Source organism: Podarcis melisellensis, assembly GCF_964234715.1.
Source record: "Podarcis melisellensis genome assembly, chromosome: 4".
NCBI classification, from domain to species: Eukaryota; Metazoa; Chordata; class Lepidosauria; order Squamata; family Lacertidae; genus Podarcis; species Podarcis melisellensis.
The window spans coordinates 61,847,558-61,991,736 of NC_138531.1; the positions used below are offsets into that span (position 1 = coordinate 61,847,558).

The window sequence follows — 144,179 nt, forward strand, 5'->3', positions numbered from 1 at the left end:
ACAAAAGCAATGAATGAATTATGGTGAGGATCTATATCTTATGCAAATCCCACTAAAAGTTCACATAGTCGACATTGCTAAGGATGTGAATATGAAAAGAATAAATTTGCAACTGTGTGAGCTACATACAGCTTATTTCATACGTCATAACAAAATATGTCTCCAAGCATGCACGTTTTGACATTTTTACACTAAATCATAAATAGGCAACACATCCTTAATAATGATGGTCACTACTTTATTGTTGGTGTGATCACATTTTGCCAATGTTTTGCTCTCTTTCAGCTTCATTCAGAAGTTGATTGTCATGAAACTTTGTATTTGGGGGTGCATAAAGTATAAAATGACTCCTGTTCCACTGCTTTAGCACTAAAGATCCCCTTACACAAACCAAGCTGCACAGAAATGCTGATTGACAGGAGTGAAATAGTGCCTGAAGATTACTTTTCCTATTGATATTCAGTTAGTGGCACAGCTATACGTACATCATACCTAGACAGTAATTTATAGCTTATTCTAGATCCCCATCAAATTGGTATCATAAGTGTCCCTCTGCCACTACCTCATTAGTAGAAACATAAATCTCTATGGATACTATTCATATCTTATCTATTCGCCCCTGGATGCTAGGCTCAGGGCTGATTCACCCAGGCATGTCCATCACTCGATATCTCCTCACTTGAAAAACCACAGCTGAATGTGTAAACTGCTTCCACTGGAAAGCCTTGTGCCTTGAACTATTGATAGCTGGTCTGCATTTGTGAGGAATCACATGTGCAAATCTGACCACAGCTTTTCTGCAGAATCAAACAATGAAAGACTCCTTCCCATTAGCCAGGGATGGCACATCTGCCTGCAGAGACCCTTCCATTTGGCGCTGGGTATTGGCAAATAAATGAAGCTTACAGTATAACTTATTATCCCCATTCTCAGTGGGGTGGTGAACAACAACAACAAGGTGTTACAAAATCTTACATACTTGGTGAGATCACCAGTTCCAGTTTAAATTTTCTTTTTTTTTGGGGGGGGGGGAGACAAGAACTGTTTGATTCTTGGATTTGGTAAAATCATGCCACATGTTTGAAAAGGTTGGACAAAAATGATTGTTGATACCCCCCCCCCATCTGCCCAGGAATTTAAAACAAGTAATGTTAAAAAAAAAAAAGAGTTCTTTACAACAAAACAAAGCTTTTTTAAAATGGTAAAACAGAAGTATTTATTATCCATAAGATTTTGCTCTGTGTCTTTCCCCAGTCAATTTGATTTTATTTCTCAGGGGGGAAATTGGAAGGGGTGTTGAAGAGAAAAAAATATCTCTACACTTAACTTTAGGGCTGGAGAAGGCAACAGAGCCACTCAGAAAGTTGGGCACTCCCTGAACCATTTTGACTCACCTTGTTAACTAGAGAGAAGGCACATGGAGGCCATCTAGCTTCACCACTAACTAGGATATAGTCTGTATATACAGCTGCGGAGCAAGCTCATTGGGTGCCCAGGGGCAGGGCCATCTACCCATGGGGCAGGGCGAGCCAGGGCAGGATGCTCTGTGGGGCCTCCAAGGAGTCTGCCTGCCTCCTCCCACTAAGCCACCCTACAGCTGGGGGTGAGGTAGCGGGCAGACCATTCGGGGCAGCGCGGAGCCTGTGGGCACCCAAGCCACCACGTTGCTCCCAGGAGAGACATGTGGCTTGGGTATGCTGCAGGCCTTGCAGTGAGTGCCACCTGGCATTTTGTCACCCTCTCAGTGGTGACACCCGGGGTGGACCACCCCCACCACCCCCTTCCTCCACCACTGTGTATATATAATTGATAAGTTCAGATGTATAGATACCGTATTGTGGATAAGATGCGACCTTAAATTCAAACCAATCACTTAAATTCAAACCAATAATCGAGGTGATGTTACAGTCTGTGAAACAGGCAACTAGATGCATGCAAAAATTTTCACACCAGAAAAGATAATTCCAGCCATACTTATGCAGTGTTAAGTACTATAGCACCTGTTACTATTTGAGAAAGAGGCCTTGAAATAATTGTTGATATTTAGACAGAAGGGGGGAAGCAGATACATTTCTCAGCATTCTTTAAAAAGAGATAAAAAATAAGAAAGTACATCACTGCATCCATATAATTCAAATAATAACATATTGATGCCCAATACATTTTGGAGCATCCATTTCTAAAATGATATGGTTTGAAAACAATTTGGAGACAGTTGCTACAAAATTCATCAATGGAGTCGTGGAAAAGCTGGAAATATTAGGGATCTTAATTTTTGGAAAACAGGTAAGAGAGGACATAAATAATTTGTAAAAATGGTGGAAAGCTGGGGCCGTATATCAAGTTTTATGTTATTTATGTATGAGGTTTATATACCAATTTCCACTAACATACCCAAATAAGTTTGCTATAAAAAACCCTAATAGGAATAATGTTAAAAGTAGCCACAAATGACAGAAGCAGATAAGAGCCCAAATTATATAAAGAACAGAACCAGCAGCAACTGATTGCACACTAAATGCCCTGTGGGATAAAAATGCCTTAGGGTCTCCGAGGGGCAATAGAGTATAGTAGTTCTCCCATTTCATATGTTAAGAACAAGATCCACCTTCACAGAAGATCAGCCTTTGGAATCCCATTTTCAACCAGCAGAAAAAGAGCCGTTGTTGCATTCAGTGTGAGCAAGCAACAGGAGGCATTATTGGAGGGAAACAGGCTTTGGATACTTTGACATATCCCCTGAATGTGAGAAATAGGTTTCCCCTGGTGTTTGCCTACATATTTCCCCTCTTATTGGAAGGCTGATGACTCCAATTGCATGTTTGTTCCTATTGGTGCGAGTCCAGAAGGCCTCTGGATTTGGCAGTATGGCTACTTTTGATTCTACCTTCCTTGACAAGGCTGGATTGGTGTCTTGGTTCAGGGCTGCTTTTCCTCTTATATCTACAGTAAATGTGTTGGTGTCTTCTGAAAGAGCCTGGAGAGGCTATTCAATATATAGGGTGCCATCACTGGTCACCATCTGCCTAAATTGAAGGAACCCAGGAAGGAGTTATTAGATTCCAGCTAGGTTCATATGGAAGAAAGTGGTCCTTCAAATATCCAGATTCCAAGTACTCTAGGTCTTGAATGTTAGAATGTATTTGCATTTCTGTGAGCCCCATTCATGTGTTATATTCATGAGCAGTGGTCCATACTTTGAAGGGGCAGCAGGTCCATGTCACTGGTCCACCCCTAATGCCTTGCAGCTCCTCAGTCCTGGTCCCAAAGGCCACACATTGCGCATGGACATTTGCAGCAGGAAATTCTATATATGTAAAGTGCTATGCAAGCAGGAACTCCAATCTCACAGGGTTTCATCTTTTACAATCCTACTCTCTTAGCAGTCTATACACATAGATTTCCCCCCTTTTCAGTGTCTTGATGTTGGGAAGTGACCTGGGTGCTGCACAACTTTGGGGACAGGGCTAGGAAACAGTGGGGCTTCAGTTTACTTTCACCACATAAGTCCTCTTCATGCATATTATTGCATAAGAGGGGCTATACTTGATTTTGAAATAGGCTTAAGATAGGGATGCAATATCTGTTAGCCTTGATGGTGACAGAAATCAATTCTCATCTTCAATATACTCACTGAATAAGTACAGAATCCCCACCCACTCCTCTCCTCCCAACATATACTAAAGCCTTTTGCTAGACTTATCAAAACTTCTACTGTCTTCCTACCAAGATACAGAAGACAACAGCTGTTTCCTCTTGGGAGGAACTTCCCTTTTCACTTCAGCTTTCACATTAAATGATGTTTCTGTGGCAACTTGAACATCCCTGAATCCAGTGAGATAGATCTGTGAATGGTATTGACCATCTGGAAGTGGGGGTTGTTGAGTCCATCAAAAGATACAGAGCCTTTAATACTACTGTTGCTGGTTGTTGTTGTTTTTTTGGGGGGGGTTGTATACATGACTAATTGGGGAGTTATGTGGATTTGTCAGATACTTAGACCGTATTATTGCCTTATATCTTAGAATAAGATAAAGAGGAGCATCTTCATATATCTTCTTCTTCTTCTTTGGTGATCACTCGTAGCCAAGTAAGATCGACTTCCATAAACACAGTCTTAACAGTGAGTCCGTGACTGTGGAGACCAATACTGGATCCACACGTCCTTCCACAGTGGGGGCATTGGTTTCTGGTGGGAGTTGATCAGGGTGTGGATTTGCCAAGCGTGCCTTCCTCATATCACGTTTCTCCATTGCGTCCTGAGTTTGAGTGTCTTCAAAGCCCACGACACCTTTGGTAAAGGCTGTTCTCCAATTGGAGCGTTCGCAGGCAAGTGTTTCCCAATTGTTGGTGTTTATACTACATTTTTAAAAATTTGCCTTGAGACAGTCTTTAAACCACTTTTGTTTTTATATATATCTTCATATATAATAGAGCTTTTGTATATATTTATACCAAGCTACATCACCCTATGCGGCATATAAGTGCAGAAGCAACTTTTTATTTGGTAAGAAAGAGGGTATTAGATGCTACTCTGCACAGATTTCATTATTGTTAAATGGGTAAATGAACTCATTTATGACAACCACTCTGATTGCCAATATCAGTGTACCCACATGAATCATTGTCATATGTGAAGAAAGGTAATACAGTAGTACCTCGGGTTACATACGCTTCAGGTTACAGACTCCGCTAACCCAGAAATAGTACCTCGGGTTAAGGACTTTGCTTCAGGATGAGAGCAGAAATCGTGCTCCGGCGGCGCGGCAGCAGCAGGAGGCCCCATTAGCTAAAATGGTGCTTCAGGTTAAGAACAGTTTCAGGTTAAGAACGGACCTCCGGAACGAATTAAGTTCTTAACCTGAGGTACCACTGTACTTAAATCAGTTTAGCTTTGGATTAGCCTATTATTGTCCTGTGATGATGGAAATTACCATGCTATGGTGATTTCCAGATTGGAATATTGCAATATGTTTTACATGAGGCTCTGCTATAGAAATATTCTACCTACCTTCCTATCCAGGCAGACAGACATATATGGATAGGTATACATTTGGACAGATTGATATTACATTTAAAGTTTTTCTAGCTGTCAAGTTCTCATCATAAATAATGTTTTAAGATGGTAACAATTTTATGGTACCATCACCATCATCATCTTTATTTATACCCCACCCTCCCCAGCCAAAACTGGGCTCAGAGCCGCTAACATCAAATGTATAACTCATTAACATAAAATCAGGACCAGAATAAAATCCAATCAGATGACAACCCGCAGTTTAGAGTTGGGGACCTTAAATACTTACTCGCTCAATGCAATAATGTGGATTTGGATAACCCCATGCAAAGAAATGAATTGGAATATTGTATCAGCTTATACCACCTGATGCAAACTGTTTTCAAAATGAATGCAATCAAGATTTATTGTACTGCCCCTTATAAGCTGAAGCCTATGAAACACACAAAAAAGCAGATTAATTATATATATTCTCCTGTTCTTATTGAGTACATTTGGTACTCAAGTGTGAACAAAAGTGTGCATTCTATGAGAAGAAAATTTCTTTTAGTGGAATAAACACATTACTTTTTAATGTTATAGTCTTTACCAAAAAGAAAAAAAGAAAAGCATACGTATGAAAGAATCCCAATATGTAATATGACAGGTTCCTGGCAATTTTCATTCTATCTCTCGATGACTTATTTACACCTCTTTTCTGATAAATTTAGAACAAATTAACATCCTTCCTAAGTGTTACCCTTTCATCCCATTTTGGGGAAAACAGCAAAGTTAGAATTTAACTTTTGATTGCTTTCATTCATGACTCATGTTTAAAGTGAGTGCAACACAGCCTTTAATTATAGCTGCAATATGTTCCTCAGTGAATATCACATCCTGCCTAAGCACCACATTATGTTCTTCCAGTGCTTATTATCATCCTTTTTGGTTCTGTTGTAAACTAGTCTCAAGGCTTCTTTTCAGATGTTTAGGACATGCAGGTTCTGAGAAGCAATGGGTGAATTTTTCTCACCTCTAGATGAATATTTGTTGGGGGGGGGGAGAGAACTCATCTGTTCCTGACAATTTTCTTTCCACTCCTGATGTTTGTACATACTGGTGATGCTGGGCACAGGATCCTCATTGCATTACGTGAAGCTGTTGCTTGCCTTGCAGCTATCTTTGGAATCATAGTATCAAACAAATGTCTACATTGCAAATTTATTGCAGATGCTAAACGTAAGTCTATTGAACTCAAACTGGCATAAAATGCCACAGGATAATGCTACATATGCCATCCCATGCCACAGTGGGCTGAAGTAACGGCTTTCAATCCAAAACACCACAGAGCAGATGTAATGCAGGGCTGGTTGCATGCAGCCAGGTGGAAATAGGAAAAAATAGAGGTATTTAAAAGCTTTGCTAAACCTCCCTCAAAACCCACCTGCCCGCTTAAGAGGATGAAATGAGAGTACAGTGGTACCTCGAGTTAAGTACTTAATTCGTTCCGGATGTCCGTTCTTAACCTGAAGCACCACTTTAGCTAATGGGGCCTCCTGCTACTGCCTCACCACTGGAGCCCAATTTCTCTTCTTATCCTGAAGCAAAGTTCTTAACCTGAAGCACTATTTCTGGGTTAGCGGAGTGTGTAACCTGAAGCGTATGTAATCTAAAGCATATGTAACCCGAGGTACTACTGTATGGGGGTCATATGGGATTTTTTATTTTTATTTTTAAAGAAATCTACTGACTGAGATGGCCTTTGTAACTGGTGGTTTATGTTTACATCACACTGACTGAGACCTAAGTAGATTATGGTCATGAAAGAACACTGCAGACTCAAGGGAAGAAAACAACCACAACAACAACAACATTTTGAGGTGATGGGAGAATTCTCCAGACCTTCTTGCCTCTTCAAGGCAAGGACTTGCAGCCTGTCCAAATAACCCACACAAAGCTGTGAGGTCTGAATGATGGCAATGCTGACAGGCCACAAGGCCACACACAGCTCAGTGGTAGAGAAGATGCATGCAAAAGGTCTCTGGTTCAATCCCAAACATCTCCAGGTAGGGCTGGGAGAAAACCCTGCTTCAGACTCTGAAAAGCTGCTGTAAATCACTGGTGACAGTACTGGTATAGATGGACCAATGTCTGGCAGCTTCCCATGTTTGTGTGGACATGAATTGGAAGGAGAAATAGCTATAGGCCTGGAGTGAAAAAAGTTGTATTCCAGGAAAGACTGCATACCTTCCAACATTTCTCCGATGAAAACAGGGACATCCCATTCCATAATGATAATTTTACTATTTATACCCCACATGTCTTACTGGGTTGCCACAGCCACCAACATATATAAAAACATAATAAAACATTAAACATTTCTTTAAAAACTTCCCTATACAGGATTAGCTCCAGACAGCTTGGGGTCAGATAACTCCATACCCTCCTACATTTCTCTAATGAAAAGAGGGACATCCTAAGGAAAAGTGGGACATTATGGGATCAGATCAGAAAGCAGGATGGCTTCTCTCAATCAGGGATGTCCCTGGAAAATAGGGACACTTGGAGGGTCTGAAGAAGAAAGCTCTCCTCAGCCTGATAGGTTATCTGCAGTGATTGGGGAATCTTTTGCAGATCCTGTTCTGTGGGGACAGTGGTAATAAACACCATTGATCCAGTTAAACCACAAAATTCTAGTCTTTGTCTTATCATTTTCAGGGTGTGGGTGCAAAGCTCTATTTGTACCATTCCATTTACATAACCTAAAGTGTGTCAAATATAGGGGAAAAATCTATTATTCAAAGGACGTTAAAGCACATATTGGACTTCTTCAGCCTTAATTGCTTCTCACCTCATAACTGGAACTAGAATAACTGTAACCAGCTGAGCAACACATTTTTATTATTTAAGCTTGGAGAGAATACTGTCTTTTCATAGTAATTTAGGGTCACTTCTTACAGGAAAATTTCCTTACACAGAGATAATCTCCATAACAAAAAGAACAGTATTCATGGAAAATGTGTATGAAAGATTCAAAAAAGTGATTTTTCATGTTTTGAGCATAAACTGTGCATGAATCAGCTTGTGATGCAAAGAAAGATATATAAACCTGATACTCTGTGATTATATCGTATTTTTTCTGCATGATACTGGTTGTGGGGATATGTATCACTTGGTGTCATAGGCACTGCCAAAAAGACACTCATGATAATGATTTTGCCCAATACACATTTATTTGCAACTCGTTTCCCCCTTATAACACATTTATCTGTATTCTTTGCAGTATTATATGCATTTTATGCACACTTTACCCTAGTAATGTACACAGCACTTGAGTGGCAAACAGAATTGCAAAATTTGGATAAGTGTGACTTTCAAACAATGGCTGTGCTTCGTTTTGCATGTTGTTTCAGAAAGTGAACATTTGGTAGGTTCACCTTTAAATAGGAACTGAACCAAATCTTTCACCATTCCATAACAACATTCCTTAACTAATACAAGCAAAATGTTCTCCCCCTTTTTATTTATTTATTTTGCAACCCTTTGATTTGAATATAGCCAGTTAGGTAGCCAGGAAGATGCTGGTAGAATGAAAACTGTGTGGCAAGCTAATGACCTGAAAGGGGAATTTAATTCAGTTCAATACAGTGATGTATGCATGGTTGACTTTTCAGACAGTCTACCCATCTGAATTAAGTGTTAGCTTTGAAATCTGTTGACAATTAAAATGTCAACATCATTAATTATTTCAGTACTGGTAAAAGGACACATGAAAACAGAAGGATGGTGGAGTTTACTGAAGAGAAGGGGAAATGTGATAATTTAATTATAAATATTTATACAACGTTATTAGTGGCACTTTGCTATGCAATCTCAAGTGAGGCGCAATCTTCTTATCCAGATTGGGACTGGGTGCTACCAGTTTCTCCTATTTACTAAGCTTCGGTGGATCGGAATATTCCCTGCTTGTATCCCATTTGCTTCCAGTGTTTTAAACCTGTCTTAGGAATAAGTTAGTCAAGAATGCGGAACCTCTCAGCACTGCTGCCCACATTTGAACTCTTCTCCTTTCACTGCATGATTACAAGAGCCACTCCATTACTGAAGTATCTTCTATGGTTTTATGCTTGAAGTGTTCAGTCAGAGAGAGAAAAGGAAGCTGCAGAAAGGAAATAGTATTGCCTGTTCTTTTAGGCAATATGTCCTACTTCTAGAATAATTGCGAGACTCCTTTTCTTTACAGTTTTAGGAAAGATGGATCCAGGCCAATGGTTCTTACAATTTGATCCATGTGGAAACCTAGAAATAACTACCTGCACTATATCTTCCCCTACAATTTGTATGCTTGTTAGATCTCCATAGAAGGAGCTGAGCATTAATTGCAAGGTTTTCAAGCTTCATCCAAGGTCATCTCTTTAACATACATAAATGGACCAGGATTGAAAGATTGAAAAGTTCCTGTAGTCCAGCATTCTGTTCTCACAGTGGCCAACCAGATGCTTATGGAACATGACATATGCCAGCCCTGGACATATAGATGCATGGCAGATGAATAGTTAATTCAGATAACAAGGTGTCCTGGATAACTGAAGTCCAGCTTCAAAGGCTGTAGTTGTATATTTAACGACTTCCCTGAATCAGAGTTAGGAAGATCAGAACGTTGCAGGACTGGCCTCAAGAAACTATAGCAATAACAACAGCATCAGTGCTTTTCATGGATACAGTTTGTCTAATATAATTTGATGTTCATACCGGAATCATTTTCACCAAACCTTCCTTGCATGAAGGGTTTGGTGAAAGTGGTTTAAAATGCAGAGCAGTCATATAATTTCACTCGATATTATTTCATCATTACAGCCGACAATTCCTTTTGAAGTGATGCATTTTCTTGCGTGTTATTGATTGGTGTGTATTGTGATATCAAAATTTGCCACATGACTAGCAAACCTAGCAGTTTGAAAGCATGCAGTGCAAGTAGATAAATAGGTACTGCTCCAGCGGGAAGGTAAACGGCGTTTCCGTGCACTGCTCTGGTTCACCAGAAGTGGCTTAGTCATGCTGGCCACATGACCCGGAAGCTGTACGCCGGCTCTCTCAGTCAATAAAGCAAGATGAGCGCCGCAATCCCAGAGTCGTTCGCGACTGGACTTAACTGTCAGGGGTCCCTTTATCTTTACCTTTAGTATTTGCTCTTAGTATAAAATACAGATGTGTGAGCAGAATTAAAGACTCTATACGCTTGCTGGTTATAGGTGGGTCAGGGTGGCAGCAAGGTCAAGACTGTGCTGATGCACTGGTGGTAAAGCTAGAATGGCTTTGTCAGTATGTCTGCTCAGTGTGTCTCCACCACTGCCCTGCCTGAATACTTTCCAAGTAAGCTGAAGTGATGCTGATGTCTGGGGGCTCCTTGGCTCTGCCCCACCACAATGGCTACTACAGTGTGTGTGTGTGTGTGTGTGTGTGTATGCATGTGCGTGCATGTGCACGTCTATGCAAACTGCTCCTAGCTTTTTGGGTGTGTGGACCTGGTTGCTATTAATAAAATATCCTCAAATCTCTCCCCCTCCACGCACAAAATCCTGGTTGGTAGTGATCGACAGCTCTCTCCTCCAAGATAAGCCATTCCTGATATTTTTCAGTAAAAAAGAAACTCTAAAGATCTACCAATAACATAGAGAAGGTTTGGACAGCAACTATTTCAAAGAACAAATAACTAGACTGATTGGTTATTTTTATATTTGAGCACCCAACGTAAATATACACAGGGATCATTTTAGACGCCTTCGCTTCTGTTCTGTTGCTATAACAGAAAGGTTCAGAAAAGGCACCAGAGTGTAGCTAAAATGGGAGAGTACCCACTGAAAACTCTCCAGGGAAGATTTTAATACTGCCAGCAAATGCAGATTCCTCGAAGTGTGCAATGATGGCCTGCCCATCTGAGATTAGATTTCTGCTTTGTAAAAGCTCCCATGAATTTGAAGAGAGGGGGATTTGTTATGGCAATCAAAGCTGGTTGTCTTGATTTGTGCACTCCTTGCTTCCTTTTATATTTTGTGTCATATGCTTGCGTTCATGGGTAATTTATGCAAAGAAGTTGCTCTCCATAGTGAATTTGAATATAAAACATTTTTATAGAGGACAAAAGTGAGAGAAAGAAAGAAGGGGGAAAGGCTGAAAGACAAAAATTGTATGCTGAAATGAGGCAGCAGCAGCAGGATCTCAGAAGGGAAATTGCAGCACTTAAATCTCTCCATCCTAGCAAATTTGACAGAATTGCAGAAGACACACAGATGTTATCAAGTGATGATTGTGCTATTAAACAAAGGCCAGAAAATACTGAGAATGAGTCAGAGAGAGAGAGAAAGAGAGAAAGAGAAAGAAGTTGAGGGAAGAAACAACCCCAAGATAAATAGAGTAGAAAAAATGGGTTAACCATGCTGAATGGTTGTCCAACACTAATAGCAATTGTATATGCATTGAAATGAGAATACAGTGCCAAATTAGGAATATGGAAACAGGGGAAAAAGAAGAAGTTATTTTGGTCTAAAAAAAAATAGCATAGTGTTTGGATGCTCCCATTGACCTACTTTGCCAGTTGCAATTATTGAGGGTTACGGTACAATAAGAACGGACTTACAAGGTATGAATAACATAATGTCAGAAGTAGTAAGCACTATGGGCCACTGCAGCTATTTTACATACTGGGACAGTGCAGTTGCTTAGCAGGACAACCTTGAGTTCAGGGCTGCATGGGCACACTGACGGAAGGGTTGGATTGGTTCTGCTGGAGCACCTGCACAGCCCTGACCTTTGCTGTCATTCTGTCCTACACATCTTCCTGGCAAGCAGCAGAGATGCAGCTCTTGGGAGGGCAGTGATGCAGCACCAGCCCACTGCCCCAACCACTTCTGTATCATACTTGCCTGTATCTTGTATTAGAGCATCAAAGAATCTATTTATATCAGTGTCCTAGATCTCTTCCTTCTCAAATCAGAATGGTTCCCCTGAGCAAACAGTACTATGCTGATTTATTATATCAGCTGACATGTTTGACCTTTATGGCTTATTAAGAGTCTAAGGATGCAGTCCACTTAATGCTTTTCCTGCGCAATTGAAATAAATGGGGTTTGCAGAGGGGAAAGGCTTAGTGAATTGTGTCCTCGGTTGGTTTAAATGTACTGTGGGAGAGTTTTACATCAAGGATGCATTAGCCACTAGAAAAGCGTCTCTCCGTTTTGAGGTGTAATTATGCAAAAGTCAATTGATGCCTTTCAGACACTGTGAATGCCAACCCTAGCGCAGATCTACTTTTAATACATGGAGGTAAAGTGAGGAGGTGTAGCTGTCACTGCTCTCTGCCAGATACTTGCCAACGGTACTATGTTTTAGTGTAGCACTAAAGGCAATTAGACACAATGTTGCCTGTGTTTATTTGTGTTTCCCTGAGTTATGATTGGTAGCCTGATTAACATCGCATGTGAATACTTTGGGTATAAGGTTGGTTATCTGAAGGCCGATTCAATACATCTTTAAATACATTGCCTCTCTTGCAGAGTTTGTTTAAACTCTGCAGTCTGGTACTTTATTAAAAAGGCAAACCCCAAGGTTCTAGGATGTTAATGATCTCATGTGGAGCATAAAGCACATTTTCAGCTTTTATCTATTTTTATCAGGAACAGTAAGTTACTATCAAGCACTGGCCAACAATAATCTGATTCCATCTGGAGATGAAAGCTGTCTCTGCAGGCTAGAAGAATTATAGGTTAAGTAATATGTATGCTGAAGATATTCTCATACTAATTAAGGATGTGGTTTCTCTGCTTGAGTTTTCCCAGTCTATTTTTTTTTTAATAAATATATTGGTGAAACTGTCCAGATATGATTATGATGACTGGATTTGAACCAAACCTGATAGATTCTGTTTTCCAAATAATGATTTTGGTGCTGTAATTTTTGTATTATTTCTATTTTGGAATATTTTTGGTATGTTATTGGCAGCAAATAGGGGCCACTTCACAGAAAACACTATAATGTAAAAATATAATGATTCCAATACAGAGAAGGGGAATTATCTTTGAATAATGTCAAAATCAATCAGACCAAAGGGGTTTTGTTAGTTAGTTCGTTAGTTTTAAGGAATAAAAACAGTGGCATCTAAACACAACTAACTTTTCTGGATCAGGGCCATTTGCTGTCAGTCACTTAACCCATGCTGGCTCACATCCAAGGGAACCAGAATAAGACCTTTGCTCTTCCATTGCAAAACAGGATTAATTGAAATTTAAAAGTGATAAAGTGTGATTTCTCTGTGACAGATTGATAGCAGAAATTATTTATTCACATGAATATATTATGCAGAGAATTCAAATTACTAAATTTCTCTGTTTATTCCTACCCATTCAGTGCTTGTTTCCCTTTCTTTGTTATTTTTCTAATCTCTCTTATCCATCTTCTATCTCTCTCTTTCCCTCCCTCTGTCCTCCCTCCTCCTCTGTCACTCACTTTATCCCTCCCATTGTCCCTTATCTATGAAGCTCTATCAGTTAATACCATTCCTCTTTAAAAACAAAAACAAAAAGCAAAATGTTAATAGAGCAATACTAAGAGAGGTGAAACCATCATGGAACTGTCAAATCCAAGACCTGCCAGGCTTGCACCAGCAGAGTAAAAGGTCAGGGTACTGTGTTTATCTTTCCCCTTCCATTGGTCTCAGTGGAAGGTGAAATAAGTGCACCATTGCTAGAATCAGCATAATCTCCTCCGCCACCTGTCAAGTAGATTCAAAGTTTCCAGTATCAATCTGTCCTTGATACACCCCTGGATTGCTCCCTCAACCATCAGAACACCAATGGTGGAGGAGCAATCCTTTCCACACAAGTCAGGAGGAGGCTTCCAAGGACATCTCTTCCTCTCTCTTCGAGGGTGGATCTCCCTTTCTTCTTGTGAACAGGGAGATCTGCAAAATCTTGTGTTGTTCCTGGGCCACTGTTGCAGAGAGCATCAGATTGTGCCCCAATCCTATATCCTATACAGCTGGTCTGTGTCTCGCTACTCTTTTCTTCTCCTTCATTTTTTTAAAGCTTTATTTTATTATCAGTATTTTGATCTGCTTCCAACTCCCAACTCAACCGGGCAAATATAAGTGATGGCATCAAATGGCACTGAAAGATAAAGAAGAATCATTACTGCTTCATATCAAATGGTATGAAGCAGCAATGCTTAGACATGCTCACACCTTTGCTACTGTTATTCTAGCCAACATAATCACAACTACATGAATTATCGTGGAGAAGCATGGATTTCTTCATGCCACGCATCTTCCGCCATTCCAGTCACACAAGGATTTCAGTAAAACAGCCAATATAATATACAGACTCAAAGGTTTTTGAGGCAGAAAACTTAGATATTTAAACAATGACATAGGAGTGCAAAAACATACCTATTTAATACCTGAATTCTGACTAAAAGTGGCATTTTAGTCACTATAAGTGGAACAGCTGAGTGATGGGGTGCATCTGGTGGTCAAACATAGGCTGAATTTGAGTTATGGCCCTCCAGTTCCTTACCATTGGTTTACCAGCTTTTAGACAAACAAAGGATTTGCCCAATGTCCTTTTAGGGTCGGGAAGCCCAAAGGTTTCATCGTTCCCTCCAAATATGTTGGGCTTCAATTCAACTCCCATGGTCTCTGGAATTGGCCATCCACACAGCTGATGAAAATTATAGACTTCAGCACCTGGACAGCACCATATTGGCTATGGCTGTTTGGGGGTCTCATTCTAAGTCATCTCTGGCTATATTTATGAAAGAAGAGCTGAGCTTCCTTGCCAAGCTATTTCTCTGAAACACACAGGTGCAGAGAGACATGCAGAGAGAATAGTGAAAAACGTTAACTGCATTTTATTTATTTATTTCATCAACCGTTCACATCCTGTCATCTCATCCCAGCCTCACAGCCAGAATCTCTGGCAGCTGGCATCCCCAAGCCTGAAGACCTCACACATCCATTCACTTGCACAATAAATAGATGCATAGCCCCACCCCACCCCATCCAGTACCTTTCTCTAATATGCAACAATCTCAGGATATGGGAGCTAATGTGGATTGATGAAAAACAGTCTACCCTGGGATGGAATAATAAATATCCACACCTATAGATAGCTGTATATGTAAAGACAAATCTGGATGCCAGTTGCTGTTTACATAGAGGAATGTATTGTGTGTCTGAAACTTTCTACACATTTACTTATTTTTATGATATGCTAATTCACAACAAAAATATAAATTATCCAGTGTAGTTAAACATAGCACAGGGAGAACCAACGTGGTGTCCCACAGATCCTGTTAGGCTAAAACTTCCATCATCACCATGGGCTAGTGGGTATTATAGTCCCACAATCTGGAAGGTACCACATTGGCTTTTCCTGGCTGATTATGACAACTTGGTGGTGGTGGTTTTTTAAACCCTCTAGACCAGGGTGGTCCAACTTTTCATACCAAATGGGCCACTTTGACATAAAACCCTCAGGCCACACACTGCTTTGTTGCGTGGGTGGAAAGAAGCAAGGCCAAATTTTGATGTCCTTCTACCAGCTGTTATGCTGTCTTTCCAAAGCTGGCTAGGTGAGGAGCAAGCTTGGGAAGGAGGCATGCGGGTCCTAGAGTCCTCCTTCCTTCATCCCATAGCTGAGAAAGCACTAATTAGGCTTTGGGATGGAGGAGACAGGACTCTGGGACCCTGTCAGAGCCCTCACACCTCCTTCTCAAAGCCCAGGGCCTGCTTACCCAGGTGAGGGGTGCTGAAGGGGGAGGGGTAAAGTGTTACTGAAAATCACCAAAAAAAGCCTTGTGAGTTGTACGTTGGACCACCCTGTTGGACTAGACTGTCCTACTTAAATGATATTCCACTGAAAATGGTGTTTCTTACATGCTTAAACTCTTGAAAAATACTCTCATTGGCTCTAAAAACAAATCAAGTCTAATCAATGAGATTTCTCATAATCCAAACAATGCCTCATATGCCTAGAGCTTTTGAGAGAAAAAAACAGTTTGCTTTTTTTTAATAAAAACAAAACAAAAAACACCCACCCATCTCTTGATTGCTTTTTAGGACACTTAATTAAAGCAATTTTTAGTCTTGTTTAATCGTGACTCGATAATGAACAACAGCATTTCTGTCTATGCAGAATATATAAGATAACTCTCAGTGGAAAATGAATTCTTCTTTCCTTCCAGCAGAGATCATTTTCTCCCTGACTAAATTTGGGGGAAGTAAAAAAAAAAAGTAAATCAAACCAAGTTCCACCTCAATACTATCCTCATCAGACTCTCTAAAAATACATAGTGACTACATTTTCAAATGATCTTTTGTATTTTTTGCTGTGGGATATATATTACAAGGGTAATTTTCTGGAATACTTGTTCTTTTTCTGTTATACTATCACATTTGGGACCTCCAGCTGCAAAGTAGCAATCAGGCTGGGTTCCCAGTTTGGGTAGAAATACCTGACCTCTTGTAACCTATAGCACTTTACAATCTTCAATTTAAATTACAGAAAAACTGACATGAACTTACCCGGCACTTCATAACAGTTCTTGTTAACAGCTCCATCCTTTCCCCTCATTGTATCCTGCTCAATGGCTCTGGTTGCTGCTATTCTACTCGGACAGCTCTATCTTTTCCTCTGCTGAGATTACATTCTTCAGAGCAACTTAGTTCTGACCATTTGAAAGGGTCTGATTTCTTCAGGTGAGCATGCTTTATTCCATATCCTGGTTTTTACGGTGGTAAACATGATCATGACCAGTGCTTTTCCCCCCCTCCCTGAAAAATAGGTGCCGGAACTCACATGAAGTTGTTACAGTAAGTGCCACACTTTTTAACAACAACAAAAGAGAGATGCCGGCACTGCGTATCCTTGAGTACCCCCTGGGGGACAGCACTGATCATGACCATCCAAATACAGTGGTACCTCGGGTTAAGAACTTAATTTGTTCTGGAGGTCCATTCTTAACCTGAAACTGTTCTTAACCTGAGGTACCACTTTAGCTAATGGGGCCTCCCGCTGCTGCCGCCTCACCACCGCACAATTTCTGTTCTCATCCTGAAGCAAAGTTCTTAACTCGAGGTACTATTTCTGGGTTAGCGGAGTCTGTAACCCGAAGCGTCTGTAACCCAAGGTACCTCTGTATTAAGAACAGGGCCTTTGATCTATCTTCACATGGTGAGGAGCCATCTTCTCTCCTTTCCATTCCTCGTCCACCCACATTACGTATGGAATGGATTTATTTGGGGACCACCTCCTACTAGGTGTGGAATAAGGGAACTTAGGGGGCTCCAGCTGTCCCCGTTACATGGCACAGCCAGACAGAGGCTGGGAGTTAGCGAGTCACCTTCTGGTGGACCACTTTCTTCTTTGGTTGATCTCACAATTGGCTTTCTGGGACTACCTTTTTTCACCTACTCCACACTGCTTGATTTGGCTGAGATGTATGTGTAATTGGCCAGGATGTGGAGTAATTGTTTTTTGCTTTTTTAAAAAGAAAGGTTTGGGCACACTTGGACAGATGGTGTGGTCAGGGAAGGAGAGTTGTATATGCTCTGGTGAGCATCCCCTGGGTAAAGCGATGCCTTCCCATTGTACCTTTTTCTCCCAGCTGGCTTGAGAGGGAAAGGGAGGGGAGCATCACTTGGGTCTGGTAGGCTTCTTCCCTGTGAATGCTGGACAGTAAGAATGAGATGGAGCAGCCAGTAGGCACTCAATGTGCAATTATATTGGGCCATCAATGAAAGGCATACATCATTTAACCTTACCTGATGGTTAACGTGGAAGCAGTGTGGTGTCACTCAAAGGAGAAAACATGGGGCTTCCTCAGTGTTTCACCCTGTTAATTATGACCACAGAGAAATAGATTATTGTCCAGCCCACTGCAGATCCTTGACTCAATAGTAATAAATGTGACCCTCTAATCTCAACTGTTGCCTGGTGTATTCATTAGTCATAATTGGAATCCAGCATGGATTTCCTTCCTAGCCACCCAATCATCAAATGTTTCTACACCCAAAAGGATGTCTGTAGATAACTCTTATCTTTACTTTTTAAAAAGATATGACCACTGTCCTACATGCACATCCAGTGTGATAAACAAAGTGGTGGCTGGCTTACTAAAATATTACTGATTTCTAAAAATAAATAAATAACTAATACACTCCAGCAGAAAAAGCTAAAGTAGAAAGCTATTTAGTCACAGCAAAATATTGTTTTACTGGCTGGTGTAAGGAAGTAGGATAGTGATATCTCTTGCCTTAATAGGAAAACTGTATTTTTGTGTTTCTGAACATCTTCAGTGAAACACATTAGTCATTTCACTATTTTATAAGCATATTTTTATGATTTTATTAACTTCATTTTTCCCCAGCGCCATTTTGGAATTTGCCTCTTTTTCCCTTCTACTTCTACACTTCTTTTTCCTTCTTTTATTTCTACTACTATTCACTTGGTCCAAGGTGAACAGCCATGTTTCTTTCAACTCTTCTCTTACCATCTTGTTGCTGTCAGGATGAATATTGATGCACAGGCTTCTATCCCTGACTGAGAAGCTGCCTTGATGGGAGGCTTTGGGAAGATGCGGTTAGCACTTTTGGATATGTAGTCACCATAGCAAGTAAGGATGATAGCATTGATGTGGAAATTGGTGTCATTTACTTTTTTTAAAAAAAGGGGAAAAAGCATAGTCAAGAAGAAAATTATCTCTACTGGAAGGAGGTGTAAGTTATCTTCTCTTCTCCACAGGGATATGTATTTGGGCAATTTCCTTTCCCACCTGAAAACTGCAGTAAGGGGATTGGGTAAACTAAAACTCTCCATTTATTTTAGCCAATAGAATGCCACAGGAGAGTGGAGGCTAACAATCTCTGAACTGGATTCATTCAGATTATACTTTACAAATCTTGGTCCTCCATAACTCGCAGTCATTGTAGACTTCTGTCCAGTTGTATAGCAATGGCCAACCAGTTTCCATTGTATATTGTTGCTCACTCTCAGTTGAGCAAGAAGAGATAATATTCTTTCTTTTTTTCTGTTGTGGAACATGCAGTTGGGATGAGCTGCTTTTTAGAACCTTCTTGTACATTGTGGGTATAACAAAGGATAATAAAGTCTTCCAACATAATTTTCTCTTATTTTGTGCAGGATGCTAGTGAAGAAAAAAGAGGTGGAAGAGAAGACAAAAGAGGCAGAGAAAAAGGGGTAACTACTGAATTCTAATTCTACTATGGACTTAGCCAGGGGTCAGCAAACTTTTTCAGCAGGGGGCTGGTCCACTGTCCCTCAGACCTTGCGGGGGGGGGGCAGACTATTTTCTGAAGGGGGGAAAATGAATGAATTCCTATGCCCCACAAATAACCCAGAGATGCATTTTAAATAAAAGGACACATTCTACTCTTGTAAAAACACACTGATTCCTGGACCGTCCGTGGGCCGGGTTTAGAATGCGATTGGACTGGATCCAGCCTCCGGGCCTTAGTTTGCCTACTCTTGGACTTAGCAGTATAAGTTTTTTTCCTTGCCAGCCAGCACAATACATGACAGGTCTCCAATACATTTCTTTCTTGGGGGTGGGGGGGTTGCAAGAAGACATAACAGTTTGTCCTATTTGTACTGAATGTTGCTTCCAATCTTTCTGCATCTAGTTAATCATGGCCTTTATTTACATGAAACCTAGAAGTGTACAGTAATCAGCTGAGCAGCTTTTGCATTTTTGCAGATCAAAACATATCTCTGCTTCACTTTCTTTTAATAAAATTTTATGACTTTTAAAGGCATAAAAAGTAGCATATTGTGCAAACTGTAATCAAAACGCTGAAGTAGCCCCAGCAGTATTACCATCTGTGACACTTAGCCATTTCCACAATACATCTTAATTGAAATGTACAAAATCTGTTAGTCAAGTTTTAAAGATGCACATGCAAGTATTTAAAATGCAGCCTTTAGCCTACCCCTTGCTCATATAATTTTAAATAATGCAGTCATGATTATGCAATATGAGAGAGAATGAATGAAAGAAAGAGAAGGAAAGACGAAAGAAAGAAAGAAAGAAAGAAAGAAAGAAAGAAAGAAAGAAAGAAAAAGAAAGAAAGAAAGAAAGAAAGAAAGAAAGAAAGAAAGAAAGAAAGAAAGAAAGAAAGAAAGAGAAAGAGATAATGTTTCCCTTGCAGCTGAAAATCACATCCTGGGGTCAAGTTCCATGTAGGAGATATAATATAGCTGTGCACCAGTTCTGTGTCTTGCCTAAACTGCAGTGTATGCAAATTATGTACAGTCATATTTATGGTTATGAAAAAGTTGAGGACCCCTCCCCAACAGAATCAACACACTGATGCTCTTCAGAGGAATTTTTTTTAAATGTCCAGGGCGTATGCTTATTAATGTGGCACCTGAAAAGCCTTTTCCTGTGGTTAGAAACTCTTCCTACCTTGAATCTCAACAGTCCTCCTTTGGTTGTGGTTCCTTAACCCTGTCAAAGCAGCAGATGTTGCCTGGACCAAAAAACAAAACAAAACCCCCACACAACTGCAATCCCAATATTAGCAATGAGGAAAGGAAGATGGTTCAATCATCATATCCTAAGCTCTGCTGGCATCATATTTGAAGCACATTACTGAGGTTAGAGGACCATTCTTGCAGTTTTCCATCCATTTTTAATAAAATACTTTCCCTCCCAATTGAGAGCAATGCAAGGGTAACCAGAAACAGCTTGGGTCTAAACCTTTGCTTGGTTTGAAGCTTGTCAGCTGACAGAGATGGCTTTGAAGACTTTGGATCAAAGTTGTTTCCTGATCTTTCACTGATATGACCCAAATGACCCTGGCACCCCCTCTCCTTTTGCCCTTACCAATATCAGAGCTCCAGTATCAACTGGGCCACAGCACTGGAAGTTCCCATTGTGGCAAAGAGGGGGAATCCAACACTGTATCTCCTTGTCTCACACTGGATCTTCCTCTCTGATAACAACACTCTCACTTTCTTGCTCTCTATGTATGTATATCATTGGAAAAGAAGAACCTATATATATTATAGTCCCTGGGATGCCCTCTGAAGGGCCATAGGATTGCCACCACAGATTATAAAAGCAGTGTAGGCCTCTGTGTATGAGGATGCTTGTTTTGTATTCTGAGTCATATTAGAGCTTCTGAGGAAAATAACATTTGATTTGTATTGCATATCCAGGAATCATCAGCTAGGAAAATATGCATTCCAAACCAGGTAAATGAAAATTTTGGCAACATGACTAGAAATGAGAGCAAAAGTGCCGAGAAAGTGAGAGAAAACCACCTGCATCTTTTTGCATGTCTCCATTTGTAAGATATATTCTCAGATTACTGATGGGAAGAAACGTGCATAGATATTTGTGTATTTAAGGTCTTAGCTTACTAAATGGAAAAGGACAAAATCAATACTCAAGAAATTGCATTTTCCAGCTTCAAAATACTGCAAACAATGAAGAGAAAATAAATGTGTAACAACGGTCAAAATAAAAAGCAATTGATGATGCCTTCTTGAGATGCATGTTGCAGAACATTGATGATTTATAAAACAATGATGTGACTGAGGCAGGAGGGTGAATAGTAGTTAGAGGTAAATTCTCAAGAACAGCAGGAAGATAGAAGCTCTTTTCACATATAATTTTAATCCTATGCAAAAATATATTGAGATGAGCAAAATAGTTCCTGCACACCTGTAACTTATGCTTATATATTGTGCCCACATCCCGGTTATCAATACATGAGACTGTGAAAAGGTTGAAAAATAGGTCACAGCTTTTGCAATGTGTCTATCTGATATGCAACATTATGGGGAACCTTATGTTGTTGGACTCCAAGTCCCATCAGCATGGTCCATGGTCAGGGATGATGGGAGCTATAGATCAACAACATATTGGGGCCTTAAATTCCCCATCCCAGGACTGGTTATAGTCATCCTTCCCAAACTCAGTAGGTGTGTGCTTGGTATCACACTGAGAAGCAGTCTTCTTGAATGGGCAACATAACCCTGACTCCCAAGGTTCAGATTAATGATGTTGCTGTTTGCTTTTCATTGCCCACATGCCTGAAAGATGTACAGAGGAGGCCCTGTCAGCACTGTCATATTGAGGCTTATCAGCTTAAGCCTGACAATGCTGACATGTTGCATTGCCAAAGCCCTGCCAGATCCTCACTCCCTCACCAAACCGCCTCATCCACCTTTTACACCTCACCAAATCCACCCCCTTCCCAAACCCCACTTCCCTTAACATTGTCACTACAGTAGAGCTCACCTAAATTGCAGAGGAACAACTGGGACAGGGAAGGACAGCTCTCCACCAACAGTCCTGCTCTGCTGGTTCTTCCCTTCTCCTGACACTGTGATGGGTGAAATATTTTTATGTTTAAGAACAGTTATGATTTTCAGAAATAAGCATAGGAGTTGATGAGAACTGTTTCCACAATCTAGCCAAAACTATGCAATAAAGTCCCTTCACTTTCAGCGGAAGATTTAAGCATATGCCTGCATATGCCTCATTAAGGTTAATTAGAGTTAAAATGTTATCTTTTACTGGATCTTGCCCTGTATTCCCTCCCCACACCTGCCCTATTCAATCTAGTCTGCCTTCTGCAATTTTCAATATGTACTATTGTTCCATGTTCTTGAAACAAATAAGTCACATTTATGATGCTGTTGAACATCTATAAGTTCTGACTTACAGTATTGTAAGCATAAAAGCAATTTGATGTTTTTGTTTTACAAATGGCATGCATTTTCATAATGACAAAAGGTTCCATTTGTTTTACAAATCCATCTAGTCTGCCATCCGCGGTTGCTACATGTTCAGGCTGTAATAACTGATATCACCTGATATTTAACAGAAGTATTTAGACACTGATCAGCAAACAAATATATGAGAACAGAAGGGAAAGATCATTGAAGACACAAAGATCTTGCTGAAATTTGGGGAACAGCTTTTGTTTGAACTCCTAGGTCTTTGATTTCTTTTCCTCCTGGCTTCTTATATGCAACATTGTCCAGTTTCATCCTGAGATGATAGGGAAGGCCTGCTGATGGCAATTTTGCAGTTGAATTTTAGCAGGAGAAACAAAAGTATACCTCGCCGAATAATATGCTAACTAAAAACCTGTGATTCAACACAGCCTAATCTCCTGTGCCACTAGACTGAGGCTGTGGCTCATAGGATTTTGCATACTGTGGCCTAAATGTACGACAACCTCACTGGGATGGCACATGAGGGACGATCCTATGCAGCTGGCATATGGCTTGCTCTAACCCCCACTGCTAGGACCACTCAGTTTTGTTTCAGCCTGAGCCACAAACAATTGTTTTCACTTGGTAAGTCAATAAAGCTCAGGAGTTGACCTGAGAGGCTATTGAGTCTGGTAAATGGAAAGAATAAGTGGGCAGTGGAGCTACATCCTGGTTTCAGATGCATTGGCCTGAGCTTCTAAGAAAAGGGGAAACAGATGTGGAGGCAACAGGTGGAAGTTTTTAGCTGTTCTCATTTTATCTGTAAGCCTCTTTGAGTCCCTGTCAAGTGAAAGGTGAGATATAAATAAAATAAAATATAAATATGCCTGAATAGCTAGGAGATTGAAGTTAGCACTCTAAAACAAAAACTCATTCTTTCTGTCACCAGTCACTTACAGCTTATCAAGAAAAATAGTGTTTTTTTGTGGAAAATGCAACCAGCATCTACAAAATTTTAATTTCTCCTATGTATTTAAGAACACTGTAAATACTGCAAACAGAATATGTTGTTTTCTTCCATTGCATTTTAGTATCCAGGAACACTTGAATGTTAATGGAAGATTTATTTCTCTCAAGAGCTCTCTTTGGCTTTCTGTTTACACCCCATCCTCCTCCCCTATCTCCACCTCCCCACACCTTCCATGAGATCCCTTTTTGCATCTCTTGGTCTTATGTGGATATCAATAGGTGTCTGAACAGCAGAGGGATATACTGGCAACCAAATTGTCTGGGCAGGCACAAGTTCCTTTGTAGACAGGACAAATAATTTATAGTTACAATATCATTTATGGATTGGTTTAAACAGGTCATTAATAATACAGGTGTGTTATCACATTAAGTCAAACCCAAACCAAAACATCTTTACTCAGAAAAGGTTCCCATGGGTGCAATGCAATATCAGTGATTCCTTTCACTGGCTCAAAATAATAAATGGCTGAACTATGCATGTGTTTTAGAAACCACAAATTGGCAAGTCTGACAAAAAAAGTCAACTGACCTGTTGCTAACCACTTTAGTTCTGAGACCCACAACCCATCAGACTTATCAGAGGATAGTAATAACATTGTGTAGCTTTGGCAAATGAAGAACTTTTGAGCATCCAGACCTCAAAGCTCTGTAACTGCCACCTTGGAAACAACATAATTTCATTTTTATTAGAGCAACTGATAAGTTAGTGTTCAACTGAATCTTGAAAAGAGCTGAGAGAAAGCCTGTGTGAGCTGCTGTATGATCCTTTTCTATCTGTCTACTAACACACACACACACACACACACACCACACACACCTAACAATCAAAACCCCAAAGCAGCCCTATGTCTCTTAGCAGGCTTGTGAAGACAACTGATAAACAACACTGACACACAGCACACATAAAATAAATCTGAAAACATACTGCTTGTAATTACCAACACTTCCGTTACAAGATTTGCATAGTGCAGTGTAAAAGAAATTGTACAGCAAGCCCTTTGCTCTTTCAGTAGGAAATTTCAGCTCTGTTGTCTTATAGTTGTTACATTTACAAATGAGATACAACCTCTGCGTCTCCAATGGTAGATATTATTTGTCATGCTGTGAGAAATAGTTTTGGGTTGTTGTCACCTAGTGTGGTGACAAATAGGTTCCTAAAATCTTTCTGAGACTGCTGTATTGGAGAGAAGTCACAATGAAATTTCTACAGACAAGAAAAATCCATATATTTGTCCTAGTTAGAGGTACCAGATATGTACAATTTCAAACAAAATAATTGCAAGGTTCAGTTGTGCCCTCTACAAGACCTGGGGGGGGGGGGCGGGAATCTACACAATTCTCTTTATGATGCTCCCTTAACTTAATTTTAACTAAATTTCTTATATAAGGTCATATTTGTCTTCTCTTCCCCTCTCTCTCTCTGTGTACCTACATACATACATATATACATGCATAATTTTATTTGCATGCCACCTTTTCATAGTTCAAACCATGCTCAGGGCCGCTTACAACATGAAATAATGCATAATTACAACATACTCAAAGCAGTCATAAACAATAAATAGAGCATCAAAAATTACACAACCATACAGAACCATTTCCACATAGATCGTAATAAGATCCAAAAGAAAAAAAATCAAAAATAACATTAATAACAACAGCCCCGCCCCCTGACAAAACCCCCTAAACAATACTCAAGCCCAAGAGACTGTTCAACAGCCTCAGCTTTTGCAGCTGAAGTCAGTCAGGGTCGTGCCTTCCCAGGCTGGGTGAAAACAGGCCTGCAGAGCAGGGAGCAGGTCTTCCAGGACTCACAGCCAATATTATTAGAGACCTAGCTTCTTTATTAGTGTTTAGTTTATTGCATTGTAAGTATAGAATGGAAGGCATTACAAACAATAAAACGAAGAGAGGAATAAACAAAGACAGGTTTTGTGAAGTTCTGCGGCGAGCACACCAAGTGGGGAAGAGTGAGGAATTACATCACAGTAACAAATTTTTCTTTCTGACAACTGTAACTGTTCAATTCTGGTCATGGTTGTTTCATAACTGCACAGTTAATTTTTTGGAGTGCAATACCCAGACTTCCCTGGACTTTCTATCATGTGATTTGCTCATGCTTCCATAATGCAGTTCCAGAAGGAATATATTTCATTTGTGGCTCTAAATGAGCTATGACTACGAAATGGTATTGCTGCTGCCTTGGCCATGCTTTCAGATGCAGGGATTTCGAGACTTGGCTTCTAGGTGAGTACCAGAGCCCGATAGGATGCTAGCTATGCTGGGGAACAGAAGTTCAGCAGACCATCGGGACAGCCTTGACTTCCAATGTCAGAGCTTCTTACTCAAGGTAAGAGAATTCACAGAGAATTCAGCAATTTCAAAGAAGAGGCTACCTATCTGGAAATGATGCAGATTGAACCTGAGACCTTGTGGTATGGCTCATTAAATACCCCATTCATATGAATACTTTTACCCCAAGTAATCTGGGAGCAATTCAATAATGACAGGTGTTTTTTTGTTTGTTTGTTTTTAATGTCTTTTTACCAGGGTATTGCACATGTGTGTTTGTTTGGATTTATAGTTACTGTTGAGGTACTTAAAGCGCAAACACTGAGAACCCAGTGAATGGCCTCCTAGAGTTGTTTGGGTCAAGTAATAAATATGAGGCTAAGGGTAGACAACTATTCCTGTAATTTATGCAGAAATTGGATCAATTAAAACAAATTGCCATCTCATTAAGGTCTCAACATTGCCACTTCTCAAAAATACTGTATTATTATGCCCACAGTTTGACTTTTATGCTTGATTTATGCAATATCTTTAGGTATGAAATTAAGAGGTAAAATAATATTGAAAATAAATTTGGCACACAGAACAGATATTACAAGTGAACAAGTGAAGAAGCTGGGAAAATATTTTTGTCATTATCCTGTCATTTTATCAACAACAATCTCCTTTGTTGTTCTGGAGAGATTAATTACTACGTTTCTTTTTGAAATCCATAGTGGTAGAGTTGAAATTGACATGTGAAATAATCTGCTTAAACACAAATTTCAAGGACAGCTTTCTGGTTTTCTGTTCTGCAGATACATTTACAAACACAAATTTCACTTCATGTCTCAAACAAAGTGAATTAAAGTTCTGGTTTTCTTTTGTAAACTTTTGCTGCATAGAAGTGGCACTGAATTCTGCCTGAAGTGAAGTTCAAGGAAAATCAGAATACTTCCTACCTAGGGAAAATTTCTGAGGATTTGTAATGAAAGCGAATACAGCTTTGATATGTCTAGCAAAATTTTCCACGTGTCTGTCTTATTACTATATTATCACTATATTGTTGCCTACTTCTTTCTTTCTACTTCTTTCAATATGCCAGCAAGTTTGGAAAACTCAGCAGTGGCCAGAAGATTGGAGAAGATCAGTCTACATCCCAATCCCAAAGAAGGGCAGTGCCAAAGAATGCTCCAACTACCGCACAATTGCACTCATTTCACACGCTAGCAAGGTTATGCTTAAAATTCTACAAGGAAGGCTCAAGCAGTATGTGGACCGAGAACTCCCAGAAGTGCAAGCTGGATTTAGAAGAGGCAGAGGAACCAGAGACCAAATTGCAAACATGCGCTGGATTATGGAGAAAGCTAGAGAGTTCCAGAAAGACATCTACTTCTGCTTCATTGACTATGCAAAAGCCTTTGACTGTGTCGACCACGGCAAACTATGGCAAGTTCTTAAAGAAATGGGAGTGCCTGATCACCTCATCTGTCTCCTGAGAAATCTCTACGTGGGACAAGAAGCTACAGTTAGAACTGGATATGGAACAACTGATTGGTTCATAATTGGGAAAGGAGTACGACAAGGCTGTATTTTGTCTCCCTGCTTATTTAACTTATATGCAGAATTCATCGTGCGAAAGGCTGGGCTGGATGAATCCCTAGCCGGAATTAAGATTGCCGGAAGAAATATTAACAACCTCAGATATGCAGATGACACAACCTTGATGACAGAAAGTGAGGAGGAATTAAAGAACCTTTTAATGAGGGTGAAAGAGGAGAGCGCAAAATATGGTCTGAAGCTCAACATCAAAAAAACAAAGATCATGGCCACTGGTCCCATCACCTCCTGGCAAATAGAAGGAGAAGAAATGGAGGCAGTGAGAGATTTTACTTTCTTGGGCTCCATGATCACTGCAGATGGTGACAGCAGCCATGAAATTAAAAGACGCCTGCTTCTTGGGAGAAGGGCAATGACAGGCCTAGACAGTATCTTGAGAAGTAGAGACATCACCTTGCCAACAAAGGTTCGTATAGTTAAAGCTATGGTTTTCCCAGTAGTGATGTATGGAAGTGAGAGCTGGACCATAAAGAAGGCTGATCGCCGAAGAATTGATGCTTTTGAATTATGGTGCTGGAGGAGACTCTTGAGAGTCCCATGGACTGCAAGAAGATCAAACCTCTCCATTCTGAAGGAAATCAGCCCTGAGTGCTCACTGGAAGGACAGATTGTGAAGCTGAGGCTCCAGTACTTTGGCCACCTCATGAGAAGAGAAGACTCCCTGGAGAAGACCCTGATGTTGGGAAAGATGGAGGGCACAAGGAGAAGGGGGCGACAGAGGATGAGATGGTTGGATAGTGTTTTCGAGGTTACCAGCATGAGTTTGACCAAACTGCGGGAGGCAGTGGAGGACAGAGGTGCCTGGCGTTCTCTGGTCCATGGGGTCTAAACGACTAAACAACAACAACAAACTTCTTTCTTTAAAAAAATATTTTATTTGCATTTTTATTACAAAAACACACACACATCCCACATCCCCTTCCCTCCATCCACCAGTTATACAACTTTCATACCAATCACAACATACAGCTAATACCCAGTGACTCCCCTTCCACCTTTTTCCTGGTTTCTTTACTTTTCTACTAAATTGCATATTCCAAATTTTTAATCTTCAAATGTCTTCCTATTTCTATTATTTCAAATTTCTATTAGCTCCTATTCTGCTGGGTTTATTCAAGACCTGCTAGGTTATTTACTTGTTTACACTGATTCTTAACATATTCAATAAACTTTTTCCAATCCTCCTTATATTCTTTATCATCCTTTTTTCTTATCCTATTTGTTTTACCTGCCAATTCAACATATTCATCCATTTTAAACTGCCACTTTTCCTTAATGGGTACCATACTTGTTCTCCACCAATAAGATCCGAGCCACAGTGGTGGCATATAATAAAACATTCTTTTGTTGTTACCATTCCCAAGCGTAATGTCTTAGGTTTTGGGGGGAAGTTTTTGTTTTTTGAATATCTTTTTTAATTCATTGTAAATTACCTCCCAGAATTCCCTGATTACCTTACAGGACCACCACATGTGGAAAAAAGATCCCTCTACTTCATTGGATTTTCAACATTTCCCTTTTTCTTTTTTCGCTAGTTTGGCAGGTGTTAAATACCATCTGTGGGTAATTTTCATCATATTTTCTTTTAATGTGTAACATCACCTAAAGCAAATTTTTTTTTGGGGGGGGAGCCCAAAAAAGAACATGGAAAGAAAACAAAGGGTGACTGTGGGAAATAATTTCTACCTCTTTTAGGAAAATAATAAAGCAATAGTATTGTTGTTATAATTATATAATCATTGTACACAAACAATGTACCGCTATACTCAAACAAATAATTATAGCTCAGTTTTAAACTGTTAAATATCATCATGAAAATATCTCCCATTTTTTCCCTTGTATTCCATACACACGGGAAGTATATATATTTATACCAATTAGGATGTGGCTGTTCCCAGATGGCATTCCCCAAACTGTAATTCATATATTTTAATTGTCATGCCCCAAATTACTATATGAAGAAGAGCTGTAGCGCAGTGGTAGAGTCCCAGGTTCAATGCCTGGCATTCTCCTGCATGAAACCCTGATGAGAAGGCAAACTAGTCAGCCTAGGGCAGGGGTCTGCAACCTTTAAGATAAAAAGAGCCACTTGGACCTGTTTCCGAAGAAAAAAAACCTGGGAGCCACAAAACCATTGTGACATTTAAAGCATGTGCGCCGCTGCCCTCCGATCTGACAGCGGGCGGGAAGGTAACGTTGGGACGGTGCATGACTAACGCACGCACCGCCCCCATGCGATGTCACAGCCAGCACAGCGCCCGCCACAGTGGGGAGTGTCGGGGTGCACAATGCGCCTCCTCCCCTCACTAGTATCCGCCCCGGAGCCGTGGCAAAGGTGTAAAAGAGCCACATGTGGCTCCGGAGCCGTGGGTTGCAGACCCCTGGCCTAGGGCAAACATTTCACTGGGTCCACAGCTATTTCATCCGTCATTCACACTGCCTCCTGTTTCTCAGGACCATACCTTATAACACCAGAATGACAGAATAAGTGTGCAGAAAGAAATGGTAGTCTGGGAAGACTACTAGTTGAAGGGATAAGGAAAAAGTGATGATCATTACTCATGGCAAACAATGCTATTCTAAGTGTAGGCTGAATGGCCTGGCAGGCTGCAGTTTATCTTGGCCCTGGGTGCGGGGCCAAGTGCCACCACTGGGCAGTTGATCCTGTGCCCAGAGGAATGCCCACGAGGCCCTGCCGCCATTGGCCAATTTTAGCATCAGGGGATGATCCAGCCTACCATTCACTGGTTCACGAGAGTGGCCTTGGGGCCAGCCCACAAAGGCACTTGCCCTAGAAGAGCAAAGGGACATATGGCCAAGATGGAGCCAGCACATGGTAACGCTTACTTGTATTGGCTTGAGAAGGAACAGGAAGTATAGTCTTAAAGGAATTTACCAACAAATAGTTATTAGAATAAAAGAAATCACTGAGCAGAAAGAACAGATTGCTTTTCTGTTTATCATCCCCCAAATGTTGCAAATGTTGTTGCTTCACTTTGAACAGTGCCAGCCTAAGTTGGTATTGGGTGACCTTTCCACAGAGGCTACTTGGGTTTCCAATGACAGAGATGAAGCAAAGAGTATCCACTAATGCACCAGCTCCTTCAGTACAACCTCCTGCCCGTATTCTCCAAGAAGATATTCATTTCTGCATATCCACTATTATTCATGGAATGTGGAAGTAGCCTTGACTTAACCTTTGTTTTTCAGCTTCTCCATTGGATAAACTTAAGTAATAAACACACAAATACAAGCCTCTAATAAACATCCATATAAACCTTTGGGGTGTTGGATTTAGTTCCATTCATTTGGACTGATAACAATTATGGATTAACTTCTTTATTTATTTGGCTCTGCTCCTAAACGCACACATTGTTAGTGCTATCATTCTGAGACTTACTCATGGATAAGCATGTTTAGCAGAAGGGATTGCGGTTTTAACAACAATTTTCCCTTGGTGCTTCTCTGGTGAATGTTTATGTGTTGGTTCCCCCACCCCCCTTTTTTTACCACTTGGTTTTTGGAAACATGAAGATGTATTGGGGACATCAGAAACTGAACAGCTCTACATTATTAGATTCAACACTATAGGGAAGGAAAAGTCCAAATAATGATTTTAGATACCTGACTATATTTATGAAGGTGCTGTGCTAGTCAGAAGCTGTTCGCCATAACTAGAAGGATTGTGTTGGCTGAGCCTTTGAAATGTGGTTCATGATATACTGCCAGCACACTCTTCTGTCAAAGAGCTATTTCATTAGTTTATGGATCCCCTTAAATGTTGTGTTGTTTGCAAACTCAACAACAACAGTGCATCTTTTGTTCCAAATTTAGTTTGGTTTCAATAATTTCTCTAGCCAGTCAATACAAATAACTTCCTTGACAGAGCTTATAGACTTTTCATAAGCACTGCATTCTCAAGCTTTATCTGTTTGCCTTTCATAAGATTACTTAGGTTAGCATATTTGCTTGAGAAAAATAAACTGAAGGAGACACTATGATAAAACTCTTCCTCAGAAAAGAAGAAGAAGGGGAAAGACGATATAAAAAAGCACTTTGTCAGCTTGTCTCTCAAATCCATATCTCTGTGTGGAGGGGGATTACTATTTGTATTTTTAGGGAAAAGGAATTATAGGATGGCCTTTGGGTAGTAGGACTACACAGCAGAGGTGCCAGATGGATAGGCGGGCGGAAACCATTGCTGTGAAATACAACTAGGGCACTGTGTTGTGAAACTGGTGGGTTCAAAACTGTGAACTCACAGACCTGTTTCCTGGCAAAATTCACTGAGAATAAAATTCCAAAACCAGGGAACCACTGCATGGAAGCCCCTATTTCTAGTTTCCATCCTCTCGTGTCTAACGGTGCTTGAAACAAGAAAAGAGCCTCTCAGACAAATTTTAATGTACAAGTAAGGTAAAGGTAAAGGGACCCCTGACCATTAGGTCCAGTCGTGACCGACTCTGGGGTTGTGGCGCTCATCTCGTTTTATTTTTAATCTGTGATATTTTAGTGTATTTTTTGTTTCTATGGAAGCCGCCCAGAGTGGCTGGGGAAACCCAGCCAGATGGGCGGGGTACAAATAATAAATTATTATTATTATTATTATTATTATTATTATTATTATTATTATTATTAGCCGAAGGAGCCGGCGTACAGCTTCCGGGTCATGTGGCCAGCATGACTAAGTCACTTCTGGTGAACCAGAGCAGCACACAGAAATGCCGTTTACCTTCCTGCCAGGGCGGTACCAATTTATCTACTTGCACTTTGGCGTGCTTTCGAACTGCTAGGTGGGCAGGAGCTGGGACTGAACAACGGGAGCTCACCCTGTTGCAGGGATTCGAACTGCAGAGCTTCTGATCAGCAAGTCCTAGGCTCTGTGGTTTAACCAACACCGCCACCTGCGTCCCTAATGTGCAAGTAGTTTGATGTTAAGAAGAGGTGATTCTAGCACTTGGGTCATAAGTCATTTAGGACTTTATAGGTCAATACCAACCTCTTGAATTGTGCTTTGAAATAGGACCAGAACATGGTTGCACCTGAGGTGAAGTGGGCCAGTCGCCACTGCCTCCCCGAGTGCCAACTACCTCCAACACCACCTCTTACTTCCTCTCCACCTTCCTCTCTTTCTTTCTTTCTTTCTTTCTTTCTTTCTTTCTTTCTTTCTTTCTTTCTTTCTTCTTTTTTTTTTTTGCTGCACTTCAGGGTTGGCAGCACAGGCCCCTCTAAGGCTCTCTGGGGACAAGTTGCCCATGTTTTACTCTGAGGAATGCCTTCCTTGGTGGAGGCATTGTGGGCGAGGTGGCACAGAGAGAGACCACCCCTCTTTGCAGAGGCAAGTACTATTTACAGTTTCATACTGGTAATGTGCAAAACTTTACATAAGTATTCTTCACCATTACTAGAATGAAATGTTGGCCGCATTGCCACAGTGCCTCTCCCCAAGGAAGGGTTTTTCTTCAGATCACAGCTACCTGGCTCTCCAGGTACCTGCAGAGATATGCTGTTGCCAGGTTGTGTCAGGAGCAAAATGGCAATGCCTAGGCAGATCTGCTGGGTCAGGGTGGTGAATGTCTGGCCTGTGGTGGCAGTTGTGACAGTAGTCCATGAAACAGTGACAGGTAGCTCTCTAGATGGACAGAAGCCAGAAGCAGAAGTGGACAGGCTGGGGACAGGAAGCAATGATTGTCTGAGACAAGGAGTTCCATTTTGAGATGGCCTTGCTGGGAGCCAGCATAATTCCATTTGCTTTGTCCCAGTCTAGTTTATCTAGTTGCTGAATTTTGAGCCACCTGCAGTGTCTTCAAAGGCATATGGCATGTTAACAGGAAACCGCAAACAATGTGCTGCAGTACCTTGTCTGTGCAAATATCTGCCAAGCGATAGGCTCTCTCACATGTGCATCAGCCTCAGATCTGTGTTCTCTTCAGGCAGAACTAATGCAGAAAGGAGCAACTCATAATTTCTGGCCACTAATATGTAGGGGGCACATCATGTTTGATCCTAAGCACCTGCATTGGCTTTAAAACTTACTAAAGAGGCGGTAGCTCTATGTACAGCCTCAATCTGCCATTCAGACCTACTTGAGTCTCCCTCCCTCACACACTGTTCCCTAGAAACTGCTAGTGAATATGATCAAGTTTCCCATTAGAGTCTAATCTTTAGGATAGATCAGGTAAATGTCAGAATGTTATTCTTGTGCTTATGAATTATTCAAAAATATTTTAAAGTAAAGCTATTATTGGCACCACAGTGACCTGAAAGGAGTTTAATTTTCTGTAGTACTAGAAAAGAATTTGCTACTGTCTGGAAAAGGGGAAACATTTTAGGAAAGCTCTCAGTGTTTAAGGCCTAGGATACTTTGTATTTAGCACAAGGGTGGTGAACTCAGGAGGGTGCTCTTTTCCCTCCTGTGTAATATTCTGAGGGGCACAAACCATCAGTGGACAAGACCAAATCCAAAAGCAGATGAGTCCACATTAATCCATCTACACCAGGCTTCCTCAACCTCAGCCCTCCAGAAGTTTCTGGCCTACAACTTCCATGATCCCTAGCTAACAGGACCAGTGGTCATGGATGATGGGAACTGTAGTCTCAAAACATCTGGAGGGTCAAGGTTGAGGAAGCCTGATCTACACACTTCTCCTGGGTTCACACTAAACCAGCCAGCCAGCCAGCCACATACTCCCCACCCTTCACTCTCATCCATATTCATGATGGGGTAGCTCAGTTGGTAGAGCATGAGGCGATTAATCTCAGGGTCATGGGTTCAAGTCCAACCTTGGGCAAAAAAAATTCCTGCATTGCAGGGGGTTGGACTAGATGACCCATGTAGTTGCTTCCAGCTTGTATTCAGAGGCTCACTATCTCTAACAGTGGAGGCAGAACATGGCCATAAGGGCTAGCTGTCATGGATAACTTTGTCCTCCATGAACTTGTCGAATGCTCTTTTAAAGCCATACAAGTTGGTGACCATCACTACATCCTGTAACCCAATGGGCTCTTCCAAACCTTACAAACTAGTATCATATATATACAAATTAGTTGTATGGCAACTTCAAACTAACTAACTAAATAAATTATAAATAATTTTTTATTTATACCTCACCCTTCCTGGTTCAGAAAACCAGGCTCAGGGAGGCTAAAACAAATATAAAACACTTAATGGATGCAACAAAAAACAGCATAAAATACAGTATAAAACGTGAATAAGAATAATTTCAGAATTCAAAAATCAATTTAGGGGAGAAATCCATCCAATAAACATTAGATGATCACCAGGGCTAGCTGACTAAGTTAGTCCTATTTGGGCCAGCGAGGAGACAAGGGGAGAATTAGCTGTGGAATCCCAGAGCGGGTAATCTTCATAAAAAAGGGAGAGGGAGGGAAGGAAGGGGAATAAAAAAATCAGGCTAAGTTCAAATTGAAAGCCAGGTGGTATAGCTCTGTCTTACAGCCCCTGCGGAAGGAAGTTAAATCCTGCAGGGCCCTGGTCTCCTGGGACAGAGCATTCCACCAGGTTGGAGCCATCACTGAAAAGGCCCTGGGCCTGGTGGAGGATAGTCTGACTTCCTTAGGACCTCTAAACTCTAAATCCTAAACTAGACATAATATTAGTATTATGTGAATGACTGAGACTGCAATTCTCTGCACACTTACCTGAAAATGAGCCTCATTGACCACAGTGGAACCTAGTTCTAAGTAAACATGCACAAGATTGCGCTGTCAAGTATGTTTCAAAACATATTTGTCACATGAGCATAAAGGGGAACAAGTAGCCTATAAAATGGCTTCATCTTGATTAAGCTGTGCAATATTTTGCAAATTATCTCCCTTTCCTGTTGGCAAATTATCACCATGAAATGATATTCTTTACACATTTAATTTGAAGAATCAAATTTTATTTTATTTCACCCCTCAATTTGAATGATTTTGTGTGCATATGTGTCAGCTTGCAAAAGAATGCTGAACTATCTTCTTCAGTTTATCAACTCTGTTATTTGCTATTATTGTGTGATGCATTACATAATATGTTGTTCTCATTTTTCAAATAGTCTAGAAAAGCTTTGAAAACACTTTCGGCAAGTGTGGTTATATATAACATATATTTATCAAACTTTCCTAAAAAATTTTGAATATATTGGATGAGACTGAGAAATCATAACTTGTAACTTGTTTCCAATGGATGACAATAGGTCAGGGCATATTATGCCCTGTTGCTCTCTCTACCATCTAGTAATTACCTGTATTGTCTCTAGACATGGCAGAAAGTAAGAAAAATGCTAAATTTACAATTTTAGCTATCTAGCAATTTAGATAGATGATAGATAGATAGATTATAGATAGATATATAGATGCTAACAGACACACATGCAACTATAAAAAGAGTTTAGTAGCTACAGCACCAGCACAACTTGTGCAATTGATACAAGATATGAGTTCATCTAGTCATGATGCAGATAGTTACGTTTCTCTTTACAAATATATGTTCTTCTTTGTTCTTTGGAGAGTGAAACATGGGATTTGCTCTCATAAGATGCAGTGATGGCCACCAACTTGGATGACTTCAGAAGTGGATTACGGTAGGTAAATTTATGGAGGCTAAAACTAACAATGTCTACTTGTCTTGATAATTATGTTCTTTCTACTTTCACTGTTAGAGGCAGTATGCATTAGAGTACCAGTTGATGGGAATCACAAGTAGGGAGAGCCCTGTTGCCCTCAGGTCCAGTTTTGGGGCTTCCCATAAGAACACAAGAAGACCCTGCGGAATCAGTCTAAATGTCCATCTAGTTCAGTAACCTGTTCTCACAGTTGGCTAAACAGATGCACATGGGAGTCCACAAACAGACATCTGGTTGGCCACACGATGTGGGACTAGATGGGCCTTTAGTTTGATCCAGAGCTGTGGTTCCCAACCATACACCTCACAGGGAGGCAATTTGATTTTTAAGAGGGGCAATTTGAGAATGAATTTTTAACAGTGAATGGCCTCTTAGGCTTCCTCCTCATGAACAGGAGTTCACTATGTCATGGGGGGGCGGGGGCGGGGATCAGGATTTATTATTATTATTATTATTAAAGATTTTCTTGTTTTACAGAAGTATGTGTAATGTCTCTCGTATTTTTTCCATGTAAGATTTTTACAAATTCGTTTCATTTGTTGAGACATTAGGGGGAGAAAAAAAGGGGTGGAGGGGGGAAAGATGGGTGGGGTGGTGTCAGGTGGCAATGTTTCTATTATGCTTAATGTATGTAGGGTTTGGTGTCAGCGTTGCTTGTGCTGTTCACTTGTGTTCCTTTGGTGGTGAGAGAGGTTGGGGTTGGCCTATGGTGTGGTTGTGGGGATCAGGATTTTAGAGATGCTTAGGTGGGGCATGGCCAAAAGGGGTTGGGAACCACTGAACTAAAGGTATCTGTGCAGTGGATATTAAGGAATGTGTAACAGAGACATTTTCCTTTGTGAGAAGAATCATCATTAAAACACACACAAGTGCAGCATCACTCAATTGGTGCCAACCCCAACAAATGTGTGGTCAGGCAAGAGACTGGGAGGCTCCTTACTGAATGGAGCTAGTGGAAGGCCTAGAAATGGGCCTGAGAGTGGGGCTGAAGCTGGACCAACCTGGGAACCACTAAATCCTGGGCTGTTCTCATAGCTGTAATATGATAGCATTGAGTCAACTCCATGCCCAATTGTCCTGTCCCCCCTGCTTCCACTGTAGCCACTGTAAGCAGCAGGTCTGCAAGTGCAGTGGTGGCCCCACAGCTCCACCAAGTCCTGCTTGGAGCACAGGTGAGGTAAGATTGTGCTCTAATTTACCCAGCATTCATTATGCACTTGTCTTATCTTTCCTTAGCTTGAAACCTGATTTTTGACTTATTCATATCTTAAAATTCCCAATTATTTCTTATTAAGTATCTCCAGTTGCTTATGGTTTAGCTTTCCAAAAAAATAACCTACCCTTACTTTTTAGGAGGCAAAAAGTGAGTCTTATAGAGCAAAAAATACAGTATATTCTGTTTCTTATTTTGTAGATGAATTAGTACCATACTAAGTAGCTATTCCCAGCAATTCCATAAGATCTAATTGAACTGCTCTGCATAAGGACTGTACTGCAAGGCGGGGGGGAGGGAGCAAACCTCTTATGCACCTTATTATGTTGCCACCCAGAATAGCTCCTTACAGTGCTCTAGATAAAACTTGAGACGAATCTACTACATCCCAGTAATGCCCCAGTTTCCAAGAAGGCTCCTGTTGTGGGGGGGTTGGGGACAACATCCCACAATACTCAGAACTCCTTACATTAGCAAAGCAAAATGATAAGAAGCCCCTCACCCCCGAAGGAAGGAAGGGAGAGAGAGAGAGAGAGAGAGAAGGTAGTTAGGTGACCACCTTAACTCACACGTGCATATCCTTTTGCTGTACTAATAACCAGCACTATAATAATAATAATAATAATAATAATAATAATAATAATAATAATAATAATAATAATAGAAATGTAGTCTGGATAGATGCAGGGTAACCAGGAGAAAGCTAGGAAGTAAAAATTATCCTTCTTGGTCTATGAAATAAAATGGGTTGCCAATATGAGTGTGAATCCACACCGCCCCCCTTACAATCATTCATGTCTTATGAAGACATAATGAGTTGTTCATCTGCAGTTTCTGGCCCAATCTGCCATCCCTATAATTTTCCTTTTATAAACTACATAGGAATCTCAATGCCTGCCTCAGCAGAAGCTATTATTTATTGGCTGACTTCCAGCAGATGCCATAAATTGGCCTAAGTTCACAAGCCTCAGCGAAACTTTCAGTGAACTTGGCTGTGGAGGTTTTTTACCTTTGATACCGTTAAAAACCTGTACTTAAAGCTACTTCCCACCCCTTCTCACATAAAGAAAGAAACCTGTGAAAGCAGCCTGAAGAACAGCAATAACCATTTTCACAAGGTCGACTCTTTGGGCCCTAAAGGCACACTCAGAGAAGGAAAAATAGTTTTCAAACTATTGATCTTATTACAAAAAAGGAGGAGAAAACATGATGGGATAGGTTTGTGCTTTTCAAAAACAAGATATAAAGATGACCCAAACAGGAAATTATGTTTCCTCTGCTGGGGAAAACAGTGCAGATTTTTCCCATCCCCCAAATCAATCTCAAAAAATGGAAATTAAAATCAATAAGGGTGGTGGGTTGTTTTTATTATTAAAAAAATCTTTCTCTAAATACCTGTGGATATCAGTATGCCTGCATGATAAGTCATCGCAGGTCAAAGCTCTGAAGTTTTAATTCACAGCACCATTGTGTCTGTTTGACCATCTATCTGTTCCTTTAAAATGGCTGCATCAACAAAGGACTGTTATTTAATTTTCCACTTAAATTTTTAGTACAAATGAAAAGGCAGCCCTGTATGGCAGTAGCTGATTCCAGGCCTAAAAGCTAACAACGAGCTGCTCTTTTGCTTTCTCACCATACAGAATTATGTGATGTTCCAGCACTCAGCACCATCGCCTTTGAAATTAGAGCATATAACTCTTTCAGCAGAAGAAAAAGGAATTTATTCACAGATTCCATTATTTTGAAACATATGACTCTTATTAATTAAGCATGATCCATTGATCTAAAGAGGTGTAACACAGTTTCCCTTCTGAGAAAGAAACTTATATATTAGCTGGAATTTTGAATTTACTGGTGGACCATGAAATTTTTTTGATCAGAAACTGTTCCTTTATTCAATAAGAGGCCTCTCTAAGAGGACTTTGTACAGTAAATATTTCAGTAGTCATTTTTTCTCTCTCTAGATTAAAAACCCAATGATTGTTTTATACCTTTTTTATATGAACAGGGGGCTGAGAGTGTTTTTTCTTTAAAAAATGTCACCTGGGATATACATGGACCATATTTGAGTCTTTGAAATTATTCACAAAAGTAATTTATTGCTTCCTTTCTAAAGGGATATAAGGAATATTCTGCTTTCTTTCTTGATTGCTTCCTTCCCTTTCCATTATTATTCCCCTGTTGTACAATTTCTTGTGCTACTATGAAATATAAATCTATTTTTATCACAGGAAAATATGCATAATGATATAAAACATATTTCAATTTATTTAGCCTTTTCTGGGATAAAGTCCAATTATGGTCTTTAAACTATCCTCTAGTTGGTATTATTCTTTCACAGAACTTCCAAGCTGTTTTATGATAAAGAGGCATTTAAATACTGTATCTTGTCTCAATGCATATTTTTAAGGTACTATCCAGAAGGCATCCTTTTGGCAATCATTACTGTTGTGTTAAATATGCGTTGAGACACAAGGTGATCAAACACACACACACACACACACACACACAAACACACACACACACACCCTATGCTGATCTTCGTACGCTGGATATTAAAGTGTGACTGTGACATTTTCCTTTACAAAGAGAAACATCCTTTTTTAAAAGGAACGTAAGAGCAAGTTCTGATTAGCATTGTGCAAATTGTTTTCCTTCTTGATAGGAAACAGCTTTTTATAAAAAAAAATCCATCTATGGATTCTCTCATCATTCAGCTATCACTTTATAGCTGATGTAAAAGTTACATGTGGTGGAAATTCTATCTCTGATTTAACCCTTGACAGACAAGTCCCCTGCATCTTTTTTTCATTGGTTCTGATATTCACAGCACAGCAGGAAAATAGTGTGAACTCTTCCATCACACTGATGACCTCTTGCATGAGCCACAGCCTCTGTATGAACAGTCGTTTGTCTGGAAACTCCGTCCAGTTTCAAATTCACAAGTATCTTTCTTGCATGTTCCAGACTGTCCTATTACAGTGGTACCTCCGGTTACAGACGCTTCAGGTTACAGACTCTGCTAACCCAGAAATAGTACCTTGGGTTAAGAACTTTGCTTCAGAATGAGAACAGAAATTGCGTGCCGGCGGTGTGGCGGCAGTGGGAGGTCCCATTATCTAAAGTGGCACCTCAGGTTAAGAACAGTTTCAGGTTAAGAACGGACCTCTAGAACGAATTAGGTTCTTAACCCGAGGTCCCACTGTACTCCCAAGGCTGAAGTTATTACTGTAATCACAAATGAAAATATGTTGCAGGTGGGGGACAATCGTACACACTGACTCCTGTACTGCATACTCAGTAAAACAATATCACACAGCCATAAGCTTGTCCTCTGAACTTTGTGCCCTAGCAGTTTTCAAGTTTTGTGCAAGTTTCTCTAAGGCAATATGCTGCAAATTTTCATACCAATATCCAAGGACATTAATTTGGAAATCCAGTGTTTGGCTCCCACTGAGACCAAAAGTGAACTATGAATTTATTATGGTGCAAATCTATGTCACACATCTGAGTCACTGCATCCAATTTAACATATTCCCATGTGTCCCTTAGAAAGTTTTTGTCATTTTGCCAACAGTCAAGGCAAAAACTTCAGAATTGCACTTCTTTGTTGTGCAAGGATAGTCTATATGATAAACTGAATACTGTTAGTACAAAAAAGGGGAAAGATGAATGTCTATATTGCTAGTATGACATGTTCTGAACCACATAGTTATCTACATAAACTGTATTAATTTTCTGGAGTTCTGCTAACACAAAGAAAAACCCTTTTTACAGTTCCTGAACTTGGGTACAGCAGAAGGATAAAGTGTTTCTCAAGAGGAGAACGCAGGGTTTTCACTTTCTTTGAAATGTATAATTCTATCGGTCATTAGGACACTCAAGGGGTTAATATACCCACAAATCACTTCCCTAATGTACAATGGAGCATCCTAATGATTCTTTTGCTGTTCCTTACCTGTAACAGGAGACATATTACAAAACTTATTGGGATGGTGGGAAAGACTGAATACATTCAATGAGCCCTTTAAACAGTCCTGCTAAATGCCCTTAAAAAGCACCTTAGAGCATAATTGAGAACATGAAAACTTCAAATGACTAATCTTAAACTAGAATCTCCATTGACTTTAAGAAAGTGACTGTGGAAACCTTGAGAATTTTAAAATGCTTCTGATTCGAGCTTATAGATGACAGTTCAGAAGAACCAAGGGAAAGAGTAGGAAGAGGAAGGAAGGTACAGTGGAACCTCGGGTTAAGTACTTAATTCGTTCCAGAGGTCCATTCTTAACCTGAAACTGTCTTAACCTGAAACACCACTTTAGCTAATGGGGCCTCCTCCTGCTGCTGCACCGCCGGATGAGAACAGAACAATTTCTGTTCTCATCCTGAAGCAAAGTTCTTAACCCAAGGTACTATTTCTGGGTTAGCAGAGTCTGTAACCTGAAGCGTATGTAACCCAAGATACCATTGTATATGAAAAAAGGTAGAGTAGTGAAAAGTCCTATCCCTGCAATTTAGGCTAAGAGCCTAAACTGAGATACCAGTAGACATATGATCAGTCTTGGCGTTGAAACCAACAACATTGAAATGCAGATTATCTGTGTGAATCTGATTGGATGAGGGGACGATGAGAGCTACTTCCCTTGGGAATTTTTCCAAGCAATATTTCGCTAATCAAGGCCCAAGTCAACCTATGTTTTTAAATGTAAATATTCTCTCTCTCTCTCTCTCTCTCTCTCTCTCTCTCTCTCTGTGTGTGTGTGTGTGTGTGTGTGTGTGTGAGAGAGAGAGAGAGAGAGAGAGAGAGAGAGAGAGAGAGAATGTGTTTGTGCCAAAAGCATGGACTCTGATCCTGATGTACTGCCCACCCAGACACTTTCTTCTGTTATAATCATGACAGACACTTTTCAAGCATTTTCCTTAACACATGAGCATCAAAATTGCATGAAAGCCCCCCACCCCACAAATCCTTGCAAGGTTCTTGGCTTCTGTCAGACCTTTGTCCATTCAGCACAAAGCTCTGAAGGGGGACAATGGGGTGTGGGGAACTGCATGCACACTCCCCACCCCCCTCTGCAGTTTACACCCTTGCATGTTCAGGTAAAAGCTCCTCTTAAGCTGTTATTTGCCACACTAGAAAAATGCATATGCAAATGTATCATTTTCATATTGTGACAAATTGAAGAATGGGGGGATTTTCATCAGGTAAACAACATTGGTGTGTGTAGGGTTTAATCCCTTCATGTGCTCCCTCTATGGACCAGAGTCCTTCCTGGCTCCCATGGTTAAACGTAGGATAAATGCAGCCACATTTGGCTGTTGTATGTTTTAGAAATAACTGCTTTCACATTTCATCCCAACACTTTTTTTTAAGCTGTTCTTTTGTCCACTGCTCCTAAAAACTTTTTTTTTTTTAGAAAGAAAGAAAACAAATTTTGTTTCTCACTATTTATTTTTAGTTTTGCAAGCTAGAGCTTTTATGAAACCCAAGTTGCAGGTCTAATGAGAACTGGCATTTGCTCACTGAACAGAAGAAAAGCATCTTGGTTCCTACTGCATAGATAACAGTGTTTGAGCATAAACATAAAAAAACCAGAAAAGCCTGGACTGCACTAGCTTACAATCCAATTAGTTCATGTGACCACATTGAATATCTCCTACTTCTGAAATGGCCTGTTGTCATTTAGAGTCAATTGGGATGGCAGCGATCACTTCTCATATTGTTTCCAACTCAAAACATCTTCATTCTTCTGTGCTTGACCACCTGTTCATAATACTGAAATGTTTAGTGCACATTTGTTATCTTCAACAGATAAGGATCTTCCATTTAATTTCTTTGAAGAGGCAGGATCTCCCAGAATTGCAGGAAGATGATAGTGATGAAGCACAATACCAGCTGATAACTGTTGATGAAGGAGAGTTGGTAAATGCACCCTACCTAGACTTCTCAAAGCTATGGGCTACTCAACAGTGTACTTGAATAAATTAATTCAATCAATTCTGGCTCAGAATGTAATAGAACAACATGGAGAGAGGGAAGACGAGTGATATCAGAAATTCACATTTCTAGGCTGTGTTTACCATATTATTGAAAGAGTGCTTGTTGTGTAATGGATAATCTGAAAGTGAAGTAGCCAGCATTAACCAGCATGTTGTCCTCAGTTTTACAGATCTCGTTATTATATATACCAACAGCAGGGCTAACGGGCTTGATGCATCACAAAGTGTGTACAAGACCTCTGCATCCTATTTTGTACCCATTTAATGCAGTTGCCACAGGGGCAATACCCATTCTTTGCAAAGGAAAATGGGCCTGCACTTTCCCCTCTCATTTATTGGCAGGAGAAAGTTTCTCTGGATAGGTGAGCTGAAGAGGAGAGTTGGTGGCGGGGGAGAGAGATTAGTCAGCTGCCACCACATCCCTATAGGATTCTCAATCCACACTTAATAGGCTTTTCCACTGTCAAGTTAGGGAGGAGGACTGATATTATGGGCACGATCCAGACAAAGTAAAGTACGTTTAAGTTTGTCACATTCCAATGGGAGAAGGTTGAGGACAGCACTGTGCTAGGCCATTTTACTGGCTGAGTGGCACTGTGGGTTAAACCACAGAGCCTAGGGCTTGCTGATCAGAAGGTCGGCGGTTCGAATCCCCGCAACAGGGTGAGCTCCCGTTGCTTGGCCCCTGCTCCTGTCAACCTAGCAGTTCAAAAGCACGTCAAAGTGCAAGTAGATAAATAGGTACCGCTCCAGCGGGAAGGTAAATGGCGTTTCCATGTGCTGCTCTAGTTTGCCAGAAGTGGCTTAGTCATGCTGGCCACATGACCTAGAAGCTGTATGCCGGCTTCCTTGGCCAATAAAGCGAGATGAGCGTCGCAACCCCAGAGTTGGCCACGACTGGACCTAATGGTCAGGGGTCACTTTACCTTAAATCCTTCCTGCCAAGTAAAGGCATATAGTTCAGTGATAGACATCCACAGCATTTAAATTCAGTGTCAAAAATAGCCTGCTTTCATTTGCATGATATCAATCCAGTCCTGATAACGAGCAAATAGGTGAACAGTGACAATTCCCACACCCATTTCTATTTTGATCTGAACTCTGTGTCATTAGTACCCAAGGTTGGCAAGTTATTTTGGCATCTGGGAGAGAAAATCCCAGAAGTGCCTTTCCTTCAGAATAAAAATACAATATTAAACCAACCAGTTCCTGCCCTTTCGTGACACCCACAATCAGCTGCATTAGGCAGCAACCTCCTCAACCTAATATTAGCACCAGTCCTGGAAAGAAATACTTACATTCTTGAATTCTAACTGATTTTAATGAATGTGCTTAACTGTGATTTGGATTGTGTGTTTTCTTTCTCTATACAGTGACCATATTAAAAGAGGACAGAAAAGACTCAGAGATTAAACACAGAAATAGCTACAGGTGCTAGCAGTGAAAATGTCATGCTGATTAATATGAGGGAAATACTTCAAATGATATTTGGGAAGCTGATAGTGGAAACTCTAATGTCAGAAGTTCTAAACAGCAAATCAGTTTGTATGATTAAATACATAATCCAGAAATGAATTTTGAGATGCTAAAGGAATACAGGAAAAAAATCCCTGGCCTCTTCATATAACTGCAGTCATGGGGGGTGGGAGGTGGAAATGCAGTCAACCAACATTTTCCAAATGTGGAACAAGCTTAGAAACAGAGCTACAAGTCATTGTCTAGAGTGACTCATGCAAAAAAAGGATATAAAACAGAATTGGATGATGGGACTAGAAGAAAAAGAAATAGGGGAAACAAACATAGAAAAAAGCAAGAAGACAAAGGTACTGAAGAAAACAGAAATATAACTAAGGATGAGCAAATTTGTCAATTCCAGTGTTTCTCTGTTTCAAATTTATCCGATCTTAAATTCAGCTTTTCAGATTTCCACATCAGCTTGGGATTTTTTAAAAATAAATAAATAAAAGGTCATCATGAAAATTCATCAGTGTTAGAAAAGAAAGTAAAATTATTCTGTGTTCACAACATATAGTTAATATATATGTTGATTCCATTGATATATGTGCTTTTGTGTACACTTTCCCCAAGGATAAACATTTTTGTACACATTGCTTGGGTGGCGAACTGCATTGCAAAATTCGGACAGGTTTGAATTTCAAAAGATGGTTGTGTTTCATTTTGCACATTGTTTTGGAAAGTGCAAATCTGGTCACTTCACCTTTATATGCAAACTGCATTGAATTTCTCCCTCATCCTTAGGTATGTCGACTACAGTTTTGTTATGTTCAGTCTCCTCTGAATATGGATAGCAGAAAATGGGTGTGAAGAGCAAAATATGAGCGAGGACAAAGGGTGGAAACGCATAGGCCAGTCCAGCTTATCTTTCTGATTTTTCCACTTGCTTGCATATGCTACGTAAGAAACAGAGATGTTTAAATTCTCCAAAGTTCTTCTGGGCTGGGCTTTCCCCAACTTTCCCAGAAATAAAAATAGACCACACTGAGGGCTTGAAAGAAAATCACCAGCATCCCTTCTCCATTGACTTGCCAGCTCCTCCCAAATACCCACTTCCTTTTCCTCTGTGGCAGTGATGAGACAGACATGGAAAAGAGAGGAACACAGTTTCCCCCACTCCATTGCCCCAGTACGCTAGCTAATAGTACATTCAATGACTGTGCAGCCTGTGTACCCAAATACTTGAACCATACACTTGCACAGTTATTTATATGTAATGTTCAGTGACTGTACAGTCTGTCCATTTGAATACACAACAGATGAGCTGTACACACCTTCACACAAATGTGTAGAGATTGCTTGTACTTGTGTTCAGTTTAAAGGACATGGGAGGGCATAAAAGACTATGGGAGCTCTAGATTTACCCAAAGGAGCTATAATTGCAGGATCTCTAGGGAGCTAATCCCATGCATCCCATTACACTATTAGCCAATGTAATGAAGTAATGGAGAGAGAGAGAGACTTATTTTCTCTCTTTTTGTGATGTTGCTGCTGCTCTTTCCACTGAGAAAGAAAGGGAAGAGCAGTGATAGTTGGCAGGGGGGAAGACAGGAAGCTTAATGCAAAAGATTGAGGCTTGAAATGGTCACCTTTTGTTTGGGGGCCTGTTTTTTATGAATCACAGAATGTATTTCCTGGCATCTCTAATTGAGATTTTATATTACTGGTAAAATATCCCATTTTTGCCAAAGTGAAGCAAAGTATCTGAGCCTTTTTTCTGTTTGAGAAAATGTTTGGCATGATATTCCTAGAAACATAACACAAGCATCTATTTGGAAATGCCTAAAGTGTTTTGGTATGGTGTCATCTTGCACAAATGTACAATACAGGAACTAATTGAAGCATATGGCCATCAAAAGGGAAAAGGACTGATTGCATGCCGATTTCCAAACACTTTCCACATTGTTGCTGAGAAGATCCTCCTCCACCTTCATATCTCCACATTGATTTTGGCATGGGTTTAATATGCAAATCTAAGGTCACCTGTTTCCCACCAGCTATTAATAAACTGGCAGTCTGTAATCCTACCTCCCTGAAAGCTAATCATTAGAAAGGAAATGTCACTCTAACATTACAGTCATTAAGAAAATAAAGCGAGATCAAAAGCTTATTCAGTTTGGTTTGATGACCTCCCTAGTACAGCAAGAGCTTCCAAATGATTGCCTTCTAGACAATTCTTACAGAGAACTGCTGACACATTGTCCTCATGGAGAAGAAACCTGCAGTTGGTCCTTGTAGCTAACAAAACCTTTTAAGCTCCAACCAGCAATTCCATGCAGAAGAAATGATTAAGGAAATGCCACCTCCAGGCATGAAAAAAAACTTTGCACAATAAACCAGATGGGATAAAATTAGACTGTGTTATCAAGACTGAAAAGCTAAACGTTAATGCTGTAATTGCAGCCAAGAAGACTGCTATATGGAGCGCTGATAAAGTTGCTTTGAATTAGAGATGGTTATGGATTAAAATACAAATTGCTATCCTCCATGCGAAAGTACAAAATGTTAGCAGTCATTTTGCTTTGGAAAGCACAGTTTTGCTGAAATTGTGGCTGGTGAAATCTCCTCTGATATTGCTAGCAAAAATGCTAAAATAGCAGCTAACATGTGGTTTCACTATATGTTCTCTGTTCTTCTTCACTGGCTTAAGCCAGGATGTTAGATAGATGCCCAAGAAGATGTTACAGGATCAGACAGAAAGTTTTGCGTTTAGAAAAAAAATAATGATTTAGAAGTCAAAAGGATAAATGCTGTTTCTTAGAAGATAGAATCACCAATATGTCATGTGAGAATAGTAGAAGTCTTGCAATAAACTGATATTACTGGAGATGAAGTGTGTGAGGGGGGATCATAATAATAGACAGAGAAGAATCAATAGTGTTGCAGCATCTTAGAAACTCAAGGAAGAAGACAATCAAGGTGCATAACCCAGCTGGTAGTATTACAGGCAGCAGAAAGTAAAAAAAAAAAGCCATTATATTTGGTAAAATGAAATGGGTGAACATCAGTACAGGGAGCCTCTTGGTTTATGAAATGAAACAAAAGTCATAGATATAAACATCAAGTGCTCTAGTTGTTTGGCAATGAAGGTAAGAGATGAGTGATCTCAGACAAGAAGGCTAGGAAGGATTGTGTGTGTTCATAGAATGAGGGAAGTAAAGCATGTCAGAAAACAGAAAGCAAAAAGAGACTGTCAGGGAACTGACATTGGAGCCGAGTGGAGAGGTTAGGCTCCCTAATGATGCCGGAGAGGGAACCAGCAAGGGGAGAGAGAGAGCTTCCGCTGGGGAAGGAAACCAAGGTGACACCAGGAAGAAAGGAGAGGCTGAGAGTACTTCGGAGGGGAGGCTCCGAGACTCTTCCAGCGAGGTCAGTGAGGAGAGTGCAGGACCACCGCTTGGCACACCCACTCTGTGCAGAAGGCTTCCGCACAGAGAAGCGAGGAGGAGGTTGTCTGTTAAGGAATTCTTATGTTGGAGGAAATTTAGGAAACGCCCACTGACGGATTCTGCCAGTGACTGAGACAGTCGCGTTTTAGGGCTGTCAAACCGGGGAAAGGTCCAGCTATACTACCAGCTCGGAGCAGTTTGGAATTTATGCACAAGCAACCCCAATTCCCATTACAGAGACTGATGACAATAACATTTCCCAGCATGCAGTATTTTGGGGCCATTTGTTTTTTCACGTCAAGAGTTATTCTATATATTCCAGTCAAACTCTGTTATAGGAACACATTTTAAACATGGAGACTACATGATCACATTACTGGGAAGAGAACAGTGGTTTCAGCCCCCCCCCCATTTCTGTTCCTAGCCTAATTTTGACTCATAGGGCTGCAGGCTCTTGTCCTCACAACATACATAAAATATGTTGCTGTATTTATTTCATACGCAGTACCATTAGTTGTAAAGATAAAAAACCCACTCCTCAAAGTGGTATAAATCACATCACAGGTATCATAATAAGTTCCAGAACCTCTCTGGTAGCCTCCATTGGCATTATAAGACACCAAGGGAGGCATTCATGGTAAGCTCCAGCACCTTTTTTTCTAGAAAAATAGTACTGTTTAAATGGCTCAGGACTGCCATACCTCAAATAACTGACCCGGACCCTGCAACTGTGTGCCCCCTCCACGAGGGTAGCAACATGAGAGCAGGCCTTTTTTGCTGTGGCTCCCCATATTTTGCAAGCTCTCCCCAGGGAGGCTCACCTGGTGCCTTCATTACAGTGGTACCTCGGGTTAAGAACTTACTGTAATTCATTCTGGAGGTCCATTCTTAACCTGAAACAGTTCTTAACCTGAGGTACCACTTTAGCTAATGGGGCCTCCCGCTGCTGCCACGCGATTTCTGTTCCTGAAACAAAGTTCTTAACCCAAGGTACTATTTCTGGGTTAGCAGAGTCTGTAACCTGAAGCGTCTGTAACCCAAGGTACTACTGTACATATCTTTCATTGCCAAGCAAAATCATTCCTTGTTCCCTAGGACGTTGGCTAATTAAACACTCTCGCCTTTTAAACTGTGAGGCAGTATTGTTTTTGTTTCTTACTATATTATGTATTTTTGTGTTTCTCTATGGAAAACTGCCCTATGATCTGTGGAGTAATGGCAGTATAGACATTTAATAGATATTAAATGTCCCTGGTTCCATCCTTAGCATCTCCAGGTAGGACTTGGAGAGATACCTGCCTGAAATTCTGGTGAATCATTGCAGGACTTATGGACAACAGTGAGCCAGAAGAACAAAGGCAGCTTCCTATATTTCTAGGTGGAAATTCAGACCCGTTATACTACCTCACTCTTTTGAAAATGTTTTGTGGTGACGAGAGTTGTTGGTTCTAGATATTCAGTTCAGGGGCAGGTGAATAGCAATCTGCTCTCCTCTTCTTCTTCCACCAAATGGTTTTCAACACCATAACATTAAGTCCTCAAAGCTCTTGTGTTCATTGTATAGGGACTAACATTGAACATTTCATTGGCATTTGGAAGATGACTTCTGGGCAGAAGTAATAGAATCAAAGAATCAAAGAACTGCAGAGTTAGAAGGGACATCTAGTCCAACTCCCAAAATCTTAAAGACTATCAAATTTCTTATGGTATAATCTCTTGTGGATCCAAATAAATACCTGGTTCATTACATATATATATATTCAGTTCAGCATTTTTACTCTTCACAGCATCTCAACTGGCTTCCAAATGCCAGAGAAATTTCTAGGAAACACTAGTATGAGCAGCAGAATTCTTTACGTACTAGGTAAAGATATGAATATTTTCCAAAAATTTGCTTAATCAAAGAAAGCAAATTAACAGTATGTTAAATCAAGCTTGCTTTTGTGTCTGTATTTCTGTGGTAACTGACAAGTCACCAGATGCTGAAGATCAATAAGTGTTTTGCATATTCTAATTATTCTTCTGGGTTTAGATCTTAATTACTCTTATGAACTTCAGGTAGTTTTGGCAGACAGAGTTTACCTTGAAGCTGTGAGCTTCACTGTTGTTTCATCAATTAATACAAGATGCCCGCATGCTGATGTAGTAGTTGAGTCTGTCACTGCTTTTCATCCTGGCAACTCCCACTGAATAATAAAATTTCAAAATAGACAGGTTTTACTGTGTGTCTTCCTAACTATATAGCTGGGTGCATTTCACATGTCATCATAGCAGGAGCTCAGGATTTATATTTAATTCTATACTATTTATTTCAACTGAAGACAACTGAAGCCACGTAGCTATGTGAAAGAGCTCATGTTTTGCATGCCAAAAATCTCAGCAGTAGAGCAGAGGCTTCACATGCAGGTGCAGGATCAGATACTACACTGAACTGCATTTTTTTTTTTTGTATATTTAAGCCATCAAATGCCCCGGTGAGCATTAATGTTTGTAAATTCCTTCTAAATGTTAATAATGAATAGAGTGGTTCACCACCAGAGGCCTCATTGTAGCCATTAACCTTGTTTATTATGACAGTACAGGTTAACACCAACATTAAACAACCTGTATTATTGACACCTGATTAGTAGCTTTGTAGTAAGCCAATGGTTGCCATTTTGTTATTTTGACGCAATCTTGTCTGAAATATATTTCCCTATTGGTGTCTATGTCATAAATGAACAATAAAGCAACCAGAGCTATTTCATTGCCAAGAGTAGTATTTACTATTTATATACATGAGGCCCAGAATCAGTCAGCAACTCTAAATCTGGTAAAAGTCCCTGTCTTTTCCAATCAATCAGAATGATTCACAGAACAGGACATATAACAGATAGCAATTTGGGAGGTGGTTAGCTGTCACAATGTGTAGGAGCAGATTACCGGAGATCATATAATATTTGCATGGCGGGGTAGAGTAGACACAGAATGGTTTCTTGAAGTACCTTCTTGAACTCTTTTCTCCCACTAGATTATTATATCTAGGAAAGTAGAAGTTTGGAAATATGACAAAATTATGTTGCAGTTAGATGCACATTTGTTTCCGATTCGTGGGTATAGTGTTAACGGCAAAATCTAGAACTTCCCTTTTCTTACCCCCTCAAAAGAAATTAAATGTTAATGACTGTACATTGAACCACTGCTGCATCTTCTCGTGATGATTTCCATTCCCAGTGGTGTGATAAACTACAGAGTGACTGAATAAACACTTTGGTTTTAATTACATTTGTAGTCTGTGTCTATATACACAGTGGTATTCCCTGAGCAAAACTTGAGTATACATATTATAGAAAATGTTTTTGAAAACTTATGACTTATGGGTCTTTAATTTCATCTCAGGGTTCTGCTGACTACATATCTAACCTGGCACATTCTTTGCAGATTTATACTATCTCTACAGCCAGAAGGCAGAAGAATTATAGCCCAATAATTTTCAGACAGCAGCTTACTCTATTTAAACTCCACAGGTTTCTTTAAATTAATAGCAATTAGCTCACTCATATTTGTGGAGGACACATGGTAGCAGCTTGTAATTACCTAGTACCTTACTAACATTGCTAGATGCTGTGCAGTGTACAGAAAGGGTTGCTAGTGGTAAATTATGCATCATTAGCATTCTTTAAGTTTGCATTATCTAAAGTGAAACTTTATGACTTGTTAATATCATGTCCTTTATCATCTGACCTCAGCCTGGCCCATCACTTCTGCGATAAAATTAAAGAAGGGGGTTGCAGCGCATCAGATAGCATGAAGCAGACCTTTATTACATCAGCAGCAGCAACAAAATCCCTGAAACCCCATAAAGCAACATGATTACACAACATGGGGTGTGCTCCCTTTGGTACTAAAATGCTCTCCTCTTTGCATAATGCAAATAAATTGATGGAATTTAGTATTTACGAGGGAGATAATCTGCCACAGTACATAAATCAAAATGAAGCTGCAGAGGGTGGGCTGCACAAATGGGCTGAGTCACAGTCACACTAACCAGGCTTTGAGACATATTTTACAGTAGCCTGCATATCTGTGCACCTCTCAGAATAAATCCTCTTAAATGATTGATGGGGATGGACATTCTCTCAAGATGTGAATGCTGGAAATGTGTAATAAATCAATCAATCTAGAGTCTGAACAGACACCCTGTGTCTGCTATCTGCATATCAGGCTTTTGTTGTTCTCCTTCACTGCTCTGGAAATTTGCCTGGATTTTATTTTTTTTAGGGGGATTTTGGAATGGTTCTATTTTTTTCTACACTTGCTTGGAATGAAAATTGCCTCAGCTCAGGTCTAAACATTTGCTGATTTAAACGGGTAGAATTACAACATATAAGGGAGCCTGTAACTAAGTGTTGCATTGTATCCTCACCCTTCAAAAAGCAGGACTCCGGTCCACAATTCCAAACAGGCAAGCCATGGTCTCTTATGGGAACTTGATTCCATTCCTCATTTTCTATCCCACCAAAGAAGACATTGAGCCTTCTGTGGCTATTGAGTATGTTCAGTTTTTGTTGGGTTCTTTGGGATGATTTCCTCTTGCATTCCCTCCCCCAGGGTTTTGTTTTGTTTTGTTTTGTTTGCCTTTCTACCAACATCAGCATCCCTAAGAGCATCCCTCTTGTTTTGGCTACACATAGCACATAGCAACTAAATTTGCTATTAGGAGAGAAAAGAAACTTTCTGTTTCAACAAATGGAGTTACAATGTGTATTATGATTTTTAAAACACACACACAAGTGAGATCATTCTTAAACTGGATTGTTCTATGATTGTAGATTAATGTCTTTTATTAGGACTATAAGTCGATTTAGTTACCTCAGCAATACCTTAATCAATGGGGTGCTAAAGTAGCAGTTGTAGTTCAATGTAAGTGATGTACTGGGGTGGGGTGGCCCAACTTTGAATATATGCTTCTCAATGCCAGCCATTCTTAAGACACTACAGATTATCTGAATCCAGTTCAGTCCATCTTTTGGGTCCAGGTTCAGTTCTGAAAGTACTAATTCCCCACAAGAAAAAGACATTGTTGGGAAGTAGTTCAATGAACCTGTGAGGCAGCATTTGACCTGTTTGGGATGAGGCTGCAGTTGCACTTCCACTTCAGGATCAAATTCAGACAGCAGAGGTGCCATTAGAACGGCTCCTTACTCTGAAGACATGTGTGATGCAGTAGCTTTCACCGTTAATAAATGCCGTTAATAAATAGCTTAAATAAACAAATATCTGGGGTGTTGCAACCCTAGACTGATGCTCAAGAGACAGAAGAAGATGACCTAGTTGAATCTGGGGCTGACTACCATTGGCAGAAGAACTAAACTATGTTCCTGATATGGCACCTGTGGCTTCTGTGAAATAAAAGCCATGAGCCTTGCAGACACCTATCCCAAGCGCACTTTATCTGACTTGTCACCTGCCTCTGTTTTCACTGTGGCCGCCCAAGAGCACAAGAAGTGCACCAGGCAGGAGGCCACAGAAGAACATAGAAGAACACCGTATTAAGCATTTGGTCCCTTACCTTTCTCTCCCTGATCCAGCCACAGTGATCCATGTGACAGTCACCTCCAGGCTTGCTTATTGTAACTCGCTCTACGTGGGGCTGCCCATGAAGCTGCTCCAGAAACTCCAGCGGGTGCAGAATGCTGAGGCAAGACTCCTTATGGGGGCCTTGCTGCGTGACCACATTCATCCAGTGCTTTACCAGCAGCACTGGCTTCTGGTGGAGTACAGCATCAGGTTTAAGGTGCTGGTTTTGACCTTTAAAGCCCTATGCGGCCTAGGGCCCTTGTACCTATGGAACTGCCTCTCCTGGTATGTCCCACGGAGGACCTTAAGGTCCACAAATAACAACACTTTGTAGGCTCCGAGCCTCAAGGAGGTTAGATTGGTCTCAGCTAGGGCCAGAGCATTTTCAGCACTGGCCCCGACTTGGTGGAACACTCTGTCACAAGAGACTAGGGCTCTGCGGGATTTGACATCTTTCTGCAGGGCCTGCAAGATGGAGCTGTTCCGCCTGGCCTTCGGCTTAGAATCATTCTGACCCCTTATATGGGATTTGGTATATAAATCTTCCCATGGATAGCTGGCTCGGGTGAATATCTGATGTTTCCTCCCTTTATGGTCTTGATATATGGACTACTACTAAAATGAGGCTGCATTTTAAGCTGTATTTTAAGCTGTATTTTAAGCCGTATTTTAATTAACTGTTTTTTTGTTTTGTTTTCCCCCCTATTACACTTTATTGCAATTTATATTTGGTGTTAGCCGCCCTGAGCCTGGCCCTGGCCCTGGCTGGGGAGGGTGGGGTATAAATAAAAATGTATTTATTTATTTTGTTTTGTTTTGTTTTGTTTTGTTTTGTTTTGTTTTTCCTCCTCCTCCTCCTCCTCCTCCTCCTCCTCCTTCAGGCCAGGAATTGGTGGGGTGGGGTGGCAACCCTATAATTCACACTCCTAAGGCAAGTTGGTAGGACTTAGGAGAGTGAAACTTTTTGGAGGGACTTGTGTGGCCTCACCCCACCTGTAGCCTTTGTTAGAGGAAGTTGTTTACTTGGATCTTTCCATGGCGCTGCAATCACCTGTCCAAAATTAATCTTTTGATATGTTTCCAGGCACAATTCAAGGTGCTTGCTTTGACCTTTAAAGCTCATTATGGCTGAAGAACTGCCTGTACCCATGAGAACCTGTCTACTCTAAGATCTTCATCAGAGGACCATCTCTGAGGGATTAGGCAGGTGTTGGTCAGGGCCTTCTGAGTAATGGTGTCTGGTTGTGGAATATACTTCCCAGGAACACTCAGTTGGTGCCTTCTCTGTTAACTTTTAAGTACCAGAAAAATCAACTTGACTCTATTCAGGCTTTAACAGATGGCATATTTATTTATGCCATATCTGGCTTTTGTTTTTTTACTAATTTTTCTGTTCTTTGTGCTCCTATTATTCTGCTTTTACTGTTTTATTTCAATTTTATCATTTTTTATTTTAATTTGATGGTTTTAAATTGCCTTGAAAGGCAATTTATGTTTTTTTATGTTTAAAATGGAATATAGATTTTATAAATGCATAAATGTTTTCTCAGTGATAGACATAAAGGGGGGAATCTAATTGATTTATGAATTTAGATCTAGTTCTATTCAGATGGAGCATCTCATAGCACCCAGTTATGAATGAACTAAAATAAACTTGTGATAGTATTCTACTTTTACCCAATTCCTAATATATATATATATATATCCACAAGGCTTATAGTTTTCATTACAAGGCAGTCCTCTAGGTACCAACAAAGAAGTACGGTAAGTCACATTGAGTTCAATGGTGCTTGCACAAAAGTAATTCCCAGGATTATAACTTCAATTGTCCTACAATCCCTGATTCTTAAATTATGAAGATTGTGCTTGTTTTTTTTAAAACCACAAGGGAACACATCCTTGTGTTTTGCCCTAATGTTTTCCCAAGTAATTAATTATATTGTTGATGAGTATAACGTAATTTATTAACATTAGAGATTATTCTTGGTAGGGAAGAAGCAATGTACTTTCCCTGTCAAAGTTTTGATTGCTTATAGCTGATGCCAGTGGAGATACTCCAAGACCTTTTCTTGTATTTCTCTCATACCAGGATTTGAGATGAAATAAGCTCCTGCCCAAGAAGGGCATCTTGCCCATGGTAGTGTGCCTAATGAAATATGAATCAATTTTTGCTCTAATTTACACCAGATTTCAGACTTATACTGAGATAGCTACTGTCCTAACCAATATATTTGAGGAGCTTTATAATACCATAGAAGATTAGAAACTGCTAATCCTCCCTTTTCAATTGACTTCTGTGTGGTTGGCAGAAAATGTTAGATAATGTTATATGGGCAGGTAGCCTGAGGGTCAAGACATCAGCTATGCAGAAACCAGTTTATAATGGAGGATTAAGACTTCCTAATCTTCAGTGGTACAGTGGTACCTCGGGTTACAGATGCTTCAGGTTACAGACGCTTCAGGTTATAGACTCTGTTAACCCATAAATAGTATCTCGGGTTAAGAACTTTGCTTCAGGATGGACACAGAAATCGCATGGCAGTGGTGTGGCGGCAGCGGGAGGCCGCATTAGCTAAAATGGTACCTCAGGTTAAGAACAGTTTCAGGTTAAGAACGGACCTCCAGAATGATTTAAGTTCTTAACCCAAGGTACCACTGTATTATGAAGTTGCTCAGTTGTATTGGTTAGGGCAATGGCTACCTCAGGATAAATCTGCAATCTTGTATAGACTACAGAAAAAACTTTCAATAGACCAAAATCCATAAAATATACTTTCCCTGGAATATGAAGAAAATTATCATTGGCTGTAAAATAAAATTGATTCCATCAAGAGTAATATGCATAGTCACTTTTGGATCAGCTAACATACTCTGAGATGGGGAGAAATTTGATTCTGTTTGCATTTTAATGAGAAACTACCTAAGTTACATTTCTCAAACCATAAACACAAAAAAACCCTATCCTTAAAAATCTACACTTATCCAAATTTGTGATGCAGTTCTTCAGCTAAACAATGTTTTCAAAAATGAATATATTAGAAGGAATTCCACATGGACGTATTAGTGTCAATGTGTCTATTAGGAGAAATTCACATTAAAATGCAGAATAATTTTCATAAGGAGGTTTTTTTTTAAAGAAAATAATAATCACAAATTAATGCAGAAATATGGCTAAATGGATTTAAGATTGGAAAAATGGTAACCAGAGAACCAAAACTGCCAGATTTGTTCATTCCTACTTATCACCAAGTATGTTCTAGCTATTGTCTCAACCACTTACATTTTCTAGGGAACTCCTTGGCTGTAGAAGTGTTATCTCTTTATATTAAAGAGATCAAAACCCATGTTTCAATTTCCTGCAGTTAGCAGTTTCCTATTCCTTAATTCCAAAGGAATAGGGGTGAGGATTCCTATTTATTCAGTGTTCTGGGATGAACCTATTCATTTCAACCTCCTTGAACTCACACATAGATATGAACATAGATATGTGGTTTAAGTTGCATAATCAACAAACTGATCTGTCCATGGATCTGTACTGTACTTACAAGGTGGTCCAAGGACTATCTCCCTCTTTAGCATGTTAACCTCCTTAGAATAACCTAATTCTCCTCTATGTTCAAAAGGTTAAAAAAACAATAATGCTCCCATACACCTCATAATCTACAGTCTCTTCCTGGATAATTGTATGGAGAAAATCAGGTTGCCCCCATCAATCTGTGAAGACAGCTATCTTTTTTGTACATGCAATGTCTTTGTAAGACTTCTGGGGTGGGTGAGGGGAACACTGAGGCAGCCACCATCCCCTTTTCCTGTTTTCACTACCCCTTTGATTATTCCTCATAAATTGTCTTTGAGTGATTTAAACATTTCTCTGTCCCACCCCTGAACCCTATGTACTCAAAGTTTGTCTTAGAGTGTTTCCACACCACAAAACAAACAAACAAGGAGGGAAACAGAAACACCACTTCTGCAGTTTCTTCAGATGTAAAACCAGTGGACAGAATGTTCTTCAGTTTACAATTCACTTTTGTTCTCACCTTAGAAGCAAGAAGATGGATGGAAAAAGAAAGGGTTGCAATTTTATGGAAGAGAAGGGCATAACACACTTTAAGTTGACAATGCAAAAAGCTTAGGAAAAGGAGGTGACAGTCCCACTGATCTCCAGTAACTGGCAATCAACAGAAGATACTCTGATTTCGATCCCAATCAAGAGACATTTTGGAGGCTTTGCCTCACATTTTGTGAACCACCTTTTTTAGAAAATTTCTCCTTCCAACTGTATCATTATGACCTCTACAATCAACTGAGAGCATCTATACCATCCATGTGCCACATTTGAATGGCAAAAAAGCATTTTCAGTGTTTGCTCTTCCAGCTCCCTTCCCCTGATTCACCTACCAGTCTAACCATCATCCTGAAGTGCTGTAAGATGTTTCAGGTGTTTGTTGGCTGGATTTCAGTTGGACAAAAAAAGATGAGGTTAATTTATTAGATTATTATGTTTTAATCGGTGCCTTGCAGGATGGTATGGGGAATGTGAATTCAAGTTCAGCTAGAAATGTACTTTGTAAAATACATGCAATAAAGTTAATTGCCATTATGAATTTACAGATGTTTCCTAGTATTGCATGAGCTCTTTCACACATTCCATGAATTGTGCTTTCCATTTTCACAGCTTTTTTCTATATAATTCAAAAAACCCACCCTTGCATATACTTCTTGGAAGAAGCACAAATGAGCCTAATACTGGGTTAGGAGACATGGGTACAAGCTTCTTTTTTGAGCATTACAGCAGCAGCATGAAAACAGGAGCAACAACTCAAAATTATCATACTGCACTGCAGCTAACATGTAATGGCTAAGTTCCACTGAAACTAATAAAACAGGTTACTCATAACCAGTGCTTTTTTCTAAAAATAAATGTTTAGGTGTACTCTCATTTTGACTCAAGAAAACCACCATTTTATAGTTCAAATCGGGGAAAATAAATACAGTAAATGGACAAAAGTACAAAAATTCACAAAATGTTTAGCGGTATGCGTACCCCCGGAAAAAAAGCACTGCTCATAACTCAATTAAGTCTCATTGCTTTCTGTGGAACTTTATCACAGCAAACTTCTGCATAGTTTGGGCCAATATATTTTACTGAATATTGTTCTTAACTGAGTTATCTCCAACTTTAGCAGCACACAAGATTTATGTTCACCCTTACACACACACACACACACACACACTTTCTTCCACATTCCAGCAAATCCTCATTAATTTCTCTCATTCCATGGCATTTAGGTTTGGAAAGAAGTAACTTGTTACAAGGGGGTAGCTGTTGACTGAATATTAGGAGACCCGTTTGACATGGAACCAATTTCCTTGAAGGATGGTGGTCAGTTCCATGCTGGAGGTATTCAGGTAGAGGCTAGACAGCCATCTGTGCTCTAGTCTGAATTATTTGAATCAAGCAGGGGAATTGGGCTCAATGCTGACAAGGTTACTTCCAACCCCCCCATGGTTCTGTCTCTTTTATTATGTTAACAGCTAGGTACATCCATTGTTTCATATTTACAGAAAGGATGGTCCATACTTCAGGTAGAGATAGAAGCACTACCAATAAAGAAGATTAGGTATACACACATTTCTTGGTAGCAATTTATCACTGTCTTTAATAATTATTTACTTATAAGTCCTTGAACATAAGGGTTGATATGCCTTCTAAAATTTGACAGCTACAAAGATTGTAATTAAATATCCCTACTATTTACGTAAATTGCTAATTCATCTTTTAAGCTTGGTAAGGACCTGTATGGGTTATAACTGACTCAAAAGGAATTGCTTGAACTAAGCTGCAAGCAAAAGTAAGTGGCAGGAATACTGATTTAGGTAATTCTGTAAAGAAGCCAGTATCTACCATAGGCATAACTAATGTATCAACTAGTGCTTGTGTGTATGAAATGGATTAGACATATTTTCACAGAAACAACTACCTAAGGAAGAAGCAGCAGCAAATTAGAGAATCGCTCATACCTTAACTGAATTGCTATTAAAGGAATTTGGTCAGATTCCTGTCCTTGAAATTACGTCCTATACCACAGGGTTATGGATTTGGATAAGATCTACAGGGTAGTTATTTCTTATATATTATATTACCAGTGGGTCAAATAGGGGTGCCAGTATTCTCACATTTATTGCTTATTTCATCAGTGGGGGAACTCCAGCCTATGGACCTAATTTGGCTCACCTATTCCCTCCAAAATGGCCACAAGTCCATTTCTAGCAAGGTCCACCCAATCTCCAACCATGTGACATCATTTGATGTTAATCATTTCAACCTGCCCTATAATTCTCTGCAGTTTTCCTAGTGTTAGACTAGGCATAGGCAAACTTGGCCCTCCAGATGTTTTGGGTCTACAACTCCCACCACCCCTGACCACTGGTCCTGTTAGCTAGGGATGATGGGGGTTGTAGTCCCAAAACATCTGGAGGGCCGAGTTTGCCTATGCCTGTGTTAGACTAAAAAAATCTGTATAGTTCACATAATTCTAATGGGATATTGATATAAACAAGTAAACAAATATAATTTATACCCTGCCCATCTGGCTGGGTTTCCTCAACCACTCTGGGCAGCTCCCAACTGAATATTATTAATAATAAAAAGCACTAAAGCATCAAACATTAAAAACTTCCCTAAAGAGGGCTGCCTTCAGGTGTCTTCTAAAAGTCAGATAGTTGTTTATTTCCCTGATGGGAGGGTGTTCCCCAGGGTGGGTGCCACTACCAAGAAGGCCCTCTGCCTGGTTCCTATAGCTTCACTTCTCACTTTTAGGGAACCGCCAGAAGGCCCTCAGTGCTAGATCTCTGTGTCAGGGCTGAACAATGGGGGTGGAGACGCTCCTTCAGGTATACTGGGCCAAGGCCATTTAGGTATGAACGTAACATACATAAAATGTACGGAAAATACATCAAATTAAGAAAGATCACACACTTGTTGTGCACCATTACAATGGAGCCCCTGGAAGGTGGCCTGTAGGTCAAAACTTAATCTCCACCCCAGGTTTATTTGGTATGTTAATTCTTCTACCACAATTAGCTGAAGCAATAATCTCCTTTAAAACTAACACTTGGAATGTCAAAACCACAATAAAATGGCTAAAATAAAATATATCCTTAAAATCTATCAAAAAGTAAGCAACACAAGTTCTAATTTCAGGCTCACTCCTAGCCCATATTAAAGAAAGCTATTATTTGCTGCCCAAAGTTGGTCAGTAAGGTTGAAATGTTATTCTTTGAAGCAAGTTGTCCAATGTGGTTGCCACCACTAAGTCGTGCTTCTCCTCACCTTCACAAATTTAATGGTGGACTACAGCACAGCACCTCCCCTACAGATCTTAAAGTACAAAGAGGCAATATGGAATAAAGCACTCCCTTGTGGAAACTGGGCTCAGAAACCTATGGCAGCCAATTTAAGTTAAATATGTATGCTATATGAGCAACCTGCCTGGAGATGGGAACAAGATGCAGAATACTGCATCACTGCAATATACTCTTCAGTAGTACCCCCACATATAGTGCATTCAGATAATATCTTAGAGTATATAGGATGGTGGACAGACCTGCCTCAGAGAAGGAAGATTGTAGAATGGACAGACTTAAAAAAGGGAAGAGGCTGATAATGTTAACGAACTGTTATCAGTCCATGACAAAACATAAATGGGAGAAAAGGAGGGAGAAAAGAAGATGTAATACAGGCAACGATCACCAGCACATGGGTCCTTTTGGACTCAGAAGAAGTCGGAACGGGGGTAAACGGGGTGGGGCATAACGGGGTGGGGTGCAGTTATACACTGCTGACATGAATGGGGGCTGGGAACAGAAGCCCTGCACAAAATGGTTGCTGCCTGCATTAAAATGGTGGCCTAGGTGTCTGACTTACAGTTGGGAAAGCAGGCACACACGAAAGGGTGACTCACCCCTCAGTGCCAAATATAGGTATATTTTATTATATTCAATGCAGAAATGCAGTATTTTATTTTAAGTTGAAAACTTTTTCCATGACTGGAAGATGATATACAATCAATAGCCTTGCCCCAATTTTTTTTTTGGGGGGGGGGCGGGGAGAGAACTTATCTTTAATGTTAGTGATTTCACAGGTGCCAATCCAAACTTTTCTCCATTCGTGAAAAAGTACTTTGAAAAGCTTTAATCCCCTCCCCTTCCTATTCTTTCAGAGCTTACTGCAGGAGAAAGAAATGGTACATTAGGATTGAATACTGTGAGGGGAATTTCAACCTGCATAGCTTAAAAAAAAAAAAGTTATACCAGTTGTCTTGACAGAAAGAAACAAAGGAAAAAACCTCACCTGAAACTGAGAAAACTAATACTGCTATAGATCTATAAAACATTTATATGGGGGTGGGGAGGGGAGCTTGTATTGTTAAAGGACTTTGAATGCCTGGACAGCTACAGTTATGATGAATCCATCCTATTTTTGGAGGTAAGTGAAAATCCAGTGGAACGCTGACCTTTACAGATGCGGGACCTGCAGGAGGGAGAGACATGAAAGACTCCGCAACCATTTTATTTTGCTGTAACATCACGATGGCAAGCAAACCAAGACAAAAGCAAGAGTGATTAGGTAGACAGCAACCCCCAGATACTTTCATAGCACAGGAAATTGCCAAAGGAGTACAAAAGGCAAAACCTAATGCTTGGATGCATTCCCTAGAGTTTCCCAGCTGCCTCTGAACCAGGAACACGACACTACTGTGGCTTGTGTGTGTAAAATATTTTGTTGCAGAGCTTCTGTGACAGCGCAGTTCATCGGCTGAACAATTCCACCAATAAATAATGAAGATCTTGCAAAGTTTTGTTCCCAATTTGCGACTTTAAAGCCTGTGCTGTAGTGGTTAGCTGAAGTCGCTTTCGTAGAAAAAGCCAAGAATGCAGGAGGTGGGCAGACAAAGTGGTATGTAGATGTGCTCATTCATGTTGATGCAGCTGACATTTAAGCCCATTTCTCCACCAACACCTCCTTGCATTTATAGACATCTCTGTTCCTTTCTTTTTCCACTGGTTTGCAATGCTCCATCCCCATTTTGTTTCCTCCAACAACTGGCTGGAAGGCAGGACCCCCCATTCCACATTTTAGTGTTGGGTAGGTGCAGTTAGTGGTGGGTGATGTATATAACTAGGTCAATAGGTTTTGGTCACACAGAATTTGTGTGTGGTAAAGGGAAGAGATGGTGAGTCCCCGAGGCACTGTCAGGTGGGACTTTCATGCAGTGCTTTGTGACTTATGAGATAGGGCATGGATAACTTTGGAGATTTAACCTGTGTCACTCGCTTGGAGTTGTGCGGCCTTGAAGCAGCATTAATCAGGAAAACCTACTTCCATACCTGAATGGGTGGGGCAGGGAGAAAGGGGTGGATATAAAGCCTGATAGCATTTGCAATATTTCATACTTTGTGCATATTGTATATTTTTTTGAAAAAATAAGCTACCATTCTTTTTTTATACCATGAGTATAAAAAATACCATTCTTTTTTATACCATGAGAATATACCATGAGATATATTCCTTCTTTATTTTGTTAGTTTTTCCTTTACCTACATATCTAATGGAGCTAGGGTTTCCTGAAGTCTCTAACACCCCATGGCCACTATGGTTCATCTCAACTCCTATTGCCATCTGTCATTTTCTCCTCAGAATAGCTTCTCAAACACTGACAATTTACATGCTTGCCAGTACTTTAAATAATAACTTGAATTAGTCCCCAATTAGCCCTGATTCACTTTTTCCCTGATTCATCTCTCTTATCAACAGAGAATAATATACTGTCATTCTTTGACTCTCAATTTAATTAACAGCAGTTCATCATAAAGATTCCTAAGCAATTTGAGCCACTGTAATTTGATCCATACGTTCACAGCTCACTGCCCTTTTTGCCCTTTTTGCAACAACCAACTGGCCGAGTCTATGGCCTTAAAGTTCTGCTTCATATTACACCATAGATGTTAAGCATTCTCCACATATTCTGTGCTCCTGAGTGTGTTCTACAATACAACAAGGCATCCAGTTATAATGACTTTGGAATCAGTAGTAAAGAAAGAAAGGGAGTCTTTTTTCTGTTTCAGGCATCTGCCACTCATTCATCATTTATGTGACGTGCTCAAATCAAGTCAGACATCCCCTGGAGTACTGTGTCCAGTTCAGGGCACCACAGTTCAAGAAGGACACTGACAAACTGGAACGTGTCCAGAGGAGGGCAACCAAAATGGTCAAAGGCCTGGAAATGATGCCTTATGAGGAACGGCTAAGGGAGCTGGGCATGTTTAGCCTGGAGAAGAGGAGGTTAAGGGGTGATGTGATAGCCATGTTCAAATATAAAAAGGATGTCACATAGAGGAGGGAGAAAGGTTGTTTTCTGCTGCTCCAGAGAAGCGGACACGGAGCAATGGATCCAAACTACAAGAAAGAAGATTCCACCTAAACATTAGGAAGAACTTCCTGACAGTAAGAGCTGTTCGACAGTGGAATTTGCTGCCAAGGAGTGTGGTGGAGTCTCCTTCTTTGGAGGTCTTTAAGCAGAGGCTTGACAACCATATGTCAGAAGTGCTCTGATGGTGTTTCCTGCTTGGCAGGGGGTTGGACTCGATGGCCCTTGTGGTCTCTTCCAAGTCTATGATTCAAGTGTCAAAGCTTTTTTTTTTTTTTTACTGGAAGGCCTTCCTACTGTATTTCTAGAGAAAAGGAGTAAATTGTGATACAGGATCGACTTATCTCATTGGGGCTGCAGAATATTCCCCTGTACTTGGTCCTAAATCTCTGCCCATGCTTTAGAAGGCTCAGAAGTATTTAGGGAGGAAATATTTGGTGGGAGATCTATCAAGCTTGGCAGATAATTTAGAGTGTAATTCTCATTTTCCAAGAACTGACATTTCCTCAAGGAAATCTGATCCCATGGTTGTAGTTATCTATGAAATTAAGAGATGATTCCAAACTGCATTCTATAAAACTCACCCCACATTTCACAAGATACATCCAAATGCAACCTAGATTCTGTGAAAGATGCATCACGAACAATGTGGGCCAAGTTCAAATGAGGATTAAAATGTGTCTTAAGCATGTTACATGACTGCTTCACATGTGAGACAAAAAGCAAAGCTAAACTAAATCTCACATTGGAGCAGTCATACAAAGTTTTAATTCAAATTAAGATATGGCAGTATTGAGTGTATGGAAGCTGCCTTATACAGAATCAGATTATTTGTCCATTTATAATGGTATACATTATAAATACTGAAGGAAATCAACCCTGAGTGCTCACTGGAAGGACAGATTGTGAAGCTGAGGCTCCAGTACTTTGGCCACCTCATGAGAAGAGAAGACTCCCTGGAGAAGACCCTGATGTTGGGAAAGATGGAGGGCACAAGGAGAAGGGGGCGACAGAGGACGAGATGGTTGGATAGTGTTTTCGAGGCTACCAGCATGAGTTTGACCAAACTGCGGGAGGCAGTAGAGGACAGAGGTGCCTGGCGTTCTCTGGTCCATGGGGTCACGAAGAGTCGGACACGACTAAACGACTAAACAACAACAACAACAAATGGTATACAGTGATTGGCAGCAGCTCTTTGGCTTTTCTCAACCTGGTAACCTCAAGATGTTTTAGACTCCAACTTCCATCAGCCCTACCCAGCATGGCCAATAGTCAAAGATGATGGGAGTTGTAGTGCAGCAAAATATAGCACTTAAGAGGTTGTGGAAAGCTGCTCTAGGGTTTCAGACAAAAGACTTCCCTAGGCCTATCTGGAGATGCTGAAGAATCAACCTGGGACCTACTAACATGCAAGGCAGGTGCTTCACCAATGAACTATGACCCTTCCCTATTCTCAAATAAAGTATCCAGCATATATGAAATAAATATCCAGTAAATATGAAATAGATAAGTCCAAATAGGTTTCAAAAGATTGTGGAAATTAGTACCACCATGCCTATACAATCTGTATAAACAACCACCACCACCTATTATACATTTCTTCCATGGATTATAGCTGATAGTTCTTTTCATGCAAGACCAAGCACCCATTTTTTAGTATTTCAAGGGACACAACCAGCATTGTTGCAGTTCACCTGGATGATAATATGTCAGGGCACAGTGGCAATGAGGTCAGGGCTGGACAGGGGCAGTAGCTATTGCTGCTATCCTGCCCTACCCCTGCACCATTTAATGTAAGCTGCAGTGATACCAGTGTTGGGAGAGTGATTCCTCAGCACCTCTCCATAACACCAGTCACTTCTGGACATGTGGTGCTGCAGTGGGTAGATTTATCAGTGAAATTCTGTTTTCTTGCCTTGTGGAAATGGAAGTGTTTCCCTCCTGAATATGACTACCACTGGATAAAACTCCATCTCTTCACCTGCATTCATAACATTTAACAGTGGCTGCTATTGTAGGATTCGAGTAACTTTAGATTAAAGCCAGGCAAGTAACAGCTTCCAAATTATTACTCAGCTTCCCCCTGAGATTTCCCTCATAGAAGTGGACCTCGTTTTCCTGAGATAACACAACTTTCAGATCACTTAAGAAATCTCTTCCCTCACCAGACAGAATGACGGCATTCTTTAGTCTTCAGATATACTTAGGTGAGGGAGGGAAATCCTCACTTACAGAGTCTCAGCATTCAGCAAATCCATTCAACTGTCACTTCAACTGCCAAGCAACTTCAAAATTGCAAGGTCCTTCCCCCTGAATAGAACTTTATGCTAATTAGCCTGCAAGCTTCTTGCACAGACCTAACACATGCAAAACTTTCTTCAGAGTTGTCCCTTCTGCTGAATGGAATACAATACCATTCCTCACAGGTGAAAGAGCTGTGTATATGACAGAGGAATGCTCTCACCCCTCCAGGAAGCACACCTCTGTTTTCTACACAACAATTTCACCTGCATCTCACCTCAGCCAACTCCTCACAGGGTATGGATCCAATTATTTCCTCTTTCTTATTATAGGGCAGCATAGCAGCTTGTTTCCTAGGAAGCAGAACTCTGTAAAATAATGCAAAAGCAAAATGTCCTTAGAATATAGATAAAAGGTATTATTCTCAAAGGGAGTGTAGATAACAAGTGCTGTTCTCTGACTGTGGAACTACCTTGCCTTTGTAGGAAAAGAACAAACCTGCCAGCATTGTAGTTGTGATCTGTCTGTCTGTGATGGGGGCAAGGATCCTGTAGCTCTCCACAGGTTGAATGATCCTGGGCCACTAGCCATACTTGTTGGGGTGATGGAATCCATCAACATCTGGAGGACCTCAGGTACCTCATTCCTGGCTTACCATTTTCTTCCTCCCAATTCTCATAAGGAAGACAGTATATGAATATTTATACAAAAACATTTGTATGTTTATAAACACCTTAGAGGGTGTGTCCCCCAAAGCAGCATATAATTTTTGTCAAATAAAAATAAATAAATAATATTCTGAATTATAATGGGGTTCACATGACCCCTCCACCTCATGTTCCTCCATATGAAGAAAGATAGTCATGTCTACCATGTGGAAGTGTATACTGCAAGGAAGGTGCTCTTTGCAGACTACCTTATATCCTCAAGCAGATGGCCAGCAGAGCTCTTTCAAGTGGTCTGGAGGTTGCTGACCTTTTAGGGGAACGACCCAGAGAGCCCTCAGTGACCTGCTGTGACAAACAGGCTTCAGATTTCAAGGCTAAAGTTGTTCAACATGGGGGAAACTAACTGCCCAGTCGGTACCATTCCAATCAAAGTGCTCAATGCCACAAGCTTGAGACGTGTTGCTGGATCACTTTCAGTTCATTCAGCCCAGTTGCTTGCATCTCTATACTTGATTATGTACCTCCTTGATCACCCTTATTAAAGCTAACAGAAGGGTTCACTGGTTGAGTTGGGAGCATGGTAGAGCCACTCCTAAAAAGCCAGTTCTGGACCCAGTGATTTTGACCAGCCACAAAAAGCTCGTTTATAAGGAAGATGTTGGAGTGGGTTGTGGCAGCACATTGTAGGCATTCATGGATGATACGGATTATCTAGATCCATTCCACTCTGTGTTCAATCTGTTCACGAGACTGAATTGGCCTTGGCTGTCCTGATGGATTACCTTTATCAAGAATGGGACAAGGGAAGTTCCAGATAAATCACTGTAAAGTTACTAAGGACATTGCATGGGGGCTGCCTCTTTCTTTCCATACAGTTAACTAGGAAGGGCACCATGTAGCAACATACTGTCACTTCCAGGGGCTTTTTCTGCAAAACATTTAAATGACCCTGAGAAACACTTTATTTCCAAGCTATCCAAAGAAGAAAGTATAAGGACAGATAGAAAGTCCTTGGACCACCTCATTAGTTATATAATTAATATTATTTTATTGGCATGCTTTATTTTGTTTAAAATTTTACCTTAATATTCCATGCACAGATTTTTGACAGAAAGGATTTATCATTCAAGTTGTGTCCATTGGGCTCAAATTAGATTAAGACTATTTCACCCATCCCTAATAAAGCCCTTAGGAGCTTGGATCGAGTTCATCTAAATGATAGTCTTGCCCCATAAGTAGCCAGTCAACCACTTCATTTGCAGGACTTGCACTTTTAAAAATAGCATGTAGTATTTGTTCCACATCTGTTAGAAGTCAATGTTTCAGGGTGACAACACTGATACTTTGAAATTCCCTAGCTATTAACATTAAGCAGGCAGTCTTACTACATTGTTTAAGACATCTGCTAAAAACTTGTTTTTATTATTTTAACAAGCCCATCATATATATAATTTAGTATTTTCTATTAGTTTTTGCTCATTTGATCTGTGTAATAATGGACATTATTTTACATTATTTTATGCACATCACCTAGAGGTTATTATTAAGTGGTCGTTATATAGATCCAAAATAAAGATTCAGGCTGAGTCGGCCAATGCCCATTGAGACACTTGCCTTCTCTGGAACTAGATTCTGCCACTGCTTCCTGCTTTCACTTTCAGATCTAAAAATGTGGAAGTATAATGACAGATTCATTACCATTGTGATACTGGTTGATATATTAGGTTAGAATTTCCTCAAATTTATGTAAATTGAAATTTATTATCAGTAGCTGGTTGGGCTGATTATTCATCCAAAGCAAAAATATACATGTAAAATACACAAACATTTTGATTCTTTTCCAGAGAAAGTGAATTGGAGCGAATTAGGACTGAATGCTTAATTAAATTCAAGTGGTCATATAAGAGATACAATAATATCCATTTTAAATGCTGATTATTATTATTTTAACTAGAGGATAAGCTACGAAAAATGATGGCAAGCATTTTTAGTTACCGGTAATATGCAACATAAAGTCTAAGAAATCACTTGCATAAACACAGCTGAAAGACACAATACAATATTCTCACTTTTTCATACGGAAAGCACCTTGCAGGTACAGGTTGATCTTCATAAACACATTCACATTGTACATGCCAGGGGCACCAGCTCCTGGGGCCTGAGCACTTTTGGACCTCCTCAATATTTTTGAACCAAAAGCATGGAGGCAAATGGCGGAGCTGAGTGTGGCGTAGCTCCAGTAGTTGGGTCCTTCTCTTCCCCTGCCATGGAGGGGAAGGATGGTCAAAGCAGTGGTGGAACCAGCAGGACGAGGAGGAGCTGCTGGCCACTGAAGTTGCACATCTGACACCTTCAGCTGCACCTCCAACTCCTGCCATTGCCCTCCCATCACCCTTGCAAGTTGGCACCTCTGGTATGTGTTATGCTAAAATGAAAACTCAAGCAGCTCTTAGGTTTGGGAGTCCTTTGTAGCTAGTGTAAAGAGGTTGTTAAGTATAAATAAAATAGTTCTTGTAGAGTGGTAACACAAGCCAGGTTCCATAATACTTTGTAAAGGGCTCTGGATCAATACCGTCCAGCAAGATCAGAGCCAATTTTTCACATTATATTTCCAAGAGTGATCGGCTAACATGATTTTGAAGGCTTGTAAACAAGGGATTAACATTCCTATAGTTTATATTCAGCTTCTGGTAATTGACAGTATACTGCATCTGAATATGGAAGCTCTTATCATTAATTTGGCTAACCCAGTAGTGGATGGCCCAGTGGGGTTGTGCCACTTACCTGGCCCTCCTCCAGCTAAGGCAGCAGCAAGGTTGTTGCAAGAACAGCAGTGGAGCCAATCTAGTGCTTCTGAAGATATGTTTGCACCATGCAGACTTCACTGCCGCTTTGCCCCAGCTCCTCCCCATCATGGGACAAACAGTGACTCAGGTAAGCAGTGCTACCCCATCGTGTCATCTGGTGCTGGGTCTGACAAATTGGAAGAAGAGAAGAAGAGTTTGGATTTGATATCCCTCTTTATCACTATAAGGAGTCTCAAAGCGGCTAACATTCTCCTTTCCCTTCCTCCCCCACAACAAACACTCTGTGAGGTGAGTGGGGCTGAGAGACTTCAGAGAAGTGTGACTAGCCCGAGGTAACCCAGCAGATGCATGTGGAGGAGCGGAGACGTGAACCTGGTTCCCTAGATTATGAGTCTACCGCTCTTAACCACTACACCACACTGATAAGATCCCCACCACCTCCTCTGCTACTGGTCTAACCCTCTTCTAATGCCACTAGTGCCATTTGTCACCAACACATCATATGATAGTACATTCTATAGGTTATCTAGAAAGCATGTGTGAAAAATGATGCTTGACCAACATCAGGAGCAGAGAAAAGAATGGCTAGGGCCCATAAAATGCTTCCATTCTATTCTCCTATGCCAGAAAGTGGGGAACATACCACGGAGAATTGATTTCCCTTGCCAATACAAAGGTATTGATATCCAATCAGAACCCCCTGCTTCTACATTTACTATAAACAGGCACACCAACAGTCTGAGACATATCAGCATTATCTAGAATGAGAATACTTAGAATCATCTTTGCATCCTGAGGCCTGGTTGGCTAAGCAAAGTCCAGGGTGAAACTGCAGACAGGAAAATGAATACAGTGGTACCTCGGGTTACAGATGCTTCAGGTTACAGACGCTTCAGGTTACAGACTCTGATAACCCAGAAATAGTACCTTGGGTTAAGAACTTTGCTTCAGGATGAGAACAGAAATCATGCTCCAGCGGTGCGGCAGCAGCTGGAGGCCCCATTAGCTAAAGTGGTGCCTCAGGTTAAGAACAGTTTCAGGTTAAGAACGGACCTCCAGAATGAATTAAGTTCTTAACCCAAGTTACCACTGTATCCCTCTCTATGTTTCTCCATAAATCTTTGTGCCACACAACACCTGCCGAAGGCATTTTACTGCCTGAGGTGGAGGACAAGTTTCTCTCCTTTCCCATTCCACAGACAGAGGCTGGTGGCAGTTGAATATTACTTTAAGGCAGGCTGTGTGGAACAGTTTTTTTCCTCAAATACCTTTCTGCTCCTCACTGTCACCAGGTATTTGCTTCCAGAGTTGGCCGCCTCACTCTGCTGAATGGTGCCCCCACATTATGCAGTGAAGGACTTTGTAAAGATTGTAACAAGTTCCTGTGAGAGAGCCACATAACCTCTGAAAACTGTTCCTTCGACTTTGTGTATGCATATGCCCACTTAGAATACAGCAATTCTAGCCATTATAGCTATGCTCTGCTTCCACAGTTGGAGGCAGTAATGCATCTGACTACCAGCTGCTGAAAACCACAGAAAGGGAAAGGGCTCCCTTGCTAAGATCCTGCATGCAGGTTTCCCATAGGCTTCTGGTTGGCCTCTGTGGGAACAAGAAGCTGGAGTAGATGAGCTGTTGGCCTAACCCAAAAGGTTCTTTCATGTTGACAAAGAAATTCCTCAAAGGGATTCAGTATGCTGATACTCTGCATATCATAAAACTCTCTTGTGCCACTCTATCCAATAGCATAACGTCACATGATAGAAGTCATCCATTGATTTCCCAGTTGCCATGTACATTCCTGACTGGTACAGGAATCTTCTGGGGCCTTTTCTGGGAAATGCTTAAGATTTTTAGCCCATTTTTTTTAAAGCGCTTTTTTAAAAATATGACAATACAGCAACATTTTTCACCCCCCTCCTACCCAACTTGCTGAAGCCCATTATCTTTCTTGGTATTTTAACAACTTTATAGCTCCTGCAGTGAAGTGAATGAACAAAGGGAAACCAAACAGGTGCAGTGGTCTGAACTAATCTAGCAATGTGATGAAATGAGCAAGTAACACATAGCAGCACCGCAGTTGGCAGTTTCCAACCTGTTGCCCTAGTGATTTAGGAGCAACTTGCTATATCTTTAGAGTTGTGACTGTCAGTTCCTTAGTTGCCGGTTACACCGATCAGGAATTTTGCAACACATCAGCACAATTTAGCTTCAGGTCACTGGACATCTTTGAATGTTTCAGACCAAAAATCTTGAGCTTGAAAGAATTCAGTTTGGTATTGAGCAGCATTCCTGCTACTCAACTCTCCCTTCCCCCCAATATATTAGCTTTCTAAAAAATCAACGGTGTTAAGTTTTACGGTTCAGTATGTATAATTCAAGCAGAAAACACAACTTTCATAGTCACAGACCAAATAACACCTCAAAGGGACATTTGTGTTGACATATATTTTATAAAATGTGAAAAATTGTGGAGATCTGTAGATAATAGTGACTAAAAACTAAAGGAGCTGACATGCTTTTTTCAGCTGCTGCTAGTATTGTATTTAACATGAGAATATAAGAGGAGCCTGCTGGGTCATGCCAATGCACCATCTAGTCCAGCATCCTATTCTCATAGTGGCCAGCCACATACCTGTGGAAAACTTGCACTGAAGTACGATACCACTCTCCCCTCCTGTGGCCTCCAGCAACTGGTATTAAGATGAATTGCTGCTCCCAATGAATACAAATTGCTGTGTTGAATAAAAAAACAGAACAACTAATATTATGCCATTTTATAAACTAGTTTTGAAATCATTCTGGGTTTCAAAATCAATTTGCTTTATAGTATTGGGAGGTGATACTCGAGTGGGGACAAAATCTAAAGCCCCCATGGGCTCTTGAAAATAGTTTCATGATTCTGGGATCTCACCCATAACGCCACCTTGGTCATATTTGCCAAGCTTCTGTAAGAGGCAACTGGTATGTACCGGTATATGGTGCCATGCTCTAATTCCATGGCCATTCAACTTTCTAAGTCACTGTTTCGCATTTGATTCCTGCTGATATATTTCAGGTTTCTAGGGAGAAACCTATTAGATTGACAAGCTTGAAGTCTGTCCAGTCCTGCTTTACAGAATACAGTTCTCGTGCAATGGGAGAAGACTAAGCTCTGTGCATGCAGATGCAGAGTTAGGATATACAGAAAACTCTCAGACTATGTTCTTTGCCCATTTTGCAGCTTGCAAACAAACCACGATTGTTCATTCTGACTGAGGTCTTTTTTACCATGTGCCTCTCCCCACCCACCCCACCCCCTTAGAAGATTTCAGTGTGCTGAGCCAGGATGCATTTGTTGCTATGGGGCTCAATGAAATCCCTGGGATTTTTCAGTCAGCTTTGCATGAAGCCCTCAGGCTGCCATCAAGGCTGTGGTGCCATGTTCTTGAGTTAATCAGCATTGCCTATGACAAGTCTAAAATCCCTCCCCACCCCCTCATTTATATATGGAAATGTACAGGCTCTCACGAAAATTAAGCATGTCAATTCTGCACTGGTTTATGAAGTAAAAAGAAGAAGAACCGGAAATGAGTTTTAGATATCTATCTAAAGCTCTATATAGAAATGTGGTTTTTTTTTAAGGTACAGGTTAGCTAGCAGTTGCTAAGTAACCCTACTGAGCTATAAGCTGGAAACCATTATTGCGTCACCCTGTGTTGCTATATTGTTTTTATGCCTTAATAAGAGAGACTAACATGCATAGCACTTTCTGCATGCTACCACATTCTGTCATTGCAATGAGTTCTTTCAGAAACAGTTCTATCATCTTTTACTTGCAATCCGTGTAATTGATTTGCACTGACCATGTCCTTTCAATAAGCTGACTGTAGCCTCCTGGAAATTAATCCCTTAATATTTACCAACTTGGGGAAACACTTGTGATTTCGAATATGCCTTCCCACACTACTTGTTGCTTTGTCTAACCCTGTTTCTCCTCCTGTAAAATTTGAGAAGCTGGCCAAAAAGAAAGAAATGGCCAGTAGCTGTGGGGCTGAAACTGAAAAGTAGGGGTGAAGCAGGGCAGGGGGGAGTTCACATCTACTGAGAAATTGAAATTAAATGTGTCTTTTAAGAGGCTTTCTGGTATATTAAATGGAGTTATTTTGCATTTGAATTTTACACCAGCTTTGTCAAAGGTGGGAAATAATGGTTGTTGGTGAAATACACTCAGTTCCCCAGTTCCCATAAATATGATTTGGATAATTCACTTTCTCCTAAACCTATACACCAGAGAGAGAGAGAGAGAGAGAGAGAGAGAGAGAGAGAGAGAGAGAGAGAGAATTGTTTTTTGAAGAAACAAAAACCCCCAAATAAATTTAAAAATCATTGATATTGTTTAGAGCAGAGTTCAATAGAAATGTATGGTGTCAGTATTATACAACATCTACTTACATTCTGCATATGCACAACAGAAATGTTTTAAGGGTTTGTTTCAGAAATTGGAATAGGCAAAACATACAACCCCTTGGTATAAAATTCAGAAGATTTTCTAGAGCAGCAGAGGGAAACTTGTGACCCTCCAGCTGTTGTGGGACTTCAATTCCAGAAAAGCCAATGATCATTGATGATGGGAGCTGTAGTCCAACAACATTTGGAGGGTCATGGGTTACTCACCTTTGCTTTATTTTAAACTAGCAGCCTTATATCTGCTCAGGAATTCTAGGAACCCCACAAAATCAATGCAGTTTTGAAAGGCTTATTCTGCCATCTTGATTCAAATTGGTGTCTAACTGTATCCAACCAGCTCCTTGATCTCAGCAGCTATGATAGAAAACATGGTTAAAATCATTGCAGTTTTGAAAGGTTCAGTCCACCATCCTGATTCAGAATGTCATCCAGTTCTACGCAAACACAGTTGAAAACTTCGTTCTTGATTTCATGAACTACCATGCAAAATTCAGGTATGGCATCTTAAAAAGGTGTCCAAATACATAGTGAACAAACAACTTTCTGAAATGTAGGTGCTTCAGTTTTCAGCATATTTGTAATGAAGGTACAGCACCCAAAACTGTATCTAATGTACTGTTGCATTGCTGTGTAAGGCAAGTCCGTAAAGCGTGCAGCTACTGAACTGAGCAGAATTTTAAAATAAGTGAGTACCATAATGATAACAACAAGTCAAAAGTAGTGTGCAAACAATGAATCAATCCAATGTAGATGGATTGAAACAAGTATGTTATTGCTTCTAAGTCAAAATGAACTGGTAAGTTGGACTTCCGGGTCGGCGCCATCGCCGAATGGCGGACTCCCTCCGAGCTCCGGAGGGAGCCGGCTCGGCAGGGGTTGGGTCCTACCGCGCCGGCGATGCGGGGACCCTCAAAAACCACGGGCACGGAGACCGTGGACATGGGGACTCGGCTGGTACCGTCAGCGCCCTCCCGACTCGTGAAGGAGCCTTTTTAAAGGCTACGGATCGGGTGCCAGGGAGCGGCGTGGTACTGTGAGTCTATCGCTTCCCCTGCCGAGCGCAGCCGCAAGCCATTCGACGGAGAGCGCTGGCTTTTTCCAATTGAAATTCGGACACTTAACAACAACCCGTGAGTAATTGGGTAACCGGGTACAAAAGGAGGAAAAAAAAGGAAATTTTTTTTCGGATTCGGTACGAGCGGGGGGGGATCTAAAAAGGAAGTCAGTCCCCTCCCTGATTGTAAACATGCTAAAACAAGGACTGAGAAACCAAGATCAATTCAGAAGTTTATTGTTGATAAAAAATACAAAATTCCACGAGGGAACTATCACAAGAATTGTGCTGGAGGAGAAAAGTCGAAGGTGAGAGGGAAATGGCAACCCCCCCTGGGAACCGGGGCGATTCTGAGAACCTGGCGGAGAGAGATGGAGAGTTTGACAGCTGTCAAAGTAGCTGTCAAATCGTGAGAATACAAAGAGGACTCTGTTACAAGTATTTTGCTGGTTAATTTTGATACAATTGGATATAAATATGGATACAAAATGTCGGGTGAAAAACGAAACAACAATTTGACTGTTGGATGAGAGGACACAAAGTTATGGCAACCCCCCTAGAGGGGCAGTGGGACATTACAAGCGACGTATGTGGAAAACTACTCTGGGATGTGTATTGGTATTAGCTCCTGGGAAAGTAGCAAAACTGAAATATTGTTGTGTCTACAGAGGTGACAACATAATAGAATTTTTCTATTGAAGTATGCTAGGAACTGGACGTAAGTTTTTGTTCCTGAATAACAAACCTCTGCAGAGATACTAGATTTCAGAATAAGAATGGTTTTGCAGCTGAACATGACAGAAACCTGAGAAAGTAAGAAGCAAAAGAGTTAAGGACCAACTACGCCACAGAAAGAACAATGGGAGGAGCAACAATGATCAAGGGAAATTAAAGGCCTCGATTAAACTGGACTCTTGAAATTAAACATTATTAAAACAAGCAGATTTAAAGAAAACCGGCAAGATGGATTGAGAAAAACTTGGCTGTGGACTTGAGACCTCCAGGCTGACAATATACTGACTGATGGACATGGGGAATCCAAACCGGGGAAGGGAGGGGGAATTTTAGAATCCAAAGGCTATGTAACCAACTTTTGGAATCTTCTACTATCTTCTATCTTCTATCTTTTTATACAACTTTGGCATCTTGATTTAACATGTTTTGGGGGGAAAAAAGGGGGAACTCGTGGAAGGAAATGGGGTAGATCTTGGGGAAAAAATCTTTTGTTCTATTTTGTTAAAGATGGGGGGAAAATCTTTTGTTTTATTTTGTTAAAGAGGAGGAGCGACGTTAAGACTGTAATTTAAATTGGCTATCAGGTACAACACATTAGGCATAAATTGGGAATGAGAACTTGTGGAACCAACATAGGGAAAAGGGAATACAGCTGGGAGGGGAAGGAGGGAGTCCCAGAAAGAAGGTTATGAAAATAAGGGTTTAAAATTGGTCTTTTTTTTCTTTCTTTCTTTTCTTTATCTTTTCTATCTTTTCTATTTTGTTATTATTGGAAACTTTAATAAATATGATTTAAAAAAAAACAAAACAAAATGAACTGGTAAGTTGCAGTGGAACATGGAAACAGGAAGCAGGAGGGTGAGCTGGTATTGATCCCAGCTAATTATGAGCCAAGCCATAATTCCTGTGATTTGAGATCATCTTATAATTAGCTTAGGTTGTCTTTTTTTTAATATAAAAGGAAAGGATTAGTAAACTGCAAATTAAAGATCCATGCAAATCGTTGCGAAGCAGCTGCTTCATAAATAGCCATACAAGAACTGAGGATGCAGAATTTAATCAAGAGAACATAGCATAAACTGAGCTTCAAAAATATACCAATGGCCTACAGGCTGCCCAGTCTTCATTCCAGTGCAAGTGGGGCTGATATGGTCCAAAACAGCATCTTATGTGACAGTAACAGAGCACCTGCTTCACTGTCCTTTACGAATGCTTCATCTGTTGCACTGGTACCATACTCACACAGCACTAAGAAGTCCGTGCATGGAGCCGCCAGGAGCTCACTTCCCTTTTTCAAATAACTCTGATGTTCACAACTTGCCAAAACTTATGTATTGAGACAGAGCTTTGCCACTCTCTAGACTGTAGTTACACCAGGGGATAGAGCTATCACTGTGCAACTGTGCATTGCATTAAGTCTGCTTTTAAAAGATGCAATGGGGGAAATGCTCTTGACTGGCATGGCAGCAATTAACATATCTGTTAAAGGATCTCATAATCCTATGTTGATGAAATGTTGAAATAATAGAAAACATATCTCTAGATGACACAATAGTAAACAAAGAACTCAATCTGATAATCACTTTGAAGTTATATTCTACTAATAAAACCACAAATCTGCTACAATATTATTCATGGTGTGGAGGAGGTGGATTGAGCGGGTCAATGAAGCTAAATGTAGGAAGATGCACAGCAGACAAAGAAAGTACTTCACAGTACATATTTAAACTACTAAATTCACTCCCATAAGATGTAGTGACGGCCACCAACTTGGCTGGCTTTAGAAGAGGTTTAGACAGATTCATGGAAGATACGGCTTTCAGTGGCCACTAACTGTGATGACTGTGTTCCACCTCCACTGTTGGCAGCACTATGCTTCTGAATATCAATTGATGGAAACCGCAGGAGGGGAAAGTGCTGTTGTGCTCAGATCCTGCTTGGATGCTTCCCACGGGCATCTGCTTGGCCACTGTGAGTACAGGATGTTGAGCTAGATGGGGTATTGGCTCTTATGTTTTTATGAGCTGGCAGAGCAAAAATGACAAAAAATAATAATCTAGCTCCACCCTACCTTCCACCCTGGCTGGCTTGAGCATAGGAATTTAAGAAGCTGCCTGGTAGTGGCTCTCCAGGATTTTGAACAGACGTCTCTCCCAGCCTTATCAGGGATTGAACCCGGGACCTTCTGCATGCACGTTGCTGCTGTCCTTCCTATTCTGCCCCACTGCTCCTAGTGAGCAGTTCAGATTGTTGCCTGACATGACTACCCCTTTGGGAAGAGCAGTAACAAATGTGAAGAATCTTTGCTAAGCAGTTGCATCTGAGAGTTCATATAAGTAAGCATAACAAACAACAAATAGTATGATACATCATTTGAGAGTAAGCCACACAGAACAAGAACCTACTTCTGGGTAGGCATGCATTGGATTGCACTCTAAGGTTTCACCTAAGTGTATAATATATGGTCAAATTAAAATTACCTCATAATGGCCACTAAAAGCAAGCCACATAAGATTGTTTTCAAAGTTGTTAACTTTGGCAAAGCGCTAGGACTTGTGGGCAATCACAAAGAAAGCCTTGTGTGTCCATGCCATGTGGGCTTGATGCATAGATCGAAAAATTGAGAGGGAACTCCAAATATATTATGTGGACTGGATAATGTCCTATTTCAGGTAATGTTCCTCAGTGTCTAATCATTTTAGCCTTAATAATGCATCCTGCCATTTTACCATAGAAGGATAACGAGTGGAGAGATGTACGGTTCACAACATCCTATAGGCCAGAGATATTGTTGGACTCTAGCTCCCATCAACCCTTGCCATTATGTCCTATGGTCAGAGCTGATGGGAGTTATAGTGCAGCAACATCTGGACTACCAAAAGTTTCTCATTCTTGCTCTAGGAATTATTTTTTTAAAAAATGGTACATTCGCTGCCTTCCAGCCAACTAATGAACTATTCCAGTAGTCATTGCAATGAATTTGTTTTGTTTTGTTTTGTTTTGCTGTTTCTGTTTTGCAGTTGCACCTTTGGATTGATTAACAACTCTGCTTAATGCCATCTGGTGACTTGTTAGTATTTAGTTTAGCAATTAGTTTTAAAAACTCATCCTTGTCACCTCTGTTTCACACAGTGCCTCCCCTATATTAGCTCCAGGTGAAGGTTTCTATCCAACCTCAGTGCTTAGACAGATGCTAATAATTAATTTAATTTCATCACAATCTCTTTCTTACTTGAGTGTTCTTTTTACATCTTTGCATTTTAACTACTGGAGGGAAAGCATTTTATTATTTGTCTAAATCAGGCATGGCCAAACTTGGCCCTACAGATGTTTTGGGATTACAACTCCCATCACCCCTCGCTAACAGGACCAGTGGTCAGGGATGATGGGAATTATAGTCCCAAAACAGCTGGAGGGCCAAGTTTGGCCATACCTGGTCTAAGTAATCAATTCCCCATGATTGGAGGGAGAATAGATTCTTCTTTTTCTCTCTCGGTATAAATACAGTGTTCCCACAATTTAGTACAGAGGACAATTACCATTTAGATTGCATGATTTTGTGTATGTTTTATTGTGTTATTTATTTGAAAAACCTCTGAACTGGTTTTAAAATATGAAAAAGCTATAAACAATAATCACAACAACCAAGCATTAGGAAGTGGTATATATACCTCACATATCCCCATCCAGCTTTCCCTCTCAGGCCCAACAATTTAAGAAAACATAAGGTATATGCTGATTTTTCCATACACAAGAGAAGACATGATAGAGGTGTATATTTGTGTGAAGGAAGTAGAGAAAGAAAAAATTTCCTCCCTCTCATAAAACTCAAACTTGGGGATTTCAAGGAAGCTGAATGTTGGAAGATTCAGAACAGGCAAAATAAGGGGAGGAAAAGAACTTCACACAGTACACAGGGCTTGTCCACATCCAAGCATGATTTAGCTGTTAACTCACTTTTTCCTCATTTGAGTTAGACTGGGGTTGCCATATAAAGTTGTTGAGCTTTAGCAGACACATTTTCCCAGACGTTAAAGCAATTTCTGCCCAAACACTGCTTCTGACTGCTGTAGTCCAGCTATGTCTGGGGAATTCCAGATGTATGGCAATTCTAAATTAGACCAGAGTAGTCCATGCCTGCACATACTTGAATTTTATAAGTGGAACAACTTCTTTCCATTCCTATCGGAAGATGTCCCGTTCTGTGTTTGTTCCTGCCTTCTAATTTGTTGGTTTTGTTATGTTGATTAAGTACTGACAAGGCACGCTCACATATAGCTGCACTCACATCTTGCATAGAAAATAAATAAAAAAACCTTCCCCGGAAGGGCACAAAAGCACACTGTCTTAGCACACACTTTTATAGTTTTCTGGTTTTGCGCAAACCTGAGAAGAAAAAGAAAGAGAAGGCTGCTCTCCTCTGTTCAAAGGTGTATGTAAAATTGTTACCAGCTTAGACATAATAAAAAAAATTAAAAATTAAAGCAATTGTAAATTCTCAGCACATGGTTTCGGTTTTGTTTTTTTGTTTTTTAAAAAAGTTGGAAACAGGAAATACAGCTCTAATCTTATTGTTCTAAACATATTTCATGGGCTCACTTCATTTCTTTCGTTGTCTTCTGTCCCTAGCTATCTTGGTGCCAAATAGGCTCTGTTAGTTCAGCACACATTAATATCAATGTGGTAGTCATAATATCACAAGTGCAACATACATTCTGAATGTATCACTTGCACTTTATGCTCATTAAATCAATTTATTTTCCTGAATTAGAATTTGGTTGTCAAGGAGGTCATCATATTAACCAATGATCAGTATTCATTGCCAAGTATTAAGGTCATGCTTTTCAAACTTGCTGTTCTACAGATAATCACCTAAATATGGAGATTATTATTCAAAAGAGCTGATCAGTCACATCTCAGAAGAGCTTCCATACCATAGCAGTAAGTATTCAAGTACTAAGTTCACATTTTAAAAAGTGTGCACACACTATAAGATTTGTATTTTGATTGATAGAATTCAAGTGGAGTTTTCCCACTTCTTTCAGACAAGGCTGGATTTTGCTAAAAGTTTATTGTGAAAACAACCCTGCCTCATGATGTAACAGCATTCCAGGTGTTGATCAGGCAGGGAGGGGGATAGGAAGTTTCTCTTTAGAATAATTTCTGGGTTGCCGTCTGTGCTGCTATCTTTCTGTTTGGGAAGGTTAGCACACTGCTGCACAATCACTGTTATGGTAGATTCCTGTATTGTTTTCCCATGGACAGGTCTGACTTCCATCCCAGGAGATGTGTGTGTGTGTGTGGCCTAAAAGTGTAATTCTTTGCTTGATTATTATTTATAACTTATTATTTACTCAGAAGTAAGCCCCAGTGAATTCACTGAAGCTTATTCCTAGGTAAGTGGGTATAGAATTGCAGCCTAATGGAACCAGAAGTCAGGTATTGTTTGAATCTAGAATAGAGGATGCGGTCCTATCATGGTTGCAGCAAGAGTGTTGTGGAGTGCACTTTGATCTAATTGATCCTGCAGTCAGAGAGGAAGATCAAATACTGGATCCATGTGCTTGCAACCACAATCTTCCAAGATAGATAAGGCCCCCAAAGGGGGCACAATATGTATGCTGTGATATTTAAGAGATATCATTTTGATATTGTTTTGTGCAAATAAATGAAGTTGAACTGTATTTGGCAGTATTTGATTGTCCTCATGCATTGTATCCTATCTACAACCTTTGATGTGAAGATATGCAATGTTCTCCCACCCTGCCTCCTGGTATCTGACAGCATTTAACACATAGCATGGAATGGTAGAAAGTTAGTATTAGATATTTGATGTTCATGCTTGTAGTTTGCTAGAATTGATGTCACCATTTTTTACATTAAGCTGTCTAAAATGTTCAGGTTAGGGTGTCAAACATGTCACATTCTAAATACAAATATAATTTGTTCAGTTTTTTGAAATCCACATTATAAGAACTTTGAAACATAGGTTGTATTTGAATCCTTCCAAATATTCATTTCAGCATTGACACAAGCCTACATACAAAGTACTGCTTTGAGTAGCCAAACTGCTCCGATCCCCACTTGCAGCAGGAAGATTTCTCCAAGCCCAGTTCAAAACATTATCTAATGGGCCCCATGGGCTCCCATTAAGATACATGATGGTGCATTGTGCACTTTGCTTTCCGTTCATGAAGTCAATTTATTTTTAAAGCAAATCTTTGAGGAAGTCAATATCATACTTTCAGTACCTGCCCTAGTTTCCAGGAAGTAGGTTTCTTATTTCTCCAGTTCCCATATGTAAGATCATGGCCAGAATTTCCCCCCAATGGACTATGACAATCAGTGAGGCTAATAAATAAAATAATAATAATAATAATAATAATAATAATAATAATAATAATACTGATAATTAATAATAATATTCTTCTAAATTGTGGATTTAACTATTTCCTTCCTGAAACACATTTTACCATAAGAACATGTCTTAGAAATTAAAGAAGGTTAGAAGCTGGAACAGTTTTGTATGTGCTTCTAGCTTCTTGTTATTTGTAAAATATCCTGTGATTTACTGGTACAGTGGTACCTCGGGTTAAGAACTTAGTTCGTTCTGGAGTTCCATTCGTAACCTGAAACTGCTCTTAACCAGAGGTACCACTTTAGCTAATGGGGCCTCCCGCTGCCACCGCGCCGCCACCGCACAATTTCTGTTCTCATCCTGAAGTAAAGTTCTTAAGTCAAGGTACTATTTCTGGGTTAGCCGAGTCTATAACTTGAAGCGTCTGTAACCTGAAGCGTCTGTAACCTGAGGTACCACTGTAATCAGATATTATTGGTATTGTCTATTATGCTAACCTTCTACTAGTCCTTCAATGCAATTTTTGTATTACATTTTTAAAGTCTCATCATTCCTTACCATTGGACATGCTAGCTGGTGCTCATGGGAATTATAATCCAAGCCACCTGGAGGCCACCAGATTTGGAGACTTTACTACACACTTACCCAGGAATAAGCCTCGTTGAACTCAGTGGGACTACTGAGTCCACATGTCAACATCTCTCACTGAAATCAATATAAACTTAAGCATGTACTGCATTACAGCAAACACAGACTTCATCTATCTATCCTGTCAAATGAAGATCATTTTAAATCATGGTGTTCCTTGCCAGCTGCTCAGTGGGAACTTGCTTGCACAGTTGCCATAGTGTTGCTGCTCAAGAGATATTCTCATCTTACTTGAAACCAATCACCCTTCCATCATTGCACACAGATTCAGTCCATCTGGGGATCTGTATAGTTGGGGAAATTAGCAGACTATAAGGGTGGAACAGAACATTTGGCAACCAGTAATCAGAAGCCAGGTTTTCTGTGTCTGGAATCATTGGCAGGTAATTTTCAAGTTGAATATTTCCACAGACACATTTTAATGGGAACAAATGTATTATGTAAATGCAACAATCACTGAGGAGACTCAAGGCCTATTTTCCACAGACAAAAATTAACTTCACTAGAACAACTTCTAATTTCTGTTCATATATCAACAATGAAGGAAAAAAGAAAAAGAAGTCACTTAAAATGGATTTTTAAGATAGCAGATCACTTTTGAAGTATCATCCACTCTTGCACAGTGCTGAGTTGGTGTGTTGAAGAATTGGAATGGCTTGGAATACCAATGTTTTGTGCTCCAAAAAGCACACCAGTATTCCAAACCAGGCTATTTTGTCCCCCACCCACGTCTCTTCTCCAGCTCAAATTGTGTTAAAGCCATTCTTCCTGCTCACCTCCTACCTTCGGACAAATCCTTTTATTTCTAGTTCAGGTCACCTTCACCTGTGTTCACTCATAAATCCATTTCAGGCTATTTCTGCATTAACCTGTTCTTTAATTATAGACTTAAAAGAACTGCATGAAAATTCACATTTAAGAATGTATTTTCTGTCAAAAGATGCATTTTCAAATGTATGATGATTTTAAAAAATACTTTAATCAAAGCACTTTGATATATTGCCATTGCCATTGATATATTGCCATTGCCTTCGGTGGAAACAACATGGTGATTAGAAGTGCTATATGTGAGCATGAGCAAGACAGAGAATATTTAATTAGGGACAAAGTACACTTATATAAAGGGACGCGGGTGGCGCTGTGCTCTAAACCACTGAGCCTAGGGATTGCTGATCAGAAGGTTGGTGGTTCGAATCCCCGTGACAGGGTGAGCTCACGTTGCTCAGTCCCTGCTCCTGCCCACCTAGCAGTTTGAAAGCATGTCAAAGTGCAAGTAGATAAATAGGTACCACTCTGACAGGAAGGTAAACGGCATTTCCGTGTGCTGCTCTGGTTCACCAGAAGCGGCTTAATCATGATGGCCACATGACCTGGAAGCTGTACGCCGGCTCCCTCAGCCAATAAAGCGAGATGAGCGCCACAACCCCAGTCTCGTCCGTGACTGGACCTAACAGTCAGGGGTCCCTTTACCTTTACACTTATATAAAGGGATGGCAAGGCTCAGTAGTGGAGAAGCTACATGTCTGAAGCTGTAGTGATGGCAGGAAGCCTTTTTACTTATAACCAGTGCAGGGGGTGGTACTTCTGTCAGTTTCCTTCTTCTCAGTGTTGCCTTTGTAGAACTCAGCAGAGGGGAGAACAGGGATAAAACCAGAATTAGCTGCATCTGGCTCCACCTACTGTTTGTCTCCCTGCCTTCCACCCTACAAGTCTCAATGCGTACCAACCTCCACTAGTTGGGCCTTTTTCTCTTTCTGTTCCCTTGTGCTTGAAATGCAACTACAGTGCCAGGGGTATTGAGAAACATAGTTTATGAGAAGCGAGGGAGACGAGATGGGAAAGGTAGATCATATTAGAGTGGGTGGAGTAATGAAGAGCAAGAGCCACAGCAGAAGCCAGGGAAACAGATGGATGGGAAAGAGAGGAAGGAATTAAAATTCTGAGTCAAATCCAGCACTGCTGGATTCACAGACTTCTGCACAAGCCGCCAAGCTCCATTCTCATGCCCTGTCTCCTCCAACCCCCTATGCATCCTCAAAATAAGCTTTGGGGAGCTGGGGGGGGGCCTCCAAGCAGATTGGAGGAGTGCCCAGGAGGAGAGGAAATGAAAGTTCCATTGCACCTATGGAACTACAAGCACAGCTCATTGGATACAACCCGCTGCCTTGATCATGATATGTTAGTCAAACCTGATCTCTTGAAGAAAATAGCAAATTTCAATTCAAAAAACCCGGAAAAAACCCACCCTTGCTATGCGTGTGAGTGAAATGACTCACTCCATATTTCTCTGGTCTTCTGTACCACTCCTTCATGCTGCTGTATGGCAGCTACCTCTCCTGCCTCTTCCCTGTGGATGAGGGGAAGGGGGAGAGATTCATTTTGTTGCGTATTTCAAAGCAAATCTACCTAATTTGGACTTCGCAAAACAATACGTGAACTGAAATACATATCTACTTCAAAATTCGCACCTTTCCAAATTTTGCAATGCAGTTCTCTAAGAGTAAAATAAATCCATCCAAAATGTATATATTCTGAAAAGGTAGGTCGTAAATGTATAGATTAGTGAAAACAACATGCAGAGATGCATATTAATGCTGACGAATTTTCATAAGTCTTTAAAAAAAGAAGTTCTCAGACTGGTGCAGAAATGGGGTAAGCGGAACTTAACACTGGAAAAATTAGAAACAGAGAGAAATCAAAGTTGTTATTCATAGCTCTGTCCTACTTCCCAGTATCTCCTCCAACAGTTGCAATACTTTCAAAGTTCTAAAAGCCCATTTGCATCTCTGTCTACAATCCAGAATTGCAGCTGTTATAACACCATGATATACACCATAATTAGCTCTTATATAGAAGTCAATCTACTAAAGGACACAGATTCTGTCTCTATGGGAAGCCAAGCTATTTAGCAGAAACTCTGACCTACCAGAAAAACCAATGACCTAGTTTAAAATGAGCCATGCTGTTTGGGACTATAGAGAGGCAAGTGGGATGTGGACAGCTTACATGACAAACTGTTTCCATCTAACAACTCACAGTGACCAAAACACAGCAAAATAAAGCACTCCCCAAGTTCTTGGACATTGTTACTAAAATCACCTTAAATTAGGGGATGCTTAGAACTACTAAAACTGATATTGCTTTGTCAGAGTCAAATACCATACATGCTTAGCTTTGCATTTTCTTTTCTCCCTCCTCCCTTTTTCGATGCTTGAATGAGTTTTTGAACCTTTGCTTTCCAAAAGAAAAAGAAAAAAAAAACCATTCTTATATGACCAACTGCAAACTGCACACTGATGGCAACTGTATTTCAAAGCTGTCAGAATTAGTTAAGTATGAGCCTAGAATCCATGCAAGGATTGGATAGTCTGGGCAGAATCTAGTCCTACATTCTGCTCCCACAGTAGTCACCCAGATGCCTATGGGCAGCCCACAAGTATGATGTGAGAGTAACAGCATGCTCCTGTTTATGTCAATCATCCATTGATTGGCCACTGATAGCATTATCCTCTGGGAATTTGTCTAATCCACTTTTAAAGCTATCCAAGCTAGCAGTCATCAAGCCAGCTATCGTCCACTAGCAAATTCCATAGCTGAACTAGGGATGGATGCATCAGCCTATTTCTCTTTGTGTCAGTTTCATATGCATTCAATTATCAGTCCATTTTCTGTAGTCCTTTGTTTTTAAACACAGGAATAAGGTACATTTAAATTGTATGCATTTCTGTTAGCACTCATCCCTAAAATATTGTACTCATTTCATCTCCACAATAGGCATTTCTGTATGCATTTCTGGGCATTTTTCCTAAAGTATGTATTTTACATGTATTTTCCACATAAAATATGCACTTCTGTGGTCATTTTTTGAATTGAAACTTCATTGCAGTCTGTCTGTTAATTGTGCTTCCATCTGCATACAAGTCAGAACTGCAGAAGTGGTCTGTTTGCTTATAGAAAGTGGACTGAGACACAGTGTGGAAAAAGTACTTCCTCTTGCCTTGAATCTCCCAACATTCAGGTTTACTGGATGATCTCAAGTTATAGTATTGTGAAAGGGGGTGGGGTTACTTCTTCCCCACTCTATCCACTATGAATAAGCAATGAAGATTTACTTGGACCTACATCTGCTTTTGCTATACACAGCTTAAAGGATGGATGAGTCATTTCCTGACTGAATCAACAATTGTGACAGAACCTACCCAATAAGACTGTACCAAATACTAAGAAGTATATTCTGGGGTGCATACTGAGTTAACCTTGGAGGTCAAATAGACTGGAAACAACCTGATCATCTTCCTGCCTGTACTAAAAATATCCTTTAATTTGAATATAGTTATTTATAAAACAAAACAACTTGTTCTTCATACAGTATACAACACCCCCTTTTTCAATCAAATAAAGAGAAATTGAATTCCATATTGGTGGCAAAGGAAACATGTGAATGAGATTTCATAGGTACAGGGGAAAATATTAGAATGGGCATAAACATTTGGATACAATCTACCAAATGGACTTCTTGTGTCTTCTAACATATACTGAAGTAGTTTATCCTAGAGATAAAACAATTGGTCTCCTACATATAAATATGACAATGGGTGTCAGATATTGGGTGTCCAGATACTGGAGTGGGGAGCAGGGACACCCAATGTTAAGGAGAGGTTAGATCAGAAGATAAGATGAGCCTGCTGGATCAGGCAAATGGCTCATCTAGTCCAGCATCCAGTTTCCATAGCCGTTGACTAGATGCCTGTGGCAAACCTGTATCCTGGACATCAATGCAACAGCACTTTAATCACCTGTGATTTCCAGTTACTGGTATAGATGATGACACTAAAACAGAGGCATAATAGATCCTCGGGAATAAACTTTTTTTGCTCCTCTAGGTATAATCCAAGCATGTGAGAAAAATAACCATATATTATCACTGCCACTTTAAAAGGTTGCTGGCAGAGAAGCTTGGATCAGTGCCTGCATGGGGCTTTCACGTATATGCTATTCCTGGCTATAGTTTCTGGCCATAGGTTTCTTGTTAATAAATAAAAAGAGCCTATATAATTCCTTAATATGCCTCATTGTCTTCCTTCCCAAAGTCCTTCTGACAGCAAAAATTGCTCTTAGGCATCTAACACCTATTGATTTTCAATAGGAAATAGGCATTTAACATCCATTTGAACTTTCAAACTCTCTTAAAGCATTTATATCAACACAGAATGGAAAACTTATGTCCTGTATATTTCAACTACTTCACAAAACTCAATTGCCTCGATCCAGTCTCTTATAGGTGCAGCACTTCTTCCCTGGTACTTTTGCGATTCTCGTATCTCTCATTTGTTACATCAGTGACTTCACTCATTGGCTAAAACAATGGCAAGTAGAAACAAGCTCCTTTCTCACAAAGCAATTGATGGGAATAGTGCCTGCATATTTTGCTTTGTAGCACTCATTCTATGAGGGCAGCAGACTTCAAAAAAGAGGACAAGAGCACTCAGAGGCAGGGTGCCGTGTGGCCCTGGTTATTAATAGGTTCACCTCTCTCCCCCATCAGAAGTTCTGTGCATGGTCTTTAAAGGTTACTTCAAAATAACATATTTTTTTCCATCTGAGCACCCCCAGCAATGTTGGTCAATATAATGAAAACCATATAAAAAGTAGATGTTTCCCATATCCTGGGTTAGCAACAGTGTTTTCTTCTCAGTGCACTACCATGCATGTCATACCAGTCAAACTTATGTTAATACGAAGTTCTCTTTGTTTAGTATGGTACAGGGTATGGAATCAACCCACAAATATAATAACTTCTCAAACCGTTCAGTAATTGTGGTTCCTAACAATCCCAAAGAGATAATGCTGGTTAGCACAGTTGCCTATTATTCTCTTGTGTCATATTTGACAATCCGTTACTCAACATTCTTTACGGATTCTGTCACAATATTAAGAAATAGCTAATACACTCATTTTCATTCTTCTTTACCCTTACCTTCCCAAATCCTCTGCATGGAAGACAGGCATACCCAGAGCTAATGTGGCTTTCAAATATAAATGCTTAAGTCTGTAAACCAACATTGATGTGCATACCTGGAAGAACTCCATTAAACTTAATAGGATTTACTAATAAGTAAATTTGTATACAACATTAGAATACACAAGCTAGATCATCCAACCAGATGCTAGAGGCATCTGACCAACCAGATGCCTTTAGAAAACCTATAAGCAGGTCCTGATTGCAACAATGTTCTCCCCACTTACAATTCCCAACAACTAGTATATACTGTCTCTGACAGTAGAGGTAGAACACAGCCAGCCTCACTAGCAGTATTCATTAATATCCTGATCCCCTGGCCTACATGGCAGACAGACAGTGTGCCAAGATGAAGTTCCAGTTCCAGAGGCCAATCAGCACAAGCAAAGTCCAGGGTCAATCCAAGTAAACCAAGACAGAATTTCAGTAGTCAGGATACAGTCTGGAGTCAATCCCAAAGTAGAAACCCATGAAGGTCCAAGGAGAGTACCAGGCAAGGTCCCTCAACATGAGCAGCTGAGCAGACACAGCACCTCAGCTCTGCTGCCCTCTTATACTGTGCTTGCTGATTGCAGCATCTGGGCTTGATGAGCCATGTGACCACCACCTGTTCTCAGCTGAGGAATCACATGCCTCCTTCCCCACTTGGGCAGCCTCTGCTTCCTGGAGTGACCCACTCACTGTCCCCTATGTCTCACAACTTGCCATAGGGACAGGACCTCTCTGGCTCTGGCAAGGAGTTCAACTGCTTGGCTTCCTGTGCACCAGCCTCTGGCCCCTTGTCATACTCTGTCACCTCATCAGTACTACCTACACCAACCTCTCCTTCCCCATCTCCAGTTTGCTCCTGCGTGACCCACTCCCAACTGCACCCCTCACAGGGATTCTCTCCACTCCTGTCCGTTATTGGCAGTATGCATTGCCAAAAGCAGAAAAGAGGGGAGTAAATAAATCTTTACCTGCGTTCAAGAAATATGTAAAGATTTTTATTTATTTAAAAAACTAGGCTTTTAGCCAAGTTATATGAAGTTTCTATACTGCTTTTTAATACTGTTTTCTGCAATATGTTTTGGGGCAATCTGCCTAACCAACACAATCAGTGGAAGCAAGTCCCATGCAAGAACTTCCAATTGCTCAATGGGTCTCTGCCTTCACTCCCTGCCCCCATGTCCCCAATGCTATTTCAAAACAATGGGGGGTAGGAAGGGATTGTACCAACAGAAAGAGTGGAATAACATTTTAAATTGCTCATAGAATTTTTTATTGGTAGTATGAATCACCTAGTGTTCCCTTTGGGAAGAAAGGGTGGGTTATAAATTTGAAGAAGAAGAAATGAATGTGTAAGCCAATAAATGTTTATTGGGATGTAAATGTATCTACTGCTGGACTTTGCCCTAGAAAGGAAAAATATAATCTTGATTAACTGGGCCTGCAGAACACAGGCAAATGCAGCAATAGTTAAAAGGTGAAGTGTCTGTCTCTGAGCAGGGTGAATGAGGTACTTCAAGTAATCCTATCAAAGGAAACACTAACTTGAAGAACAGTGGGTGGAATTCACTTAACGAAGTGCACAAGGACCTCTGCTTATGCAGTGGGGCTTTTCCTCTTCTCCTTCCCGCCACATGCTCCTCCCCCTGAAATTGGCTCCAGGTGGTTAGGGGAATGCCAGAACATCTCACAAGGGGAGGAGAGTGGGAATCATTCCATCTGGTAAACCACAATGGTTGTCCTAATGGAACGTTTCTCATAGTGCAACACTGAAGCCCCAGCACCACCATTGTTTGTTTAGATCTTGTGTACCCTGAGGGCAGATGATCTGCATTAGAGTCAAAATCAGCCATGACATTTTTGAGACAGAGATGGACATTTTTGGCTTGATGGGCTATAGAATGACAGCAGAGCAGAGCTCGCTGTCAATATACCTATCACAGGCCAAGACTGCACTGCTAAAGCAGATTACGAATTTGCAAGCCCCAGCCCTACATGTAGCATACTGTGCAATACATTGGGTAGCCCCCATGATCCTGCTAGCTTTCTACCTGCATACCTGTTTTTGCTTTATAGTCATCTAGAAGCATAGGATTTGTTAGCATCGAAGACAAGAGTGTAATAGTTTGTCCTGGCCTCCTCACCCTGGTGCCAAATTCATTCAGCTGATTAACTTCTAGGATTCAGTTGCAAATGGAGCTTAATTCTATGGTTGCAGTTACTGAGTTTGGTAAAGACAAACCTGTATGGCAAGCCTGAAAACACTTAGGTGAATATGCATTTTCCTTTCCTAGGTTCATTTTAAGTGCTTCAGCTTAGGCACTCTGTGGTGTATTTAATTTGTCTTAACTATACAGCTAATCCAAGAAGGATTGTTAATTATTTGGGCCAGCATGCATTAGCAGTGGCTTTCCATTGTATTTGGCTGCTGAGCTTTGATCCTTTTAGCTCCCATTCCCAGCAGGATCTGAGTTTAGCTCCAGCTTTCTCTTCTATGATTTTCCTTCTGCATAAGAGTAGAGAAGACATTAATCAGCTGTGATCCTGCTGAAAGTCCTAGTTCTACTTTCTGTCACCCAGAAAAGGCCTCCTTCCATGTACCAGGACTTTCTGCCTTTTGAACTTCCAGCATTCAAAATCCCTACCTGATTGAATCCCAGAACTCATGTTTGCCAATCATTACTCTTGGTTCAAGGTATTTGATTCTCCTGCCTGCACCCAGTTGAGAATTTTTACAGGGAACAAAAGTTGCCTGCTGATATAATTGGAACATGATCCATACCACCATGATGTCCTCAGTCAACTACATTCAGCAGTGCTGTGTAAGGCCCTCCCTGCTGAAACATGAGAAGCCTCATCAGAACTGACATTCTGCTGGCACACCTGTTCAGGCCCTGAACTTTAACCTCTTGGTTGAATTGTTCTTTTAACTGAGCTTTTTAATGGTGTGTTTCATTGTATATATTTATGAATGTTTTATTTTTTTATAATTTTTATTACATTTCTGCTTTACATTTTAGAATATTCACTTAAACAACCTTAAAATATCAATGACTTCCCTTCCTCTCTTTCCATGGTTCATTTAGCACAACATAAATACCTGCATATTTTATATAAACTTAACCATTCAGTATTCCATTATTATATCCATCAAAACTTATTTACACTGTTGAATTTATCTTAATGCTGCCCACGTTTTCAAATAAACACAATTTAACTCCATATATTCAATAAACATTTTCCAATCTTCTTTAAATGTATGTTCTTCTTGTTCGTTGTTTTGATGGAATTCTTTTATTGCACATTTTAATTAAGTGTGGATATTTTATAATTGATTTTATACCTGTAAACTGCTAAGAAGGCATTTTTGCATATAAACAGTATATAAATTTGAAAATGATGATGTTATTTAGGATCAGGCCTGCAGTTGCTTTCTGGGGGAAATCCTTCCCTGTGTGAGGGAAGCACTATTATATAGAGGAATCTTTCCATAAGGCAAGTGTGGGGAACTTTGTCTCTCCAGATGTTGCTGAACTAGAACTCTCAAGCCCCAGCAAGCTTACCCAATGGCCAAGGACAATGGAAGTTGTAGTCTGGCAACATCTGGAGGACTGCTTCTGTATTCCTGCCATAATGTATAACAGAGCCCTGTTTCTCCTCATCCTCTCTTGGTGACTGAACAGGGGCATGCATGTGGGCACCACACCAATAAGACCTGTGCTCTTCTCTCATATCCTTCTGTTTCTTAACCAAGGAGGGTGGGACAGGATGTTAGAGGACTGTGTAGACCATTTCCCTGTAATGCACCACCAAGGGGAAGAAAGATGCAATATAAGGATTTTTATGCCATATGGAAACCACTCTGTGTGCAGATGCTCTGTCTGAGTGGGTAAGATCATCCCCATGATGAACATTTCTGCAGATATATATAACTATATTTTGCCATCTGTAATTCAAGTAGTAAATGAGGGATCTTTGGCAGCAGTAGATACCTTAACATATTTTGTTCATGGCAGTGGTGGGATGGTTTGGTATTATGATATATATTTGGAATTGGGTTTTTTTTTCATAGAGAGTAGAGCAAATTATAGTACTGATTCTAGATATCTATATTTAAATTCACATTTTCCAGTTAGCTGAACACTAGCCCTAGCTACCTCCAGAAATGGTGCATGTATTATAAAAAAACAGAAAAGAGCTGACTTTTCATTGTATTTCTGCTATATTTTTCCAAAAATGTTTAGTATTTGTTAGATTGTCTGTTAGAGGGTTAGTGACATCAAGTTTCAAGAAGGGACAAACTTCCTTTGTCATATTCTCCAAACTCTGCTTAAAATTAACATGACAATATTCTGAACCCTGTAATTATAGAAGACGTCATCAAGATACTTATGCAAATATTTTGAATACATGTAATTATGGAGAAAGAAAAAAATGTCATTCAAGATAACAGGTGCCACTTCCTGGGGTGCTTTTGCTATGAGCAGCAGCAAGCTGCTATGATTCTACCAAGTGATGGAGATCAAACTAAATTTTAATAAGCTACAGAGTGGCATTCAGCCAATAGAACCAAATACTCTTTAACTTGGGTTACATATGCAGGTTTTAATTTTTTGAAGACTTTTTAAAGATATGCAACTATACTCTGCAGGCTGTTAGCTCAGTTGGTTGAGCATGGTGATGATAACATCAAGGTCGTGGGTTTGATCCCAGCTGCATATTCCTGCATTTCAGGAAATTGGACTAGATGAGCCTTTTGGTTGTTTCCAATTCTACAATTCTATGATCTAAGAATATGATTTTTAAAATAAAAATTGCTTTAAAACAAACTTTCCCAACCAAGTGCTCTCTAGATGTTTTGGACTACAGCTCCCGTGATCGCTGACATCTCCATACAAGTGCACAGTTGCCAATTGAATAGTAACCACTGGTGGTGTCAGTTGCGTGCGAAGAGGCCACCACTCATTTAGCAACAAGGCACTTGCATAGGGCTGACTGCAGTAGCACCACCTCATGGGCCAAGAGATAAGAGTGGTGATGACCTTCCCACTATGATTCAGTTTCAGCCACTGAACCACCTCTCTAGGCACCACTGCATGGCATGTATGAAATAGTGTTATACTTATTGCAGTAAGCCTGATCTATCCAGATTGATTCAGGTATGTCCTGACAGTTGGTCCGAAGGCCTTCTTCATGCCTCTGTACATTCTGTGCATGTTGCCAATGTCGGCAGCAAGTTAGATACTCTGACACAGCTTTGCCCAGTAGTCACTGGCACATTGTCTGGCAGTCCGCTGGGCATCACTCATTGCCTTTGTCAATGTATCAAGTGCCTTTTCCCAGGTTGCATGCTTGTAGTTCACAAGAGCCTTGTGCTTTGCAATGATAATAGGCTCTATGTTCTTTGTGCCAGCCTCAAACCAGTCAGAGATCTGTTACTATAGCTGAGCTGAAACAAATCTTCCATGAAAATATGGTTCCAAAGGTTCCATCACCCAACTCCAAAATGTCCCTCACTGTCTGCCCTTAGCTCTCACTTCATAAGTGGTTAGATTTATACCACAGCGTGCGCACAGTGGCAGTGCTCCTATTCTCTGGCAGAAGCTGCATCCTAACAGCCCTCTGCCCCACCAGAGTGTTTGGATTGTAGCCCTAGGTTACCTGCAAACATTTGTTTTACCCTGTGTGCCCCCCACCCTATCTAGTAAATCCAAAATAATTCAACTGAAGATGCTGGAGTAATTCTACAGTGAAATGACATAACTGGAAAGGAAGATGAATCTAACTTCATAATATCCTAATGGGAGATATGAGACATTTCAAGTGCAAAGGGGGTGGGTAATTGGTCCTAAGAAAGGCAAGAAGTTGATTAGAACTTACACCTAGTGCCCCAACCTTTTAGGAGTTGTAATGTCTTTATTTCCCAAAGTCTAACAGGAGAAGACAAATAAGCAAACCAAAGAATAATGTACAAAGGACAAATACAAGCCTGTCTGGTTGTTAGTAGAGAAATTGGTAGTTTAATGGATGAATTCACCTCATTTATCCCCTACAGATAAATTACTGGGTAGCCTTCCTATCACACAAACTCATAAAAGCAATTCACAAAAGATCAAAAAATCAATTTCTAGTCCCCCTGGTGAACTATCACCATATTATGTCTAGAGAGCAGCAATTCCACCCTTAATTGTAAAATTCTTGGCTTTTCAGGACCTGTTGAAATTGTTCTTATATTGCGGGATGATGGCTAAGCCTTTTCCTTAGTCACTGACAAGTATGAGAACAATTAACTATGAGCCAAATTGTCATCCTGTGCAAGCAGGCGAGACAGAACCAAAAACAATCCCTTTGTAAATCTTTAAAAATTTTAACACGTTACAAATCAGTATTGAAAAACTCCACAGAAAACCAGGCACAATTTTCTTGGAAAGGTACTTATGTAGTTGGAGGAGATTAATTTATAAACTGCTTATAGGCCAAAATAGCTTTTAAGTGATTTACAACTATAAAATCAATCCATAACAGAGGTTGCATAAAAGTAGATTTGACACTCTTCCATAATAACAATAACATGATTTTCTTGTGGTAATGATGGGATGGGGAAATGTGCTGGAAAGTGAGTAATAATGGCAACATAATCTTTGAGCAAACAAATAATAATAAATGTTCAATTAACAGCAACATCATATAACCTCTGCACAAATTTTGTGCAAACAAGTCACAGTGAAAGCTCAATAAACAGGTCATCTGGAAGAACCCTAAGTTTGTTTTTATAACTAAAATAATGATCAATGTGCATTGATCTTTCTGTAGAATTATGTTCATTTTTAAAAAAACCACCCTCCTACAAAATGTTGCTTAAAAACACACACATGGACATTTTCCTATCTGAATGCATTGCTATAATTTCCATCAGCTGACCAAGTAATGTAGGCACAATAACTTCCAATTGTCACTCATCAATGGATGATTCGTTACTGTAGTTTCACTTCTTTGCTGCAAGCATTTTAGCTGCTGATAGCATATTCCCCACTCATTTTCTTTTTTCACATTTTATGACATCATTAATATAAGGACTCAAAGCTGTGCACCAGCCACAACAATTCATTTAGACCTCCTTCCCTTCAGGAATCAGTCCTTCTCATTCTGAGGAGCTTCATAGGCTCCAAGTTTGTTTGAATCCAATTTACCCTCCCCACCTGCTTCGATATTAGAAAATTAACAAGTGGTTATAATGTTCTTCTCGCCTTAGGACAGAACAGGATAAAATTTGCAGACATGCATTTTAAGAGTGGATAAAACATGTCAAGTTACAGGCAAAAAGGTCCAGGAATTTTTGTGCTGGACACTATTCAAGTTTGACTTTTTTAAAAAGAAACTTTGATAAATTTTTATGGTATAAATATGGCACAAATATTTATTAAATGAAATTTGCAGGCCAGGTTGACTCTTCCAAAAGGCTTGAAGGATCGTTGAAGTGTTTTCCTACAAGGACAGACATGACAGTTTCGGGATCAACTAATCCCATTATTATTTGGAAATAATAATGAAAAGCAGTAACTTCTTTCCTTTAGACAAAAATCAACAATAGCAGCCCATACAGGTTTTGGATGTGTAAAATAAGAATCACTTGATCTCATCTTGGTAGCTAATTTCTGACATGTTTCGATTGCTTCTTATAATTTCGCAATTCCACTATATCTATACCAATATCTTTCTATAGATATATGATCTGCATTTTCTGTTTGACATTTCCAGACTCAACCATTGGTGGTGCTATATATTCATTTTTTCCCCCTTATAGTTATGTCATATCATTGGAAGACAATCCCACAAAGGCATTGTAGCATTTCACACAGTGTTTAGAAATAAGTAAGCATCATCCTGGAGATCCATAACACACATTTTTAAAAAATGAATGTGAATTCATTAATGCAAATCTCCTTTGCTGGAGAAATTTTAGCAGAAACCTATGAGTCATCTGCCAGGGATGATGTACTGTCCTTTCAAGGTTTCATCCTAGTTCATGGGGTAGAAATAGATGGCATCCAGCATCCAAGTCTAAAATCCTATAATACTATGATCCTTAGGTGACTTACTCACTGTATTATAACATAATGAAGTAGGCATATCCTTTAACATTTTCTGTACACAATATTCTCAAGTGGTATAAACTGGCTTAGGCTCTTTGAAGTCAGCAGATCTGAAGTGGCATGCCCCTGCTAAGCATGTGGGAATAAGAGTCCTAGGAAGCAGGGCTTTGACTCATCCTGGGGGTAAGAAGCCTTGTATGTGGCCTTAATTGAGATGTTTTGCAGGCAGTAAATTGCTGCTTTGCAGTGAGCTCCTCTAAAGCCCACTATTGGTTTGCAAGTTCTTGGAAATAATTACTGTTGATACAACATCTGCTCTTTGAAAGACAGCAGTTGTTATTTGTGTTTTATTTTTATTTTTTAAGGCATTTGACTTGCCCCCAGGCTCTTATACAAATCCTTTATGCAAACAAAATCTAGCTAAAATTAATCTTTGGAAACAAACGCAGATGCCCTAAGCTTCCACTTGACATTAGAACCTAGTTCTCCTCCTCTTCTCCTTCCTAATTAATGGAGCTGAACCTTTCAGCTTTTTCTTTAGAAAAACAGAAAAGCAAAAGGGGGGATTTTTTCATTATAACCCCCCCCACACACATTTGTTGGGGAGGGAAGGAAATCTGAAAACAAAGGTGGGTGGCAAGCTGCATACTAGGACAAGCAGCAATGGAAATGTTAGAATTTTGCTCTCTTCTTTTTTAAAAAACTGAGTTGCTCTACAGAACCCAAACTGTGATGGAGCTGCAATCAATGGTCCTTTTGTTCCTGAGTCATATTCACACTATATTATGATGCAGTGCCATCCCAGGGCCCTCAAGGGAGGAAAAATATGGTAACCCCAAACTTTTTAAATGGATACAATCTATACAGTACTCCTAGCATTTTTTGTAAATATGATGCATTCTTCAGTTTGTTCTACCTGAATTCTTTTGTTTTGTGTTGGCTTGGTGAGATAAAGGAGAATGTAAGCTAACAGAGAAAAGCTTCAGTTATTATTTTCACTGTTGTTCTGTTGGGAGATTTAAAAATAGTTTTGGATCTAGGCAGAGTAAACCAAGCCTGCCTGAATTCCAGTGGGAAATATAGCTCAGTAGCCCCACATTTAACCAAGAAGGTGGTTTCTCTGCTCACCATCTCTCTCATCTCAGATAGTGCAGGAACTGGGATGAGGGCTCCCAAAGAGTATGTTAGTTAGATTGAATGGATACATAATCCTGTACCTCAGATGCCTGGATGTAAAATGTGTAGTGAATGATGGTTGCAGTCACAAGCCTAGTGCCTTCATCAAACGACAAACCATCTCAGATTCATTCAGTTCCATATCATTACTGTGCTGCTTTGAACATGTAAGTTTAATCAAATTTATTTTTAGATGCATGGGACATTGAAACAAACAAACCATGGAACAGTAATGGCAAAAGCCCCAAAGGAGCCAACATTGTTATGAGCATTTTCAATAGCTATTTTTTGTCATTAGGTTCTAATGTGATGTAGAGAGAAACTAAGATATATAAACTGATAAAACAATAAGATCACCCTCAGCGCAATTTAAGTTCTGTGTTTCAGGAGGGTAGAGAATACAACAGATACCATGCTAGACTGAGGAATGCAAACTGCTGCAAGGCAAAGCCACTGGCTTGCAAGTGAATCAATACGGGTGTCTAAAACACAATCAAATCAGGATGCAGGAAGAAGGATGATTGCCATATGGCTATGCCAGAGAGCAGCTTGCTTTTGGGGCTTGCTTTGGGCCATTTTGCATAAATGATTCAAAGAGCAAATTATTAGCAGAAACACCCACTAAAAGTGTTTTCAAACACTATAGTGATGAAGTTAGATAGACAATGTAACTGCCTCAGGGTGAATTCCCTTACCCATGGGGTAATTTGGTTATCTGCACTATCTTGCTAAGTGGGAAAGGACCATTGTACCAACATCATGTATAAGTAAATTGCAACTTTAATCCTAAATATATTTATGACACTGTAAGCCCCACTGAACACAACTAAACTAACTTTGGAATAAAAACGTGTGGAATAAAATCGTTACTGGGATGGGCTCCATCTGATACTTTGAACACATTGCAGTCATACCTTGGGATAAATATGCTTCAGGATAAGTATTTTCGGGTTGCACTCCGCGGCAACCTGGAAGTAACGAAGCACGTTACTTCTGGGTTTCGCCGCTCAGGCATGCGTAGACAGTCAAAATGCGCGGAAGTGGCAAAATGCAATCCGCACATGCACAGACGCACAGTCGCATCTTACGTTCTGTTCAGGATGTGAACGGAGCTCTGGAATGGATCCCGTTCACATCCCGAGGTACCACTCTACTTAACAGCTTCATTGTACTCAAGAGAATCACATCATGTGGTTTTTGAGGAACTGCTTCATATTGCAGATTGTGGATTACATGTGGATGGTTCAAGAATGCTTTTAAAAGTTTAAAGCAACCACAAAACCACCCTTTAGTCACCTCACTTCACCATAGGAAGCCCCCCCCCGATATCTCCCCTCCCCCCAAAAAATAAAAATTCCCAGTGTTTACAGGTGAATAAGTGGACACACAAAATGAGTGGAGTAGTTCAGTCTGCCTTAATTAGTATTATTTAGTCATAGTTAAGTCTTGCCTGGCGTGCTCTGGTCCATGGGGTCACGAAGAGTCGGACAAGACTAAACGACTAAACAACAACAAAGTCTTACTGAAAGCAATTGAAGGGTCAGTCATTGTAATGTTTAGAAATTCATTCTGTTATTTCCTCCTGTGGAGTGTACCTTCAGACCACATCCTGGGAAGTACTTGTTTAGATATTAAGATTGTTACAATAATGATACTTTGACTATGGATTCTCTTTGCATTTTCCTTGGTCCCTAGAGAATCACAGAGTCATACTGTGCCCAGTCTCAGTTACAGATAGGTAGCCGTGTTGGTCTGCCATAGTCAAAACAACAAAATTCCTTCTAGTAGCACCTTAAAGACCAACTAAGTTAGTTCTTGGTATGAGCTTTCGTGTGCATGTACACTTCTTCAGTGTGCATGTCTGAAGAAGTGTGCATGCACACGAAAGCTCATACCAAGAACTAACTTAGTTGGTCTTTAAGGTGCTACTAGAAGGAATTTTGTTGTTGTGCCCAGTCTGTTTGGGAACTGGATAAAAGTCTATAATTCCCAGTTACTTTCTGATGGGATACTTTAGTATCTTTATCACAATTAGTAATTTTCCTTTCAAGATACTTGGAAGTTACTTTCAAGTAAATATGTTTATGAATGATCTGCTATACTCTGAAAGGTTTTCTATAACAGCATCATACACACAATTGCCATTTTCATGCAGATAACAATCTAGTAAACTACAATGAGATTTCTACCCAGATGCATTATTAAATGTTTCCCTTTGAAATATCATCTTGTCAAAAGGAGAAAAATGTTAATAGATATCTTGATTATTATTTCTCTCAACCACATTCTTGGAGCATTGTGTTTCCAATGCTTTTATTCATCCAACCCACACTTCATCTCTCCCTCAAAAAATTCTTGAGAAACAAAATCTCTTTTTCATTCATGGAACTTTGAACCTTAGTGAACCATATGTGCTAGAGGAGTATTGAGCAAACATAATTCAATATAACTGATAATTGCCTGGTAGATGTTGTTAGGAATACATTTTCTACAGAATGTGTTAAAGAATAGGATGGCTAGGATAATGAGGTGTAGTGAAAGGGCAAAGAGAAGACTATGATGAGCTAGTTTGTACAGGACTTTTTTATATTAGAAAAAACTCAATGGGGGATAGTGCATGCCTCTGTATATGTGTGTGCATGCAATGGTGAGTGAAAACTTCATTTGTTCTGATTTGAAACTGGGGGAGCAAAATAATTGGGAGTAAGTGGGATACTGAATGTTACCGTATTTTTTGGTGTATAAGTCTAGGTTTTTTCCCTAAAAAATAATGTCCAAAATTTGGGTAGCTCTTCCCCCATTTTCTTAAATTGGATCCCCCCAAAGTAGGGGGCGTCGTATACATGGGGGTGTCTTATAGACGGGGAAATACAGTATTTAGCATAAGTACCATGTAAGTTAGAACTTTAGAAAATAAGTTAGAAGGCACTATATTTCTAAACTGACCTTCCTCCCATAGGAGGCCAGGGTGGTTTACAGCATAGTGTAATAAAACAATATGCCACAAACAAGAACAGGTAAAACTAAATATATAATGCAGCAGACATGAAATATTGCTGAGCATCAGGTCGTCTTTCTAAGCAAACAGATGTTTCTTCCATTGACACTGCACCATCAAAAATGAAGCAACCTATCCATGTGGAGAAAATTCTATACTCGGGTGCCACAATGGAGAAGGTCCTATTCTGTGTTACCAAACAATAGGACAACCCACAAAGCACATTCTCTCCTACTGTTTGTCTCTTTGGGCAGGGCCTTAGAACAGTGAGAAGGCGCATCTTTTGCATAAAGAAGGTTCCCGTTTCAATCTCCAGGGAGGACTGAGAGACATCTCTACTTGAGTGCCTGGAAAGCTGCAACCAATCATACAGAACAGGGATGGGAAGCCTTTTCAGCCAAAGGGTCACACGTTTCTTTAGGGTAGCCTTCTAGGGGCCAATATTCACCTTTGTAAAATTGGCTAGTTTCTCCACACACTGCTCTATTCAGAGAAGGGTCATCGTTGGAGTTAAAGGACACAGTCCATCCAGGTAAAAATTATTTGGTTTGTAAAGCAGGACCAGGGAGGTGTGTGGTATGGGGAGAGGGACAGATAGAGAGGCTTGGTGGAACAGTTGCATTTTGCCCACACCTTCACCCCCCTGTCTCTCAAAATGTTACAACATGCAAGCATTTTTGTGAACCAACTTGTCTTGGGCACAGAACATAATTACTTCTTTTCCACACCAATGTGCAATGGTTTAGCCATCAGGGACAGCTGAAAAGAGAATTAAAGTCGAATGTGGAGCCACTGTGCTATCATTCAACCAAGATCTAAGTGTACTTTCTGCCACATTAAAAAAAGCTGAACTGGATAAAGTGAAGCGAGTGGGTAGCATAAGTGTGGGGGCAGTATTAAGTACGCTGGTGCTTTCAATCACGGCAACATCAACAAATAGATCAGTGAATGTGCTGCCTGTCAAGACTTCCCAACTCAATTGTATGCCTGTATTAAAAGTCATAGCAATTTCTACATCTTGTAATGCCCCTCAAGGCCATACACACAGCTGAAACGGTAACATAAAAATGGAAGTGCATGACTTGGGAAATATAAAATGAATAGATAGATACACACACATATATAGTATTTTATTTCTTTGAAACATATGGCTTTATACTTGAAAGCAATATACTTTTCCAGTGGAGCTTGTGCTAAGCTATTTAATGTATATCTAATTATTGTTTAGAGCTGTCATACATTTAAGAGATCAAAGAATACTTACAGCCTCTTTTAATGCTGCTAGCATTGCTCACCTGGAGTCCTCAGTATCAAATATATTTAAAAAGAAATCTTCTGCTTCTTTAAAACAAAATCATTACGCAGTTTAATTTAGAAACTTATCAATAGTCAGGCCAGCACTTGCAAACCAGTGTTCTTTTTCCTTTCATTTGATATGCATTTGAGAAGATACCCTTAATATCATTTTGAATCAAATTATTTATTTGTATGCAAATAATATAGTTTTAAAGCTAGGATTTAAATTAAATCCTATCGAAGAGGTTGAAAGTTTGATGCGGTTGGTTAGAATGAAATTTTATGCCACCCATCTATACTTTTGCCACACAATTAAAACAGTGTCAGTCATTGGAGCTGAAAACCTACGTGAAATGTGCAGCAATTGGACTGGGTTCACATGGCACTGTTACCATGTCATTTGCAAGTAATGAGCTAATCTCAGTTGAATACTCAGAATTTACCATTCTGGGGGAAGGAGCTATTTTTCAATAGTTTTCTTCTACTTTATAACCCTGGCACATACACATAAATAGTGGTGTTCACGTGTATCTTACCATGCTGCCTTTGGGAAACTATAGTATGCAGTTCTCACTTAGGCCTCCTAAAACAAAAACAAGTTAGGGTCTTAAATGAGGATAGGGGATAACAATAAACAATCTACAAAACTGATCCCTTGCCCCACAAAAAAGGGAAAAAGGAAAATACTTACTAAGCAAAGTGCTCCTTGGTCAGGTTGATTTATCACAAAATTTCACAGTGATTAATGAGTGTTTCTTCTAAAATAGGGGGTTATCAATAAAGAACTTTGGGGCATGCCTCTACAAGCTTCTTGTTCAGCATGAATGCTGTCTAAGCATGATGCTTGATGCATACATTGGTGTATGACTGGGTGAAATATAAGTAAATAATTAAATTAAATAATACTGAGATTATAAACTGGAAAATTGGAGTCTAAATCAGGTGAATATGATTTTTGGTGACCACTATTTCTTAATGGTGGGCAATTAAGTTTGAATTAACCTTCTTGTGTGACAATCTCTAGAAGTCACACAAAGTTCTATTTTAAAATAAAATTGGATGCAATCTGAGTGAGCATAGATATAGCTCTACTTGTTTCCTCGTCTTAGAACACTGTACTTGCATTGAAGTTGAGGATGTTCAGTTTGGTCTAGAAGCTATACATGGAAGGGCATTTTTTCTTTCATATTTATTTGAAAAGTTTCATCATATGAAATTTGATGGAAAGTCTGGATGACCTACCTTGACCTTCAGAAAGTATCTTCTGCATTTAATGATTTCTCTTGACAAGGTCACTAATGATTTATTGCAGAGGTGTGCATTTGGTTCAGATATATCTCGAATCCTGAGCCAAAATGGGCAAGATTCAAAGGAGATTTAAGGAAATTCAGATGTTTTCTGGGATGTCCTTAACCAACTCGGGATGCTCCAAAGCTTCAAGGCTGCCCTAGAGCTTCAGACAACTCAGACAGATTCATGTTGTCTGCCTTTTTCTAAGACATTAATTTTTCCCAAGCTCTCTATATAAGGACAGTGTAAAAGGAAGGAAAGGGGAGAGGGAACTGGTGTTTTCTGACTGACAACTCTAGCTTCCAACCAGGGAATAACTTTTCCAGGGCTCTCTGTTGCTTCCAATCACAACAGTTTTTTGGGAGGGAAGTATAAGGAAGGAATTTATCTGTTGTCAATTGAGCATAAAACAAGCAGATGGTCTAGGAGGATACCATGACCAATGGTATCAAAAGATGCTGAGAGATCCAACACAGCAGCTGTAGAGTTCTACTTTCCCTGTCTTTCCCATGACATAAACACAGTCTTACAAAATCAAAAATTTAAAACCAATTAAATCACCTACAGAATAACACCAATGTTAAATCAACATAAATGGACAGCAGTAGTGCAGGGATATAAAAAATAACAATGCATTTTAAAAACTGAAAGACTATGCACCTGGGGCAGATTTTTAAAGTCTTCATCTACTGCTGAAACAGCAAAAACATAGGCACCAGACACATCTGTCTGGGGAAGAAATTCCAAGCCAGGACACCACCACTGAAAAGGCCCTCTCTCAACATCTGTGGGGGCATTAGGATCCGTATCTCAGAAGGGTTTTTCAAACAGAGCAGGGAGATTTGGTTCATAGAAGAACAAATATTATGTCCTGATTTTGGAATGAAAGTGGGGTATTAGGATTCTACTGATAAATATCTGTCTTTACCAGGCTCAAAGTAGTCCAATTGCCCATCTACACAGATGGCCAATATAAAAATACATTTCTATAGTGGGGCCCCAAAAGCACCAAGGAAGGCAAAAGATTCAGGACAGTTATAGCAAAGAGATTGTCTTTATTTTGATGTTCCTCTTAATGCATCTAATCTGGTGGCACTATCAGTTTGATGGAGCCAATACTCCATTAAAGATCCTGACCTTTCCCAGGATGCTGCTGCCTCCCAATAAAAATGCTTAAATAATACATTAAAAGTACAAATAAATGAGCAGTGTGTCCAGAGATATTCACAAAAACTCCATACTTGTTTAATATGAAAGTATATTATTTGCCCAAGGTTCATTCACTAAGGTTATGAGACAGATATCAATTTTTGATCTCTTTGAACCCACAAACCATCAGGAGTAATTAGTGGATGAAGCAGAGAGCAATTAACTGAAAGGCACTTTTTGCTAACAATCTACATTTCACTGCTATAACCTTCTATGATGTGCTAACATTTAATTGTTTATGTAATCACATTTTTGACTTGGGAGACTTCAGATGACCAATCTTGCAATCAATATGTAGTGAGTTCGTTATTATTATTGTTTGTGGCACTTTTAATGTAGAGTCACTTTATCCTCACAACAAATCCACTGTGAAAAGCATCACTGCTTTTCCCAGTACTGTATAAAGATGTATTTAAGTATAAAGAGGAAACTAAGAGGAGATATGATAGCCAAATATCTCAAGGGCTGTCACATGGACGGTGGAGTTTGCTTTCTCCTGCTCCAGAGTGTAGGACCTGATCCAATGAAATACTGATGAAACATCAGGAAGAACTTTCTGACAGCAAGAGCTATTTGACAGTGGACTGGGCTCCCTCAGAAGGTGGTGGACTGTCCTTCCTTTGAGGTTTCTATGCAGAAGCCAAATGGCAACTATCACACATGATCTACTTGACTTTCCTGCATTGTAGGGTTGAGAGTAGATGACACTTGAGGTCCCTTCCAACTCTCCAGTTCTATGTTTCTATAATTCTATGACTAGATGCACCAGCAGGCTGTTCTTATGTTCACATGACAGATCCTTTCCATGTGTAGGATAGCTTTAATGTGTTTACAAAACAACATTAAAAAAGGAAAGGGCTAGTGTACATTGGCTATATACCATTGCCATTATAGGGAAATTGGTTACCCGGCAAGAGGTGCTGCCTCTACCAATACACACAAATGGTTATCTGCTATTGAATGCTGATCTGTTGATGACCAGTGCCCTTATCTGTGGGGTAACTCTTCAACTGTGTGGGGAGGGATATTGTTTTTGCTTGTTATCATTGTATGTATTTTTGTGTTTTTATAATGTAAACTGCCCTGCGATCCTCAGACGAAGGGCATTATAGCAATTTACAACAACAACAACCAGGACCATAAAAAGGTTATTGTTTTTGAATCAAAGGGGGTCGGGATTCAAATGGCCTTTTGGCAACTTAAAAGCAATGTCTTTAGAATGATCTGAAGAGGGGAGAAATCATTATTTCATTTGGTTATTTACTATTGCCTTCCACTGAATCCAGATGGTTCAGTTAAAATAAGAGCAAATGTCTTGGGTAAAGGAGAATACTTTTGTTTCAGGAACAAAAGCTTTCAGATTTAGCTTTCTTATTCCTCTGCACGGTAAAATACTGTCAAAGTAAGACACAAAACAGAGGATTTAGTGTTAGACGATTGTCTTGCTTACCTAGACGTAAGTGTTGATCCTAGCTGTTTCCATGTGATTTACTGGTTGTTCTGGAGTTCTTGTTGCGGGTGGGTGGGGAACACCATCACTGTGTGAAATCATTTTGTAGCCATTGCAGGTTATTGTTGCTTTTGCAGTTTTCTTCTTGGCTAACTTACCCTTTCTGATGCACATTATACTTTCACAACATTTGGGTTGATTTGAACTCTAGCACTAGTAGGTTGAAATAAAATAATAATAATGTCTTGGGGAGGAGATGACAAACCGTGGCAGCTTTACCGAGCAATTTTTAAAGCACAGTTGATAAAACAGTCTGCTTGTTGTTATGTAGCTGAGCCACCGCTTCATCAAGCATTCTGCTTATTTCTCCTCATTATTGGAATCATGCCTTTCAGCTACTGAGACTAAAAAAATTAATATACAATTTAGGCAACAAGAATATTAAAAGTGTGTGCGCGAATGACATACTGACAAGGATAAAGGAGGGGGTAGGAACTGTGAAAACAGTCTTTTAACTTTGTGTGGGACTGTCAAACAGTTCTTTTGCCTCATTCTTTCGGGGGGGGGGGGACATTATCAATGCAGTGAATTAAATATTGCCTTCTCATTAGTATTAATAGCACCTTCACACCTAATTCTTCATGCTTTGAGTTGGAAATTCAGTCATTTACATATTAGACATTTGAGTGCCACTAGGCATAATCTTTATAGCCAAAGAGCAAAATGTGCTTCATCCTTAGTTATGTACCAGGAAGGGGTTGAACCAGCACTGCTGCCTTCTTAGCCCCAGGCATCCCCACACAAGTATGAAAATGGGGAGGGGTACTTTTCAGCAAAATTAGGTCATTAGGAGAATGCACTTCTGGACAGAGAGAAAATGTCTAAACATGACAGTTAGGCGTTAAGCTCATAAGGCCATATTTTCAGGTACATTTGACAGATATTGCTTCAGGGCTCTCAGATCTTTTCTTCTGAAAGGATCTAATTGGAATATTTATTGTGAAGAAAAGCAACACAGATCATGGGAAAGGGTTGGTGATAGCGCACAGACAAGGACTGAAAGCTGGAGATAGAGCAGGGACAAGTATCTACAGAAGGAAAATATTACTGAGGATTGGGGATGGACACGTCTATTGATGCCAGTTTCTCTGCTTCTAATCCTCCCACCCCTACCCCAAAACACCTTAAGTTCAGATTGCTACATTTCTGCATCAGGTTGTGATTTATTTATTTATTTGTAGTCTCACAAATTTATTAGCATTTAGTATAGGGTTTTCCTAATGGAATTTTTTTAACACAGTTTTTTTTTGCAAGTGATTTCCCCCAAAATAACACTTTTTTCTATGTCCTTTCTGTATACCGTTTTCAGTTGGCGAACTAAAACCTTCTGTGCCTACTTCTAAACACCTGCTGAAAACGTTTCAATTCTACCAGGCCTGTGCAGCGAATTACAAATACAGCCTTCCACAATGGATAATTGATGTCTGTTTTTAACTTTTTATGGTTTTATTGTATGGTTTTAGGTTTCTATTGCTGCAAACTGCTTCAACAGATATTTAACGGGACAGTAGTACACAAATATTTACATAAATAAATAAAATAAAACTGCACTACAAAATTAAGAGAAGTGCACATTTTGAATAATAATTGTGTTGCATTTAACTTACTGTTTTTGGAAGCATGAATTAGGTAGGTTCACACTGAAATGTGAACCAAAGTAAATTCCTTCCCCATCCAAAACGAGGATTAAAACATTGTTGTGGTATCTTTTCAGTGGCAGAATATTATACTTCCAGATACCTTGGAATATGAAACTAGATTTGCAAGCTGCAATTTCTATTTCGCTCACATATCTTTAACATATTCCCCCGACAAACCTGAAAGTTCACACAAGCATTCATCTGAGGTAGAGTCAACTTGCATGCAGGAACACTGTGTCAGAGTAGGAATGGAATTAAAAATGTATCTGTTTACTGAAGTATTCCTCAGCCTCTGATCATGAGTTGAACTGTAAATATGGTTGCAGTAAAAAGTATATACATTTTATTGGATTTTTTTAAATTGTGAATTGTTGTTTTGTATTGAATTGCTCAATAGGATGCCTTGATATTGAATTGCTCAATAGTGCCTTGATATTATTTTAAGCAGTGACTGTATTAAAATACTTTAAATAAATACAGAATGTTCTCTGCAGGAAAAATCTCATGCCTTGGCTATTTGACCACTCTTGTAACAGTTGTTTGGTTAGCGTTTTACATCTGTACCTCTTCCTTGTCACCTTCTGTTTGTCTTGCCATTTTCCCCACTCCTCCTTTTGTTGAAATACATACATACATACATGTGCACATACTAATGAAATGTGCTGTATACACCTATGGTTATTCTGTCTGTTTAAAGTTTAGAACAAAAATTGTTGAGCACAAAGGATATGTTAAAGCTCCTCTGTATGGGAATGAAATTTGTTTTGTTAGAGGCAAACATGCACTGTCAAGTGAAATCTTAAATTATCATGCTGGAAGTAATGTATCAGCCTCCCAAACACTGGGGATCAATGCAATAAATATTACTGATAATGTGTTTAATGGCATAAGTATGTTCCATTATTTGGAAAGAGAAGAAATATATAATGACATTTATGAAGTCAGGGATATTTACGAATCGATAACTGATAAAAATCTTTATTCCTGTTAAGCAGCATTTTATGCTTCCAGTTAGACTCTAAATAATGTAGCTTACTGAACAACACAGGAATTTATGGAGTGAACTTTGGTTTGTAAACTGTCGGAGAAGAGAGTGCTCTTGTGCCTGGGTCTTGCTTGCAGGCTTCTCACAGACTTCTGCTTGGTCAGGGCAAGAACAAGATGGTTTTATGCATATTCTCTCAGCGCACTAATATATTCTAGATACTGTATATTCTAGAAACAGTGGTACCTTGGGTTACAGACACTTTAGGTTACAGACGCTTCAGGTTACAGACTCCGCTAACCCAGAAATAGTACCTCGGGTTAAGAACTTTGCTTCAGGATGAGAACAGAAATTGTGCACTGCCGGTGTGGCGGCAGTGGGAGGCCCCATTAGCTAAAGTGCTACCTCAGGTTAAGAACAGTTTCAGGTTAAGAACGGACCTCTGGAACAAATAAGTTCGTAACCAGAGGTATCGCTATACTGAACTCACTGCTCTGGTAATTGGTTATTTGCCATAGTGAAGGTCCACAAGCTTTCATGAACACCAAACAATAAGCATTTATGATTTAATTGCTTTTGCTCATTGCCAAACACATTTCTAAATCATTTTCAGCTCTTTAAATCATTTTAAAAGTTGGAGTGATAAATAATGTGTCTTATGTTTTCTTTGATTCCAAAATAACCCATATCACAATAGCAAACCTCATTTGTTTCTCTCTCATCCGCCCTCCTCTGCAAGTGTACTAATATAATGACAGAATCATGATTTGTAATTAAATTAAATGCCACAACAAAAAGTGTGTAAAATGCATTTAGTACAAAACAATAAACAAGAACATGATTAATTGCTTCAGTGTGTCTCGTTTTGATGTACAAAAATAAAGACAGTGCAGCAGATGTGAGCTTTTGAATCAAGGCAACATCCACCTGGTTTAAACCTTTGTCAGACGTTGGGCTTGTCCACACCAGTGTTTGATGTGTGTTTGAAGCACCTTATCCCCAATATTTTTGGCCATCATCCACATGATTCCTGATGCCAATTCTTTTGAGCATTAAATTTGGATTTCCCTATCTGAAAAGAGGAAGTATTCCTGCCTCAAACTGCTTTTATCAGACAGCCAGACTCACTGCTGCAGGGTTTTTGGGTATGTGAGAGAAAACTGTTTTATCCTCCTTGTTCCATGCCTGCTTCCTCTCTTTATCTTTTTTGTCTTCTGGTAGTTCTAGCAACCACTCCCAGTAGGAACCAGGGCTGTACCCCAGATTTAACCAAGACCAGAATCCCAAGCCAAATTGGACATATTTGGAGGAACTTGAGTGTCAGACAAATTGGGTACAGAAATCCATGTATCATTTTGAGGCAGGTTGGATGGCTGTCAAGGGCCAGAGCCTCTGGCAAAAAGGAAAGGCAAACCAGGGTGATAAAGCCATGTGAAAAGGCCAAGGCCTACCACACTGGTAGCTGCACCTTCCCAGAAAAAGGTAGGACCCAATGCTTTGGCTCTCCTTCCAGTGCTCCACAGGATGAATGCTTCCACTCAACAGCTGTGGAGATGGCATCAATCCTGTGGGATATGGGTGGTGCTTTGCAAGCATTTGATAAGTGGTAGGATCCTGCTGGGTGCTGCTCCTTCATGAGCAGCTTGCTTTCCTTGCATGCAGGGAAGCCACTCTGGAAGGAGAATCACCATGCAAGATTGGATTCTCCAGTTCACCAGCTGGAAAGCTGGAAGATCTGATCCTGTTCAGTGCCCCTCTCAACCATCATTTTTAATTCCTGTTTTAACTTTTCTGCGAAAATAAATTTTGCAAAAATCATTAGCCTTATCCACTCAAAATGTATTGGGACACATCCAAGGCAGAGTTAGGTGGTCTTCAGGGCATCACAGGGCAAATTCACCTAATCTGGCAGGCCCAGCTGCAATTTCTCAATACCCACACCTGCCTAATGACATTGTACGTGAGCATATTTCAAGATTTCAATCACCGCTTCCTTTTTCATTCACCTTGGGCATGTGCAGGATAAAAAAGGTTTTCAAATGTACATCAGCCAATGATACCCACCCTTGTGGATGGCAGGGCCTAGAATCAATCAAGATTGAAAGCAGTTTATTAGGGTTGTGAATTAACGATTCCAGATTGAGAAAAACTACATTTTTTTCCTACTACAAATGGGAGCACACATCCTCAGACTCTGTAAGATTTTAATCCTGATTTACAATAGGCTTAAGGGGTTTGAACCTAATGAATTAAGTGATTGACATACCACTCATAAAGCAAACTCTGCCTTCATCACATTGAGTTTATGACTTAGATGACTTAGATTTTTAAAAAGAGTGACCCTTCATGTCTAGCAACTATTAATCTCACTCAATTTTAGCAGTGCTGAAGAAAGGGTTTGGGGGTAATTCAACATTTAAGACAATTTATAATTCCTGAATAATAGTAGGCTGCCTATTTTTGCTTTATACTTTTATACATAGAGCTGCCTAAGAACAGTTTGTGGGAAATTAAACCATCCAATGTCAATGCAAAAGAAAGAAGGGGGGATTCAGTTTCCTATACAGCAACTGACAAAAGCACCACTTTATTATAGAATGGAACATCAAAACCTCAATCGAGAGCAGGTAAGAAAGTGTTTTATGACAAAAATGAACTGAAGATTCCCATATCTGCTTTAGTTTTGAAGAGGGATTAGTTGCCATTTCTATCTTTGGGCCTCTTCATATTTTGCAGCTGTTTTATATTATAAAATGCTCCACTTGTTGACATTGATTGTTTCAACTTCTCCATGCTCAGCAAGTTGAACCCATGAATCTCTAGTTTTTCACTGTATAAATTGGTCTATTGTTTTAATTGTGTGATTTACAGATAAAATTGTTGTCCAAAAAATCTGGAGGGCACTAGGGTTGGCAAAAGCTCCTGCGGTATTTTCTGCTTTTTCAGTCCATGTTCTCAGATCACCCTGCCCACTACCAGCAATGCAATGCTTTGGATATAATTGCTTGTAGGAACTGTAAGGATTGCAAGCACTTTCCCCCTTCAAATCCATATTTGCCTCCTCTGATGTGGGAAAATGTATAGTGCAGAAAAGGCAGGCAGGGAAAGGCTTTTTTTCTGCTCTAAATTCTCTTATCCTGAAGCTACTTTTCTTTTAAATAAGAAAAGTCAAGGGGAGCTTTGTTACATGCATTTGCATGTAACGTCTCGTTAACCCCTGAGGTGTGTCATTTTCAAACTCTCATTTATGATCCCATCAGGGTTGCTGCATTAGAAAATGTTGGCATGGAAGAAACACTGTATAGTAAGAATGCTCACGGGAGAGTGAAAAGAGTTGAGCAGCTCCCTGCCATGCCGAAAATAGCCCCACTTGCTAGTGGCAAGTTTCTCCTTCACAAGCATTGAAATTGCCATGCTAAAACACTGTTATCAGAAATAAAACCTGAGATTCCATCCTGTCCCCACTGGGGTCAATAGGCAATGTTTTTGTTGCTGTTTTGACAGATTTTAATGGGATCAGGCTTGAGCCAGTAGATTAATTGTTGTTGGCCGGCAGGGAGAGACACTTATAAAGTTATGTGACAGACTATACATTGCTTCAGCCGGTTGGGCAGGTTTGTTCATCTCTAGCAAACAGGCAAATCTGCCTTCTGTGCTGTAAGACTGTGGTGGCCTAAACAGGTCTTTGATTCATCAGCAGTTCAGTTACTCGTGAAATGTGTCACAATGGTATAAACAACTGGTTCAACATCAGGACGATCTCCAGGCTATGGCACATGAAAGACCCTGGGAGCAGACAAGCAGGAATTGTCTATCCATGGAGCACATTGGGAACATCATGAGACTTGCTGAATCAGACAAAGGCCCATGTAGTCCAGCATTCTGTTCTCACAATGGAACAGGCAAGCCACATGCTTTTAGGAAGCCCACAAGAATGACCTGAGTACAACAGCACTCTCCCTACTAGTTTCTTCCAGCAGCAGGTATTCAGAGGCATGTTGTGTGCCACCTCAATCTCTGAGCAGTGCAAAAGTCCAGGAGTTCCAGGCATTTACTCAGGATTAGTGTTTCCTTTTGGAAATGAGGCATGGTGGAGACTGCAGTGTCTTTAGAATACATGGTTTATTTAAACATATGTACAATCTGAGCCTATGATGGAGGGGTTCATGGCATTAATATCCCCAAGAGGGTCCTGTTTCTTCCATAGCCACAGCCTTGGATTCAAGCAGAAATCAGCTGTGGCTTCCCCCCTGCCTTTCCAGCCTGAAGCTTTACTTGTAGGTCACATTACATATTGCTCTAGCTTTGGACCTAAGAGCTGGAAGAGGGTCCCCACCCATTTGCAATCCGGTACAGGGCCCCCTTTCCATTGCTCTCTTAATGGACCATTATTTTATCTTTGTTCTCTTTTAATGGCCGATCGCCTTTCCTTTGTTTTCTTCATGGTCCATCACCCAGGCAATTACCTGAACACGGGAAGCTAGCCTGCCTTATATTTGTTATGAGTTTCAAAGAGGGCAGGCTTCCCATAAGTTTTCGAGTTAGTAAAAGGTATAATTAATCAAGGTTTGGTTAAAACTGTGCCAAGTGCGAAAATCCCTGGGTTATGCTTATGATAAAAGCTGAGGCCAGCTTGGCATAGCTGTTATATAAGGACCATTAACAGGGAACAAAGTTTGGATGGTGTGGGCAATTGCTGTTTCCTGAGGTAAGGAAGAGGGGGGAAAGCATCCCTTTGCCAGAGGCTTGGTGGAGAATGCAGCTGGAGGAAAAACCCTTTGTGTGTATGAAATGGAGGTTGCCAGGGTTATGGTGGGTGAAGATGTAACAAAAAAAGGGGGTTGTGTTTGGCAAGGTGTTCTTGGAAGAAGTCAGAAGTAGGGGGACGTCATGTGGGGGCTGAGGAGAAGAAGCCAACAGCATGAGGTGCAGGAAGCATCCACTGCTGATTCAGCTCCTTGCAGATTGGAGCTGGCTGCTCTTAAGAACCCTCTCTATGTGTATATATGTGTGTAAATAAAGCCATGCATCTTAAAAACACTACAGCTTCCGCCATGTCTAATTTTCTACATGAAAACACAACCTTTGGTGAGTGTCTGGAACCCCCTGGAGTCATGTCACCTCTTGGAAGAGATTGGGGGTGGTGTGTAACATATTTTAACACTTGCTGAGTCCACAATGGATCTGGCACCCGCCTTCTCTGTCCCGAGTATATCAAGGTCTTTCAGAGAGAGGGGAAAATCAGGGGGGAGAACCTAATTTCACCCTCCACATTCTTTCCCCTCCCTGAAAGAGCCTGACATACCCGGGGGGTTTGTGTTATATAGCCATTTCCACCCTACAGAGGAGGTGGGGCTGCGGGTTTCCCACTCCCACCACGTGTGCAGTGGCTGGAGCCCAGCCCCCACACGATTGGGGGAATCCCCAGCCGTGTCACTCCCTGGCCAGCCAATCGGTGGCAGGTTTGAGGGTATTGACGGCGAGCCTTTGCTCAGGTGGCAGTTAGGCATTGGTATTGGTATTGTTATGTAGATGGAAGAGGGAAGGAAGCGCCATCACCTGCCCTGCATATTGAAGGGTAGTCCGATAAAGGATTCCGGGGGGGGGGCGTGCCCTGCCCGAAGCCTATGGAGGTGAGGGCCTAAAGCATGCCCCCGAGCGGTGACCCCGGGGGAGTTCCTAGTTGATGTGCATCAGCAGGACCCCCCCTACTGGTGGTTAACCCTTCCCGGACTTCAAGCGGATGGGCTGAAGCTGGATATAGTCAGTTAGGACCAATGCCTAGGCCAATACCGCTCATCACCTGTAACCAATAAAGTTGTGGCCTTATTTTGCCCATTAACCTTAATAATTGTGTCGTGTGTCTTTATTTCCACTGGGGGGTGGGGATGGGAACTTGCCACGCAACCAGTGTATCCCTGGAAGATGTGTGTGTGTGGAGATGGAGGATGGAGTTACAAGGGGAGAGAAAGAGCGAGAGCACAATGCAAATGGAATCTAGCTCCTGGAGATGGCTACATATGCTCATAGCTATGCTGTGGGATGCTGGGAATCATAGAAGCATAAGAAACAGTGGCTGGTGGCACGGGGTGGGACGGTGTTTCTTATGTGGCTTCCTAACACAAAGGTTGCTGCCAGTAACAAAGGAGAGGGGTGAGGTGGAATGATGCTGGTGCAGCAGTGGAGCCAATCCAGTTCTCCCACCGCTGCAGCTACACCACCCTGATTGCTCTGCCACCTCACTCCTACTCTCTCCCTCTTGGTTATCTCAGGCAATCTTCACATTTGGAATCCAGGTAAACGGCAGTGTCCTGCCCTTCTGCACTCCACCAGCCACTACTGCAATAGGGTCCACGGATGCTGGGACCCACAAGAGCAACATTTCCCATTACTCCTGCCAGCTTTTTAATGCTGGCATGAAAATCTACAGTGGTGTTTATGGGCCCATGAGTATTCAGAGCAATTCCCCGAAGTCCTCTAGACCACAATAAATTTGAGGAAGTTTGGAACTACTGCAAAAGGTCTGAAGCCCCAGTTTATCATGGACTCGGCTTAAAGTTTGTTTGTTTGCCTCCAGCAGGCGTTCACTAAAATAATTCAGTTTTCCTGAATTATTTTCAGAACACACTGAGCTTGATCCATCCATATGTAGATGGAATGCAACTTTTCTCTTTTAAAAAAACCAAGAGGTTCTCTAGTGCATTCTTGTTTTGATGCGTAGGCCCTGGAGATAAACTGCATACTTTGTCATCTCTGAACATGCTTTTCCTCTGATTACAGGTATTGTCTAATGGGCAATCTTTGTAGTGTTTGGGGTTTTTTTAAAGAACGAAAGAAAAAGAAACAGCCTCTTCTCAACAGAATAGGTGGGGGAAGAGTGAAAATTAACCATCTGTTTGGAATGTCTGACAGCTACTAGATAAATAATGAACTCGAAGTTCATATTTGAGAAAACAAAATAAACAAATGGCTATCTGAGAGTACACTGTTTTCTTTTTTTAGTGGAACACTTCATCCATACAGCTGATTTTTAAAGATAAAAGAATACATGTGAGACCTAGATTTTTATGAAGGCTAAAGGAGATTGGGCTCCCAAATTTACACCATTAGAAAGAGATTGCTTTCTAATTTCCCTAGGGAAAAGGGGGCAAGGGGTGGTCTCACATTAAACCTTACAGTGCTGCACTCAACCTCTTGATTGCTCACTGGGGGTATATGAAAGTGTTAAGAGACTCGGTTTTCTTCCAAGCAGAATCATCTGCAGCCACTATCATCTTAAAAACATAAACAAAAACCGGGATGTCGGCTTAAAGCCCATGATGCCTAAACAATGTAAAACGTTACAATTGAGAAAGGGCCATTTAGCCTATTTGCTAGCTCTTAAAAGAGCTAATGGTGAGCATATTAGCCTTGCTTTATTTACAGGAGCATATAAAAATCTCTGCCAATATGTGTATGAGCTCAGTGAGGCACTGTTTCCCAACAGAAAGGAACTTTCCCACATTCAAATAAAATGTGAATTATTATTTTAAAATTTATATGCTCCTTTAAAAAAGTGCACAAGACAGTCTAGCATAGGCATAGAAGATGTGACATAGTAAGTGGTTTTTATTTTATATTCAAATCCCATTTCTTGGAGGAAGGAGTCGGGGAACAATACCTATACAGACTATTAAAGTACCCCAAATCCTAATCCTGTGACATGACTTCTCTTCCTTTTGAGCTGTCCATGGTATCTGCTACACATGTAGCCCTGTTACTTCCTCTGGATCTGATCTACTTTTGGAATTCCTGGGACTAACGCTCCACTTGCACTACTGTCACTGTCATTGCCATCTCTCTTTCCTTCCTTGAAGGTAACGTAACTCTAAGTGATCCATGCTGTGGGAACTTCCAGATTAGACCAATGCAATGAACTCTAAGTGAAGCGCCATATAAAGATGGCCACCTGAGCTATTGAAGACAACTCAGAAACTGCAGGTACTTCTGAAAGTGGTGACTACATTCCTAACTGGGACTGGGCATCATGCTGATGCTATGCCAATTGCACTGGCTGCAAGTCCATTTCTGGATCCAATTCAAAGCCCTTCGTGACTTAGGAATGACAGACTCAAAGGGCCCTCTGCGTCTTTCTGCATGCTAAGATCTTAACATCTGTGGGGGCCCTTGCTACAAAGAAGAGAGCCTTTTTACTGTTGACATCCCAATTGGGGAATACCTTCCTCCGAGACAGTGGCGTAGCGTGGATTGTCAGCACACGGGGCAAGGCAAGTAATTTGCGCCCCCTAACCCATGGATGTGCGCCCCCTAACCCTAACCCCCAGATGTTGCGGCCGGTGCGGCCGGCCCCCCCTGCACCCCCCACGCTACGCCACTGCTCCGAGAGGTCCAACTAGTGCCTTATTTGCTCAGCCTCTTGACACAGGCAAGACCTTTCTACACTTCCCATGCCTTTTAGACATCATTTTAGCTAGGGCTGTTAGAGGATCCAGTCTTGAATTTGCTTTGAACCTCCCCCTGCCCCCATTTTTTGTCCTGTCACATGAGTTCTTGGAACTGAGCATGGGCTACACATAACCTCCTGTGTAATTTATTCCTGTGAAAATTACATGCAAAAGCTGTCTTCCCCATAAGTTCAACATGAGGGCATCTGTAATGTTTTCAGATGCACCAGTAAAGACGGGTGTCATATTTCTTCAACACAGTTTTCATATTTTATTTGTTTTATTTCTATACCACCCTATACCCAAAGGTCTTTACTTTACTTTGACGTGGTCCTGTTCCAAGATAGCAACCTCGCCACAACTCCCACCTGCAGTCTCTCTTTGGCTGGGGCTCCACCCTCCTACTTGAAGCACCCAGAGGGTGTCTCTCTAAAACATAACAAGCCTCTTAAAGAGATGTAACACTGGCCATTTGTATGCATAGCCCTTTATGCATAGAATTACACATGAAGTGACCGCACACCACATTTTAAAGGGCATTAAAAGCTGCTCCAAGCAGTTGTACCCTATTAAGAGGCAGGAAAGAAAGACAGAACAGCCCTCAGTATCCCTCATAATCATATCTCATTTTGTGTCTCTGTGTGAAGTTTTTTTTAATTTATTTTTTAAAGGATTTCCTGCATTTATCCTAAACATATTGCACAGAAACAGGGCAGGAGTACTTTAAGAAAGCTACATGTGGGGGGAAAGTGTGCAAGAGACCGGGACAGATTCATCCATTCCCAAATTTTAGCCCTTACTGTTATCTGGCTTTTAAGATCCTGCTGCCTTTTAGTTCTTGTGTCTTTTATTATCCAGCTTTAACATTTATAATTTAATTGTTTTTCTATTTTCTTTTATGAAAATCATCCATGTACTTTTTTTAAAAAAAACTGACGGATAGTGTAATCATCATAATTGTTGTCATCAACATAACCGTCACCGACATCCATTATTTCCTCCAGCCAAACCAACCACTTTGCCAAGGTGTGAGATTGGGAGTTGGAGAGAAGCACATCAAAGAGAGAGGAGAGGGGATATTTTCTATCGCGGACCAGCACAGTGACTCACCAGGATGGTACTGACATTGTGACCTCATTACAGCTTTGTGTAATTTCCCACATTAGCACAGAAATCTAATGAGTGGCTACAGCTTCTCTACTAAAGCTATTTCTAGTAATTTTGTTGCTTCTCCTCCCCCATTCAAAGCACATGCATGAGAGGGTGTCAATCTTTGCCCCTAACCTATTACCTAGACATGATCCACACGCAGAGACATATTTATGAGAGGGCAACTCAGGGTTGTTGCCTGGAGTGGCAGATCTGAGTGGCATCAGTAGCACCACCACTACCACCAGCACATTCCCCTCCACCTATTTTCTCTCATTCTGGAGAAAATAGTTCTGGAGGACCACAGTATTTCCCCTTGCCAGCATCCTGAACAAAGAACATGGTGGGTAGAAACCGGGCAGCCACTGGGCATTGACCAATGCAGGAAGCAACAGAATATTTCTGGATGACTTCAGGATGGCCAGCTCAGCCTTCAAAAAGCCTCTTGAAACACTGATAGGCCAGAGCAACTCAAGTGACGAGCAAGGTCCCTATAAAGCTGAATCTGGTTTGCCCTTTTGTCCATGCAACAAGAAGACTTGGATTACTTCCTCTGACTTCTCCTTGTTTTGCATGACCACATTTACCTTTGCTTTACCTTTGCTGAGCACTTCCTTGACTTTCACTCATTAGGAGACCCAAGTGTGAAAAGTATTCTTTAATATAACTTGGGGTGGGGGGAGTGAAAATGTAAGCCATAAAGTTATAGCTCAGAGGAGACGTCAAATCCAGAACTTGCTTCTTCTCTGTTGCAACTGAGCCTGGCTTTATGACCTTGAGATCCTTTAGCAGGGCTTATCTGTTCTCCCAGAAGTGCTTGAAAAACAGAAATGTTATTATCCCCTAGTTTTGCAGATGCTGTTGTTCTGTCAATTGTCACTGGGCTATCACCTAGCAAAAGCATACTGGAGTGTCAGTGCTGTCTGCAAACCTCAGAACAAACATCACTCATTCTAATTAAACAGCACCCAGGGATTATTTCTCCTTCTTTGTACCCTGCCATCACAAAATAAACTCGGAAAAGACCAAAACCTGCTGCTTAGATAACACATGCTAAAAAGACCTTACTGCTGTTGCACATGGAGCTCCCAACTGTCACACCGCCAGCTTTTGTCCTGCTCCAACCAACTATTAAATAAAAGAGGCCCATTAGAGACTGAAAAATCTCAGAATGATGCAAAAACAGGGACAGGAGACAGTGCACAGGAAGATGCTTTGAATAAGGCAATGCCTGAATAATCAGAATGACTGGGTGTGTAAACAAAGACTCCATACTCCTGAATTTTTTACTTCTAATATCTAGTCTAGTTTTCCCCAACAAAATGTTCCCATCATCCCTTTATGGATGTGGCTAATGGGAGTTATAGTCAAAAACATCCTTCAACCATGAGATATTTCATACTGTTCATCTAAACTGAATTAAAATCTAAATGAAAACAGAACTCACTTCCATAAACATTTTCACTGTATATTTTGAATTCACGCCATCCAGTGTTTGAACCCTATTCTCAGCCATCATCTATAGTGATACATATTATATAAGCCAGGGTTTTGTTCTTTCCAATATGGTGCCTTCTGGGTGTTGCTTGACTCCAACTCTCACCATGGACAATGATAAGAGATGATGGAATTTATAGTCCAACAAGGAGACCAGGTTGGGTAAATACTTGAAGGGCTTGTGACAAGATTCTCAACTTAGCCACTGTATCTTGCATCTTTTAAGGATGAAGAGAGACATTCTAGTATGCAATGGAAGCTCTTTGAACCCATAGCCACTGCATTTTGTCACATTTATTTTCAGAGAATATGAGTTCAAACAATATTTATCTCATTTTATCATCACTTTTACCAGTCTGCCTGGGCAGACCTGCCCTTGAGCCTGCTGTCATTGGAAAACCTAATGGAGCCATTCCAGGTCAAGAATCAGTCTCTCTCCTGTGACTTAAACCTATGTCAACTTAACTATTTTATGAAGTTCTTGTTCTGTAGCTGCCAACCTACAGTCCCATCCAGTTCACCCTTAGGTTTGTGCTATCCCCCCCATTCCACAGCTAGAATTTCACTAGCTTTGTCTTTGATCCCATCCGATATAGATGGACATTTGTGATGCATTCCTAATTTGTCATTCTTCCTCTTTCCTCCAGAAAGCCAATCTTGAAGCGTTATTCTTAAGCAGCACAACACTGTGTAATAGCAATGAAGAAAGCCAGCTGGCAGATTTGTTATTGTTGCTGTTGTTCCTTATATTATTGTAGCAAATGCATGCTTAGTCATTCCTGCCATCTGCTGCACAAGCATTATTTAATAGAAGCATGGCAACTACCTGGCTATGGCTGGTGTTAAATTGTCTATAGAAACGGAGGTGGGGGGAGCAGGAAGAGGCAACATGACAGCATAAAAATAGAGTGCCTGAGGATGGAGGCACACGGTAAAAATGAAGCAAGGAGGAATCACCTGAAGAAAGCCTGAATGCAGGTTTCCTACTATTTGAATGATGCTTTTTTTTACCCGTTAATGAAGAAATATTGCTGCTGTTACACTTGTAGAAAATCAAAATCAAGACTAAACATGTAGAATTGCTCTCTGACTCTAAAATCAGTGGGACATATGAAGGGGATAATTATGTGCTGGCAACTTTACTTGACTCACTGATTCAAGGATGATTTCCTAAAAATTGCTGGCAGTTGTCATCTAGTTCCTCTTAGCTACATTTTCTTCCCTGACAGGATAAGAAAATTACATGAGGGAAAATGACTTTTAAACTTTCAGGGCAAAAAAAAAAAAAAGCTGACTTTTTCAAAATATTAGCGAACAGGCCGCCATCGTGAGAGTTGCCACTGGGCAACAGCACCCACTGCTTCAATATACCCATGATAATTGCTGTAATTAACATAGAAAGTGATGAGACAGAGATGAATGCATGCAAAATAGGCAGATCTAGGCAATAGTCCTTAATCCTGGGTTGGCTGCTGCTAGTGATGTTTGAGCTTTCCCACTAGCTATTGCAAAGGCAGGACACATGTGCTCTGTAATTGTAAAGGCTGGGCTACTACTTCATGTCTCTTTCACATGTTTTCACCCATAAACCCATTCTCTTCATTTCTGCACAGATTTGAATGAAATAAAAACTATGCTTGGGTATTCGAAATTAAAGTCTTTTTTTTTAAAAAATACAATTTTCATCACAACACACGCTTCAAAAAAATTTCGGTTTGGAACATTGGGGAAATGTAAAAGCTGAGAGACAAATAAGTTTGATCTGCACATCAGTCTGAAACCTGTGGATTGGGTCAGCTCATATCAGATTTTGCAAAGATCAAATTCCTCAAGCATCCCTGTTTATGTATTTTCTTACATTTATATCCCTCCTCTCTTCCATCAAGAAACCCAAGACAGAACATATGGTTCCTAGGCAGTCACCCATCCAGGCATTGACCAGACCAAGACACACTTAAGTTCAGTAAGGTGGTCACCTCAGGTACATTCAGACCATACACTGTGACTTTTCCACATGTCTCAATTGCTGTGGTCTTTCTCCTCCTCCTGCTGCTGAATTGATTTACCAGTGTGTGCAGAAGAGCTATAGCCTGAAAACTCAGGAGATAATGAATGAATGTGTCATTCACTCACTCTGTATGTAAAATAAAACTAGATAGTAGGCCATTTGATTATGGAACAAACAAGTCATGTCCCTCTAAGACACTTCTCTTCTAGGTCTCCAGACCCATATTTGTTGCACTGCCTGGGTTTGGGATCATTCAGATGACCCCTTCACCCATTACAGAAGGATTTGTGCCTGCTAGTCAGGTTTCTTCCCTTGTTACATCCAGCCAGGCCCCTACAATTTGGCAGGAGTGTGGTGATCTTGGTGTGTTCTGATAGGAGAGTAGAGCCATGATTGTCCAGGATTCATTTTCATGAAAAGACCTATGCATATGCATCTGTGTATAGGGCTTTCTGACAATGCACAGCTGGCGGGTGGGATCCTTGGCATCTGGGGTCATGACCAATGAGCAGAAGGCTTTGACAAAACAATGGCGCCATGGGAATTATAAGAAAGAACTGCATAAAAATCAAAACACCCCCCTATTGTATAGTGGGTGCACCTGGTTTGTCACAAGATGACGGCCATGGGAAATCATTTAAGGCTGCAATCCTATAACAACTTACATGTCATTAAGCACACTGAGCTCAGTGGGACTTATTTCTGAGTAGACAAGTTTAAGTTTGTGCTGAAAAGCACTGTTTATGTGGTGGCAGCCACTCATTCTGTGTGCACCACCCTAAACACTAAAGTTGCACAGCAGCAAGTAATTGGAGGGGAATGGTACGTATGTCTGGCAATATTTCACAGCTTCAGCACTGGGAATCCCAGTTCAGGGTCTTTTGGAATATGCCTACCCTATATTATCAAACATTGCATGCATATTCTGTGCAGCAGAGCTGCAGCAAAATCTCTGTTATGTAACCAGTTGAAATGGCTGGACCAATGACAAGCATTTATTTCCAATTTTCTCATTCAGCTGTCTTTCTGCAACACACATATTTTAAATGTGGTGTGTTTTATCAGTTCTGGTTTTTTAAAAAACAATTTTACTTGTTTTCTAAGATCTGTAAAATATATCTATTACCCACATTTTATTACAGGTATTTCTAGGGCAGGTATCAAAGGAAAAATGAAATCACTGCAAACCACAGGTTGTATCCAGGCATTCTTATTCTAGAAGGGCTTATTTTTTGAACGCAGGCACCTGTCCCAAACAAGCATGGTAGCAATGGTTTGGACTGCAGAGGCCACTCTTATAACATATATCTTTGTATGCATAGAAAATCTCTTTATGTGGGCATGGGAAAGCACCTTTCTGTGTAATACCTATCATACCTGGCATAAGGAACATAGCACCTTATTTATTCTTTAGGGGTCTGATTCAACTAAACCAGTGTGCGAGTAGAAGCCTATGAAAGGACTCCTACTAGCACAATAGAGCTTTCCCCCCACCCCCTCTCAATGCCCCCTGCAACTCCCCAAAAACTTCTCTGAGAGGTTGGGAAAACTCCCAGAACAGTACAATGGTAGGAGGGGGTAGGGAGCTGGTTCCGTCCAGCAAATAGAAATGGCTGCACTAATGGAATGATCATATTACTGTGACATTGAATTCCACCCTGAATTTATATCCTCTTTGTCAGAAGACCTCAGAGCAGGTTACAAGATTAAAAGCAGTAGAATAACAACCAGCTAACAAAAGCACACAAGAGCAACAACCCACATCCAGAGCTGGGGAGTTATTAAAGATGAGGAGTATAAGCCTAAGTAATTAATGTAATATCCAAACTCCTTAAGAAATATTAGCTATACTAAGTTTCATGCTACTGTAACTGGATAGATGGGGGGAAAACCAAGCCTCTCTTTCTCTCTTATGGAGCATCTTCAGCCGAGGGCCTAATATTTAGAAAGCATTAATGTGATCAAGTGGAGTAAAATGAAGATTAAAATGTGTCTAAGCTGCCTACTGAAAAGAATGAAATATTTCTCAGCTTCATAGCCTCTACCTTTATGAGAATCTTAAAAACCTGTTCACAATGGAAAGCTATAATTCTCCTCCTCCTAATAGCCTCAATATGCATCAGAAACAGTACAGCAAGGTTAAGGGAGTCTGACAAGCATTAAGTGAGATTATCTTCTACATACCAAACAGTGGATAGCAACTCTTGTATCTTAAAATGTGGATGAAACTTGAAATCGAAACTGTCAGAACCTTCTTCTGTAAGAGAGATAGAGCCTCAGCCTCTTTCATTCTTACCGATAATTGTCAAAACGGGGATATTGCTGTGTGGGACAAAGAAGGGCAAAAGAAATTTTAAAGAAATGGAAAACTGTTGCTGGAGAGAATGTGGTATGCGTAACGAGGCACAAGAGTCATGGAATTTCATGTTAATGAGTTGGGGTTGTCGGAGATGGGAGCCCGCATGGGAATTTGGGCACATGGAAAGAGCATTTCAAGGAAAGATATTTCTGCTATAGACCAAGCAGATGACCTGCCTTGTCACCCTAATCATCATCTCTTTGATTTATGTGCCTAATGGCCTTCTTTACCCAGCATCTGGTCTGAATGAACATTGTGAGCTTTCTGCTAATTAGTTAGAAGTACAAACCAGGGTCAATCTTTTCAAAGGAGCTTCCTTTGAAACTTCTCTTCTTGGTTCCTGGGGAAGAAACCAAGGAATTATTTTCCTCAAACACCAAGAAATACTTCACTAAATGTACACTTGACGTGTGTCTCTCTCTGTGTGTGTGTCTTAACTCAGTGGTGAATGCATCATATTGTAGACTATAGACTGGTGACCAAGTACAGAAAAATGTTGAAACTGACCAATTGGATTCTTAAAATAGATGTAGGTTATGTCATTAGCAGTTCACAGATTTGGCATCTAAAATGGTTACAAATTATGCCGGGAGCTTCCAGATATTCATCATTTGGGGTTGGGATTCAATCACATACCAGCAGATTCAGGTTGTGCTATTAAAGTTGACTTGACACCCTTAGGACCAGCTGAACCATGTTCAACCACTGTTCACATGGAATAACAAATGCATTTCCCACTCTAAACTGAACTTTTTGTGTTAAGGAAGGTGATGGTAAAATGGACTAGAACAGGGACCCCCAACCTGTGGCCCTCCAGGTGTTTTGGCCAACAACTCCCATGATCCCTAGCTAACAGGACCAGTGGTCAGGGATGATGGGAACTGTAGTCCAAAACATCTGGAGGGCCAAAGGTTGGGGATGCCTGGACTAGAAGGTAGTACTTGACACAATGTCATTTAAACTCCATGCAAACAAATCAAAATGAATATTAAATAAATAGCCCTCATCATCTAACCCCCTTGCACATTTTGGGCATATTAGTCAGGCTGAATGCTCAAGAAAGAGGTCAGCTGCAAGCAGACTCATACTGTGCATTTCGAAACAATAAATAAATAAATAAATAAATAAATCTGAAAGTCATTTTCTTGCCTTAAAAGAACAATATGCTGCAAATCTCCATATTGCCCCAAATGTAATCAAACCAGTTTCTACTTCGGGTTCATACATTTATCTTGAACTTTATCCGAAGTACACAGGGTTATCCTCCTGACTTCCAGCATGCTCAAATTCCCACAATAATGCATCATGCAATTTATTTATAATTGCTGCCATTCCACATCTTCTCACTTTCCCATTTCTTGGTCTGACCTTTGTCAATGAGCTCATCATCACAGGTACCAGGAAAACGAACATACCAAAAGATGCTAAATTATAGTCAGAATTGCCTATTAATGAACTCCCTGAATATTGTTGTCTTGCTTCATAAAGTGCTGGTTTATTCAGACTGACAGAATGTCCTTCAGATTAGGTCAGCTCTAGTGATTGTGAAACTTGGAGGAAGAATTCTATTTTCAAGCCTTATTGCCTATTTGAATTTCTGCAAATCTGTTTGCTCCATCATTCCTCAAATATCAATTCTTCACTTCAGTTAAAGATCCAAATGGATTTTTCCGCATATTGCTTTTGCAGGTCAATGTTCCTTAGGTTTATTTTATGTATAACATTTATATCCCACCTTCTCTTCGTGAAATTCTACCCTCCCTACATGTTACCCCTCTGCTTTACCTACATAAAAACCCTACGATGTAGATTATGCTGCAATGTGATTGGCCCAAGGCTGCCCAATGAGCTTCCTGGCTAAGTGCAAATTTGAACCTGGGTCTCCCCAACCACTACACTATACTGGATCTCATGCAGAGAGTCTGCCATTATGGACTGCATGATTTGGCAGGCATAGCTTGTCTGCCAAAAATTGTGGTTACCATGGCCCGGACCCTCTCTGAACTTGGTGGAATATATTCTTTGATGTAACACGTTTGGACTGTGAGGTGAGAAATTGTGCATTATCCCCATCTCAGGAAGAACACAGAAACTAATCCTTGTTGTGCTGCAATTCAGAGACTGAGACTACTTCAAAAACACAGTATGAGGTCAGATTGGCATAAGTGTGTAGGCCCATAAGACTTTCTAGAGGTGGAAGGCATTCACCTTTATGGGGAGTGTGATATATAAATATTTTTGCCCCAGTCTTATTGAGTATCAAGAAATAAATGACTGATAATAATAACCAAATTACTTTTACTGGTGCAAAGGTACTATTAGCCATCTCATATAGATGCAGCCAGAAGGTCTGCCTCCACACCAAGGAAAAGTGAAGGAACATAGGTACGCAAGTAGCACTCATGCAATTGCTCATAGGTTGCAAAGGTTGTGCAGATGTCAGATGATGTGAACATTAGCTGGTATGGAAAAGGTATGGATTGGTTCATATGGGGAGAGGCAATCCTTGAGATATTTGGACTTCCAGGGTGTTTTGGCCTACAGCTTCCATCAACCTAACCACTGGCCATGCTGGCTGAGGTTGTTTTGGGAGCTGTATTCCAAAGCAGCTGGAAGGCTATTCCTAGGTTCACCACACAGTGTTTAGGGAAATTTATCTCTGTTCCAAAGCTGCTGTCTAAGCAGCAGGATGTGAAAATTTAAAAGGTAAAGGGACCCCTGACCATTAGGTCCAGTCGTGACTGACTCTGGGGTTGCGGCGCTCATCTCGCTTTATTGGTCGAGGGAGCCTGTGTACAGCCAGTGGCGTAGCGTGGGGGGTGGCAGGGGTGCCGGCCGCACCGGGCGCAACATGGGCGGGGGGCACACTCGCACTAGCAGCTCTCTGCCCCTACTAAAATCCACGGGTTAGGGAGCCCGCGCTCGCTCGGCTTGGCGAGGAGGTCGCGGAAGGGGGAGAGTGAAGCCTTCTGCTGCGGGCAAAAAAAGGAGAGGAAGCCGGGCGGGCGGGCGGGCTGGCTGGCTGGCGGGGGTCTGGCTGCACCTGCTGCTGCCGTTGCCGCTGCTGCCGGGCTTTGACAGCTTGGCGAAGCGGAGGGAGAGGAACTTTATGGTAATTGCGGCTCTCTCTCCACTGGCCACCTGGGTAGTGAGCCGAGCTGAGCAGGGAGTCTGGCGTGGGGCAGGAAGAGACTTTCCCCCCTTTTTTCCACCTCGCCTGGCCAAAAAGGAGAGCGGAGTCTCCTCAGGGCGCCCTCAGGCAGGGCAGGGCAAGGCAAGCAGAGCGAGGAGGAGAGAGAGGGGAAGGGGGGGGAGCAGCCAGGAAACGCCGAGGTGTGGAGGGGGAATCAATTAAGGAGAGAAAGCGAAAAGCCTTGGAGAAAGGGAAAAAAGGAAAGAAAAGAGGCAGCTCCGGGAGAGCGCGGGGGGAAGAGAAGCCTCGCTGCTGCTGCTTGGGAGAGTAAATTACTGTACTTGCCTTGCCCCGGGTTAGGGGGCGCAAATTACTTGCCTTGCCCCGGGTTAGGGGGCGCAAATTACTTGCCTTGCCCCGGGTGCTGATAACCCACGCTACACCGCTGTGTACAGCTTCCGGGTCATGTGGCCAGCATGACTAAGCTGCTTCTGGCGAACCAGAGCAGTGCATGGAAATGCTGTTTACCTTCCCACTGGAGCGGTACCTATTTATCTACTTGCACTTTGACATGCTTTCGAACTGCTAGGTTTGAAAGCAGGGACCGAGCAACAGGAGCTCACCCCGTTGCAGGGATTCGAACCGTCGACCTTCTAGGCTCTGTGGTTTAACCCACAGCACCACTCGTGTCCCTTGTGAAAGTTTAGGGCAATGTTAATCTTTGCCACTAGTCCCTCCTGATCACCAAGAGGTGAAGATGTTCAAAGCCTTAATTCTACTGTTCATAATGCTTCTGCAGGTCATCTGACCAGGGCATGTGAGGATCCTGCTGCAGGTACCCTCATGATTGCATGACAGAGACCAAGGAATCTGTCAGCTACAACCTAGGTTGCACAATCTTATTATTACTATTACTATTACTAATCTCATTGGCTTTTTATTCTTAAATTGGATTTTCTTTGTTTCTTTCATCTGTGTATTTTATTCTAGATTGCTGAATCATGTCACCAAATATCATGGAATCTGATGACACAGGAGACATGTGAAAATGGTCAAGTATCCACCATGCTAATTAACAGCAGCGGCTATAAAACTCTCTGATCTTTCAAAAGTGTAAGTGACTTGGTGATGTCCAGAACTTTCAAAGCAGGGATCAAAACAGCCGGAACTGCAATTCAGTTTGAATTCCTTGGTTGATAAGATTTGGCAAAAAGTCTAGTTATCTGTGACCAAACCTTCATCCATCTTTGCATGCAAGAAGGAGTGGGCAATTATGGAACCACCTTAAGGAATGCAGATTGCACAGAAGAAACATGTATTTTTTTTCTTCTTTTTCAAGGAATGTGCTTTTATTGTATCCACTGTACTTATAGCATGGTACAAAAATAAGAGATTGGAGCCATACAAGCTGGCAAGTTAAAATTAGTTTTGAGAAAGTGGAAGTGTTGATTACTTTGAATGCTCATTCCTTTAAACTTTAAAGGTTTTAAAAAATTCAGCATGGGTTTATGTCAGTGCTATACAATGTAGTCATAACTGTTTGGAAATCCATATTAAGCAAGGTAAATGACAGTCATTTTTAATTACGTAAACAGTATGAATGTGATCAGTAGTTAGTTATGCAGTATGATATTTCCTTTGCTTCTTAAAAGTGAAAGGGGAAAAAAGTATAATGACTCCTTGGGGAAAGTTATCTGTTCTAAGCATCTATACTCCGTGAAACCGTGGCTTTGTAAGACTTCATGCATTAGAAACAGGAGTGCTGAGAGCTCTTGATTTAAGCATTGTTTCCCTGTAATCAGAAGACAAACACAATGGAATTAAAAACTAATGGTTGTTTTTTTCTGTTTGACAGCGAGTGAGAAAAATGTTTTGTTTTGTTTTTGAACATTAGCTGGTATGGAAAAGTACAAATGCAAATTAAGCAGATGCCTTCAATACTTTTTTCACAGATTCCACTGTGTGTTCTGTCTTTTTCAAATAGCCACTTTAAACATTGTGCCAGGAAAGCAAAAAACAAAACAAAAAATCCTGACAATTATAGTAGGAAAACACAAGGTAGGTCCCCCACCATTTTTTTTTAATGAACAAGAACTGTAGCCTTTTATATCTAATTTTATAGTGTATTTTCTTTAAAACTGGGTTTACACCCAAGTATGTAGTGTTAGGATTGCAGGCTTAATCTGCTTCTCACTGTGAATTTTTGTTCCTTTCACATTGGCTCAAAAAGAGTTTTAAAGCTGTCAGACACAAAATCATGTTTACTACAAATATTTATAACATAAGTTAGCTCGGGCATTATGTTTCAACACACACAAAAAACCATTTTCTCATTGAAATAAACATTTATGATATAAATAAAATGTTACAATAAAGCATGACTTATTTGTGGTTAAATGGCATTACACTGACTGAAGGAATAATTCAAAGAATTCAAGACACAAAAAGCAAGCTATCAACGGTATGCTAAACGAGACAGGATGACATTTATATACAGAATTGTGAAATCGAGCTAGCAAGATCAGCTGAAATCCTAGCCTCACTTACCTGAGAATAAGCCCCATTGAATTCAATGGGACATACTTCTGAGGAGAAATGGTTAGAATCATAGCCATAGATAGCTTTGTGATAGGCCTTTAGCCACATCATTAAGTTTGTATTTGAGGTACTACACGACTCTTTGTTTTGCTGTAACAGACTAAAAGGGCGACCCCTCTGGAAATTGATTAAGTTTGAAAGGAAACACATATGAAGGGTAAGTGATTTATAAATATCCATTGATGGGGTGTGTGGGGTGTTATGGAAGGGGTAGCACCTTTGGTGGGGGGACACATTGTGCTCCTTTTGGGATAGTTAGCGTATCTTTGGTCCCCACCTTGCACTGAGCTCTCACTTGTAGCTCCTAGAAGCTGTCAGCATGCAACAATGGTCACACCCCAGGAACAGCTTCAGCTGGCCGGCAAAACCAGGTGAGGATAACTGACAGGCCTTAAACGCACCATGAATTAGGGACTTCCCCTGCATGCAAAGACAGGCTCTAGCAGATGGCACAAATGAGACTAATATTGGGTTCAGTGGTCAAGAAGACTGTTTCTGCATGTACTGTAGTGGTAACTGAGGGGTAGATGGGGCTCATTAACCCGAGAAGGTAGCCCATCTAGGAGGGGGGAAAGGCTAAGGAAGAAACCCTACACAAATCCTGAGTGGAGTCCCTAAAATAGATGGATGATGTATTGTACGCCTTCTTCTTGCAATTCCTGCATCCAAGCTGGTGCCAAACACATTGCTCTGCTTTTCTTTGGATCACATCAGTGAGTCGGGGGGGGGATGTCTTGTCATCTGGGCAACCCAGGACCCCATACACACTGCCTAGGCTTGCATGCCTGGGAATTTGCTTCAGTGCTGCTAATTTAGCAGTTTGAGGTGCACTCCATTGTAAGGTTACCAGATTTTTTTCAATGATTCTGGGGACACTTTTCAACTTCAGTCAAATTCAGTGGATTTTGTCAGGGGCCTGATTTGTAAATCCGGGGACTGTCCCCGGGAAACAGGGACGTCTGGTAACCTTACTCAAGACAGACAGATGTCAACAAGAGGTTGATGGCAGAAATATGCCTGTTTTGTGCTAGGATGTACACTAAAACTTGCATTTGAATGTCTGTCTACAATGAAATGGAAGACAGCAAAATAAACCATTAGCTGTTGAACGGAAAATACCAAATGAAAATACGGATGGATGAATGTCGGAACTGACTGATTCATGTTTGTAAACCTTCAAGTCAGATATATCCAGCCTGCATTTGTGCATCTGATTATTCCTGTCTAGCACTACATTTATTTCTGCTTATAATCATGTCACTTATCTTGACCTGTTTTCCATCCCCTCAAGATCGTATTGAATCCCTTTTCTGTTATTATAAAGTACTAGCTAGCCCAGGCACTTTGATGTGTATCACCTCCATTCTTTTTCCAAAAGTATTTTAAAGATATTTAATAACAACAGGCCCCAAAGCCCTGTGGCACTCCACTTATCACTTCTCTTCAGGTTGATGAGGAACCATTGATTTGCACTCTTTGAGTACAGTCCATCAACCACCTTGAAATCCACCTAACAGTAGCATAATCTAGCTCACATTTCACACCATCTGTTGCTTGGAAAGGACTATCAATGTTATACAATATTATATTAAATTACATTTCTATTAGCAAGTTGTGGTTAAAAATGTTATTTTTAAAATGGCTTCTCTTCTTAGTGTCTTTCATAAGTGTTGGGCTCTCTATATGATTCATTTTATTATTAGTGCTTCCTTTTTATTTCTTTATTATTATTTTGTTATGACCTACAATCTGAACAAATAAAACCTGCTACTGCTACCGTTATTACTATTGGTCCTGCTTATTTTTTATACAATGTAGGTTTTCACTGAAAGTATGTAATAAAAAATATAGGACTATAACAATTGAAAAGACAATCCAACCTAAGGAGCACATGCAAGTTATGTGAACTGGTAAAGATACAAACCACAATTGAAAGAAAAGTATCTCTTTATGGAAACAGAAGAGGAAGTAATAGATAATACCAACATTTTAGGGAATAAAGTTGTATTTAAAAATGCATAAGAGTAGCATCATGTTTCAGGTATGCATAAAATTTGGAAAACAGACACATATATGAAGAAACCTAGACAGCATTTTAAAAAGCAGAGACATCACCTTGCCGACAAAGGTCTGTATAGTTAAAGCTATTGTTTTCCCAGTAGTGATGTATGGAAGTGAGAGCTGGACCATAAAGAAGGCTGATCGCAGAGGACGAGATGGTTGGACAGTGTTCTTGAAGCTACCAGTATGAGTTTGACCAAACTGCAAGAGGCAGTAGAAGACAGGAGTGTCTGGCGTGCTCTGGTCCATGGGGTCACAAAGACTTGGACACGGCTAAATGACTAAACAGCAACAACATATGAAGAATTTAAGACAACATGATTTAAGAAAGTGGGATTTTCAATTAAAGCTAAAATTTCATAACAGATTAAAAACACTTTACAAAAAATATGTGAATCTACTTAACATTAACAGTATAAATGAAAATACATCCATCAATAAGAACTGATTTTCATCTTGAGCTGATATGTAACATCTTAACAGTGTCAATAATCATATTAAGCAAGTATAGGGGATACACTTCAGGAAATGTAAGGCTCTTCAAATTTGAAGAGCGGGTGTTTGAATCAAACACAGCTACAAATGTTTACAGAAAGATATCTATCTGGATTAATTGATAAGAAAAGTGTCTAAACTGATGTCTATCCAAAAGGTTTGCTTTTCCTTTTAAGGCCACCTGAACAGTTTTCAAATAAGCATTTATCTCCCTGCTATCACTAAACAGGGAGATAATTATATAAACCAATTAAAGCACATTATTTTGGTCAGACTGGTTGAATTAATAATTCAAGAGCTGACCACCTAACCTTTGTTTTTGTCAGTAAACCATATAACAACACACCTACCCCACCAAGGCTTATTGCAAGACATTGGCCATAAACACACAGAAGCAAGGCATAGGCAGTCTTGTATTCAAATTTTATTGCAACTTTTTGGATTTGACATGATGTTTTATCCTAATGGCCTTTATATCCCTAGTATACATTTTAATTAAACAATAAATAACTATATGTGGAACATGGATAATTACAAAAGGTATGTTAGAAGTGAAATGTCCTCACTATAACTCTGTCTAGGAGGCCAATGAAAATGTTTTTTATATATATAAATAAAAGTGCAGTTCATCAAAGGATTAAATTATTTACATGGGCACATTTAATCAGTGGGAGTGCACTGCTTACTAATAGAAAGATGCTAAAGATTTAAGGGACCTATAGAACAGAGAATTAATGGCGGGAAAGAGTTAAGAAACTTATGTGAATACTGAGTTTTTCTTCTTTGTCTGATCATTGCCAGGTATTTAAAAGGAAGTAAATACACAGGAAGAAAAACAAGGGCAAATTTATAAGATCAGCCGAGATGATAATAATCCATGGAAAAAATTAAAATGAAACCCTATGCATGTCTACTCAGAAGATAGTTCCATTACGTTAAAGAAGACTTTCCCCCAAAGTAAGTAGCTATATAGGGTAGCAGCCCTAACTTGTCACAGCTGGCCAAGCTCTTGTGACATTCCTAGGACATGCTCATTTCATTACTCATGAAATGGATTTTAAATTTAAGTGTTTAAGTAGCTGACCATGGGCATAATGGATTAATTCCAGGAATATAGATATGGTTTACCTTCAATAAGTGGAATGACATTTTGAGATAAATGAAACCATTTCACTATGATCTTTAGAACACAATTCTATGATCCCTAGGAGGGCATCTTGGAGGGTATAGGATTTTGTGGCTCTCCCTCTCCACAGGCAGTGAGAGCGCCACTGCAGAAAGGCATGTTGGTGTTGCTTCTACACTGTCAGTGTTCTGCTGGCGGAGAGGGCAAAAGGGTGGTGTTCTGGGGGCAGGTTGGACTCCAAACCCTGCTGTTCCCCTAGCATGCTTTAGAACCAGATGGTGGAGTGGTGAATAAGTATGCCAACCCTCTGCTAGCACACTTCCTGCTATCCAGTGGAGATATGCATTGTTTTTAAAGGGAAGCAGAGGTGGCAAGGAGATAAAAGGGAACAATAGCACTCCGCCATCTTTTCTCCTGTTGGAACCAATGAAGTGGGGCTCTGAATATGGCAGTTTCTCCATTTTAAAGTCCCCTCCCCTGTAGGATTTCTCTCTGCCTCTACTACCTCTTATTTGGCTGGGGTCCCAACGTGCTGAAATCACCCCAAATTGCCTCTTATTTTCCATTTCCCATGCTAAGTATTTCTTTTGATCACACCGTCAAATGAGATCTGAAATCTGACGGCCAATCTATCCAACGATAACTGTATCAGAAGAGCATCGCTTCATATTATAATGCAAGTGAGCATCCTAAGAATGGTATTATCATAAGACAGATGGAGTTTCTTGGCCCTCAGCTGACTGTTCTAAACTTTTTATAACAGGAGAAAAAAATCTGTTATTTTTCAGATACAGTAGAGGAATGTTCCCACATATCTTAGAAGGGAACAAAGCAGACTGTTTATAATGTTTTCAAAACCAACTTGATTGTTCATACACATGGACAGGCTATATGTTTTGCACACAATTCACTGTATTTCCAAATTGCTTTTAATGACCAATTATTTTTATTTCTCCAGTAGTAGTAGTAACAGCAGCAGCACTTTTAATGTACAAATAAATTAGTTTGGTATGTTGTATTCATCCTTACAAGAACTCTATCAGGTAGTTCAACCTAATCCAGGGTTGAAAAGTACATACACCATCTCTATTTTCAGCTCATAAAATCATTTCTACAGATCAGTTATATTTGATATGAGACTTTAATATTTTGATACAGTATAAGGTTGGGGGAGAAGAGAGGTGGGGGGAAAGAGAGAGACCAGGTGCAGGGAGGGGATGTAGTAAACTTTCATTCTTTTAGCTATGTGCAATGTTTTTGTGTCAATATTTTTCCAGGATGATGAGGAACCATTGGTGAGCACCCTTTGGGTTCAGTAAGTCAACCAGCTACAATTCCACCTAAAAGTTATCTCATCCAGCCCACATTTTACTAGAAAGTCAATGGACTTTTCTTCTGAGTAGATACATATAGAATTGTGCTGTTACTCCCAAGTAAGTAGGCATAAGATTATAAACCACTTTTATTGCTAGAGACACCAAGACTGAGTGATAACTCCTATGCAAGTCAATATATAGCAGAGTAAACCCAGCAAGAAAAAAAGATGAGGCAGCACACATTACATTAAGCATTTAATTTGGTTGAAGGACGCTTGACTACAGGTACCACTTTTTTAAACCAAAACGTAATTGGATACATTAAATATCATTACTTTATTCAGTTTTAGTTAAATCACAAATATATCTTGTCACTATGTTCCTCATATTATAGCAAACACTTATATGTTTGGAAGTACTGTACAACTCATTTTAAAAACACATTTTACCATGTAATAACAGATGCATTTCTGTTGAAATTGCAAGTGTGCAGTAAGACTTAAGGGATAGCGATCAGCAAGCACTGTATTCCAGTGCAACTTAATTTCCTCCATCGACCACTTGATAAAGGCTACATATACCTTAGTAAGGAGAACTTTTCTGAATTAAAGGCTCCTAGCAAAAATCCTAAGATGCTTACTAGCAAGTATGTTCCATGGAGTTTAATAGGATTTACTTCTTGGTAAATATGTTCAAGGTTGGGTTGTCAATTTAAGAACAGATTGCACAAATATCATTTAGGTGTGAGTGCTTCCTATAAGACTGCGGCAAAAATATTATTCATCTTTAAAACCAGTAGATGTATTAGCTCTATAAATTTACTTTGAGGATGGGTTTATTTTTTTTAAAAAAAGAATCTTAGAATACATCAATTCTTGGAGCAATGAGTAAACATGTGAGGAAATAACCAGTGAATAGGCTGCCCTGATCCTCCCAGACGTTCTCTTTAACAAATCACCCCATTTGAAAAGAAGAAGAAATCTGGTTTTAGAAGTCTAGTGATGATTTTGGCAGCAAGCTTATAAGAACTGCCTTCAGAAAATGTACTGAGTCCTATTCTTCCGATGTAAATCACTTTTAAACACCAGCATTTTAATCTAAAGGTCACTTTGTCCATAGTATACACAGTAAGGATTTTCTTTTTTTAAAGCAATTGGGACTGAGTAATTCTACTGATTTTCTTGCCTTAGTTTTGCAATTTCATGCTGCAGTTCTATAGTGCTTTAAGACTTACAGAGAAATCATATGCATGTCTACTCATGTAAGGCCCATTGAGTTCAATGAGACTCCTTGTTAAATGTGTATACCAGGGCTGGATGTGGCCTCTCTATCCAGACCTCAGGACCCTCCTCAGTCCTCACTCCTCCCTGGGCCACAACCCTCACATACACTGATCCAAACCCTCCCTGAGAACTTTTCCCTACTAAGAATGTGTCATTGAACTGTGATCATTTATCTTGCTTGCCTAGATGGAAGGGACTTGTGTGCATGTGCAGAAAATTAGGGATGGATGAATCCATCAATTTCATTTTCTCATTTTTGCAATGTGTCTTCTGAATGCCTATATAAGTATACCCAGTCAATCTAGAATACATTTTCAGGACATCTAGAAAATTTCACTACAGTTATTTTTGGTGCTGTTTTCTCCAGTATTCTGGCTGTGAATAATGGTCTAGCAGATCTGGACGAGATAAATGATGATTTATGAAGCAGGGAATGAGCATTGGGGCTGAGCATTTCTGTATAGCCCCTCCTCTTCTCCCTACATATACCACTCCAGAGCCTCCTAGGTTGTATTAAGCCAGAGTTTCCTATTATGTCAGAACTGGGGATTGTCAGTTAACAACCTAGAATAGTGAGCCAAGCTCTGATCATGGTTTATGAAGCTTTGAATTATCGTCTGAACCAAGGTATTGAACTGAATTCTTTCTTTGAATTTCCCAGCTGCATGGCCTGTGAGTTTATTTTTTAAAGATTAAAAAAAGCCCACATGATTTATGTGACATGTCCTACTTTAACTGTTTCCAAAGTATTACTGTATAAGATATTGCTTCTTATAGGAAGCAGTGCAGCTGTAGAAACTTTCCGTTGTCATAAATAATATGCTGGCGCATTAAAACGCACTTTCACATCTCATTGATGATAATAAAATATCTAAGAAGATTCAATCGAAATCCATTCTTTTTTACAACAATGATATCATGATTACACCTTTAAAATATATAGTCCATGTATTCAATAATACAGTAGTAGTAAATCTATCACGAGCAGTCAGCAAACCCTTTCATATAGCTGGAGGGATCCCCTTTTCCATTAAAATAAGAACCATGTCAACGTCTGAATGAAAATGTATTGTTTCATATTGACATTGCAAACATAAGCATTCTTAATACAGGGAAATCAGTAACTATCCTATTCTCACATTCTTCCCTAGAAATATTATGTTATAACGTTATGACTTTATGTTTCATAGGCTATTCAAACATTCTCTGAGCGATTTCGTTTAAGTGCTCAGACTGTTCCTCCCCCCGCCCTTACTTTTTTATTATTTTGTACTGAATGTTTTCAGGGTTAAATATTGCTTGTGAGTGGAGTGAAATCCCTCTAACTCTAATTTGGAGGGTGGGCACCTGTATGAACAACCTGATCTGAATGGTACTGCTTTAGCACTATCCTGCACCCACCATTTTGTTAGGATTGTTGTTCAGCTGGTGGCCAGGAATTCCCCTCTCTGCTTGCTTCCAACATCTCTGGAATGCCTCATGGACACACACAAAGGCAGGTAGCCTCCCAGTTGCTCTTGCTGCCAAAGCTCAGGGGTCCTTGAGTGACCCTGAGCAACATTTTCTGACGAAAGTAGGGACATCCTATTGCATAATAGCTTTGAGCATATTACACCGAACCTGGTCCGACTGCACTGGCTGCCAATTAGTTTCCGGGCCCAATTCAAAGTGCTGGTTTTGACCTATAAAACATTAAATGACTCAGGACCCCAATACCTCAAGGACCTCCTCTTTCAATATGAACCTACCCAGACCCTGAGGTCATCTTCTGAGGCCCTCCTTCATGTGCCTCCTCCTTGAGATGTCCGGAGGGTGCCAACACAAGAACGGGCCTTCTCTGCAGTGGCTCTCTGTCTGTGAAATGCTCTCCCCAAGGAAGTTCGCTTGGCACCTTCATTATACATCTTTAGGCACCAGGCAAAAATGATCCTTTTTAACCAAGCATTTGGTGGATTTGATTGACATCCTATGCCCTTTTAAAATGCATTTTTAAGGGGGTTATTGGGTTGTTGCTTTTATTGTGATTATGCATTTTGTGGTGTTGTGTTCTCGTTTTGTTCTGTGAGCCGCCCTGAGACCTCCAAGTATATGGCAGAATATAAATTAATTCAATATTATTATTATTATTATTATTATTATTATTATTATTATTATTATTATTATTATTATTATACCCCACCATCTGACTGGGTTGCCCCAGCCACTCGGGGCAGCTTCCAACATATATAAAAACATAATAAAGCATTTAACTTTTTTTTTAAAAAAACCTTTCATCCTCAGGGCTGTCTTCAGAGTTTTCTAAAAGTTGTCTAGCTACTTATCTCCTTGACTTGGGAGTCACAAATCTCTATATCCTCCAACATTTCTCACATGAAAATTGGGACAGCCTACCATACCCTCCAATATTTCTCCAGTGACGATGGCGACATCCTAAGGAAAAGCGGGACATTCTGGGATCTGATCAGAAGCCAGGATGGCTTCTGTAAATCCTGGACTGTCCCTAGAAAATAGGGACACTTGGAGGGTCTATGGCTGCTGGAGCCTGCTTAAGGGCTGCACTCTGTATAGGGACAGGTCTCCCCCCCCCCCACAAGAGCATATTAGGGCATCCAAGGGGCAAAATGTATATGAGGTATCTGACCCAATTCAGCAGGAGGCCGCTGCTCCTCTGGTACAGGAAAACACTGCCTTTTCCTCAGGCACACGGGGAAGTATCACCTTTCTCTCTGGCGCTGGCTGCTGCTGCTGCTGTTCTCCTAGCATACACACACTCCCAACCCATTGAGCTTTTCATGCTTGTTCTCACACATCTCCAATTCTTCCTGCTGCACCCCTTTTCTGGAAGGCTCCCAGGGAGCCAATAAATCTATCAGAAGAGGTTCATTTCCAGCCAGCCAGTCCTTCTCCACAACACTCTTCCTTTTCCACAGCAGGCACCCAGGCAGTGGAGAAATCAATTAGCAGCAGCTCCACATTCCCAACCAACTAGCCCTTTTCAGAGCCACTTGCCTCCTTGCCTTCAGCTACTGACTGCAATGCTTTGGAGTGACCATCCATGTTCTGGATCTCTGGCAGGGCACCTGGGTCACTCTTAACCCCTTGTAGCATCTCATCAAAGAGGGCTCTCAATTGGCGTAGAGTCAAACTTCCTCTCCATGAAGGCTTCTCTCACACTCTGTCAGCAGGTGGTCTGTTTTATCAAACCACTGGCTCAGGCATTGGATCATTTGCTCTAGTTGCTTCATTTGTTTCTGCTGCTAAAGCTCAACCTGACCTGCTTCAGAAATATTGCTGTTCCTTGACTCGGGCACATCTTGCTCAGGAGTCTTTTCTCCAGGAAACACAGATCCCACTTCTAACACCAGTATTGGTGTCAGAATCTCTGAGTGGTGTTACAGTCCAGGCACACTTGCCTAGGGTCGATGTTTTCCTTTTGAGACACAACAGACACTATGGTGTCTTTATGATATATGGCTTATTTACACATATATGCAACCTGAGCCCACCATGGAAAGGTGCACAGCATTCACACCTCAAGATGTTTGTGCTTCTCCGATATCTGCAGCCTTGAATTCAATTTGTTTCTGAAATCTGGCTCTGCCTCTCTGCAACTTGCTGTATTTTACAGCCTGCAACACCACATCCTAAGCTCTCCAGTCTGCTTCAGAAAGTCTCTTTTTGTTTTCTGCTCAGAGCTGCAGGCTGAGCTCCTCCCATTTTTCATCTGGCACAGAGTATTTGCCTTCTTAATAGCTTTCTTAATGGGTCATCACCCTTCCCTTTCCCCCTCTTTTAATGGGCAATCTCCACAGGTGACTACTTCATCAGGAAGCCAGCCTGGCTTATATTTTACATGGTTTAAATTTAAAATCTGCTGGGTCCAGAGGTTAAAAGGTCTGGCACCCACAAACTCATAACAACAAAATGGCCAAAGTCAATTCTCCATTTCAGAAATAAAGCAACAAAATTTGAGTAGTGATGAATCATCACGTTCATTCTCAGTGGAACCACATCCTATGCCATATTGTTATCAATGAAACTGGACAAGTTTGCAATGTTAACTCTGTTATGTTGGCTGATGTCATGCCTTTCTTGATGATTTGTTGGGAACTCAAAACTAAAACTGTGACCTTTTTAAAATCCAAATATGGTCTGTTGACATTGCTTTGAACCCATCACCAAAATAATTCCCACCAAAGGATTTCACTGTGAATTTGAGACACATGACACAACAGCCATATCTGAAGAAAGCCCTGGTTGCTCTACTACAAAGTGCCCTTTGGAGAAGGTCAACCTATACTACAGGAGACAGAAAGGGAGTACTTAACCCTTCCTCTTTCTGCCATCTTCTCTTTCATACATTATCCAGAGCTTTTCTCCAGCCAGTAATTTCCTACACCTGTGGTTATTTCCCTTGTTTGAAATCCTGTGGTAGTGAGGCAGCTGGCTTAATTTCAGAAGAAAATGGGCCGGCAAGGAAAGGTTAAGCATCCCAAGTGTTAGCAATAGATAAGAAGTTGTTGAGTCTGTGTAATATTCGTTTGTTTCTACAAAAAAATTAATGCATGAAAATATGAACAAATTATCTGTTGCTGCATTTTCTCACATAAACAGCATACAGTAAGGCTCTGGGCTGCAGCTTGCCCATTCGGCATATTTGTGAGTTGTTCGTCCTTTCTTTAAAAACAGGTTCACCACATTTGGACTCATTAACAAGCATATAATTTTAAAGTCTCACAATAGATAAGCAATCAGCTCTGACAGGAACAAGACAGAGGACAAGCACTTCAGTATCGGGGAATTGAAAACACAAAAACACAATCCTAGACTGATTGTTGCTGGTTTAATAAATCCTAGCGTAAGCTCTGTGAAGCACTGAAATGTCCATTCAGATTTGGACAGGAATGTTGAAAAGCTACTTGTTTTGTTTAAAAGGAAGGAGGCACTATGACTCCAGGAAAGAATAATCTGCTCCACAAATGTAACTTATACTCAGATCAATTAGTTTTGATCCATTGGTTATGCACATCATTAAGCAGATTGTGTAACTGATCCAATAATCACAAATGAAAAATATTTGATATGCTACCTCTTTAAAAGGTTTGAAACATATAAGGTCTAATTTAATATTGTGTTTTTCCTATTGTTCTGTCTGCACAAGCATTTCAACTTGCCACATGGAATGACCCCCCCCTCCGACCCCCATGTGCTGTTTTGGGGGATCTTCATTTTAACATGAGCCTACCTAATTTGCACATCTCAAAACAATGCATTGACAAAAAAATCCAGCTGTTTGTCAAGATCTGCACCTCTCTGAATTTTGTGATGCAGCTCTCCAGCCAAAATAATATGTACAAAAAGAATGTCTGCTAGGAGAATGTCTGCAGAAATAGGTGTACATTGGTGAAAACAACATTCAGACATGTGTTATATTAGGAAAAATTGCTTGCTAATCAATTTTCAGGAGGAGTTTTTGAACGCAAATGGATGCCAAAAATGTGGGAAATGGAACTTAAGATTGGAAAAATGAGAACTTTAGAGAAACTGAAAATGATAGATTTGTCCATCTCTGGTTGGAATATAATGTTCTGCTTCAGGCCCTTACAAACTGTGGCATCTTTGAGGAGGGCTTGACTGTTTGGCTGACTCCCTGAACAGGAGTATTCCTCCTAAAAGATGAGGATAAATGGCTACATTTTGTTGCTGGTTACTCATGCATCTTTCAAAGCAAAAGCTGACTGTGATATGTTCGATTGCTTTTAAATAAATAAATGAATAAAATATGTTCAATCGCTTCCTTCTTCTGTCAGGCCTCCTCTGTCTCTATGCAATCCTAGGTTTCATTCTATGCTCTTCCCTCTCAGGTAAACTTCCTATTTTTATTAACTCTACAACAGAACTCTATACCTGTTTGTGTGAAGTAAGTTCAATTAAGTTCAATGGTGCATACATCTATGTAGATATGCCTATGTAGTTATTTAATTATAACAAAACGGGTGGCGCTGTGGTCTAAACCACTGAGCCTCTTGGGCTTGCTGATAGGAAGGTCGGCAGTTCAATTCCCCGCGATGGGTTGAGCTCCCGTTGCTTTGTTCCAGCTCCTGCCAACCTAGCAATTTGAAAGCACGCCAGTGCAAGTGGATAAATAGGTACCACTGCAGCGGGAAGGTAAATGGCATTTCCGTGTGCTCTGGTTTCCTGTTGCGCCAGAAGCGGTTTAGTCATGGTGACCAAATGACCCGGAAAGCTGTCTGTGGACAAACGCTGGCTCCCTTGGCCTGAAAAGCGAGATGAGTGCCACACCCATAGTTGCCTTTGACTGGATTTAACCATCCAGGGGTCCTTTACCTTTATCTTTTACCTATAATTATAACTCTGTGAGGGGTAAATACAGTGCCCAGAATTCTTTGAGGGTGAAAAATGTGCTTTGGATGTGCTTTAATGTTATTGTTGACTTGTTCCTAGTGTTTATTCCTAGAGCCCACCACAGATTTTCAGAGAAAAACAGAACACTGATAACTCTTCAACATTTTGACACAAGCATGTGATGTCTGATGCTTTCAAGTTAAAATCTGGAAACAATATATTGAAGAATTACTATAAGGGTTATCTCAGAAGAAAATCCTTTCAGTCACATCATTCCAATATGAGTTTCTTAGAATATATAAACCTAGGGAGCTATGCTCGTAACACTATTAATATGCCACAAGTAATAAATGTATCAGATGGCTGTCAATAAAACTTGCGAATAGACAGTATCTGCGATAAAGATCCTAGGAATTAAATGTAGCATTTCCCCCAAAGAATTGTACTCTCTTAACAGATTTTACTGCATTATGTTGCCAACTGTTGCTTTTAGCACCTCTTCCTTTTGTAAGAAAGGAATATCCTCACCTAGCATTTTGCTAGTGCTCCCAAGAAAGAATAAAACGTAAATAGTATGTTGTTAAGTCTGAAGAATTTAGAATGCCTGCTCACAATGATTTTTGTTTTAAAAAAAGAATCTCACAAATCAATCATTCCTATATCTTATTCCAATAGCTAATTAGCCCACAGCAAGGGGACAAAAAGAGCTGTCATTACTTGGTACCTGAGCAATTAAAGATGAACCCCCCACCTCTATGAGTACAAAAATAAATATACACACATTTAATGA

General features: G+C 40.3%; 1 long non-coding RNA gene across 2 annotated transcripts; it reads right to left on the reverse strand.

Moving 5' to 3' along the window:
* Nucleotides 1-18,985: 18,985 nt before the first annotated feature.
* On the reverse strand, nucleotides 18,986-66,665 carry LOC309368106. Of its 2 annotated transcripts, XR_014167540.1 has the most exons (4): nucleotides 66,556-66,665; nucleotides 50,484-50,587; nucleotides 20,471-20,534; nucleotides 18,986-19,192 (listed from the first exon to the last, which is right to left on the reverse strand). It is a non-coding gene; the product is annotated as an uncharacterized lncRNA (long non-coding RNA). The 2 variants fall into 2 exon arrangements; XR_014167539.1 differs by lacking the exon at nucleotides 20,471-20,534.
* Nucleotides 66,666-144,179: the final 77,514 nt, after the last annotated feature.